Source organism: Callorhinchus milii, unplaced genomic scaffold (assembly GCF_018977255.1).
Source record: "Callorhinchus milii isolate IMCB2004 unplaced genomic scaffold, IMCB_Cmil_1.0 Scaffold7, whole genome shotgun sequence".
Classification (NCBI taxonomy): domain Eukaryota; kingdom Metazoa; phylum Chordata; class Chondrichthyes; order Chimaeriformes; family Callorhinchidae; genus Callorhinchus; species Callorhinchus milii.
The window spans coordinates 6,238,123-6,359,691 of NW_024704748.1; the positions used below are offsets into that span (position 1 = coordinate 6,238,123).

The 121,569-nt window shown below is 45.0% G+C and overlaps 2 protein-coding genes across 2 annotated transcripts; one reads left to right on the forward strand and one right to left on the reverse strand.

Moving 5' to 3' along the window:
- Positions 1–15,868: 15,868 nt before the first annotated feature.
- wdfy4 (WDFY family member 4) lies at positions 15,869–121,339 on the reverse strand. Its single transcript, XM_042336809.1, has 64 exons — positions 121,128–121,339; positions 119,569–119,845; positions 118,960–119,083; positions 117,292–117,401; positions 116,029–116,172; positions 114,477–114,666; positions 113,496–113,685; positions 112,790–112,950; positions 110,842–111,294; positions 109,594–109,695; positions 108,987–109,177; positions 105,782–106,395; positions 103,725–103,815; positions 102,420–102,634; positions 101,967–102,079; positions 100,502–100,727; positions 98,519–98,595; positions 97,472–97,690; positions 96,787–96,965; positions 95,785–96,016; positions 94,801–94,952; positions 93,689–93,797; positions 91,128–91,318; positions 89,719–89,871; positions 89,439–89,509; positions 87,795–87,956; positions 86,990–87,081; positions 86,751–86,844; positions 86,430–86,635; positions 85,336–85,505; positions 83,055–83,201; positions 81,565–81,735; positions 81,268–81,328; positions 81,062–81,087; positions 80,658–80,840; positions 79,594–79,720; positions 78,878–79,035; positions 78,063–78,301; positions 77,321–77,436; positions 76,399–76,590; positions 75,573–75,718; positions 66,707–66,784; positions 65,189–65,416; positions 60,984–61,089; positions 59,950–60,113; positions 55,191–55,339; positions 54,438–54,558; positions 53,878–53,963; positions 53,201–53,260; positions 38,199–38,250; positions 37,078–37,197; positions 36,819–36,933; positions 35,301–35,410; positions 29,032–29,185; positions 28,114–28,205; positions 26,605–26,817; positions 25,609–25,747; positions 24,653–24,810; positions 24,052–24,210; positions 22,842–23,021; positions 21,969–22,151; positions 19,892–19,994; positions 17,629–17,743; positions 15,869–16,215 (listed from the first exon to the last, which is right to left on the reverse strand). The coding sequence occupies exons 2-64, from the start codon at positions 119,824–119,826 to the stop codon at positions 16,149–16,151; spliced, it is 9,807 nt and encodes a 3,268-aa protein (XP_042192743.1). The 5' UTR covers positions 119,827–119,845; positions 121,128–121,339; the 3' UTR covers positions 15,869–16,148.
- On the forward strand, positions 41,949–49,995 carry LOC103185854 (leucine-rich repeat-containing protein 18). The gene is made up of 2 exons (XM_007904578.1): positions 41,949–42,261; positions 49,118–49,995. The coding sequence occupies exon 2, from the start codon at positions 49,122–49,124 to the stop codon at positions 49,890–49,892; it is 771 nt and encodes a 256-aa protein (XP_007902769.1). The 5' UTR covers positions 41,949–42,261; positions 49,118–49,121; the 3' UTR covers positions 49,893–49,995.
- Positions 121,340–121,569: the final 230 nt, after the last annotated feature.

Here is a 121,569-nt window from a genome sequence, read left to right on the forward strand (position 1 = left end):
CACCAACCCTGTTCTTACACCGTTATTTAAATCAGAGAGGCGGCATAATAAAGAGAAATATTAGGATTTATTTTACTTAACAGCAGCGCTGACAAAAGACTAAATCCCGCGGCAGAAAGACGGGTAAACACACTCAGTCATATGCATGCTAATTAATGTCTTAGTATAAATTTGTGGCGCAGTTCACTGTTCTGGCTAAAGGCCACTACCATGTATCTTTATAAAAAAAATTGCAAGACTGCTTTTTTAAAGGTAAGATTGCTTTGTAATTAGTTTTACAGCAGATGATAATTAGGTTAGTCCAATAAATGGCTGTGCCTAGGTGCTATAAATTCCTACATTAAATTATTTTCAGAGTTCCTGTCAGTCTGACATTTGCGATTTGGGAGTCAGAGACTTATTGAATTAAGACAAGTACCACTGTCATTTTGAAGGTCATTTACTTCCTCATTTAGATATATGGTGATTATTTTCCAGTCCAGTGAGCTGTGTTACTCTGCTAGTCACTTTAGTATATTGTGATATGAAGGGAAAAGTCAATGTGTGGCACATCACTGAGACACTGAGTGTCATCAGCGATTAGGTCCACAAGACTTCAAAGCAGCTTTTATTTCTAAAACACGGAGCTTTTTCAAATAAAAATGGTTAATTGTACGTGCATATGCTCAGAGCACAATTATACACTGAGAAGAAATGTGCGTCAACGAACTGGGTGGTTCTTATTCCTGTGAAACCTCTCGGCTATGGTACAAGGACTGAGACGCATGTGAAAAGTCATACTTTTGCGTTCACTCAATCATGTGGGAGGCAAGTGAACGGTTTTATGTCGTGCCTTGCTATTTTTCGTTCAAATGACTACTTCTCCCCACCTCTCTATTGCTATAATATATTAACATTACAATACAAATAATAATCCTTGCATTTGATGCAGCTCTTTCACGTCGGTAGAACGTCTCAAAGCGCTTTGCAGGATTTTACCATGAAGTGTGGTGACTGTGTATTTTGTAAGTGAACGCAGTTTGCGCACCTCAGTGTCCCACAAACGGGAATGAAACAAGAAGAACAAGTTACATTTATATAACGCCTTGCACATCGGGAGGACATCCCAAGGCGCTGGACAGTCAGTTAACAACATTTGGTCGCACACAAATCAGAAGTGAACTAACATTTTCAATGTCACATGGACTTGGCTCACTTACCGGAAGCATTGGAGAGAAAAACGAGTCCCGATATCTGACCCTGGTGTAAAGGCTGGTAGAGGAAAGAAACATGTTGGTGTTACAGATCGTGTGTAAAATGCAATGATTAATATTATCACTTATGACAGCTTTGTCCTTACAGGATGTCAAAAAGAGAGATAAATGAACAAGGCTTGCAAGCTCCACGCTTGTACAGAATTATAAGCGCTTTGATTTAGATTGAGAAGGTCCAAGCCTAATTATAATAATGAACCCAGCATTCAATATAGCGCCTTATCATATCATCAAGTTTAGTGATTGTGTTATTTGTAGGTGAATGCGGCAGCTAAGTTGTGCACAGCAATCTTTCAGCCCATGGAGTGAGTGATCAGTATTTGCTGGGGGATTGATGGCCAAGACACTGAGAAAAACACCCTTCTCTTTCTGAATAATGCCTATAAAGTCCATCAGAACAGGCAGAAGGGACCTAGGTTTAACATCTCAACCGAGGAGGTGGGGGGGGGCAAACTATTTTACTTGTAAACCTTCCAGAGTTCAGAAAGAGAGCCTTACCACGTTATTGAGGGCCTCAAAGCAATTCACAGAATATATTGTAGGTGCTCCGAGATGCCGACCAATTGCGCACAGCAGTGTTCCACAAACAGTTGTGGATTGAGTGACTAAATTTTTTTTATAACATTGTTTTCCCCAGTAGTGATCCGCCAATCGACTAACAACCAGGTTCCTAGTTACTGTTAGGTAAACAGAGGCATGTGGAGTGTGGAACGTGCCTAAGTCTAGGCTGTAATTGGAAGTTAAGGGGCGATGTTCTTCCGCACCTCAACTTTGTTTCCTCATCACGAAGGACTGTCAACTAAGTTTCCTGGGGTTATTGAAACTGGATGTTTTTTTCCGATATAAAACCTCTAATAATTGTTAGCAGAACACGCAGAGGCTGCGTTGTCGTATGTTAAGCAGCTCAGTGTCTGAGGCTGAGCGTGACTCATTTGTGGTTTAGATGCATTACTCTTTCCATCACTTTGCTGGCACGGACACATGCATTTTACATACCGGTTACAAAGAAACAAAACCAGAAGTCGCTGGGAACGCTCAGCAGGTGAGTCAACATTTCGGGTCCATGCCCCTTCCTCAGAACCCAGCCTGTTACAAAGCCTTTCAGAGCCTGTTTCGAAGAGCCTGACAACTTTTCTGTGAGCCCAGTCAAACCAATGGTTTACAAACCAAGCCACACAGACCCATTCACCCCATTCTCAACTTAGCCACCTCTGGTCCCTGGTCCCAGGCTCCTTTTCCTCACTCAGTTCCACCAGAGATGTATCAGGCAAAATATTTGTCCTACAATACATTTTACAGTAAAATCCTGCGGAATGCTTTGAGGCATTTCGAAGTGATAAGGCACGTATCCAGCGCCTTGGGACGTCCTCCCGATGTGAAAGGTGTTATACAAATGTAATCTTGTTGTTGTTGTATCAAATGTAAGGATTTTTGTTCTATCCACACCCACTACTACATCTCCAACATCTCTATAGTCTCTCACTTCTCTCTCACCCCATCCCGGTATGGCTTCTGTTTAAATGTGCGATGTAAATCCCAGGCTTCATTTGCATCTTGCTACATGGAAAAATCAGCAACAAGACCTAAACACTCTATGACAGGAAGCTTATCAATGCCTGTACTTATAATCATGTTTGCATTTGATATAGCGCCTGATAACATGGTCGAGACACCTCCCAGCGCCGTGCATTTGCAGGTGTCAGCAAACCACTTAATTGTAGTTCAACGCTCTTCACCACTCAGAGAACAGGGAACTTAACCACAGAATAATTTTCTCTCCTCACCGCGTAAATCTCACAACTGGTGTCAACGTCAACAGACTTGTCAAGATTTTTCCTCAATACATTTCACCACCCGGCTCTGTCTGTCAGCTTAGCTCCAATGATTGCTGAGTCCAGCTCCCCTAAACACTATTACAATAATCCGTTACAGCATGAGAGACAACCGAGGCTCGGTAAGGTTCTACAAGCACCTAACAGCAATAGCACTCTCCCCTGATGCAAAAGATTATGGGTTCAAGCCCCACGTTAGGACTTTGAGCTCACAATCCAGGCATACACTCCAATGGGCTGCATTGCTGGAGGTGCCGTCCTTCAGGTGAGAAGTTCAACTGAGGTCCCATCTGCCTGTTCGGGTGGATGTTAAAGATACTACTCTGGCACTAATCGAAAATAGAAGGGAGTTTTTTCCGGTGTCCTGGACAACAATCCCCGGATAAAATTGGTCATTCACTTCATGGCTGTTCGTGGGATATCGCATTGGCCTAAAAAATGCAATCGCTTTACAGTAAATCCTGTGCAGCGTTTTAAGTCGTGAAAGATGCTTTATCAAATACAAATGATTATTAGTGCAATATGATACGAAAGCTTCCAAATCAGACTAAAGTTCAACCTTGTAGATAGTGTACACACTTGGTAGAGTCCATTATGTTGTACAAGCAGAAATGGAGAGAAATCTGGTCTTTTCATCTAAATTATTCTGGGATGAGAGGTTTTCTGATTATGGGCTTGACAATAACTGTAGAACAAATTACATCTTGTAAATTGGAATCTTTTTAAGAGTATTATTTTTAATGCAGCAGTCTCCTGGACTGATGATACTGAATGTTCTGACACGTACCTTGTTTCAAAGCAATATGTAGAAATCGCAATTGCATTCTTAGCTCTCAAAACTCAATCCAACACTATAACCAAAACCTCTCCAAGTTAATTTGGCTCTGCATCCTGTTTTATACTTCCTGATTCCCCTTTCATTGGTCATTTCTTCTTAGAGGGTGTCCAACAGAAATTTCAGCCCATCAAACTTCATCGGGCTTCTTTGAATCATTTCTTCCTCTCAGAAAAACTGACAGCAAAGTTTTACTCTGAAATGGATGAAAGTGAGAATGAACAATTGAAACAAAAAAGCCAAGCTTGAGAGTGACAGTTTAGCTCAGCCTCCTGCTTGTGGGTCAGGACATTGTGGGTTCAAGCCTCCTGTCAGGACCATTCCAGGCTGGGGAGCACTGCACTGTTGGAAGTCCTTTGGACGAGACAAACTGAGGTCCCGTCTGCCTGTTCAGGTGGACATTAAAGATCCCACAAAGAACTGTTTGAAAGGAGAAGGGAGTTTCTCCCATCTCCTGGCCAGCGATCCCCCAAATAAAATTGGTCACTCGCTCCATGGTTGTTTGTGGGACACTGCTGTGCGCGAATTGACTGCCCCATTCGCCTAGTCACGACATTTCACGGTAATATTCTCTGAAGCTATTTGAGGCATCTCGATCACATGATAAAGAGCTGTATCAAATACACGATTATTATTCATTGAATGCACACCCTTTTTCCTCTATAAAAGTACTGGCTTTTGCATTTCTTTTTCCCCCCTGGAACATTTCAAGCTGTGTTATAGACCATTCCTAACATCCCCCACACCTTGTTATAATCTGCCTGGGCATTTCAGGATTTCTCGATATAATGAGGTGGACTCTGGCCACCTACACAAAGAAGAACACGCAATGCCACACTAATACCACACAAGACGCTTCTCTCTTCCCAACAAAAAGCGTGAAAGAAAAGGCGAACGAATCTCCGTTACATCTTTGTGAAAGCAAATACTAATTTAGTAACTGGAGCTATAAACGCAGAAGCTGAGACACGTGTATTAATGGCTGAGAGCAGGCACGGCTAAGTGGTCAATTAAAAACGTAACCGCTGAGCCCTTAAAAATGAATTAAAGTCATTAGCTTCTTTTCAAAGGTCTCATTTATGGACCTGTGAGTTTTAAATAGGTTTCCTGCGGTGCTATTTCACCATCAAAGCAACGCACATACATACATACATACCCAAAGAAGAAAATATATTAAAAGATGTTGCAAAGATATGCTCTACCTTATTCAGTGGTAACTCGAAGAACTTAAGAGTTCTTACAGTTCTTGCAGTTTTCAAATAAATAAATGTGCCAAAGCGCTTTACAAAATATGATTGATTGAAGTATATTTAACTGGGAGCAAACACTACGAGACACCGAGCAAGAAGGGAGCTATTTAAATGCAAGTTGTTGTTTGCTGTTAACACAACATCTCACAGCATCCAGGATGTGGCAAATTGTTGAATACTGTCTTCATTTGGACGTTTTATTTTTGCAAGTTTCTTAAAAGAACGTGCGGAAAATGGGTTTCAAACTGAGGGCTGTTGTTTAAGAATTTGACCAAATTCTGAACAGGCTAAAATGCTACTTTAATCGAGTAAATCTGGACCCAGGTAGAATTTCTCCAGACTTGTTATGAAGGCAATCGTGGCAGCTAGATGAAACATCAGGGAGATGAGCGGCCAATTCCTTTGAATTTGGGAGTATATTTGAGATGATGAGGGGAATATAATGCGAGGGATAGACTCCACATTTCTTTCAAGTAGTGACGCTTTATATCTACCCTAATCACCCGAGACGGAAGGCAGTCAAACTTTAACCAGACAATTAAAATATTAGTGATCATCTGGAAATAAATAACAACACTGAAACATCATATAGAATTTACATTTATATAGCGATTTACCATACCCAAATGTCTCAAAGAGCTTAATTTAACTGGTCAAGTGTTGGTGACTGTTTTTTGCAGACAAACGTGACTGGAGAGGCAGACTCTGGGAGTAAGGAAACCTCCCTCTCAGCTTCTGGTAACGCTACAAGTCAAAGCACAAACGAGTAGGGTGGTCGTAGCTGGACAAGCAGCGGGAAGCTTGCCAGACAGTGCAATCATTGTCAAGCTATGTTGTTTTAACCATTTATACCCCAGCAGGACCCCAAGCCTTGGCTCTCGTCAACCTGTGCCTAATACTCTCTGGAATTACCTGAGCAAGTGGATCCCTCCAGGGAGAGAGTGCGCAGTCCATTCCAGACATAGGGAAATGTTCATGCGTAGGTGATGCACATACGTGGAACTCTCAGTCTGGTTCTGGATACTCTTAAGCATGGTGATGGATTTCCACATATATCTGATGCCTGGCTGACCAAAAAGAAAATGTAGTTGGTGTTTAGGCACAGCAAAGTTGTGCAAACAGCAGTGAGGTATCAGTTAACATGCTGTGAGAGGGAGAGAGTGTATTCAGGATTTTTCAAATGTACTACTGTTAAAATGAAGGCAGAACAGACACAGGAATTCATCTTTTTTGGTTCTTAAGTGTTTCAGCAATCTGAAGATAAATGGATAAAAGTCCATATTTAAAGCCAACGTACAGGGCAGTTTAAAGTACAGGGGTCTAGGAGAAAGGGTAGATAAACGGGACTGAAATGGTTAATTTTAAAAGTGACAGCACAGATGCAACGTACTGAACGGCCTTCTGTGCTCCAACTGTGTCTGGTTCTTGCTACAGATTCTCTACGGTGGAAAGTATTTTTTATATAAAAAGAACCTTCGCAGTCCACGCTGTAATTTGTTGTTTGTTGTTGTCACTTCCTGGTGCCCAGTGCCACTCACTCTGGCCCGAAGTGGGATTGGGTAACATACAACAAGAACAACTTGCATTTAAATCGTGCCATTCACCCGGGGTAGTGTCCCGGAGCGCTTGAAACATATGGATTTTACGACAAACATCTGCCTTTTAAATGGCCGCTACAGCTTTGGAAGTGCTAGAGGTCAGAATCTCGATATTCACAGGTGAAAGAACAAATCTGCGGAAACACTACTTCAGTGAGCGAGCAGTAAGCGTATGAAACAGGCTCCCTGCGGAGACGGTGGAAGCAGAAAGTGTTGATTCTTTCAAGAACAAATTAGAGAGATTTCTGTTAGGAAATAATATCTCGAGGTACAGTACATAGTTTGGGACCTGACATGGGCTGCCAGCGTGGTGGAAGGCAAACTGGATGGACTTTCTTTCGTCCAGCAAATTCTTTTGTTCGGAAAGAATCTGCGTTAAATATCATACGGAATGAGCATAACCTCAAACGTGGGATGTCGCAGTTATCGCAGAACAGAAACAGGCAATAGAAAAACAGCTGAGAAAGGTAACTTTGTTCCCACCTCTCACTTCCCCTATTATATTTGGAGCATTAAGAGAAGTCGTACGGGCAGCAAAAAAAAAGCATTAAATATTCAACATCACTGAAGGAACATCTGGCTAAGAGAGGCTCCCTCCCTACAGGGGAAACAGATGCCATGGCAACACAAGAAACTCAGATTCGGGTTAAAGTTCAGCCAGCACGGACACCGAAATAAGAACCACTGAATGTTCCTTTACTTCCTGTATAAAGCAAGAGATTAAACAAAGCTGACTTACTTTTCTTTTAAAATATGCGAATTATCTTGCAATAGATGGTAGGGTGCGATTGTCTGCCTCTGTGTCCATATTTATCAGGTGTTGTGTCAATGTTTAGCTTAAGTATAACCAGGTGCAGTTAATCCTGCTCTGGGCACAATACATTTTTAAAGATACTTGAATGACGGCAAACATAGGCTGCTGTGGCTCTCCCCCCCCCCCCCCACCTCCCTCACTCTGTCCCATTCGCTTCACAATATTACGAAAGGCAATTTGGGGACAATGCAACAAATACAAGTTCACTGTCATTGTATTCGCAACACAAAGACTGTGCCGTGCTGGTACTGAAACAGGCAGCACTGGTCAGCCAGGAGTCTAAGACACACGGAAACCCATCCCTGTACTTAATAGTATCCAAATCAGATTGAGAGTTTCACATATATATTTCACCTTCGCATAGAAATTTCCCCTTGTCTAGCCATCACTGAGTGTGCATTGGGGCGATAATTGTTGGGAGTCTAACTGGCTAAAAACACATGACTTGTTAATTGAGAGCACTCTCTGGCAAGCTTTCAACTGCTTAACCATCTAGGACCATCCTACATTTTGGCTTGCAGTGTTAATGGGAGCTAAGTGGGAAGACTGTGTGCTTCCAGTGGCTGGTCTGCTCCTACAAGTCTTGCTGATGAACCAGGTCTATCTTTAGCAATGCCCTGGAGCAAAGGGAGTGAGGAGGAGAGTGGGATTAGATCAGGTATCTCTGGTGGAGAAAACATTATGCGTTGATAACAGTCAAAATAAGAATATCTGTAACATCAAGGAGGTTCAACTAGTTCCCCAGTTGATAAATTAGAATCATCAATTAATGGGCCTCTGACTTTCACTCCCTTTGAGTAGTCACAAGAGCAAAAAGAGAGTTAAGGAGAAATCTTTTCAATCAGCGCTGTTGGGATGTGGAATGCTCTGCCAGATAAATGGTAGAGGCAGAGAACATTGTGAGTTTCAAGAGGGACGTCAACAGGAATATGAAAGATAGAGACTTGAATGCTCTGGAGATAAAGCAGGGCAGTGAGATTGAATGCATAGCTTGCTTGCTCTGTGAGCCGGTGCAGACTGGATGGGCCGAATGACCTCCTTCTGTGCTGTAAATTTCTATGGTTCTATGAAACTATCACCAATTGAGCAAAAGTAAAGCAAACAGTTTTGTCCCCATAGTACCTACCCTATGTTATCCCACCCTACACTGAAACCAGCCTGCTGACTTCAGTGGCCCTGGGGCTGAGGCATTCCATTCGTCCCATAGACTAAGTGAGGACCCGCGATCCTCAGAGCTGCTCTTCTGACCTGGAGATCAGGTGATGAGGAGCAGACAAAGCGAAAAGCAAATGTAAAAAAAAGTCACAATAATAATCCTTACTTTTGGTAGAGCGCCTTCCACGTTAGGTGGATAATAGTAATAATATTTCTAAAAGCAGTTTGCAGGATATACTGTAAAGCCTAATAACTGTTGTTTTGGGTGCGAACACATTTAGTATTCGCTAGTGTATGCTTTGACGACTTGCTACGCTTGTCCCGGGGACTGGATTTGCAGTAAGAATGAAATTGGCGGGAAATTGGCCCATACGACTTCTCTTAATGAAAAGACAGTTGCTCCCGATGTCCTGACCCACAATGCCCCAAATAAAATTGTTAATTCATTTCATGGCTGTTTGTGGGGCACTCCTGTGCGCAACTGGCTGCACGTTTCATTCACAAAGTACACAGTCAAACCCCCCCTTGACAGTATACCCTGTGAAGCACTTTGAGATGTCTTGACGACGTGAAATGCACTATATCGAATGCAAGGATTATTATTTATTATTTTAACTGATTCGTTCCCCCTTTCATTTCAGAGTTCCTCCTGGAAGGTATACAACGTACCAAATAGTTTCCTCCCCACCCGACGAACCTACAAATGTAAATATTGGGAGCTTTTCTGGTGCATCTTACACTGGCTGGTCCGAGGCGGAAAATAAAACGAAAGAAGAAAATAAAATCAAACACAGCTTTCTTGTAAACTTTAAGGAACTGTAAATAATTGTCACCAGCGAATGGTATTAATTAGGAAAACTGCTGTAAAAAACACTGCATTTTTCAAGAGCTTCCAACGGGATTATATTGTGACCAGATTCTGGAAACTTTTTTCCTTCTCTTTGCTGACTTATGGTTGAGGAACGAGGTTTGCGGTACCAGGCCTGAAATTAGAAGCTGTCTAACCGCATGGTAACAATGTTAATAATAATCCTTACATTTGATATGTGGAGTCCTGTAGCATATTGGTTAGAGCACTTGCCACTCAAGTGAGAAAACCCAGGTTCATTTTCTGGGCAGGGTAAAACCTTAGGCAAGTTTCCTTACTCCCCGCGCCTCTGTTTATCTAGCAGTAAGTAGGAGCTCAGTTGCTAGTTGATTGGTGGATCACTTTACGGGGGTAATAATTGGTCACTCAATCCACGTTTGTGGGACACTGCTGTGCGCAATTGGCTTCAGTGTTTCGTCCCCAAAATACAATCAATCCACTTCAGTTTATTCTATGGAGCACTTTGAAACGACACGATTAGGTGCAAAGTCAAACGCAAGGATTATTATTATTATTATCAGTGACTGTACAATTGTAGGTGAAAGTGGCAGCTAATTTGCACGCAACAATGCCCCACAAACAGCCACAAAGTGAATGTCCAATTATCTTTTATTTCGGGGTATTGTTGGCCAGACACCAGAGAAACAGCTTTTTCTTCTCAAATAGTGCTACGGGATCACCTGAACAGGCAGTCGGGGCCTCGGTTTAGCACCTCATTCGAAGGGTGGCACCGCTAAGAATGCAGCACTCCCCCAGCACTGCAATGGAGTGGAGTGTCAGCCTAAACTGTGAGTTCAAAGCCTGACGTGGGGCTTGAACCCACGACCTTCTAACTCTGAGGTGAGAGTGATACAAACTCAGCCAGGTTGCCACCTGTAGCTCTGATAGAAGCAAGCCCTGGGCATGAAGTGCTGATGCTTTAAAGCTGCTAAATGGAAACTAAGAACCCAGCCAAGTTTTGTCTCTGCCACGTGAGTTGAAGCGGGGAACAACCAAGCGCAGGCCTGTACTTGGCCAGGATCCCATGAGAGGCTGACTACTCATCTTGAAACATTAAAAGTAGCTTGTTTAACATTGCTCAGTTTTCAACAGGATTATTAAATACAGCTCTAATAAGATGATGGGGGAAGGGGAGTGGTGGTGTGAGAGGAGGAGGGTGGGGGGAGCCAGTAGAAAAAAGGTTGCTTTGTAAACGAGAGAGCTTTTGAATAATAAGAGGTGAATTAACGCAGAGTAACTTTGTGTTGAGCAGAAAAAAAGACAATCATCTCGGAGCTGTGCCTACCCCTTCTAACACACCCAAAGAGAACTAAAATAAGCTCAGACAAGCCTGAACTACTGCCAGAGGCACTGTAGACATGTGTTTTTTTTAATCCTTCCTGCTTATATCTCCAAATCCCTAATGCTTTTGCTGAGTGTTACTTTTATAAAGTGGCTCTGTACCACAAGGTAGACCACATTCTCCCCTCCCCCAAGATTGTGGTTCTGGAGCAAAGGATTAAAATGGGTTGTTTTCTCAAGCCACAGGAAAACAGTGACAATTTGCATTTGTACTGAGTAACGGGGAAACCAGATCAAAAGATCTGCAATTGTCTAATAAAACAAGCTGAATGGCCTCCTCTTGTTTCTACATCCCTTTAACTCGATTGGGAGTTCATATAATGAAGTGAGCCGGAGTTAGTTTCGCTGGAAGAGACAAGCCTGCAAAGCCCTGTGTCAGACTGTAATCCACCACGTCTGTACGAGACAATTTAAACCAATGAAAGAAATCAACTTATCAGATAGTGGCGGACTGATTCTTCCATCTGCTAGAGATCTGTCACAAGGCGGCAGAATTTTGAAGACATGGAATGGTCTGGTCCAGAAAGCGATACACAATGGACAGAAAGCTGCAGAACCGATAGACATAGACTTGGGGAGAGGAGATATTAAGGGTGAATAGGTGGGACGTTGGGATAAACAATTCCTCAAGTTTGAATAAACGGACTGGAACCGATTGGCTTGATGGGCTGAATGGCCTCCTCTTGTTCCTACGTTCCTCTTCCCCTTCTGCTGATGAATGACTTGAAAGGCAACATCTGACAGGATGCTCACTGTTAAGATATGGGGGTTCCTCGAGTCTATATGGTCCTTTTAATGCCAGGAAAATCTTACCATGAAAGCTCACGTTTGTCATAAGCACTTTAAAGAGCTTGTTTTAGATTCCTTTGCTATGCACAACAGATCAGATGTCCCGTTTTGCTGTCAATAATACCATCCCGTTTATCACAGAGGCTGAAATATTCACATTCGTCCTTTGCACCTTCAGTGGAGCTTCAGTACGACCATAAGTTAAAGATTAAAACATGCTGCACCCTAGTGGCTTCCAGTCATAAACCTGGCCCTTCTTCAATTCTTGTTCTATTCAGACAGGAGTCAAAGAATAAATATTGGGTTTCTTTTGCTGTCCATATGAGTTGCTCAATAATCTTTAGTTTGGTGCCTCTGTAAATTTCTCGAGCGCTTTATTTTTGATACAAGCCATCGTACTTGCCAACTTTCCCAGAATCACAACTCAACTTGTGTTTATGTAGCCCCCTTCATACAGGCCAGCGTTTCATAGCCACGAACGATGGTGTGGTTTAATGCCGAGCAGGTGAGAAAGGGGAGGGGACCGTAGGCATGGTCGCAGAGGAAAGTCTTAAGGTGCGATCTGAAATGGGCAAAGAGGGAGCATCGGCAGAGGGACTGAAGCAAGGAGTTGCATAGGTTAGTGGCTGAAGGCAGTCGCCAATAATAATGATAATAATAGTAATCCATGACATTGATATAGCGCCTCATCACATAGTCGAGACGTCTCAAAGCGCTTCACAGGAAATACTGTAAAGTGGATTGACTGTTTTGTGAGCAAAACGACAGGAACGTATTGTGCACAGCGACGTCCCACAAACAGCCATGCAGTGAGTAATATTGTTTTATTCGGGAGACTTTTGGCCAGAACACTGGCAGTAACTCCCTTCTCGAAATGTACCATGGGTTCACTAACAATCCAACAACAACAACTTGCATTTATATAGCGCCCTTCACGCAGGGTACAGTCCCGGACCGCTTCACCCGAACAGACAGACTGGACCTTGGTTCAACGTCTCATCCGAAGGATGGCACCTCTAACAATGCGACAGATGGCCAGCACTCCATTGGAGAGTCAGCTTTAGACGGTGTGATTCCAAGTTGCAACGTGGGGCTTGAACCCACAACCGTCTGACTCAGATGCGAGAGTGCTACCACAATGGTGGAGTTGGAGGGGTCGAGGGACAAGCAGAAGTTATGAGCGGGCTAAGGGAAAGGTGAGGGCAGAGAAGTGCGGTGTGAGCAGCTTGGCGAGGTGGAGAGGTACAAGGGTAGAACAAAGATCTTCTGGGCACCAATCTAAAAAACTTTTAAATGGGTTTACCTGTCAACGTGGTTCAATTGAGAGTTTAGATCACCTTCACTTGGTCCGAGGCTCCTGCTGGTGTGAAGTTTCATGTTGTGGCTCAGGTTCCTCGGTAGATGGGTCACAATCTCACTTGAGACTAATCTTAATAATAATAATACTGGCATTTGACATAGTGCCTTTTCACTTCGTTGAGACATCTCAAAGCGCTTCACGAAGATACTGTAAAGTGGATTGACTGTGTATTTTGTCAGCAAAATGCGGCAGTCAATTGAGCACAGCAGGGTCCCGCAAACAATTTGGATTGAGTTCCTACATTTTTTAATGAAGGGATTATTATCCTGGAAAGCGATCTGCCTATTGACTTAACACCCGGGTTCCTTCCTACTGCTGGTTAAACAGTGTGTGGAGCAAGGAAACTTGCCTCAGGTTTCATCCTGCCCGGGAATCAAACCTGGGTCTTTTCGCTTGCGAGGCGAGTGCTCTAACCAATAAGCTACAGGACCCCACATCTTCATGTGTGACTGGTACTTTGTGCTCACATGTCTGCAATCTCATCACAAGGCCTCCAGAATTGGGAAACTGCCTAGCTCACGAACACTGAATCGTATTGTATCACCCCTGTCCCATATTTCTAGAACAGAACACTGGAGAGATAATTTTTTTTAAAATGTGAGTAGTTTTACATTTCAAGAACATTAGTTGGATAAACTCCTATTTCCAGAACAGTGGGGACTTTCAGCTGGAAACATATGCAAACAGTTTTCTGTCTGTTCTCAAACATGTAGGAGCGATACACACTTGGCCTTGTTTCACCATGTTAAAACAAAGCTTGATGGGATAATGTAAAAACCCTAATTGAAAGCATGTTGGTATTGAAAGCCATGTTGGTATTGAAAACCACGAGTCCCAACATCTGCAGCAAAAGTTCAAAGCTTGGCAAAATGACCTTCCCAATTACCAAAACCTATATTGGATTGCGAGCATTTACAATATCCTAGTGAAGAGGAAAAAAGGTTTGGCTGTAATTTCGCGATTCCATTTGAAGTATCCGAGAAAGAATTCTGTATTCAGTGGTTGTGAGCAGTTCAAACATCAGCTGCAGACTCCTTTCTATTTCAATCAAAATCTGAGGGAAGGATAAACTTGGAGAAACAGTCCAAGTTGTCACTGGTTCGTACAGAGAACAAAAGCTGCTTCGGAAATGACACAAACATATAAAATAGCCTGTCTTATTTAATAGGGAGTTTAGCAGGAATTTCTTCCCGCAGAGGGTGCCGAGAATGTGGAACTCACTGACAGCAGCTGCGGTTAACAGCAAATAGCATTAACATATTTAAGAGTAAACAAAGCACAAATGAGGAAGAAAGGAATAGAAGTGGGGAATAGGAGGAACTGGGGCTTGTGAGGAGTATGAACACTTACCATGTACTAGTTGGGGCGAATGGCCTGTTTCCATGCCCCATCTATTATTCTATGCAAAAATGCAAACTTGACACAATTTGTGTGATGGAGACATTATTCCCCAAATGCCTCTTCTTGTAAAGCAAAGGCATTTTGGTGCTCTCTGGTCTACACTCAGTGGAGTGAGTATCTGAATGAGCCAACCTGCATTGTTGACTTTCAGACCCATTGCTCACTGTGAGTTTAAACAATTCACAGAAGATTCCAAACTAATTCTAAGGCATGACTTACCTGTCCTCACTAGTTGCTTGCGCCAGTGAAATTCACCACAAATTACCGTTTCTTCCCGACCTCAGGCTCTGCTTATTTATTTTTCTGCAATGATTTCATAGACAGTCTGTAAAGCCAAGCTACTCTAACTCATTCTTAACCGAGACTCCAAACATTTGGTCAGCCGGCTTTCACGTAAGTACATAACCTACACGTGGAAATTTCTCTGTGTCTGGAATGCAATGTGCACCTTCTCCCTGGAAGGACACACCTTGCTAACCTAATTCCAGAGAGCATCAGATGCAGGTTGGCAAACTACATAGCTTGTCATTGAGACCACAGAGAAAAAGCAGCATTTCTCTTTGTAGCACCAAAAGCATTTAAGCACCTCTTAACATGATTTAATCTTTACTGAAGTGTCAATAAGACACAAGTGCATGACCCAACTCGTTTCTCAGATGCAATCAACTGTGTGTGTTTTACAAGTAGTTTAGACTCGCAAAGAAGTTCTGTTCATGTGTTGTATAACTCTGAAAATAGATGCTGGCAGCAGAGCAAACAGCTATATTACTGATTGCATTGTGTCCTGATAGCTTCGAAGCTGTAGAACCTTGATTGTCGGGTGATAAACAAGCAACTTCAAAAAACAATGCAAGAACACAGACATTTTCCCAGCTCAACAATCTGCAGTGATTGGCAAACTGATAATAATAATCATTGCATTTGATATAGTGCCTTATCCAGCCGTCAAGACATCTCAAAGCTCTTCGTAGGATCTACTGTAAATTGGATTGACTGTATTTTATGGGCGAAACTTGGCAGCCTGTTATGCATAGCAATGTCCCACAAACAGCCATGGAGTGGGTGACCAATTTTATTTTGGGGGATTGTTGGCCAGGACACCGAGCGAAACCCCCTTCTCTTTTTGAGCACTTCCATGGGATCTTTAACACCCACCTGAATAGGCAGACGGGACCTCGGTTTCATTTGAAAATTGAAATCTGATGTCCATTTTCGGAAATGGCATAGTAACAATAAATAGTGTTTATAAGGCACCTTTCACTTTGGTTTCTCCATAAAAGAAAAACAAGCTTCTCAAAGCGCTTCACGTAAATACAGTCGGTTAAGAAACAAAGTGAATGTCATCATGGTAGTCAAAGCACCGAGGCTAGCGTTTGAAAGTTAAAATGTTTTAATTCTCTCTTTTCCATTGAACAGTTATAAAAATGACGCCCCTTGAAAAGCAGTTCACAAATCAGTTGCCCGAAGGTGGAGACAGATTGCCAGACGTCTAGGAGATAGTGGTGCAGTAGAGGGGCTGTGTGACATGTAAATATAATAGTAACTGCAGATCCTCTGAGCAGGTGTATCGTCAATCAATATATCCTTCACTGGAGGCCCTTTGCGTCATAATGGACTCCATCACCATCAATCTCTCACTACCAGTTATTATCTTACCCTTCAAAAGACCAACTGTAGATTCTTCCCAATGAATCACCGGCAAATAGTTTTGAGTGATTTCTGCAAAGAAGAGAATCCAGAGACTTTTAGCCACTATTGGAAGTAACTTGAACCGAAGGGCGGATGTGGAGCAGACAATAATAATCCTTGCATTAGATACAGCGCCTCATCACGTCTTCGAGATGTCTCAAAGCGCTTCACAGAAGATACTGTAAAGTGAATTGACTGTATATTTTGTGGGCGAAACGCGGCAGCCAATTATTACCCTCGGAAAAGCGATCCAGTAATCGCCTTACAACCGTGTTCCTACTTACTCCTTGGTAAACAGGGGCATGTGGAATAACGAAACTTGCCTAACATTTTGCCCTGCCTGGGAATCGCACCCAGATCATCTCGCTTGTGAGGCGAGCGCTCTAATCAATACGCTACAGGACTTGTGATCTTCAAATACAGATCTTGTGATCTTTGAAATACTTTTCCAGGTCCCATTTGACAAGGCCATATCAACTCTGGCTGAATATCCAATTATAAAGGAAAGATGGTCCGACAATCCAAACCAGCTTTAAATGAACACAAGTGGCACTATTCTAAAAGTGCAGGCTTCAGAAGATCAGGAGAGAGAGGTTCGTATATAGAAAGATCTTTGGTCCATTTGATCATATCCTTCCAGAATACCACAAGAAGAAGCTCAAATTGCATTTATATACTGCCTTTCATGTCGGGAGGACATCCCAAGGCATTGAACAGTCTAGGGTTTGCTCCCAAGATGGGGGTTGGAATCAAGAGGGGTAGAGGGCAAGGGGATGGAGGGAGCAGGATGCTTTAACCGAAGGTACGGTTAAAGAGGAAGGTCTCGAGACGGGCCTTGAAGGAGGTGAGGATGGGGATGAGGTGGAGGGGCATCGGGATGGAGTTCAATCAGTGGGGACAGAAAGGCTGAAGGCCTGACTGCTGATAGTGAGGCAGGCAGGGGCGAACATGGAGCAGGCCTGTGCCCTCCGAGCGAAGGGAGGGGCAGGTTGGGAATGTTTTAGTCGGTTCCGGAGGTAGGCAGGAGCAAGACGGTGGAGCAATATCAACCCTACCTACTGTCCCCCCATTACAGCATCAAGCTGTTTCGTAAATGAGCTCGAGTGTCTTGGCCTCGATCACCTTCTCAATCTGCAAATTATCCTCTTTTGAGTGAAGAAATACTTCCTGGAATCTGTCCTGAAATTGCCCTTTGCGACCTTGAACCTGTCTGTGCCGACTGGCTCGGCTGCCTGCCTTGGCAGATCGCTCTGCTCTTCCCTTCGACCTTGTACGGCCTGGAACAAGAGCTCGCCATTAAACGTCAGCAAACGGGATGCAGGATCAGCAAGCACCAAGCCTTGTCCTTTGAGTGGTAAATGTTACTTGGAATCGGTGGCTTGGTAGCACTGCGCCCTCTACTGGGCTCAATTAGCGCACGTAAGGGAAGCGTGTGCCCATTACCTGGATACAGCCACTGCAGTGATGGCAGACTTTGTCTTGTTCGCTCTGCCAGAAAGGGCAGCGTTTCTGTCGAGGCGTCGACACAAGACGAGCCTTTTTTCCCATTTGCCTCCCGCTGTGAAAAAATGATTAAAAGCCGCAGTTATTGCTTTGGTGGAGGGTATTGAAAGTGCAATTTGCCCTTACTTACGCCGTCGAAACAGCTGCCTTCCGAGCGGTAAACAGGTTCTGCTCAGAGGAAACAGCCAGGGCTAATCCCGGCCCGTACAGTAAATGGTAGGGGAAGTCCCATTTTAATTAAATTTTAATGGTGATGTTCAACAGAGCTGTGCTCTAATCAGGATTTCAGATTTGGGCATTATTAAATGCCTTCTAACTTGCAGGGTTAGGTCAGCGTACTGACTACTGACTCAATCCCCGGCTCTGGGTGAAATGTATCTATCACCTCCTTGCTATCCGATCTCTCTGCTGAGCAAACGTGAGCTTTCAGTTCAACCAAGAGCACTGTGCACACAGCTCTGCTGTACCCTGCTGCGAGACATGCGGCGATAATGTACGCATTAATTAGCAAAAATACTTCTTAATCCAGAAAGGGTGCATTGTGTAGGTTGACGCTGAATGGTACTTTCAGAGAATCGTGAAAGCGCGGAACCAACACACTCAGCCCTTGCAAACTCCGCATGGGGTTTGCTCCACCTGATCTAATCGCATTCTACTCCTTGCTCACCATTCCCTTCACTCCAAGGGATTGCTGCTGTCAGACTTGGCTCGCCAGCAGGCCTTGGAGGGGCACTGAGAGCAGAGATTCTTACCACTCGTCTCGTTAACCCTGCAAACCCAAATCCTATCGGGTAGGATGGTCCTAGCTGGACAAGCATCGGGAAGTTTGCCAGACAGCGCGCTCAATGGCAAGCTGTGCGGGTTTCGCTCATTAAACTCCAGCAGATACGCAGATGGAAACTCAGATGGTCCCCAAGCATCAGTTTTCGCCAACCTGCGCCTAATATAGTACTCTCCAGAATTAGGTAAGCAGGATGTGTCCCTCCGGGAAGACAGTGCACGTTTTGTTCCAGAAACAAGAAAATTTCCAAGCGTAGGTGTACTCTCAATCTGGTTTGGATACTCTTAAGCATGGTGATGGGTTTCCGCATGTGACAGTCACCTGGCTGACCAAAAAACTCTTCAATATTTCCCTTTTTCTCACATCTTACAAAGCGTGTCATAGAGTGAAGCACGGAAATCGGCTGTCTATCTAATTCCCCTTTCAGTGCATAATAATAATAATAATAATCCTTGCATTTGATATAGCGCTTTTCACGTCGGGAGGACGTCCCAAAGCGCTTCACAGAATATACTGTAAAGTGAGTTGACTGTATATTTGTGGGCGAACGCGGCAGCCAATTTCGCACAGCAATGTCCCACAAACAGTCATAGATTGAAACTGACCAATTTAATTATTTTTTTTGGTTTTGGAGGGATTATTATTAGGCGTGTGGAGTAAGGAAACTTGCCCAAGGTTTCGCCCTGTGCCTGGGATTGAACTCAGGTCTCTCACTTGCAAAGCGAGTGCTCTAACCACTGAGCTACAGGACTCCACAAAAGTACATAATGTACTCTGTCTCAGCGGGCAGACCGTGTCAAGAGAATTTCACCGTCTGTGTAAAGATTTTTTTATCCGTCATCTTTTATCCTTCACTCCATCTTTTCGGATTTGGGCCATCGGGTGAGTGACGCAGTGAGGAGAATGTAATTCTTTGGGTGCATCTCTTTGTGTTCTTGTTCTTGGAAAACGTAACTCTTTATGTTTGAAACTCAAGAGCATACAAGACTTGAAAAGATCAGACTTGTCTGGTCTCCTTTCTGACCTACCTTTGCTCACTACCTCTCCCCTTTCCCCGCCCAACCTCCCACACTCTTCCCCCCCTCAACCACATCATCATCACGTGATGGTTTGGGTACCATTTTTATTTGGGGGACTGTTGGCCAATTCCCTCTCTTTTCGAGTAGTGCCATGGGATCTTTAATGTCCACCTGAAGAGGCAGACAGGAACTGCGTCTAATGTCTCATCCAAAGGACCCTTGACAATGCAGCACTCCCCCAGCACTGCACTGGAGTGTCAGCCTGGACTCTATCTGATTAAGGTTCCGTCGTAGGCTGGAACCCACATCTTTCTGACTCAAGAGGCCACAGTGCCACCAACTGAGCTAGGCTGACAACATTCCTCCATGCAAAGCAACTAAATAGGCACCACATAAACGTTACCATTGATGTCTGAGGCTGATGCCAGGCGCTGTTTCGAGGCAGGGTCTCCGTTGCTGTGGTTCGCTTGCATCTCTGGGGTCTTTCCGTACTCTGTCCTCCACAGCTGTGAGGGGAACACAGACAAGAAAGAAACTTTTTCAACAATAGTGACAGCAGGTTGTGCTCAAGTTTAGGCTTCTCATACAGGAGATTCCTCGAAGAAACTCACAAAGAGTGAGTGGGAGCCCGAGCAGGGAGGGAGGTGGGATGGGGTGGGCGGGGATAATCATAGGCACAATTAAAGAGACAGGTTTTTAAATGGTTTTTCCAAGATGGAGAGAGAAGGGGACGAGGTAGCGAGTGGAGAGAGCCAGGGAGTTCCAGGAGATTAATTATTTATGTATGGACAGCCGGGTGTCTGACATGGGTTTCATCACCATGCTTGAGACTATCCAAAAGAAACTGATAATTCCATGCATCCCATCTACACGTGGAAATTCTAGAGATAGATTGTTGGAATGAAATATCCTCTCCCTGGAGGGACGCAATCCTGTTTTCCTAATCCCGGAAATTGGTGTATGAGGGGCGCAGCTTGGCAAGAACCAAGGCTTGGGGGCCCCAGAGTGTGCCTTGTTCCAGGAGATTAGGGGTACATTGTTGAAAGCTCAGCAGATTGAAAAGAGGTGGGGGAGAGAGCAGAAGAATAAAGTTAAAGATGACAGAAGTAATGGGTGAGGCGGTGAGGGGCGGTGTACAGGGGTGATATCTGCATTCAGGTAAAATAAGAGGGGGTTAAAAAAATCACTTTGCAATACCGGTCTCCGCAATTTAACCCTTTAGTGCAAAATCCAGGTTAATCTTTTTCTAAAGTCTCCACGCCACGTTCGAGAAGAGCAATCACGAGAAAGTCTAATAATTGCGTCTGTACATCTGAGGTTCTGCAGTTCCCTGAGTAAGTTAAAATAATTTCAAATATTGTTCATTAAGGGATTATAAGAAACAAATCCATTATTTTGTTTGGCATCACCAGCCTAATATGTCTCTCAGATTGTTTCAATTTCAAATTTACAACAGAGAAAAACATCGGTAATAAAGTTAATGTATAAATTGCTGGGAGCTGTTCGAGGAGCCGGCAGTCTTTTCTATGTAAATGCTTTGGCTGTCGACAAGAGAAGCGTGTGTGAGGAGCGAGCATCGGGAGAGGCGGCCAAAAATAATAAGCTGATACGATTCTACTTCACACGGTTACTCCACTTTACAGTACATCCCGAGAAGCGCTTTGAGACGTCTCGATGGCGTGGTAAGATGCTACATCAAATGCAAGGATTATCATTTTTTACTCATATTGTATAACTGGATCTGACAACCTTCCTCTTCGACCGTATCTTACGGCCACCTCCCCCCCCCCCAAACCCCCTGGTTTAGAGTCAAGCTCCGCCACTGTTAAGCGCTCTGAGATGCTACCGTGCATGGAAGGCGCTATATAAATGCAAGTTGTTGTTGTTGTTTGTCATAAACGTCCCAGTTGTGAACACACCAGTGTACTGTGTATTGAGTACACCAGAACACCACTGAGTGTGAACACACCCCAGTACCAGCATTCCACCGAGTGTGAATGCACTAGCGGAGCTCCGAGTGTGAAAAATCCAGTGTACGGCTGAGTGATCACCAACAACAACAACAAATTGCATTTATATGGCGCCTTTCACATTGGGGGGGGGGCGGGAAACGTCCCAAGGTGCTGGACAATGAGAGGTTTGTACCTGAGCTGCAGCTTGACATTAGAGAGGAACAAACTGGTGTACCACCAAGTGTGAACAAGCCCGTGAGCCATTGAGTCCCAGCAAAGGTTTAGTGGCGAGTCGAGGGTGAAAAAAAACAAACTATCCCAATGAGGGAGCAGTTCTGTCGCTGTAGTATTAATATCCATTGATGTATGCAGTGGCGGGCAACGGAGAGTACGGAAACGTGGGTGAAACTGGAAGTGATGTGGTCAGCTCGGAGATAGGAGTCTCTAAGCTGCCGGCAGTGTGAGGGTTATAAATTATATGGATTATTACGCGAATGGTTTTCCCTGGTTAATATTGCTGACACCTACACGCAGCACGCCGTCGACACAGCCCGTTACGATAACGTTGCGAGGGTCCCACTCGTTCAGTTCGGTGAAACAGAGGCACCGGATTTCCGCCACAGGCTCCTGGCCCGGGCAGATGCTGGCCAACGGCTGCCCGTTGATGCTCCAGAGGTGGAGGGAGGTTCCCGTGCACGAGGCAATGTCACCCTGAAACACGGGGAGAATTCGAAGAGCAGTGAAGATACAGTGAGAGNAAAAAAACAGGCGCTGTACATTTTTTTTCGCCCGCAAAATATCCAGTCAATTCTCTTTACAGTATATTCTGCGAAGCGCTTTGAGACGTCTCAAATATACGATTAGGCGATCAAATGCCAGGGTTACTATTACTTGCTGTACTCATCAATGTACTCATCACTGTACTCACCACAGTACAAGACACCTTGCTAACTGCGCTCCCCACTGTGCTCAGTCCAGTAAAACTCACATAGCTCTGATCTGCTTCAATCGCCTAAGTCATACACCTGCCCAAAGTCCCGTTCAATAGTTTATTAGTCCAGGCAAGTTTGACGTAACTCATACTTTGCATGAGTCATATTAAATGTATGGTCCCAACTGATACGACTCATGTGAGGTTTACTGTAATGAGGTTTGCTGTGAGGCACTGTGCTTACGAGACGCCCCACTGTTCTCATTGCACTACACTACAAGTCACTGTGTTCAGCCCTGTATTCACTACCCTCACAGCAGTAGCAGGCACTGTGCTCACTGGAACCACTTAAGAGTACCCGAACCGGGCTGAGAGCTACACAGGTGTATTGTCACCTACACGTGGAAATGTCCCCGTATCTTAGAGGAACCCAGTGACACACGGCCCCGACCTCCAGCAGACAAACTTACGGTGGAATTGTTGATGGCGACGGCACAAAGAGGCCCTTCGTGCCCCGGAAGCTGGGTGTTGTATCTCAGCGTGTTCAGGTCCCACACGATGCAGGTCCTGTCCCGTGATCCGCTGACCGCCACGTGGTAGGCGGGCGATGCTGCCAGGCAAGTGACAGCCTCTGTGTGCCCATAAAGCACCTGATGAGGGAAGTTGGGAGGAAGACAGGGGAGGAGATGGAGATGAAGGGAAGGGAAGGACGGGCAAAAATACACCTGTCAGCAAGAGACATTATCCCGGTTACGCGCAGAACAGTCCTCCTGTGCCGAAAAGTATCTGTTTCTATGTTTTTCATCAATTACCGTCTTGCTCCGAACTATGAAGATAAAAGGAATGTCTTTCATAAAACTGTTCGCTCGCTTAATGGCTGTTTTCGGGACATTGCTGTGCCCAAATCTGTCCGCCTGCAAAATTCATTGTCACACCACTTGACAGTAAATTCTGTGAAGGCAACCCTCCCTTTGTCTTCACGCCCCCACGTCTCCCCCCATGTGAAAGGCAAGGATTATTGTTTATTTTATGTCCAGCTGAGCACTACGCAAACTTCTGAAATTGAATAATTGTGAACAGTAACATCACTAACCAAGACATTCTCCTCCCCCCTCACCTCTTCCACCCCCCAGCTATGCACTGGAGGGTCAGCCTCGACCGGCAAATGTTTATGGACGAGAGGTGAGAGCACAACCGACTGAACCAGACTGACACTCGAAGGCTTTGGGAGGTTAATCCTACAAGGTGTTCACAAAGTCCTGTTACCCTGTCTGTGTGATTTTTTTTCCCTNAAAAATAATGATTTTTATTTTCTGTTGCCGAGCGTAACAATGTTTGACACCAGTAACTTCCGCCCCCCACTCGCTCCATCCAGGTTCCAGAAGATGTAACATCAAACATGGCAATGGATCATTAAGTGCCATGAAAACGGTTTCGCTCACACACACTGATCCTCTGGACGTCTAAATACAGTTAAACACTTGTATACTGAATACAATTAAGTACTTCTAAATTCAGTTACCATCGTTCTTCCATATGTTTCAGGTGTTGTTCAGTGCACGGTGTAAACAAAACACACACAGAGTAACAGGACTTTGGGAACACCCCGTTTGTGAAATGAGATTTCAAACCGGACAAAGGGAACAGAAGTCACGCAAATACAGAAGAGCGTTACATGACCTCCATCAGCCTCAGGCGTTTCACTTTATCCTTGACCGAGGGAATTTCCCACACGCACACCACGGTGTTCGTGCCTCCGGTGAGAATGGTTGTGGGATCTGGGCATGTGGCACACAGACACTGTCCCCAGGCTGCCAGACTCCCAAAGGTGGCGATAACCTGCAGAGCACACACACACCCCAACAAATTACATGTGTACAGCGCCTTTCACATCAGGAGGAGGTCCTAAGGTGCTGGACAGTCAAGGATTTGGACCCGAGTTGAGGGTTGGGATCAGGAGAGTTTAGAGGGTAGGGAGATAGATGGTAGGAGGGTCTTGAGATGGGCGTCGAAGGAGGGAAGGGACGAGACGGAGGGGTTCCGGGATGGAGTTCCAGAGGGTGGGGGCAAAAAGGCTAAAGGCCCGACCTCCGATGGTGGAGCGGGCAGGGCAGGGTGTGTGGAGCAGACCAGTAATTGCCGAGCAGAGGGAGCGGGCAGGTTTCAGGAGGTCACAGAGGTAAGGCTGAGGAAGACCGTGGAGGGCTTTAAAGATGAATTGACTGCATTGTGGACTCGTTGGTCCTAAGTGTGCCCTACTTGGTTTGCACACACTGTGTACCTTGTCAGATCCGTAGTTGCCCAGACAACAGGTGAAATCATTGTGGCCCCAGGAAAAGGTCTTGGTCCAGTCATGCGGCAGCAATAATTTATTCTCCTCCACAGCGAGCATGCTTTTCTCACTGCACACGATCTGCCCGACAGCACCCTTAGTCACCTCTGTACAAAGAGAACCAGCGTTAAAAGGGAACTGCAGAGCACTCTCATAATAATAATAATCCTTACCTCCGATGGGACGTAAAAGGTGCTTCAAGACATCAGGAGGAGGTCTCGAAGCGCTTCAAAGAATATCACTGGAAAGTTGTGACTATATTTTGTCCCCAACCCAAATGTGTCAGCCAATTTGCGCACTTCAAAATCCCACAGACAAGCATAAAGTGAATGATCAATTTTATCTGGGGACTTGTTGACTCGGAAACCGAGAGCAACGGCCTTCTCTTCTCAGGCCATGGGATCTAGGAAGTCCACATGAACAAGCAGTCGGGACCTCGGTATAACGTCTCGTCCAAAGGGCAGCATTTCTGACAATGCAGTGCTCCCCCAGCGCTGCAGTGGAATGTCAGTCTAGACTATATAAGTTCCAAATCCCAATGTGGCTTGAACCTACAAGCTCTGACTTGAGAGTAGAGAGGACGACTGACTGAGTCAGGTTGACACACTGGGCAGTGAAGCACTGCATAGATACCGATTTAGTCAATACACTGAACCTCAAGATACAGTCAGCGTGTCTGATAAGTAAATTGGTCAATCAGTAAATTTTTCTTGTAAAATGAATGCTGGCGAATTAACCCATCTAATTCTGAACGTGAACTTTACAACAGAATTGTACTTTAAGCTTATCCTCCAAACTGGGAGGCCAAAGACCTAGTATTTCATAGGTTTTCAATCGAAAGATGAGAAGCATTATCCCACGGCAATGAGAATCAGGGACACAGAGGAACCTGTAGATTTCTATACCTTTCACTGGAAGAGGCGAGACCTTCAGGTTTTCCAGCTGGTGGAAAAAGGGCTGGGAAGAGGCAAGAGAGGAAACTGACTCCTTGCCCGATGAATGCTTTCCCTGGACAGTGCGTGCAGGGTGAGCCTTACTGAAAAGCTGAAAGGAAAGAACAGAGAGATGGTTGGGAGTCAACATTGATTGAATTCGTGTCCGCTGTGAGCAAATTACAATCATACCAGGTAAAACTAGATGTAAAAAGGTAAAATGTTACTAAATAAAATAACAATAGTCCTTAGATTTGACAAGGCGCCTTTCACTTCGGGAGCACGTCTCAAAGAGCTTCACAGGATCGACTGTAAAGTGTTGTGACTGTGTGTTCTGTAGGCACGTGCGGCCCACAGCAGTGCGAAAACACAAACAGCCACAAAGTGAATGACCAGGTTTTTGTGTTTAAAAGTCCTCCGCTGACACAGTACATGGAGGCAGATTCCAAGTGTCAATCATTTTTATATGTTGCATTCATTTTTCTAAATCACCAAGGATGTGGCTGATACAGAATCAACCAGTGACCTCCCCCAAGTGTCTGGTGTCTGACACATGGGGAAACCCATCACCAAGCTTGAGTATCCAAACCAAGCTGAGAATTCCTTGCATCCCACCAACATATTGGGAATTCCTGTCTCTGTAATGGAATGCCCAAGTGTGCAATGGAGTGCGTGCTCTCTTCCTGGACAGACGCACTCTGTTTACCCAATTCTGGAGCGTATTAGGCGCAGTTTGGCAAAAGGCAAGGCTTGGGGACCTCAGAGAGGGTGTTGGGGTAACTGCTGGAGTTTAACCAGCTAAAACAACAAGGCTTCCCATTGAGAACGCTGCCGAGCAAGCTTCCCATTGGTTGTGCAGCTTGGACCGCACTACCTATTAGGGCATTGGCTTACAGGGTTAACAGGAATTCCTGCACCCAGTGTATGTCCTGATCTGTGAAGTTCAAAGGGATGTATTCTGGCCAGTACCTGTTTTGGAATCTGCCCAAAGTTACTGACAAAGCCAATGACTGTGCTCTTTTTCAAAGGATCATTGATATTGCTGATGTCAGCCTGGTCACCGTAAAAGTAAGGGTGGAACACGTTGGCTGCGTCCACTGCAGCAGAGCCCTGTTGCTTGTAACCGAAGATCAGGTCAATCCAGTAATGAAGTCGTGCGCTGACATAGTCACTCTCTAGTGCCTGGAAGGAGATAACAGAACAAGGTGTACAACAACATACTTTTGTACAGTTACTTAATCTACACGGCTAGCGCTTTATTAACCATGAAATTAAGGAAAAATGTATTCTTTATTGTAGTTTAACTGAAGATCGCAGATCAGTTTGGATGAAAAAGGCCTCAGCCCATTTGATTTTCTCTCTACAGAATACCCATCCTACCGTCATCCATCAAACTGCTTTTTTTAAATGAGTCCAGTGTCCTGGCCTCAACTAACTTTCCTGGCAACTTGTTCCAATCGTTAATTACTCTTTGGATAAGGAAAAACTTCTGTCCTTCCTGTAAGTGCCTTCTGTAACTCTAAACCTGTGTCCTCTTGTTCTACTGTCTTGTTGCATCCCAGAATATTGATCTGGGTTTACGTTTTCAATCCTATTTAAGGATAGGCTCTATAAAGGCTGTTACAGACCAATCTTGTGAGCTTGTGGTAATATCTAATGATTGCGTGATATGCAAGTGAACACAGCCACAAATTTGTGCACAACAGTAACCCCACAAACAGCCACGAAGTGTACCACAGAACAGATGTAAAATTGCCCAGAAAATACCCAAACCACACAGTGTGGCGTGAGCACTCATTGTGAGTGGTGCCTTGGAGTGATTTATAATTACAATTAGAAGACAAATTAGGACACTTGATTAGCACGCAAATATGACATTTATATGGGCCAGACTGGTAGTTAGTGAATAATGAGGTATTAAATTGATCCATTTAGACGAACAATTAACAGATTAGCATTTGCAAAGGTGAGACTGGAGGTTATTAATCACGGCTTAAATGTGCATTGTGCGTGTGGACAACAAAGCTGCGATTTCACCCTCTTGCCGGCTGCATCGTCAGGAAAACCGATGGGCAGGCATTTTGTTTTAACCATTCGTGTAATGTGGGTGAAATAAAAATTCCTTCGTACTACACTGAGTGTTGAATAATAACAACAGCTACAACAAATCACATTTGTTTAGCACCTTTCACATCAGGAAGACATGCCAAGGTAGTAGACAGTCAAAGATTTGGACCCAAACCGGAAGGGTCGGAGAGCAGGAAGGGTGGGTGGTCCGAGGGTCACCGAAGGTGCGGTTGAAGAGGAGGGTCTCGAGACGGGCCTTGAATGAGGCAAGAGAGGCGGCGAGGTTAAAGGACTGTGGGATGGAGTTCCAAAGGGTGGGGGCAGAAAGGCTGAAAGCTAGACCATCGATGATGGGGCGCTAAAGTCGGAGCAAGTCCTGATGTGACCCTCCACACAGGTCAACCCACTAACCTCGCGATTCAGACGGACGAACTCTCGAGCATCTCCTTTAGCCCACGGAGGAAGCAGCACATCTCCCAGAGTGGTGCCGTCTTGCATGGAGCCTGCAAATAATGTAACATAGTTAAATGGGAAGGGTATGGCAGATTGTTCAACAGTGCCAGTGTACTCTGGCTAAATCTACTTTAATAATCACAACCCTTCCTTTCGGTAAAACACCTTAACACGTTGAAACATCTCAAAAGTGCTTCACAGTAATTACTGTTAAAAGTGCCTGTGATCACCTCCCCCTTCCCCTCCCTCCCTCGCTTAAGTGTCTGACCCATATTTGAAAAGCCCTCTGAGATATTACCACATGTGAAGGGCGCTATGTAAATGCAAACTGTTGCTGTATTTGCAGGCAAACTTAGCGGCTGTTTTGCTCACGTCAACATCTCACAAGCAGCAGTTAAGTGAATGACCAATTTTGCCTGGGAGATTGCTGGCCAGGACACGGGAATAATTGTGCTAACACGAGGGACGGTAAAGGCCTTCACTCTCCGTCAAAGTGCTGTGTGCAAATTGGCTACCGCCTTTGCCGACAAACACATAGTCAAACACGCACGCTTTACAGTAAATCCTGCGATTTACTCCTTACTCTGAGACGTCCTCCTGACGTGGAAGGCGGGAACATCAGTCGTAAGGAATATTAGTATTAAAGTATGATTAAGTTCTAACCTTCTGCAGCGTTACGATTAGATTAATTTGCAGCCATACCCTTCATTTGTGGCCGTGCCTTTAATTTGATGCCCTTCAGTAACCTAGCAGCTCTACACAGGTTATGACCTGCGTGTGGGACACCAGCACTACACAGGACGTTAATTCTCATTAGTTCGGCATAAGAACCCGTCGGGAGCCTGGGCTGGAGTCATTGCTGTCCGTACCACCTACCAAACTCCACGTTGTTCAGATTGAGGAGGAACTCGGGCAGGTAGTAGAACTCCGGGGTCAGTTCCCGCACGTCGCTCATGTTGTCTCTTGAAGCCGATTCCCATTCTTTCTTGACGCTGAAGAACATGCGGTCGGCCACGTCGAAGGTCCCTCCCTGAAAAGGACTCACTGTCACGTCACTGCTCTCTGCGCAGCTCTCTTCGCTGCGTGCACTTAACGTCGCTGTTTGATCGAAACTTAACTGCAAGACCCTCTGTCGTCGACGGAGATGACTTCAGTCTGACAGTCCACTCACTCACTCACTCACTCACTCACTCACTCACTCACTCACTCACTCACTCACTCACTCACTCACTCACTCACTCACTCACTCACTCACTCACTCACTCACTCACTCACTCACTCACTCACTCACTCACTCACTCACTCACTCACTCACTTCACTCACTCACTCACTCACTCACTCACTCACTCACTCACTCCCTCACTCACTCACTCACTCACTCACTCACTCACTCACTCACTCACTCACTCACTCTCCATCACTCACTCACTCACTCACTCACTCACTCACTCACTCACTCACTCACTCACTCACTCACTCACTCACTCACTACTCACTCACTCACTCACTCACTCACTCACTCACTCACTCACTCACTCACTCACTCACTCACTCACTCACTCACTCACTCACTCACTCACTCACTCACTCACTCACTCACTCACTCACTCACTCACTCACTCACTCACTCACTCACTCACTCACTCACTCACTCACTCACTCACTCACACTCACTCACTCACTCACTCACTCACTCACTCACTCACTCACTCACTCACTCACTCACTCACTCACTCACTCACTCACTCACTCACTCACTCACTCACTCACTCACTCACTCACTCACTCTCACACTCACTCACTCACTCACTCACTCACTCACTCACTCACTCACTCACTCACTCACTCACTCACTCACTCACTCACTCACTCACTCACTCACTCACTCACTCACTCACTCACTCACTCACCACTCACTCACTCACTCACCACTCACTCACTCACTCACTCACTCACTCACTCACTCACTCACTCACTCACTCACTCTCACTCACTCACTCACTCACTCACTCACTCACTCACTCACTCACTCACTCACTCACTCACTCACTCACTCACCACTCACTCACTCACCCTCACTCACTCACTCACTCACTCACTCACTCACTCACTCACTCACTCACTCACTCACTCACTCACTCACTCACTCACTCACTCACTCACTCACTCACTCACTCACTCAAATCCAAACCACCATCACGTGTTGTATCAGCCTGGCTCATTCTTGCATTCTTGCCTCTGAGTCAGAAGGTTGTGGGTTCAAGCCCCGTGTCAGGACTTTGAGCTCACAGTCTTGGCTGATGCCGCAATGCAGTGCTGGGGGAGTGGCTTATTGTCCGTGGTGCCATCCTTTGGATGAGATGTTCAACTGAGGTCCCATCTGCCTGTCTAAGTGCAGGTTAAAAATCCTGCAGAACTGCTCGACAAGAGAAGGGGAGTGTCCTGGCCGAGAGTGACCCCGAATTAAAAAAAAGACTGCCACTGACTTCACGGCTGTTTGGGGGACATTGCTGCGTGCAAATTAACTGCTATGTTTGTCTACGAAATACACAGCCGGTGGCACATCAGTGAATCCTGTGAAGCGCACTGAGTCATCCTCCTGTGTGAAAGGTGAATCATCAAATGCCCGGATTTTTTTTGAGGGGTGGGGGTGGTCAGCCGGGTGTCTGACACATGCGGAAAGCCAACACCTGCTTAAGAGTATCTAAGAATGCCATGCATCCCACCTACACGTGGAAATCCCTGAGATAGATTGTTGGAATGGAATGCGCACTCTCTCTCTCTCCCTGGAGGGACGCACTCGGCTCACCTAATTCTGGAAAGTATTAGGCGCAGGTTGGTGAGAGCCAAGGCTTGGGGATCCCAGAGTGTGCGTTGGGGTACCTGCTGGACTCTAACCCGCTAAAACTGCACGGCTTGTCATCAACAACACTGTGCGACAAGCTTTCCCCGCTGGTTATCCAGCTAAAAATCACCCTGCCTGTGATGCTGGAATTATTATTATTATTAATTATTGTTTTTCACATCTGATCAATTTCTCACGTTGTGATTCCAGCCTCCTGCTCGTCCCTCGCACCCCACCATCGGTGGCCGCGCTTTCAGCCACTACGCCCCAAAAGTCTGGAACACTCTCCCTCAATCCCTCCGCCTTGCCCCCATCCCACTCCTGCCCCTATCTTCCGGTCCGCTACCGTCAAGAGTTCTGGGATGCTACCCTGCATGAAGGGCGCTATATAAACACAAGTTGTTATTGTTGGGAGATCGCTTTCATCATCGGGGCCGGTCGGATGAAGGGAATTATTATTCAGGGGACAGATGGTGACGGCCATCGTTGAGGAAGCGTTTAAAGATGTGGGTCGCTTTCCACACTCAGTGAATGAATAGTCACACCTGGTCTGCACAACCGGGAACCTGCCACACGCAATAAAGTGGTTACACCACGTGACAGCGAACAGGTCAGATGTTCCCGCAACTGATTACAGCCTCTGTGCTACGTCATTAATCTTCCCCCACGCTCACAGTGAGACGTGAATATCAAATTTCATTCTAATCTATTCCTAATACTCTACAACTCTCGCAGCCTTTTTTTTTTTTGCTCATTTTTTAATCGTCTGACTCTAACTCCCCCATTCCGTCTTTATTATATTTTCCCCTCTTCGTGAACTCCTTCGGGCCATTTTTATTAAATTTTACCCGTTTACCTTCTCAGCTACGCCAAGGCCATTTTTATTACATTTTATCGCTTAGCCTGCAGTTACCTCCAGGCATCTTTTATTTTTTTTTAAACAAAACCTTCATTTTTACAGCTCTCCTTGCCCGCTCTCGTGGAAGCTCACGGGTTCCGTGTACCTCGGAGCATTAGCCTGGCGCAGTGGTAGAGCTCTCCCCTCCAAGTCAGAAGGTTGTGGGTTCGAGCCCCACGTCGGGACTTGGAATCACACGGTCTAAGGTGACGCTCCAAGGCAGCGCTGGGGGTGGGGGGGTGGGGTGGGGGGGGGAAGCGCTTTTAATGTCGGAAATGCCGTTCCTTCCGATGAGACATTAAACCGAAGTCCAGTCTGCCCTGTTCAAGTGGAGAGTCAGCCGAGACTGTGAGATCAGAGTCCTGACGTGGGGCTTGAAACCACAACCCTTGGCTAACAAACTGAATAAGTGGCATGCAAATTGAGTAGGAATCATAGAATAGAATCATAGAAACTTAAAGCACCAGCTTTCAGGACAAGCTGTTCTTTTCATCCCACAAGCCCTTCCCTATCCCTCTGCGCCTTCAAGCCTCTATTTTTCATATACCTATCTACCTCCCTGTTGAAACCCACAATGGACTCTGCCTCCACCACCTTACTCGGATAGAGATACCAGTGTATGCATGTGAGAGTATTGCACTGCTAAAAGCAACAATCGTCAACAGATCAACAGCAGGAAAGTTTGTGAGGAAAATAAATTAGGAATAAAGCGTATTGCACCACAGTCTGGGCCCTCACTGTCCAACACCACTTCCCAGTGACTGCAAACACTCAATGATTGATACTTTTCATTAATGCAACTTTTGTTTTTGGTACTGACAGCAGTCTCTTGAGAAAGACAATAATATCTGATAAAAGCATTAGCTCTATTGAATAAAAGAAAGGAATATACATGCAGAATGTTGTTAGTGTGGAAAATTGGGTTATAGATATTACTCGAATAAAAAATCAGATTTTCACTGACTGTAATGCTTCATGTAACAGCTAATCTCTTTACAACTTGATTTGGTTCACTTCCATCAAATATGCATCACGGTTCTCTAATAAAATAGACAACATTTTATTAGTTTGCATTGTATTGTTCCATAGCACGCAATGCCATATTTCCAAATCATTATTTTCTTTCTTTCACTGTCTCTCCCCCTCATCCCCTCTCCTCGGCTTGCACTCTGCCAAAACAATTCTGAACTTTCCATAAAATATTAAAAGTTATTTATTCTCTATCTCTCTCTGACTCCGTATCAAAGTTATAAAAGTGCCAAGTGCCGTGTGTAATGCTGCAGTTTGTTTCAGCCACTCTTTATTCATTTTAAGACTAATATAAAAATTGTTTTCAATATGAGCGAGCGCCATTTCCAGCACTCCATGACTCTCTCTCTCTCCCTCCCTTGCTGTCTCCCATCGTCTCCTCATGCCAACAGACTGACCGTGCCTTGCTGTTCCCCTGCTGTTAATCTCGGTGCGCATGTCGCCCACGATTTAACATTCCCCCACGCTCTCAAAAATATCCCCAACTTAGCGCTCTAGGACACTATCCTGCCTGAAAGGGCGCTACATAAATGCCAGGCGATTACGCAGCTGCTGGCTGTGTGACTGCCGCTCTAGGTCAGTCCGAGGAGTGAAGCCATCCTCATGGTTAAAGGAACCCATTGAAAACCAACTGCATAATCGATTGCCGTTTGCAACGCAATGAAGCTATTGTGTCTGTCTGTCTCGATAACTACAACAACTTGTATGTTTATATAGCACGCTTCACGTGGGAGAGTGAATGGCCAACTTCATCTGGGGATTGTTGATCAGGACGCTGGGAGAAGCTCAGTTCTCTTTTTGCATAAGCACCGTGGGCTCTTTAACACCCACCTGAACAGGCATTCAGTACGGTAGTAATTCACTGTATACAGTCGATCCACGAACCTAGGGTGGTGCGTGACGCACTTCTCTACGATGTGCCCTGGTAAATATAATCAAACAGAGCGCAGAAAATGGGCAACAATTTTCCGAAGCTGCCAACTGTGTAACTGCTTTGCAACTCAATCCGTTTATCCCATATTTAATTGGTATATTTAATAGCCGGGTGCTCCTCATTCATTAAATCACAACGCAAGGTTCACACTCGCTAAGCGTTTTAATTGTAATATGATACTGAGACGTTCGAAACATTGTAAACACAGACCAATGCAGAATAAGAATCAGCTCCTTGAGAGCAACATGAACATGTGCAGCATCAGGCTTCACGGTTTCCTTACGTTTGCTTTTACACCACACTTTACTGTATTCTGCATGAAGGGCACTAAATAAAATGCTTTTAAAAATCCTTCCATTTGATATAGCGCTTTATCACGTCGTTGAGATGTCTCAAAAGCGCTTCACAGAATACGTTGTAAAGTGGACTGACTGTGCATTTTGTTGGTGAAACGCAGCAGCCAATTGTGCACAGCAGTGTTCCACAAACATGGATTGAGCGACCAATTGTTTTTTTAAAGGATTATTACCCCCGGAACGCGATTTACCAGTAAACTAACAACCGGGCTCCTACTTATTGCTAGGTAAGCAGAGGCGTGTGCAGTAAGGAAACTTGCCTAACGTTTCGCCGCGCCTGGGATCAAAACCAGGTCCTCTCGCTTCTGAGGCGAGTGCTCTAACCACACGGCTACGGACTCCCCTGCAACTTAAATGCAAGTTGTTGTTGTTGAACCTCCTGCCTCCTAATCCCCCCTTCTCTATTCCCTTCTCTCTCGTTCTGGGGTCTGTAAATGAACATTCGAGGTAGACATTGTTGGACACTGACACAGGAAAGACTCCCCTGTACTAACTGCATCACTGAAAGCCTTGAAATAACAGGAGATCCACAAGGAGCTCCTCATAATAATGGTGAGATTTAATACAGCGTCTTATCACATCAGAACATCTCGAAGAGCTTCACAATGAGTTACTTTGCCAGTGGGAACTGTATTCTACATCCAGAGTTACAGTATATCTGTATGTGGGTGAGCTTTCTAGAACTCCATCCTAGAGTAACACCACCTAACCCCTAGCGACTCCATTCAAATATCTCAAAGCTATAAACTGTAGTGGCTGTGTATTTCATAGGCAAACACAGCAGTTGATTTGCACACATCAATGTCCCACAGACAGCTATGAAGTGAATGGGCAATTTTTATTTGGGGGTTATTATGGAAACTGGGAGAAACTTCCTTCCCTTTTTGAATAGTGCTGCAGGAATTTAACGGCTGCCTGAACAGGCAGACGGGTCATCGGTTTAACATTTCATCTGAAGAACGGCACCTCAGGATCCATTTAAAGTAATGTCCTCTCACCGTCCGAAGTGCACAGTTAGAGATGGACTTTATGGGGGAAAAAATGACCCTGGGCACAAGGTCTGCGAGCGAGGCGAGCGGTACCTGCAGTGAGCAGAAGGTCTGAGTGAATGGCTCCATTCGGACCAAGTAAGAAGCGACGATTATCGCGGAAGAGTAATGAGTGCAGTAATGGCATCGCGCCGACAGTTCTTCTGGAAGAAAAAAATAACAAGAGCTTTTGTCAGGACACACGGGGTAATGAACGAACAGCTGCTGCCTTTCGATGTACAAGTGTTTGGTCCACAAAATATAGTCAATACAGTTTACAATATATCCTGTGAAGCGCGATTGAGACGTCTCAACGACATGAAAAGCCCTTTATCAAATGCAAGAATTAATATTATTATTAAGTATATAAAGGAATGAGGAGCATGTCCAGAAATTCTGATCAGTCTTAGCCCACAAGAACGGGTGAAGAGAAAGGTCTTCAGGCGGGACATGAAAAAGAGGAGAGGGGGGCAAGATGGAGAGATTGAGGGAGAATGTTCCAGAGTTTCGGGGCATAGTGGCCGAAAGTGCAACCTCCGACGGTGGGGCGGAGGGCGCGAGGGAGGAGCAGGAGCCCGGTGCCAGTCGAGCGGGTGGTGTATTGGGGAGTGAGGAGGTCGGAGAGGTAGGGAGGTGCCAGGGTGTGAAGGGATTTAAATACAAGTGCGAGGATCTTGAAGTCGATCCGTTCGGTGATAGGGTGCCAGTGGAGCCTGGGCCAGAACTGGTGAGATGTCACTACGCTTCACAATAAACTGCTGCAAAGTGCTTTGAGACATTTCGACGGCATGATAAGGCGCTGAATCCAATGTAAGGCTTATTATTTTATTATTCTCAGTGAAAGTGAGGTGGAAAGTGATGGCCTGATTTGGATCTAGTGCTCTGTAAACTGACCGCCCTGCCCTTGTGCGCACCAGTACAGCGAGATGATTGTTCAAGGCAATTTTGAGAGCTGTTCCTATTAAATCACAAAGCGAATGAGGAAAACTTCTGCGCGAGATTAAAAATATAATGGTTTCTCACAAGCCGCTTGCAGCGTAAACCCTTCGCTTGATCCCTAAATGGTGAATTACAAACAAAATAAAAATCGCAAATGCATTTCGCAATCTGCCTGAGAATTACCACCCAATGTTTCCTCCTAATTTGATTCAGCTACAACTTTGAGAGCCTGAGGAGACCAGGCAAGAGGAAGCTCTAACCAACCACATTTATATCAGCCAGTTGTAAGGGAATTATTCTCACTGTACAAATGATATCTTTTTAATCTCTTTGTCCTGGGCGTAGATATATTCTCCTTTGACTCAGTTCAGGAACACTTTCAAATTTGCCTTGAATAGTTACCTTGCTGTGGCTGGTACACACACAGGTTTGATGGAGAGAGTAGAGAGCAGTGGTTCCACATGGCACTTTGAGCTCGCAGTCTCGGTTAGTGAACCACTTGTATTCAGTGCTGGACTGAACGTTTACTTTGCTCATTGGCTCACTAGGCTGGTTTCGGGCATGGATAAAGCCTGTGTCCTTTACCCACGCCAGCGTCTTATAGTCTCCGGTATTTGAGCTGCAGAGACTCACCATCATGATCCACCTCGTGGTAGCGCTTGATAAACTTTGCCTTTCTTTCCTCGGTTTGGGCGCCCATCGGCTTCGAAAGGTCTCGAAATGTCCTTGGGTTTGACAGATCCAAGACCTGGAACATAAACAAATAACAATCATCCTTGTATATGATCGAGCGCCTTACCAGGTCATCGGCCTGGAAGCGTAGGCTCTGCAAGCCACTCACTTGGGAGTAAATCTAGACGCGGGTGGGAGTTTTTCCCCACTGATCCCTTACCTCCGAGATGTAATCTGCGATAATCCAGGGAAAGATGGGGTACTGCATAAGATCATTGTACGTCCGGCCAGCCAAAGTGTTGAGATGCATGAGGTACTGGAAATTGTTGATCTCCCGTTTCTGTTGCACACAAATTTAAAGAGCAATTTTAAGGTTGCGCTGTACACAAATTAGTTGCTGCTTTCACTCACAGTCAGGTCACTTCACAGTAAAATCCTGTGCTGTGCTTTGAGACGTCTCGGTAACGTAATAAGGTGCTATATCAAACGCAAGGATTATAATAATAATAATTATTGTTGTGAGACACTGGTAGCAAAGATCAGTCTCTATGGGTTGGATCCTTTGCTGCTGACAATATAACAAACGGTGAATTTCACATGTAAGGACACAACAGCAATGTGACGGTGAGGCTAAACACACTAAAATAATAATAATAGCTCTTGCATTTGATATAGCACCTTATTCTCAAAGCACTTCACAGGAGTTATTGTGAAATGGAGTGACTGGCAAACACAGCATCACAATTGCGCACAGCAATATCCCATAAACAGCCATGAAATGAATGACCAATTTTATTGAAACACCTTAAAATACTAATAATAATGACAATCCTTGATTTTGATATCATGCATGGATTTTATGTAAATTGTGCACAGGATTTTACTGTAAACGGTGTTAATTTGTAGGCGAATGTGACAGACAATTTTTTTTATCTGGGGGATTGTTAGCGCCTTGGGACGTCCTCCCGACGTGAAAGGCGCTCTATAAATGGAATCTTGTTGTTGTTGTTAGACAGGACACTGGGAGAAACTCCCTTCTCTTTTCCAATAGTGCCATAAGGTTTTTAACATCACCCAAACAGGTTAGACGGGAGCTTGGTTTAATATTTCATCTGGAGGACAGCACCTTTCCAATGCAGTGCTCTCCCAGTACAGCACTGTAGTGTCAGCTCTGAATTGTGTGAGTCTCAAAGAGGGGTTTGAACTCACAACCTTTTGACTCAAAGGCGAGAGTGCTTCCAACTGAGAGGAGGGTAGGTGGGTATTCTGGGATCAAGTGAGTCGGAGGGCCTTTTTTATCTGAAAATCTCTTGTGGTAACTGTGAAATATTGACCTCTTACCTGCCATTTCTGGGTAATTCCTTTGTTTCCCACCATGGGATTCAGAGATCCACTGTAAAGGGAAAGAAAATAAAATGGTAATATTTTCAATCAACATAGCAAAAGAGCCAAAATGCTGAATTTGTCAAATTGTTGAGTTCTCCAGTCTTAACTTTGAAGTCCGTTTTCTGTGGTTTGTTGAAATAACTCACAACGTTTTACAAAGACTTCAAAGTCTTTAAGAACTTGCCAAATCCTGGATGCTCTAAAATGCTTCCATCTGGGTCGAGAATTATTCAATTAAGGCAATCTTTCAGTGTCCAAGATCTGGCAAATTGTTGAATTTAGTCTTAGTTTTGAAACCGACTTTCTATAGGTTTTACAGAACTTTACAAAAACAAGCTTTAAGAATGAAGGCTGTATTTAAGAATTGGCCAAATTCTGTGCACTCTGAAATGCCACTTTAGAATAATAATATAATAATCCTTGCATTTGACATAGCGCCTTATCATGTTGTCAAGAGGTCTCAAAGCACTTCACAGAATGTACTGTAAAGTGAATTGACCATATTTTGTGAGCAAAACGTGGCAGCCAATTGCTCACAGCAACAGTTGTGGATTGAGTGACCAAATTATTATTATAATTTTTTTCAGGGAATTATTATCCCCGGATAGTGATCTGCCAATCGACTAACATACCAGATTCCTACTTACTGCTGGGTAAACAGAGTCGTGTGGAGTAAAGAAACTTGCCTAAGGTTTCGCTCTGTCAGGCTAGAATTTTATCCCGTATGAGGGGATTAATGTACTCTGATTGCTAAAACACAATCTTTTTCACTGTCTTTATAAACAAGAGTTCTGATATATTACTCAAACGGAGTGGTTCCAGTTAAACACAAAAGACAGCCATTCTCTTCTCTACTGTCTCCTCCTCTCCTCGTAACTCATGCAGGTCAAGATCGTTAAACGGTATTAGCATCAGATGCAAAATATGGGATAGATCAGGTGTAATGTATCAATGCACTGCCGTGTGATCTGTGATGGACCATGACTCAATATGGCATTTGAATCCTACACCGCTGAATGAACGCTCCAGAACTCTGCAGTGGGGTGTTAAATAATAATAACCCTCACATTTGATATGGTGTCTTATCACATTGTCGAGAGGCATCAAAGAACTTCACAAGATTTGTGTGTGTGCGTGTGTGTTCATGATCGCTCAACACGCAGTGAGTTCCCCATTCATTTCACTGAAGACATGATAACACTGCCTATCCAAGTCTACTCAATTTTTATTCTTGACAAATAACCTCCCCTCGCACGCGCACACCGACCTCCATATCCAGCTGGAAAACTTAAAAGAAAACAAAACTCAAACAAACATTTAATAATTTGATTTTATATAATATATATATATGGCGTTATTCTCAATTTAAACCACCCAAACCGGCAGGTTATTAAAAAAACAAGATTACGAGCTTAGGTGGTAAGGGTACCCAGGGGGAATGGAGAACCGTGTGCAGAGTCTGGCTCATGGTATCAAACCCTACGGAAGGCAAAGGCTCCATTAAAATTGTTACTCCGAGCTGCTTATTAACGTAGAGAAACTGACAGAACGCGCATTAGGTAGGGCAGCACATATTGGAGGTTGTGGGCAGTTAAAGCAGAGCCTCTCAAAACACACAGTAGTTCATTTTGGCTCCTAGAATCTCAATTCCATAAGCATCTCCTTTTGAGTGACAAAGCCGCCTTTGAATAATTAAAGTCCACAGGAAAGGGAACCTAGATTCACACTGTTTTTAATCTAACCTATTAAAGGGCTCAGGCATTACAACAGTGTGATAATTCTCATGTTTCTCCACGCTGAGCTTATTTCTGTTTGGTGGGGAGAGTTATTGCTACGGAGACATTCTGCAATACATCCTGCAAGTCTAAAGGTCTGAAGATGAAATGCATATTGCAGAATGCTTGATGGTTTAAAGGGTCAGATGGTCTGAATGGGTTGTATAATCTGGAATTAGCTGGAAGCATTGTTTTACTACGTGCATGGATAAAAGGCAAATAGAAATGGCCAATAAATTCACTCCCTTTAGAAAAGAGCATCAGCCCGGCTTTCAGTTGGTAGCATTCTTGCTTTTGAGTCAGAAGGTTGTGGGTTCAAGTTCCACATTGAGACTTTAACCTCACGTAGTCGCTGATGACACTCCAATACAGGGAGCACTACATTGTCAGAGGCACCGTGCTTCATTAAACTGTTCAGTCCAGTCTGTTTGTTCAGGTGGACATTTAAGGTTCCATGGCACTACAGGAAAAGAGGAGGACTTTTCTCCCTGTGTCCTGGCCAACTGCACTCAGGTATAATTGGTCCTTTCACTTCACGGCTGTTTGTGGGATATTGCTGAGTGCAAACCGGCTGCCTCATTTGCCTACAAAAAATATTGCATTTTACAGTAAATCCTGTGAAGCGATTTGAGGCATCCTCTTGACGTGAAAGGAGCGATCAAGTGGAAGGATTTATAAAGCCACTTTCAACAACAAATATTTCATCAGGATTCCTGGTGTGAGATTGACCTCTGATTAAGGCTGATTTGTACACAGTAGATGATGCTGTGTAATGCATACGGAGTGGTATTTGGACCGCTCCAGCAATGTTCCTGAGCGCTCCCTACCCTGGGCAGGAATTACTGGAGCATTGCACTCTTTCAGACGTTGCCAAGGTTTAGTGCGTGGAAACCAAATCACTGGCTAAATAACTTCCTCGGCTGCAAGTTAAAGCATGTTCCCTGCTCATTGGCACACATCATGGCTTCGGGTAAAGAGTGGGGCTCATTCCATTTAGTTTGACTGAACGACGTTATTTCGGTCAAGGCTTGCTGCATTAGTCACACCATAACAACCAGCTGAGGGCTGACAAACAACAGTTCCTGAGATCAAAGGTTAATGCGTGGACAAGCAGTCAGGCGATAAAAGGGCCGTTTCTACCACCCACTCCCAACTGACCAACTCGATCAGATCATCACAAGCACTTATTTAGGGGCATCAGGATAATCTCCCCCTCCCCCACCACCTTCGAGAGAAAAAATGGGTTCACGATCCGATGTCGTGCTATTTGCCTTGTGCCCCAGCAATAAGACGGTTTTCAAAGTGTTACTGTACATCAATCCACGACTGCTTGTGGGACACTGCTGTGCGCAATTGGCTTCCGCGTTTCGCCCACAAAATGCACAACCAATTCACTTTACAATATAATCTGTCAAACGCTTTGAGATGTCGATGACGTGATAAGGCGCTATATCAAATGCAAGGATTATTATAACATTACATGATTTTACTGTCCACAGTCGCAACCAGTGCCCGACATGTTAAACCGAGGTCCCCGTCTGACTGTCAGGCGGATGTTGCAGATCCTCTGATACTGTTCGAAAAGGGAAAGGACTTTCTCTCTCCCAGTGTCCTGGCTGACAAATCCCCCAGATAAAATTGGTCAATCGCTCCATGGTGTTTGTGGGACATTGCTGTGCGCAAACCACTTGATGCGTTCACCTACAAAATTACAGTCACTGCACTGTATAGTGTACCCCTTCAAGTGCCTTGCGACTTCTTGTCGATGTGAAAGGCGCTGTATCAAATGCAAGGACTATTGAAAAGCAGTTCAAAGTCTTCTTGGGGACTGAATGCTGTTTGTCGACCATGGCTAAACAATATGCTAATTATCACTAGGGCCCGAAGGCCTCCGCTGCTTAGCAACCCTGATCGAACAAGAAGTGGACAGAAAGCTGAGCTGCCTGCAACGTGTGTGTGTGTGTGTGTGTGTGAGTCTTGTGTAAACGTTTCCGACTTCTCCCACTTCAGAGATGTACCTCGCTCATTACGTCTGTGGACGTGGGACTTTATAAGTAATAGATGCGTGCTCCCTAGTTTCCGTTTACAAGTGCTAGAGATTTGATCCATTATTTGAAGTGCCAGACATTTAAGGAGCATGCAGGACTGGAAAAGACCAGGATTTGGGAGGTTGTGCCTGTGTTGACTGAGCAGCCGAAGAGTTCTGAACCCTATTCCACACACCGCCGCGAAACTGACCGCTGGTAAGGATACAATATTCATCCAGTACTTTTACTTGCAAAAAAAAACCTGTATTCCTGTTCAGTTCTAAATCACCTGAACTAGATCAAGTTTTAAATCTCATCTTACTCCCCTCTACGTTTCTTCTCTTTCACTCCCTCGGTTATACCTTGCTCCGAACGCAGACTAAACTAGGATCGATCAATTGATCACTTCAATAACGACGACTAGCATTTACATAACGCCCTTCACACAGGATAACGTCTCAGACGTTGGAGCCAGAAGGTTGTGGGTTTAAGCCCCACGTTAGGACTTTGAGTTCACAGTCTCGGCTCACACTTCAGTACAGTGCTGTCCGTGGGCCGCATTGTTGGGAGTGCCGACTTTCGGGTGTCATGTTAAACCAAGGTCCTGCTTGTACAGGTAAACGTTAAAGATCTCCTGGAGCTATTGGAAAAGAGAAGGGAGTTTCTCCAGGTGTCTTGGGCAACAATCCCCAAATAAAATTTATAGCTGTACGTGGGACATTGCCGTGTGCAAGCTGGTTACCGCATTCACCTATAAATATAGTCACTACACTTCGTAGCAAATCCTGTGAAGGGCTTTGAGATGTTCGATGACATAATAAGGGGCATTGCATCAAATGCAACAATTCTTACCACTACTGTTAACAAGTAAATTGCACCAACCTTCCATAATAGTAATATTACACACTGTTGTGCCAAGAGATAACAGGACATCCGCCCAAAAAAACATGTTACTTTGGCTGACTATTGAATGAGGTACATCCAAGTGCAGAAGGTCCCAGTATCTGCTGCACATCACATATCGTCTTTTCCTTTCCACCCCTATATGATATCTGCGTGCACTATGAGACATCTCCCGAGTGAAAGGCGCCAAATCAAACGCAAATCATTATTATTATTAATGAGCTCACATTGTAAATTCTATTTGATAAGGCAGCATCAAAAAGAATGAAAATAAGTGGAGCTCATTTGTGTGTTGAGAGTTTACCCTGTGGACTAGCTAGGGAAAGGCAGAGTGGAAAGAGCTAATGACACTTTAAATGGATCCCTGAACTGTATTTAGAACGAAAGCTTTGATTGGCACTGAACGTGAATAGTTTTAAACATTCTCACAGGCCATATTTCCTGGAACGCATCAGAACCAAAAGATCCACCGATCTCCAGTTCTAGTTCCACTCACAATTCATCCAACGAAAGATTTGTTTGCATTTCATGTCGCTTTGCAACTCTGCTTTGTCGAATGGAGACTTTTGTGTTCCCTTTAAAGCTCTGAATCTTATTTGAGACACACTTGGATTGAGGGGTTTGGACAAATATGTCAGCCTGGCCAAGTTGGCAGCACGCTGGCTGAGTCGTGGGTTCAAGCCCCAAGTTGGGACTTTGAGATCACAGTCCAGGCTGACACCCAATGCAGTATTTGGGAAGTGCTACACTATTGGAGATACTGCCCTTCGGATTAGATGTTAAACCAAAGTCCTGTTTGTTTGCCCGTTCATATGGACATCAAAGATCCCATTGCACTAATCAAAAAGAAGAGAGTTTCTCCTGGTGTCCTTGCATTTTTTAATGCGCCTTTCATGTCAGGAGGACGTCTCAAAGCGCTTCGCAATATTATATTGTAAAGTTTAGTGATTGTGTGGTTTGTTTGGTAGGGGAAGGTAAACTCGGCAGCCAATTTGCAGACAGCAACATCTCACAAACAGCCATTATAAATCAGGGACAAATTCTAAAACCACTTAAAAAAAGTTACATTGCCAGAGCCTATATGGTTCAGCCACATCTAAAGTCTGTCACTGAATTCAAACAATTTAAAGACATGTAGAGATATTGAGTTAAATAGTAACCTGGCCCCGGGCCCTGGTGTGAAATATCACCTGGTGTGTTGCTGTCACAATGAAGTCGCTGGCCTATGTTGCTGACATCCTCAGTAATTAATATCAGCCACTTGCCCTCGCAGTTTCAAGTAAGCAAGCAGCTCCCATCTCCCAGGCACTCAGCTCAGCACTTCCAGGTAAGTCAGGGTCACCTTCAGAGGCAACTACACATTTCTGGCTACATCTCATTGAGTGTCACACCTTGGAGGGAGGTATGGGCTTGGTGATTCAATCGTGGAGAACAAATCCCCAAATAAAACATTTGAGATTCAATGCTGTGGCAAGTCAAAACCTGCCTGTTTGTATCACAGCTGCACTGTTCCTCCTTGGCCACAGGTCGGCACTATTCACAAGAAGCCCGTTTGCAAAGAGTTTCTCAAAGCGATGTGAACCCGCACTGACCGACAGGTTGATAGCGCAAGTTAGTTTCGATGCTTGAGACAGCACGACGTGAGGGTTTAGCATTGCAAAGGGCAATATCAAGGCAAGCACCAGGAAGTATTTCTTTATGAGGGTGTGTGCCAGCAAGAGTCCAGGGATGCTGGACACACTTAAGAGTGGCTTGCTGCTGCGTGGGGTAGTGGAGGCAGTAGGGTGGGCATTCTGGAAGGATGAGATCAAATGTGCCAAAGGGCCTTCTTCATCTGAACCTTTCTTAATAATAATAATAATCCTTGCATTTGGTAGAGGCGCCTTTTACGTCGGGAGGACGTCCCAAACCGCTTCAAGAACTTACTGCCAAGTGGAGTGATTGTGTATTTGTGAGCAAGCGCGGCAGCCAATTTGCACACAGCAATGTCCCACAAACAGCCATGAAGTGAACGGCCAATTCTATTTAAGGGATTGTTGGCCAAGACACCGGGAGAAACTCTCTTCTCTTTTCGAATAGTTACCACGGGATCTTTAATGTCCCCCTGAACAGGCAGATGAGACCTCGGTTTATCAGTGATAGTCTCAGCCTGCAAGTCCATTACCACATGCCTGGTTTTACAGGGTTGTCTATTGAGAACAGCGTCAGTAGGAAGAAGGGAGAATTCACCCCTGTCACAATGGGATATATTTGACCAACTAAATAGTGAAATGATCCCTCCCCTACCTCTCTCTCTCTCTCTCACACACACACAATTTTCAAAAATATCTGGCTAGGAAGGGGCAACGGAACAAAACCATCAAATCCCCAACAGGTACAGATGTAAATTTTAAATAGTAGAATTCGTCAGAAGGAACAAAACAATTTTATATATATATTTACTTGTGCTCCTTAAGATAAAATAAACCCATACTTTGGATTCCCCCCCCCCCTTCTACCCCTTCAACCGGTACTTGCACCACTTTGCAGCCTCAGGAGAGCATGAACGGCACAGTGGAGGAATTATCCTGTAATATTCCATCAGCTTTACAGTTTGCAGCCGGACTCTGTGAATTTCATACAATAATGCGATTGTATCCTGGGGTAACTGAGTTGTGCAATATCACCCACCCACGGATCAGCACAAACAACCACACAAAAGATGAGCAACATATAATGCCAGGAGTAATAGTGCCTTTTTGCTGCACACACATGCCTAAGTGTCCTTTTATTAAAAAAAAACTTCAATTCAACCTGGTTTTAACCAGCACGGGCGCCTGATTTGAAAAATTGTGATGTTAATATGACAAGCCCACCGCTATTGTAGCAATAAGCACGCAGTGTAGAGCGAGCATATAGGGAGATGTGTGTCTGGTTAATGTGATGGCCCGCAGGCTTCCAGTACACTGCATTAATCTGGCAGCAGCAACAAGGAAAAGCAAAGGCAATTAAAAGCTATCAGGACAGATCTTAGTCCGGGAGCTGGGAGTGGGGGTCGAGAAGTTGGACAAAGTCAGAGCAAGAGCTTGGCTAATAGATCGATAGGTGGGCAAAACAATATAGAAAATGTGTATATGTTTTGTGGGGGGAAATCGAAGACAAATCTGCAAAGTTAGTTTTGAAAAATCCCACCTATGTTACGATTATATATATAATAATTATCCTCGCATTTGATATAGCGCCTTATCATTGTCGTTGAGACGTGTCAAAGAGCTTCACAGAACATATTGTAAAGTGAATTGGCTGTATATTTTGTGAGAGAGAAAGATATTTTGAGTAAAGGAAGAAAATGGGGAACAGGGAGGGAGAGGAATGAAGACTTCAACAGCGATAGCTAGAGAGAAGAGACAGGGGTTTTGTAAAAAAAATTAAAGAGGCAACAGGAGAGCAAGGTAGATGAGCCAAAAAGGTAATGATATGGCTGTGATGGATGGGAAGGAAGATTGCACCAAGAATAAGTGTGAAATAAAAAAAATCCTCGCGTTCGATATCACGCCCATGTCACATTGGGAAGTCTTCTCGAAGCGCTTCACAGTAAACGATTTTACTGTGAAGTGTAGTGACTGTACATTTTGTAGGTGAACCCGGCAGCCAATTTGCACATGGGCAAGTGCCCACAAACAGCCACGAAATGAGTGGCAATTTTAATTTGGCGCATTGTTGAGCAGGACACTGGAAGCGACTCCCTTCTCTTTTCGAATAGTGCGTTGGCATCTTTAACATCCACCTGAAGAGGTGGCCATTGGTTCATACGAAGAAAGGCACCTCCGACAATGCAGCCCTTCCCCAGCTCTGTATTAGAGAATCAGCCTAAATTATGCGAGTTCAAAGCCTTGTGGGACTTGAACGCCTAATCTTTTTACTCAGAGGCAAGTGTCCTAGCTGCTGAGCCAACTGACACCCGAAAGTACTTATTTTTACAAGCAGGCAAGCTGTGGGGTTAAACTCCAGCAGCTACCCTATGTGGGTCTTGGCTCTCGCCAGCTTGCATCCGATATTCTCCGGAATTAAAGTAAGCAGGGTCCGTCCCTCCAGGGAGAGAGTGCACGTTCCATTCCACACGCAGGGAAATTTTCATGCGTAAGTGGAATGCGTATGTGGAACTTGCATTCTTAAGCATGGTGACGGATTTCTGCACGTGTCAGTCCAGAAAAAAAATAGGATTCAAAATCCCTTCTGCTGACACTAACCTCTACAATAAAAACACATCTCTTTAACTACGGCAGAAGTTGGTACACGCCAGCTAAGTAAGCTCAGCTGCCAACACGCTTAATTGCCTTTGGTCAGAAGGCTGGAGATTCAAGCCCTCTATCAGCACTTGAACTTGAAGACTAGGCCGACCCTCTACCATGAGTCACTAGTCCAGCGTGAAAAGCGCTATATAAATTCAAGTTGTGGTGGTTGAAGATCCCATGACCCTATTTGAAAAGAGAAGAGAGTTTCCCTCAATGTCTTTGCTAACCAACTCCCTGACGATTGATTGTTTGCGGGGTCTTGTGATGGGAAAAATGGCTGCTCAGCAGAGCCTACAAAAACAGTCACTACACTCGACAGCAATTGCAATGCGCAGCGCTTTGAAGCGTTTTTAATTGGCCTGATGAGGCGCTGTTAAAAAAAACTAGGTTTTCAGAGAGTGAGAAAGTGAGAGAGAGCACAAAGAAGTCCTAACATTAATAGACTTTTCAACCATACAACTCCATCTCTAGTCCAAAACAAATTACAAACATCACAAAAGACTGCAAGCGGGTTTTTTGATAGATTTTTATGGATGGATTAAGTGGACTCTATTATAGCTGCTTTTTTGATCGTTTTCTCTCTCTCTCTCCGAGCCAGATAATTGAAATTAGCTGGGATGCATTAGTTATTATCTCACATTCCCCTGCACATGGTTGAATATGATTAATGAGTAGCCAAAGCCCCTGAAGGCCTTGTAATGAAGCCTTTTTAATGGAAAGGTGTGTACGAGCAAAACCCATATTGCTTCCTAAACAATCATTCATCACAGTCGTGATCTGGCTTTAGCACAATTAAGTGCTGTAGCATATAAGCAGCTACAGAGAAGCCAGCCAGAACGTCTTCCAGCCTCCCACTGGCTCTCAGCTACTCCTGGTCATTTATTTTTGCTAAATCACATTAAAAGTTGTTAGCCACGAGACACAAGCAACGAGGATACAAGCAGATTTTGCTTCCCTCTTGCCCCCTCCTCTCCCCTGCTCAAAACCATGTGAATATCTCTCCAGCACTGGAGGAAACAGCACTTTCCTCTGGCTTCTTCCTTCCTCGCTTTTTCTTCCATCCTTCCTTCATTCCTTCGATGGGGAAGGAGGGGACAAGGCTGAGGGATTGAAGGAGAGAGGACGTGACAGAGACAGAGTGGGAGGCCAAAATGGTTGGGAGATAGGGATTAAGGTAGGAGATAGATAGGGGGTGAGGTGGGAGGCATCACTACCACAACAACTTGTAATTATATAGCCACCCTTCACGTGAGGTTGCATCTCGGAGTGCTTGAAAAATAGGGAGTAAGGTGGGAGGTAGGGGCAAAGGTGGGAGGTAGGGGCTAAGGTGGGAGGTAGGGGCTAAGGTGGGAGGTAGGGGCTAAGGTGGGAGGTAGGGGCTAAGGTGGGAGGTAGGGGGTAGGGTGGGAGGTAGGGGTTAGGGTGGGAGGTAGGGGGTAGGGTGGGAGGTAGGGGGTAGGGTGGGAGGTAGGGGGTAGGGTGGGAGGTAGCAGCATATTTCAAAGACATGGGCTTTTAGATAGGTTCGGAAAGCAGAGAAGGAGGAAGAGAGGTGTAGGATTTCACTCGAGGGAGCGAGGCCAGGGTAGCTGGAAGCTCGCCTGGCGATGGTGGTGCATTGAGGCATGAAGCAGCCTAGAGTTAGAAGAGCAGAGAGAGTGGGCAGAGGAGGAGGCTGAGGCAATACAGTGGAGGGTTTGAAGGCGAGGATAGGGATACTAAAGTTGATCTGCTGGGGGGCAGCGGAGCCTTGCGAGGCCAACGATGATGGGCTCATGAAGCCCTGTGCGTGAGAATCATTTTAACTCAAGGCTGTTTTTCTTTTCTTCCCCCCCCCCTACTAATCCCTCAACCCCACCCACCGAAACCGACCCCACTCCCTTATTCTAAATTAGGAAAATGGCCAAGGGAAAGAGTAAAGGCCCCAAGGGGAAAAAGGTGACCCTGAAGATGGCCAAAAACTCAATGAAGATCACATTCGACGGCAAGCGACGCTTGGTCCTGAGCAACATGGGCATCGTAACGTTTCCTCGGTGTATCCTGAAACTGACCGACATCGAAGAGATCGACCTGAGCAGGAACCAGATCAAGAAGATCCCCGAGTACATCGAGAAATTCGAAAAGCTTCGCTGGCTGGACCTTCACACCAACAAGATCGATAAAATTCCCGAATCCATCGGCCAGCTGGAAAACCTCTTCTATCTCAACCTCTGCAACAACAAGCTAACCGCGGACAGCTTACCCATCGAGCTGGGCCATCTCAAGAACCTGCGCATCCTCAACCTCGGGCTGAATTCGGTGGACATCCTGCCAACGTCCATCGGGACCCTGAAGGAGCTGTACGAGCTGGGGCTCTTCGACAACAATATCTCAATGGTGCCTGACAAAATCCTCACCCTGCCCAAGCTGAAGAAGCTCAACGGCCTGCGGAACCCGTACAGCACGCCCAAGGAAGAGGACAAGCCCATCGACACCATAAACCGGCTCGACTACCTGTACCTCGCTCACAAGGAGAACCTCTGCCGCAACTGCCTCCGCAAGGCTCAGCACGAGAGAGAGAAGTGGACCAAGGTGAAGAACATGACCGATCTCAAGGAGGATCCTGATTTTTCAGGCCTCATAACACCCAATTCTGTGGCCAAAGAAGAACAGGAGTCTTGGAGAACATGAATTCTTTTTCAGAGGGTTGGGCAGTGCCCTCTGTTGAGGAATTCTGGAGCTGGGCTTGGAAACTGGCCAGGTTTACGTGAAATAAAGCTGCAATGTCAACTTGCTCCAATCTGTCCCGATGAGCTTGTCTTTTAGGGTACGGCTCAGAGTGAGCGATTGCTGGCTACTTTTCCTCTTCCTCACTCGCTCACAGGCCTTTATAATTTCCCATCCCATGCACATCCATACCCAGCCTCTAACCACAGGAACAAGACTATACATACAACCCACTGACCCAATTCTGTTCATTGGATCAGGGCAAAACATTTAACTCGTTAGCTTACTTATTTCCTTCTTCGTTCTCTATATGCCTTAACTCGCTAATATCAATCAATCCCAAATATCTGCCAACTTGCTTAGGTTGAGCTTGAGCCTATTGTCTGTCTCATGCACACACACATCTATTCATCTGTCTCATGCATGTGTCAGTCCGTCCATCTATCTGTCAATCTGTCCCTACAGGGAGAGAGTTTGCATTCCATTCCAGACACGGGGAAATTTCCATGTGGCTTACATATCTGGAACTGTCAGCTTGTCTTGGATACTCTAAGCATAATGATATATTTTTCTGTATGTCAAATAATGGCTGACTAAAAAGAAGCCAGCAAATACAGTAAAACTTGCATAAGTCTTATCTTCATAAATCGTATAATCACCTCAGTCGTACATGCACCTGAGTCCCATTCAGTTTCCTACCAGAAAACACTTTGATTTATTTTGTAAGGGCCGCATTTTATAAAGCAAATCATCTCCTAACTTGTTATGCAGCTATCACACTGAATCACGGGAAATTAAGTCCTGAATGCATTGAATCACGCATCCGCAATGTAGATTATTGATTCGATCGGAATTTATATGACATAACGCAAGTTTGCCTCTAATTCGTACTTTGCGCAAGTCATATTAAATAGTGTGGTCCCAACTGATATGACTTGCACGACTATTACTGTATCGTCATGCAGGTAGATATTATTCATGTGTTAGCATTGATAGTAAGTGTTGGCAAGCTTTTCGGCTGTAGCTTTTGGGGGTGGGGGGGTTGTGCAGCACATCTTATCCTCATCTGACGTCAACACATTTGAGTAGAGGTGGTGGAGCAACATTAGATGAGGATTGAACAGTGAATTGATTGATTTTCCGTCATCTAATCAGAAGACACTGAGGTTAGTTACTTTTAGCGATCACCTAACTCAGGATGCTGAGCTTTCACATTGATTGTGGAACAAAGGGCTTCTCTGATTTTGCTCCCAAGTTATGTCAATTAATGCCTCAATATTTTAAATATTTCTGACAGTATCTCAGAGCGGTTGAGATAATTACAAATATTCTCCAAACAGCTAAACCATCAAGAAATAATACTACTATAATAATCCTTGTATTTGATGCATGTATCAAAGTGCTTCGCAGTACAATGTAATAACTGTTTCTTTTTGTAGGTGACTGTGGCAGCCAATTTGCACACAACAATGTCCCACAAACAGCCATGAAGTGAATCAACAATTTTTTATTTGAGGGATTAATAGCCAGGACACCGGGAGAAACTCCTTTCTTTTTTCTTTAACAATCTTTAATCATTAACAATCACCTAACCAGGCAGACAGGGCCTCGGTTTAACGTCTCATCAAAGGACAACATCTCCAACAAGTGTAGCGCTCCCCTAGCACTGCATTGGAGTGCCATCCTGGACTGCGAGTTCAAAGTCACAACGTGGAACTCAAACCCATAACCTTTTGACTCTGAGGTAGGAGTACTACCAATTGAGCAGGCTGACACATATGAAATGACTGGAGAAAAGGAAATCTCTTTGAACCCAGGAAAATGACTAAAATCAGTCGTAATTTGGGAGACGGTAATTTTTAAGACAAAATAATCCTGCAAGCAACGCTGGGTGAATTACGGACGGAGGACATTGAAGTTTCTTGGCATTGGTGTCATAATTAGTGATTTTCAGAATAATCCATTGAAGATATGCAACATATGGCTTATTTCAGAATGACTGCCCACATCACGGTTCATGATAAACCAACGGTGCTGGATTTAACCCTTATTTAACAAGACTGACTCATTCTACCACCAGCAAGGGGTATGTTTGTCACTACCTTTCTACTAAATGCCACCAGATAAGTAAATCCGATTGCATCTTGTGGCATTGGGTTACGTAGGGCTGTAATGAGAATCAATTAAAAATGAAACTTGAATGTGAACACGTCCCTTTCTGAGTGTTTGTTTCCACCCTTCACTGCATGGTGTTCCTGCTTGCATTTGATTCTAATGCAAATCGCTGCCTTTTAAACCCCCTGGGTTTCAAAGGCAGCAATTCCTTCGAATCCACTCCTGTGTCATGCCGACTCGCTGCCTCTCCCTCCGATGCAATCTAAATTGATGCGAGGTTCCAACAAGTCAGCAAGTTGTGTGTAACTCACTTCCAGAAAGACTCCTCCCCCTCTAGAACCTCAAACTACAAACTAACCAATATATCAATAGTACATTGGTAAAGGGAAAGTACATTGATAATGGTAAGGGTACATTGCTCAAGGCGAAGTACATTGTTAAAGGTACATTGTTAAAGGGTCAAAGATAAAAGTTACAATGCAAAATTGCACGTATTATGTGTTGTATTTGTTGCCCAGCATTTCCGTTCGGTAAAGTGCCTTATCTTAAAACAACTCCAACCAGCTCACAATAAGAGTCACTGCCAAGAGTCGTGATCAAGGCCGGCAGCTAATCTGCACCAGCAATGAGACGAATGGCCCACATTTTTATCTGCTTTTTTTCACTGAGGTTGAATAAGTGTGGAACATGGCACAGAGGAGAACCTCTTCTTAAACAATCATCCTCTGGGATCTTTAACACGCTTCTGACTACAGGAACAGGAAGACAGGAGCTTGGTTTTAATGCCTCCAGAACGCTGATGGGCAAAATTGAGATGTGCTCCTTGATAATATTATCACAAAGAGGAGTTACTCTGTATTCCCTCTTTAATTTAATTCTTACACTTTAAGAACAGGAGTATGTCATTCGGTCCATCAAACCAGCTCGGCCAAAAAGCTTTAGGCAACACTTTAATATAATTTTCCTGCCTTTTTCACTGTAGCCCTTACAATCCACATTTACCAAGAGTCTAACCATCTCTCGCTCTCTTGTCTCATGCCTTCACTGACTCGCTTTGTGAGACAAATCTGCTTTCGAACTGTGCTCATTAACATTTGTGCGAAGATATTCTACTCTACAGACAATGGTCAAATCGGATCAAACTGTAACTAACTCACCTAACAGTCTTTGTGGATTCCTTTAACCCCTTTTTCAACGATGGCATCGCGTGGCTAAACCTGAAGGGAAGAAACGTTTGAAAAAACACCAACTAAGCTTTGTTTAAATCCAAAAGATTGGCTGTGGTGATACCAGGAAGGAACGGTTGCACCCACAAGGAAAGACTGGAGGAACTGGGTCTGCTTTCCATGAGCAGGTTGAGAGCCAACCCGAGGCGAGGGGGATTTTAGAACATTATGACGGGTATTTGATAATACTCATAGGAATCAGAAACTGGAGGGTGCAGATTTAAGGTCATTGCTAATGGAGCAAAAGGAGGAAATTAAGAGAGATGGCTTTGTTGTTAGGGCTCTAAGGACATGGAATGACCTACCTACGACCATGGTTAAGACAGAATCCAGTTTTAGTTTTCAAGTGGGAATTAAATAGCTGAATAGGGGAAATAGGAAAGGGTTTGGTGAAATTGCAGGAGAACGGGATTGAGCAGAGAGCTCTTTCTGAGAGACAGCACAGGTATGGTGAGTGAGTGGGCTCCTGTGCTTGCAATATTGATGGTTCTAACTAGAAGTTGCTCAGAGGAGAATATTCCCCTGCCCAGTGGGTGTTCTGCTTGACCTGCGGGGGGTGGCGTGGGGGTTGACCTGCGGGGGTGGTGTGGGTGGAGGCTGGTACTTACTTTTTAAAGGCCTTTTTTCGATCTTTCTTATGGAATACGAGAAGCTTTGAAAAACCATTCTTCAAAATGATTTCAAGCGCAATGTCCTGGAAGATAAGAATGGACAGGTAAACTGTGCAGCAAGATCGAGCAGCAAAGAGCTGTAAAGTGAGCCTGTGTATTTTGTGAGCGAAATGCGGCTGCCAACTGCACACAGCAGTGTCTCACAAACAGTTTTTGAGGGATTATTTTTGGAGGGAATATTAGCTCCGAAAAGCGATCGACCAATCGACTGATTCCTACTTACTGCTAGGTAAATAGAGGCTTGTGGAGTACGTAAACTTGCCTAAGTTTTCCCCCTGCCCGGGAATCGAACCTGCGCACTCTCACTTGCAAGTCGAACGAGCTAACCACTAGTTACAGGATTCTGATTAGCTGACAAAGCTCGCGCGGACTGGAAGATTGAATCTGGATGCCTGGCTGTACTTCACAGAAGTTAGTGGCTTTACCAAGTGAGTAACTAAGTGGCTAAATGTCCTTAGACATCCTCTCCTTATGTCCAGCGGTGTCACTCCACGTACCTGAAGAAGGAAACGCAGATTGCGGATTTCCATAACGTCTCCGTACGGATACCTGGAACACTTTGGAATCGCCCCATTCATTTCCTTCTTGCACATGTCATAAATGTAGGAATCGTCAACGCTGAAAGTGCAAAAAAAAGGAAAACAACAACAGGATATTGATTTCCTAAAAACAAGCATTTGATTTCAAGAGAGTGCATTGGGGGTCAGTTCATTAGTGATACAGTTGCTACTTATAATAAATCGAGGTCCCATCTGCCTTTTCATGTTGAAGATCTTAAAAAACCGAAGGGAGTTTCCAATTGTGCTGTTTGTGGGATGTTGCGATACAGTCCGTACACTTTACAGTGAATCCCCGTGAGGAGCTTTGAGACGTCCTCCTGACGTGAAAGGCGCAATGTCAAATGTAGGGGTTATTCCATATGTTATTGTTCGTTACCATTTAGTGATGCTTTGAATATTTCATCGGTGAGTTCACGTCACGCTGGAACCCTCATAAATTGGCATACACGAGCCTCTAGGCCAGTGGTGGCTAACCGTTTTGGTCGGACAACCAAATGAATTTTCTTGACTGAGTATTATGGCAACGCCGCTCGACGGCTACATTGATTTGGAACGGACTCGCCTGGGCTGGTTCAGCAGGCCACATCCGGCCCGCGGGCCACGGGTTGGGCACCACTGCTCTCAGCCCTCACACAGCTGTTTTGGTTATTTAGTCCTAAACATTTCTGGCTTGAAAGCTCCTGGAAGTACCTCGATGGATGATGATTGACGCAGTACAAGTCGCCCGATGTTGAAAGTGTGAAATTCTCGCCGACGTAGAAATGATCTCGACCAAAGAGCAGGACACCTTCCACCAGAGACTGGCTTTCCACAACGATCAGGGAACATTTCATGTTGACCTACCAAAGAGGATAGGTGAAGAGTAAAGTCATGTTCCATCACACCAGCGATTAAGGGCTCCAGTAAGGCGCTTGTTTTCTCAAACTCGGGGATTGAAAATAAGGTGTTTGTTATTCGCAATACCTGGTTTCAATGACAACTTGCATTTGCACGGACGTTAAAGATCCAAATTCAGCACCTTGGGACGTCTTCCCGATGTGAAAGGCGCTATATAAATGCAATTTGTTGTTGTTGTATTAGGCGCAGGTGATAGGGTAAACATCAAACCAAACTATAAACTGCATAAACACTTGGAAGTGCAATTTTTATATTTAAAAAAATCATGAACTTAAGGAGCCAAGTTCTTTATTCCGGACTTAGCTTTGATAACTGCAAACTGACTTAGCACAACTGGCTTCGACTAGCGAATATATTCCTTTCTTAAAAAGCTATCGTTCTTTAACTTTCAGCTAGCTGTTTAGCCTAGGCCCGGGCAGAAGATACAAGAATGACTACTTGCATTTATACAGCGCCCTTCAGGCAGGGTAGCGTGTCGGGTGGGGGGAGCTTAAAGGTACCTACGTAGAGAAGTGTCACGAGGGCTGTGTAGCTGAACATGTTAAACGCTTGGCACAAAGTCAATTCCCTCCAGAGGGATGAGACAAACAAGACCAGGAGGTTAGTGCTGTGCAACAGGGTCTGAGCGATGTAACCCATGGAACCCCCAGATGGCTTCACTGCAGCCAATTAAATTCTGCCGCAAAACAATAGCCCCTTGTGACCCACCCTGGACTCTTGCTACCTCAGCCCTGAGTGAAACCAGCCTCACCTCGGCAATCTACCTGGAATAAACTGACCAATGCAGGGTGGGGGGGGTGCAAGGTACAGGGCTCGACATGACAGAGGGATCTGATAACTCAAGCAGCACAGCAGGAGCTGTCAGCCTGGGTCTAACCTCTGAGGCAGAAGGCTGTGACTCTTGCCCGCAACAGGACTTTGAACTCCCAGACCGGCACTTTAACACAGCGTTGAATTGTCCCAATGTCATCATTCGGATCAGACACTCCACCGAGGTCCTGCCTGCTTAAGGCAGACAGGACCTCAGTTGGTGCCACCAGTTTTAAAGCGAAGGCAGTGCTCTGGCTAACAATCCTCCAGATAAAATGACTCATTCGCTTCATGGCTGCTTGTGGGACGTTGCTGTACACAAATTAGCCCCTGTGTTTGGCGGCAATATGCACAAAGTCGCTCTACTTTACAGTGAATCACTTTCAGACATACTCTTGGCGTGAAAGGTGCTATATCAAACATAAGGATTATTAATATTTATACTATTTATGCATGTGTCAAACACCCGGCCGACCCCCCAAAAAAACAATCGTACTGGATTCATAAAAGCGGCCCTTTCTATGCTTATGCCAAAATGCTAACGCGTGCCTTGGTTATTTAAGGTGTGACTATGGTTTGAACGAGAGAAATCTATTTAAACACGAGCGGGGCACAATTAACCAGCATGAATGATATTATCCACTTCACTTGCAAGCACCTAGCGGCACCTGCTCCTTTTCAGATCAACCGTAGCAGATGCAGAAAATTCCCCCTTGACTTACAAACAGCAACCATATGTGTTGGGTAGCTTGCTGGTAGCGGAGGACAATTAATATGAATCAAACAGGAACGGCCTCCAGGAACATAGCGCTTACAAAGCACACAGCTAGTGGCGGGCAGATCAGTGAAGCATAACTAATGTTTGATTGTTCTGCTTAATACGAGTTTCGAGGTTCCTCTGTTCAGACCTCTCTGTACTCCTCAGCCGATCGTGTGACCATTAGGAACCAAGACCAATGCACACCTCATGCCCTCCACACCCCGCCCCCATATATATACACACACACACACGATCAGACAGGAGGATATGGTGGGTATATTGAGAAGCAGGAATCTTGGCTGAGTTCTATCCTCATGATAATCTGGAGGGACTGATAGAAATTGCAACTCCGCTAACAATAATCCTTGCATTTGATATCCTTGCGTTTGCCTTATCACGTCATTGAGACATTTCAAAACACTTCACAGAATGGAATTGTCACAGAATTCAGAACTGTAAAGTGAATTCACTGTATATGTTTGGGGTGAAGCTAACTAATAATAGGTATCAACTTGACCCACTGCATTATTGTTGCCATTTGCTCCTCCAACGAAACCCTCAATTCCCATCCCAATTCCCTCTGAAACTCACTTGAACAACTTGCTTTGGAAACTATGAAAATTATTCAGTTTGTGAATCCCTTGGTTGACAAGTTACAGCAAGATTCAGATGAGCAATAGTAGAAAAAGCCTCTTTTGTTTGATCCCATCCTCTCCAGAATACAAAATACACAATCGCTGCACATTACAGTAAATCCTGTGAAGCACTTTGAAGGGTCCTCATGGTGTGAAGGGTGCTGCATCAAATGCAAGAATTGTTATTATCAATACACATTCCTCCTGTCTTCCTCTTGAATGTGACCGACTGAAAAATTGGGCACGAGGAAGAGGCAATCTAATAAGCCTTTTGAAACATTAGTGGGTGAACACAGAACACATTTTCGTTCTTTAGTATGAATCGGACAGAATGAAACTATTCAATTGGTGTCAAGATTCATAACAATACTGCTACTACTAATAATAATCCTTTAATTTGGTATAGCATCTTTCAAGTCAGGAGGATAATAATAATAATCCTTGCATTCGATGTAGCGCTTTTCACGTCTTCTGGATGTCTCAAAGAGCTTCACAGAATATATTGTAAAGTGAATTGACTGTATATTTGTGGGCAAAACACGGCAGCCAATTGCGCACAGCAGTGTCCCACAAACAGTTGTGGATTGAAGTGACCAATTTTATTAGTTTTTTTTCTTGAGGTATTGTTATTAGGTCTGTGGAGTAAAGAAACTTGCCCAAGGTTTGGTTTCACCCTGCTGGGAATCGAACCCAGGTCTCTCACTTGCAAGGCGAGTGCTCTAACCACTAAGCTACAGGACTCCTTAAAGTCCTTACAGGATGCCCCAGAGTGCTTCACAGGAAACCCTGTAAAGTGCATTGACTGTTTGTGATTGCTTTGTAGGTGAACTCAGCAGCCAAATTGTGCATAACAATGAAACTAATAACCCTTTTTTTTTATTTGGGGGATTGCTGGCCGGGACCCTGGTAAGAAACTCCCTTCTCTTTTTGAATAGTGCGGTTGGATCTTTAACATCTACCTGAGCAGACAGTTTATCCAAATGATGAGACTCCAACAATGCAACCTTCCTCCCACACACACACACCGACTACATTAGAGAGTCGGCTTAGAGTATACAAATTCCAAGTCCCCACATGGGGCTTGAACGCACAACCTTCTGAAACAACAACAACAACAACAAGATTCCATTTATAGAGCGCCTTTCACGTCGGGAGGACGTCCCAAGGCGCTGTACAGTTGGGTCAGGACCCGAGCAGGGGGGAAATGGTCAGGGTGAGGGGAGGAAAGGGAGGGAGCGAGGAGGTGGAAACAGAAGCGAGAGTACTACCAAGACTGGCACACGGTGAGGGTACAACATTTGAAGCCTTTGTAACGATGCTGTAAAACATGCACGGTTGAAATCTCCATCAACAGTCCTCCTTTGGAGATTGTTTTTCCCGCTGTACTCTTCCTCGGAGCAACGAGCGTCATAAATTAGAGTTTGCATAAAGACTTCATCTGCCACGTTGACAATATTATCATAACAATGATTAATGAATGAAAGGTAATCCAGTAAAGAAAGGGAACAGTTTAAAATTTCATTATTGGTTATTATATGAACTGACATAATTTACTTAACAGTGCCAGGGGTATTACCACATGGGCATTATAAGATGCAGCGTAATTATGTTTCAGGTAAGTCAGTTGCACTGGCATAAAACACACACACAGCTTTTTCTTGGCATCTCAGGAGTCAAGACCCCACGGTTTGCGGAAAGGAAAGACTTTGAACACAGCATGTTCAGCTTTGCAACTTGGGTGGCTGAGGTTTGGAGGCTGCAAATAACCGGGCAACCTGAGGGTTTTAGTGTCAGAACAGATCGGAGGAAAATGGGTTCATTATATTTTATGGTCAGCCGAGTGTCTGACACATGTGGGAACCCATTTCCCTGAAGCGATGCACCCTGCTTTGTCTAATTTTGGAGAGTATTTGGTGCAGGCAGCTCGAGGGACAACACTTGGAGACCTCAGATTGGGCTGGATCTTAACCAGCCACCGTCTCAACCCAACAATAAAACTTTGAATCAAGCCAGTTATTCCCGACACAGAGCAATGTCCCAAGTTCTATAATCCTTTCATTTGCTATAACGCCTTATCATGCTCAGAGGACATCTCAAAACACTTCACCAAATTTCACCGTGAAGTGTAATGACTGTGTATTGTGAAAGCAATTGCAGTTGCCAATTTGCGCACAGCAATGTCTCAGAAAAAGTGGGAAAACCACACTGGCAAAACTCCCTTTTCTTTGCGAAAAGGGCCACGGGGCGCTATATAAATATAAATGCAAGTTGTTGTTGTCTGAGTATCGAAGATGTGATAATCAGCACATCACCTATTACATTTTTAACCCCTAAAGGTGTTCCTTACCTTCTCTCTCTCGTCTAAAAGCTGGAGAATAATTTGCCTCTCTTTACACTGCTCGAAGAATTCCTCAGACTGAAGACTGTCGATCAGGGCTGGGAAAAAGGTTAGCTCGTTGCAATCTATTCCTCTTTCATCGATATTTTCTTCTATTAGATTCATGCTGTATCCTGGCAAAGTTCAATGTAAAAGATTTATTTGAGGTTTTATTCCACAGAAAGTATAGACACCTCCGACAATTCAGCTCACCCCCACAACTGTGTGAGTTCAGTGCCTGACGTCAGATTTGAACCTACAAACTTCTGACTCAGAGGCAAGAGTGCTACCAACTGAGGCAGGCTGACTCCCTAACCTTTCATTCTTACAACGCCTTATTACGACCAGACCTCTCAAATTGCTTTGTAAATCAATACATCCTCAGGTATAGTGACTTGGGCCATCATATCCCCTAGGTCACCATCACTCAGTGAAATTAACTTCATCCCTAGCAAGCTGATGGCAAAAGCAGATGGTGGGGAGTCCTTTAAAGAGAAAGTACTTTCCTGATGTCTGGCTGTCTCTTTAAAATGTGAGTATTTGAACCTGGAATTGTCAGATCACAAGATCTCATTCTGATCACAAGATTGAAGAAAGCCTTTCGGCTCACCTTATCTCATCCCTCCAGAACACCCACCCTAGCGTCCTCCCATCACAAACTGTTTTTCAAATGAAACTCGTGTCCTGATCTCAACAACTCGTTGTGACGGTTGTTAAATTACCCCCTAGGTAAAAGAAAAACTTCCTGATGTCTGTCCTGAAATTTCTACTTGTAACTCTAAATCTATGTCACGTTCTACAATCTTGCTGCATGGTAAAGTATTGTTCTGGATTTACTTTTTTTAATCCGTTTAAGATTTTATGCATTGCTATAAGGTCCCCTCTAAGTCACCTTCTCACAAGACTGAAGAGTCCCTGCTTGTCCAATTGCTGCTCGAAGCTCATTCCTCTAACACGAGGGGGTCACCCTTATAAATTGAAGGGTTGATCTCTGCAATTCTTACCTGCGCTTGCCTGCTTCTCCCGATTCTCAGCTAAATGTTCTTCAGCCTCGTGGGGCCTCCTGTAGAAATCATCGTTCCCAGAACCCACTGCGTGCTTCTTCATGACCTGCAAAACATGAGCACTTGATGCAATGACCTCCTGACAATTTACCACAGTTGACTTAAGAAATGGGGCAGCCAATTTGTGCACAGCAGTGTCCCACAAACAGCCACGGAGTGAGTGACCGTAGTGCAGTTCAGCATTGTATTAAAATATTTGAACTACTGTATAATGGTGTAGTTAAATTTCTGAACGTAGCCAACATGTGACAAGAGCCTGGGTGAAACCATGTCAGCATACAGCGTTGATCCACCAACAGCCATGAAATGAATGAATGCCCTTCACCACAGAGTTTGGGCTTGAATGATAGGCTCCAGTCCCAGAGCTACACCACTGATAGCTACACAGGAATCTGCAGAACCCAAAACACAGACTCTGATCAATGTGGCCAAAGCGAATGTGCAGTCAAACCTGATCAAGCAACCATCTCTGTTCAGCAACCTCCCCTTTAACAAACACCCTGGAAAAACCTGGAGCAAAACAGTTCACACACCAATGAACTCTTACTCAGAGGCCACCCTTAAATAATAACATACGAATTTGCTAGGTGAAGGAAGACCAAGGTCCGACTAGTTTGCCTTCCACCATCCTGACAGTCGCTTGACATGTCGTGCCCCAAACGATACTATATTATGAAGGCCACTTTCTCTGAATTCCCTGAGTGGTTGCTCAGGGAAAACACAGGTTTTAACTGTGTTGGGAAAAGGGACAACGAGCAATCTGCTAAACATGGCAAAGGCTGCCGGTTAGTGTGGCTCGCAGCAATGCATTCACCATGGCACCGAGCGTATCGGAGCGATCGCCTCCAAAAGGCTTCGTTAAGAATCGAGGTGAAACCTTGAGCGCTGGCTTTAAGCTGGTTCCTGAAAGACAAGCAGATGAGCCTGGTCTCCGAGCTGCCTTTGACAAAGTCACTTTGGTGACCTTTTGCGTGCTGATTGCTTCCCTTACTGAACGCAGTGTTCAGTAAGTGGTGGCGTTCAAGCACGTCACGATACAAACACAGTCATTATATCTCTGACAGGAGAGATGCAATCATAAATCACAATTTCGCCTCGTCCCAGTGATCGGACCGCACTGAGTAATTGAAGTGCAACTTTCGCTGCTTTTAATTTCCTCTCAACAAATCGTTCCTCCATTCGGCTCTCGCCATCTGCAGGCTCTTCTCATTTTTCCGAAGGCTTTGGCTATGCTGATTGAAATATCCTGCTCACGTAAAATTGGTCATTCGCTTCACAACTGTTTTTTGGGATGTTGCTGTGTGCAAATTGGCTGCTGGGTTTGCCTACAAAACATACGGTCACTGCACTTTACAGTAGATCATGTGAAGGGCTTTGAGATGTCTCAATGACGTGTTAAGGCACTATATCAAACGCAAGGATTATTATACAGCTTGATGCTGTGATGGATGAATCGTAAGGTGGGATCAAATGGGCTGAGGGCTTTCTTCATCTGATCTAATAATAATCCTTGCATTTGCATTCCGTCGTCTGTGAGTCTGTCCCTGCCACTATTTAGCAATCTGGGATGCATGAGTGGTGCTATATAAATGAAAGGTGTTATTAAAGTTGTTGTCTTCCCGACATGAACGGGGCTATACCAAACGTAAGGATTATTAATATTATTTAGAGTAAAAGTTGAGGATTCCAGCAGAAAGCGAGCCCTTGCTGGGCTCTGTCCGGATCGGGAGGCGCAGACTTAATGGTCACTTGCTAGGGGGTGGAAGCGACCTTTGCCCTTCAAATTCTGACCCCCTCTGCTGCTGACCACTAAGTAATCTCAGCTGCATAGCAATAAGCAGGTCAGAGCCCTCCTGCTCACTCACTCCCCACGTCCAGCAGGTGCCAAAAAAAAAAAACTCTGCAAACTCCCTGGAGACGGGAATCCTTTTTGCCGCCCATTAATTTTGGCTGCGACAATATTGAGTGGGACTGGCAAGCCTCCCACCTCTATCAACCAGGTCAATGCCTTGTGTTACCCTCCCTTGGGCAGGTAATTAAACTGCGTCATCCTCAACCAGTTACAACATGCACAGTCTCATTTCTCTGCCCATTCCCTGCAGATCAGCCAAGAACAGTACGCCCTCGTTGATTTTGCAACAGTCATTGGCTAACTGTTTGTGGGTCGTTGCTCTGCGCAAATCGGCTACTGCGATTGCTTGCAAAACACACAGTCACTGCACTTTACAGCAATTCCCTGCAAAGCACTTCGAGACGTTGCGATAAGTCGTCGTAACAAATGTAAGGGTTGTTTTACCCTAACGGCACCTCCGACCACTGTCTGTACAAAGAGAGAGTTGCAACAAGACAACAGCCGGGCAATCGATGGAAGCGTGGAATGATATCAACGGAATAATCTGAGCTGAAAGCAGCAAAGCCATGGCTCATCACACATTTTGCTCTGCTGACACCCAAAATTCCACCTTGCCTTAGCCTGTAAAACCGTTTAAATAAAATCATTAAGAATAATTCTTGCACTTGATGCAGCGCCTTTCCCGAGAGCCTCTGAATGCTTCACGGGATTTACTGTAACGTGCAGTGACCATGTTTAGCTTGCGAACTCGGCAGGCAATTTGGGCGCAGAAGTGCTCCACAAAAGTGCCACAACTCATAGAATTAAATAGAATATACGGCACAGAAACAGGCCATTCGGTCCAATTGGTCTATGCCGGCAGTTATGCTCCGTATGAGCCTCTTCCTGCCCTCTCTCACCTAAGCCTATCAGCATAACCTTCTATTCCTTTTATCCCCCATGACTTATCTGCTTCCCCTTAAATGCATCTTTGCTATTTGCTGCAACTACTCCTTGTGGTAGCAAGTTCCACATTCCCACCACTCTCTGGGTAAAGAAGTCTCTTTTGACTTCCCTAATTGATTTATTGGTGACTATTTTATATTTATGGCTCCTGGGTTTGGTCTCCCCCAGAAGTAGAAACATCTTCTCTATGTCTTCTCACTTGGAAAGAGAAGGGAATTTCTTCCGGGTATCCTGGCCAACAATCCCCCAGTAAAACTGGTCATTCGCTTCATTGCTGTTTGTGGGGCGTTGCTGTGTGCAAATCGGTTGCCGCGTTTGCCTACAAAATACACAGCCACTTTCAAGTAAAATCCAGTGAAGAGCTTTGAGACATTTTGATGATGTGATCAGGGGCCAGACATCAAATGCCAGGATTACTATTATCACCACTGTCCACTCACAAGCTTCATCTAAAGTTTCCTCTGCCTCTTCAAATAGGGAATCCCACCAGAGGGGCAATAGAATGAACGATCGCTACAGCTAGCTCGCACCACCTGGCAAATCCAAAGAGAATATCGTCGTGCACTAATCCATCATTCACCACATCAATACTACTTAAAAGAGAGCTCCTTGCTCCTTTCACCTTTGCCTCACAACAAGTCAAAAGGCACTTGCCTTCGGGGACGAATGTGCTCTGATCCAAACAGAACATGGTCAATAAATACTACTCCTGTTGTTCATGTCAAGCCTCTGAGCCTCCAGACATCCTGTGTTCTTAGGCTTAAGCAAGGGGCATTCTGTAACAGCAATTCTTATGAGGGAGGGGGTGGGGGAAGAAAGTAAGTCATGCAGAGGGCATTTTACTGCAAGTTACATTGCAGCCTAAAGATTTATTTTATAGTAATAACAAACCTTGCATTTCATGTCGGGAGTGATGTCTCAAAGCCCTTTAAAGGATTTACAGTAAATAATGCTACCAATATTAACCCCTCTAATTTGATACAGTGCCTTTCACATCGGGGAGGACTCTCAAAGCACTTCACATTACTTGCAATAAAGAGTAATACCAATAATAACCCCTCTATTTGACACTGTGCCTTTTACATCGGGAGGACGTCTCAAGGTGCCTCACTTTTTTTTTTAAAAAAGTGTAGTGACTGTGCAGACTTCATTGATAAAGATCGCCTCAAATGGCAGCCTCAAAAAGGGGAGCCCCACATGTTCACGTTTGCTCCACAGCTAACATTGCGGTCACATACATTAATTATTCTCCCCCGGATAATTTATGTGCCGCACTGGTCGCTCGGACAATGATGCATAGGGTTTGGGTCCGATGATTAAGTGCATGATCTGAAAGGTATAATCTTACTGCGCTCTCTGTCTCTCGATTTCGACACGCATCATAAGCATAATTGATGTAAAATGTGTTTGGTCTCATCTTCTTCCTCATTCGACTGGGGCCTTCAGCCATGTCCAGGATCCACGCTGCGTCCTGCTGTGACCCTGATAAAGGACCCCATAATCCTCGCTCCCGAAGCAGCTGTTGTTCTGTCTTCTCCCAGTCTTTCCAAGCCTGGTTCTGAATGCATTGCTGCATCTGGGGAACAAGAGCAAAATGCCTCAACAGATGGCAAATGTGCAGCCATACAGCTGGTATCTCAATTGTTCTTTTTTTAAAAAAAAAACACATTTCTTTGGGAAAAGAAAAGAAAATTCCTGGGATTTTCTGCATTGGATTGCACAGATTCCAGGTTTAGACCTGTACAGACCGGCTGCTGTGTCCAGCTCGACTGGTGCACTTTGCAAAACTTAATAAAACGTTTTGTGGGCTCATCTCAAAGGTTTGTCTGTCATAGGAACAGGCCATTCAACCCTTGAGCCTGTTCCACCATTCTACTAGATAATAGCTGATCTGTACCTCAACTCTATTTACCCATCTTTGTCCATATACTTTGTTTCTTTGACCTACCAAATATCTATTGACCTCAACCTTTGAATCGATCCAGCATTCACAACCGTTTGGGGTGGGGGGACTGAGAGTTCCAGATTCTCACTGCCTTTGTGTGATAAAGTGCTTCCTGATTTCACTCCTAAATGGGCCCAGCTCTAATTTTAAGATTCTGCCCCGCCCCCCTGTTCTGGATTCCCCCAACAGAGGAATAGTTTCTGTATCTGATCCAACCTGGCTCAGCGTCAGCCTGGCTCAGTGGGTACCACTCTCACCTCCGAGTTGAAGGCTGCAAGTTTGAGTCCCACATTGGAGCCTTGAACTCACATAAGTTCACAGAGGCTGTTGCTCCGATACAGTGCTGCAGGAGAGCTGTGTTGTTGGAGGTGCCATCTTTCGGGCGATACGTTAAACCGAGGTCCTGTCTACCTGTTTAGATGAACCTATGGGATCCCATGGAATTATTTGCAAAGAGAAGGGAGTTTCTCCTGTAAATCCTGGCCGACAATCCCCCCAGATAAAATTGGTGATTCACTTCAATTTAACGGACTGACGAACGGCATAGTTTATTGAGGTTTAAGATGGTACAGGGCACCCACTTCTGACATTCCAATATTGTGCTGGGAGAAGTGACGTCTTTTGGATGAGACGTAAAATCCGCAGGACGTCACTTCCTTCAAATGAATCGCCCACGAAATACAGTCAATCCACTTGACAGTATATCCTGTGAAGCACTCTGAGATGGCTCAACAATGTGATAACGCAAATGCAAGGATTGTTATATTTAGTATCATAATAAAATCAAGGTCACATTTTTCACATTGCAGCTTATCACATTGTCGAAATGTTTCAGAGAGATTTACTGTGAAGTGCAATGGCTAGTACAGTAATGTATTTGTGGAGTGGCGTATTTGCATCAGTTAAAGTTAAGATCGGTACCTGTAGATATTCCTTGTGGAGGCTGGCAAACATGTCTTGTCCAATTGTCCTTTGCACATTCAGGCTCACAGTTACCTCCTGTGCACACAAAAAAATAATGAAATTAAGTACATCAGCAACAAATAAAATACACTCAGCAAAAGAAAAAAATCCTGAAGTGTTTCACATCCCAAAGGTGTGTCCACTTCAAAGCTTTCAGCCTGGTTCAGTTGGTAGCTCTCTCCGCGTTAGAAGGTTGTTAATTCAAGCCCCAGACAGGATTTGGAACTCATAGTCTAGGCTGACTCTCCAGTGCAGTGTTGGGGGTCCTTTGTTGCTGTGTTACTGTCCTTTGGATGAGATTTTAAACCAAGGTCCCGTCTGCCTATTCAGATGAATGTTAAACAATCCTGTGGTGCTACTTGAAAAGAGAAGGGAGTTTCTCCCAGTGTCCTGGCCAACAATCCCCTTGATAAAATCAGTCATTCACTTTACGGCTGTTTGTGGGACCTTGCTGCCACCTCCACCCACAAAATTTACAAAGAATGTACAGCACAGAAATAGGTCATTTGGACCAACCAGTCGTTGCTGGTGTTTATACTCCACACAAATCTAAAATAAAATTACAAGAACGAGGAATGAATCACAGAGAATATAAAGTAGCTCTACTGGATAACCTTGCCTGGGTGGACTTTCGGGTATCAGCCAAACCCACTGAACTGATTGTGCCACACAGACAACTGCAATACTCAGTCAAGCTCTGCTCTCACTGAAATGCTAAGGCATTAAAATAAAGTTAGATCCTGGGTGGAATTTCATACAAAAGGGAGAAGGGAATAGATAGAGGTGTGTGGGATTGAGGATTAGGAGGTGTGGAGGTTCATAAACCTCGACACAGACTGCATAGGCAAATCGCAATTGCATACCCCTTTATCTATTCTCTTCCCCTTCTTGCACAAAATTCCATGCTGTAATGTGATTATAATAATAACAACAATAATAATAATCCTTGCATTTGATATAGTGCCTTTCGTGTCAGGAGATCGTCTCAAAGTGCTTCACAGGATTTACAAAAAAGTGTAGTCACTGTTTATTTGTAGGCAAACACGACTGACAATTTGCCCACAGCAATGTCCCACTAAACAGCCATGAATGAAGTGACCAATCTTATTCAGGGAGATTGTTGGCCTCATTTTGAACAGTGTCACAGGGATCTTTAAAATCCACCTTGACAGGCAGGCGGGAACTCAGTTTAGTATCTCATCCGAAGGGCTGGGCCTCCAACAACTTAGTGCTCCCCTTAGCCCTGTATCAGCCTGGACTGTGTAATTCTACGAAAGTCTACCCATACAGCTAATAATCAGAGTGATGTACATCTGGCACTGCGGATGTACCCCCAAGAGGTGAGAATGACTAGGAAGCCCATTTGCCCCATAATAATAATAAGAATAATAGCAATAAAAATAACAATAATATTCCTTGCATTTGATGTAGTGCCTTATCACATTGACAAGACGTCTCAAAGCGCTTCACAGAATATACCATAAAGTGAACCGACTGTGTATTTTTTGGGCGAAACGCAGCAGCCAGATTGAGCACAGGAGCGTCCCACACGAAGTGAGTGACTGATTTTATTTGGGGGATTTGTTGGCCAGGACATCAGGAGAGAGAAACTCCCCTCCCTTTTGGAATAGTGCCACGGGATCTCGAACGTGGCACCCGAACAAGCAGACGGGACTTGTGTTTAATGTCTGACACGGTTTCAGGCCCAGTTTGCTCAATCGCAGGTAAGATCAGTCATTACGGTAGCTTCTGCCTCTTCTCCCCTCCTCATGAGGCAGACATGTCACATCCAGTTTCTAATAAGCCGTGGTTCCATTTTGACAGGTAGCTCTTTAATGCCACTTGCGTCTGAGCCACACAACGGACCACAACTACAATTATTCTCAGACAATAGCGCTTGCGTTATACACTGTAAACCCTGCTCGCTACAGTCTCCTGTTTGGCTCCCGGCCAAGTCCATGATATCCCACTGCTGAGTTATATTCATTAGCCGCACACAGCAGGAAGTTGGAGCTTGCCACCGTGCCGGTGATTACATCCTGTTTGCTTACAGGATCATTAAGCTTTTAGCCACAGCGCTGCACTGAGAAAACATTATTGTTATTTAACTGAGACGCTCATAGAATTCGCCAATCAGACAGGCACAAGCTGGCCCCCCGGTCGGGCCGACAGCGAGGCTTTTGTTAACGCGGCCAAGCTAATCGTGTCATTCAAGGTCGTTGCTGGTTACTGAGCCTATCAATCAGTTCTCGCCCGCGATCTACCATGGTGGCTCATTCACGGCTGCTAAACTGGCTGGTGTCGCAATGCCACCCATGAGTCCTGGCAAATTCGAACCAGGGTTTCAGAATAAAAATTTCTTTTTAACACCTTTTTGGATGGTAGTGGTGAAAGACTGGCTCCTGGTTCCTGAACGTGTAACAGGAGTGTGTGGGGTGATGGTGTTGGGTGGGAAAAGGGGTGGGGGTGGGCATCAGTTCAGATCCTCGTAATAAGGCGCTATATCAAATGCAAGGATTACTATTAGTATTATCAGCAGAAACGTTATGGGGAGGTTTGAGGAGATTTTAGCATTGCAGGGGGTTGTCAGAACAAGGAATGCTTTGTCACAAATGACAACTGAGGTTAGGACTAAGCTATGAAAGAATATAAGGGAGAGAGAGAGGGAGGGAGGGAAGGAAGGAGAGGAAAAGAGGCAGAAGGTACTGTATGACCGTACCTCCAACAATGCAGCACTTCCCCAACACTGCATTCGGGAATATCAGCCGAGACTGTGAGCTCAAAGTCCCATCGTAGCGCTTGAACCGACAATATTCTAACTCAGACTTGTGCTGACTGAGCTCGGCTGACACACACGTGAGTTACTCTGAGATGTTTTGTTGTTGTGGAGTGGGGGAGATTAGAGTGTGAAGCTCCATTGGGGGAGCTGGCAAACCATTAGCTCGGTGGGTGGGTGAATGGCTGAGATTTATTCTGCTAGAAATCTATAATCTGTGCTGCGATGGCTACCATTCTATGAGAGATGCTCGTGCCTATTTTAAAGCTCTGTCAATGCAAAGTCAACTTTCATTCTGGCCATTCCTTAAGCAAGAATTTCCTGCAGTTTCCTTGGATATTTACAAAAACCTAGAAGAGGTGAATGGCCACGCCACAAACTTCTCCCAATATAGCTTCGGCATTGAGAATCAGGATTCGTATCTGCCACTCCCTATGTTTTTCTGATTTAATGCTAGTGCCTCAATCCACGCTGCCAGATGTTCTACTGCATCACAAGGCATACAGCTGGAATTCCTCATAAGGCTGTGATATTAGATTCGGTAAAAACAAATGTTTTGACTTGTTTTACAGCTCACTTCATAAATCAATCAATCAATAATCCCTGATACAGCACCAGTAACAGCAGAATGTCTCTCATACATGTGTCAGCCTCGCCTGACTCCGAGGCTGAAACATGTGGGCTCAAGCCCCACGTTGGGACTTTGAGTTCACAGATACTCCTCAATGCAAGGATGGGAGTGTGCTGCATTGTTGGAGGTGCCATCCTTTCAAATGAGGTCCCTTCTGCCTGTTCAGGTGAATGTTAGCGATCCCATGGCATTATTCAAATGGAGTTTCTCCTGGTGTCCCCCGATATAATTGGTCATTCACTTCACGGCTATTTGTGGTACATGCGCAAACTGGCTATTTCGTTAGCTTACAAATAAACAGTCACTCCACTTTGCAGTAAATTCATATGAAGCACTTTAAGCTGCGCTTCAATGGCATGATCAGGTGCTATGAAATGCAGAGATTATATTTTATTATTCCTATTAACTTGTGTTATAACTTTATATGGTTGCATTCTTTCCTATTTACTCAAAGAGAGTTGTTACGGTTTGGAATGGGGTAAGAGCGGGAGAGTGGAACTAATTGGATAGCTCTTTCAAAGAGCCAGCACAGGCACGGTGGGCTGAATGGCCTCCTTCTGCGCTGTAAAATTCTATGAAAACCATTGCCAATTCAAATCATACTATGCTGGAAGGAATTTCACAGAGAGACGTTCCACCTAATGGAAGACTCTTCTCTATTCTTCAAAATTGTCCCACCTTTCACAAATAAAATTTCAGATTTCCACCAGCTGCAGGATTTTGCCCATCTCTCACATCTGAACCCAGCAGACAAGCTGATCCGGAGAACAGCACCTCCCACAATCCAGGGCCAGCCTGGACGACGAGCTTGTGCCTTGATGTGAGGCTTGAACACACAACCTTCTGACCCAGAGGCCATAGGGCTGATAACCGATCAAAAGCAACGTGCAGTGTAAAAGTTGTAAGGATACTCTTCACACTGCAGGGATGGGTGAGAGAGGGCAAAAAAGCTCAATTTGGAGATGGAACAATCTGTTATCTTTTGCGACGAGAGAGAACTATAAACAACAACGATTCACGTTTACGAAAACGGCTGTCACGTCGGGAGGAAATTGTGGAGCGTATTGGTTAGAGCGTGAGAGGACCTGGGTTTGATTCTACGACTGTTTGTGGGACACTGCTGTGTGCAATTGGCTGCTGCGTTTCACCCACAAAATATACAGTCATTCACTTTACAGTATATTGTGTGAAGGGCTTTGAGACATCTCAACAACATAAGGTGCTATATCAAATGCAAGGATTATTATTATTATTACTATTATTATTATTACTATGTCCCAAAGCCCTGCACAGGATATGCTGTAATCCATTATGTAGATCTAGTTTATCTGGGACCATTATGATTTATCGGCAATTTAGCCAACAATGGAAACATCAATATATTTGTACAGCAAGTGATTTCTGCTATGGAAAATGGTGTGAAATTCAAAGCAAAGGGAAACAAAACTGGGTTGCTCGTGCTATAAAGGTGCAGAAGTTAATATTCAATTCGAAAACCTCCCGAAGTGCAATTAACATCATGCTAATTTACATTTTAATTACTTCCCATGAAAACAATACATTCATTGACAGAAGAACATAATGTCAACTTCACGGTGCTGTGTTGGTAGACACTTAATGAACTTAATTAGATAATCAGAGACGTTAATTATCTTCCTAATATGTGGATAAACATATTATGCAAATGATTATGTTCATTTTGCAGGCGAAAACATTCACCCGAAGATTCGAGCTCGCCTTCTGCTCTCAACCCATGCGCCCGGCAATGTCAGCCAAACAAAGCAAGTGGAAAATCCACCAGATACTGTATTTTGTGCTGTTCAAAACTGCATCAGTTCATTCATAGTCTGGGCTGACTCTCCAATACAACGCTGGGGCAGTGCTACATTGTCGGAGGTGCCGTTCTTTAGATGAGATATTAAATCGAGGCCAACAACCCTGCCCACCCATCCTCCACCAGATAAACACAGGTCATTCACTTCACGGCTGTTTGCGGGACATTTCTGCGCACAAACTGGCTGAAAATACAATCACTATACTTTTACATTCACTTCTGTGAGGAGCTCTGAAACTTCCTCCTGATGTGAAAGGTGCTGCAGCAAACACAATGATTACCGCTTTACATTCATTGCTAATTTAAAGTGAGAGTGAGGACGCCTCAAGTCAGCCCTGGCAGTTAAAAATCCACCTGTGAGCCACTCTGAGCAGGGAGAGAGGCCGACTAACACAGGTTCACTGCTTGACAAGAGCATCTTTATAAGAGGGACTGCTCCATCTAGCAGCCCAGCCCCAAACTGACACAGCAGCCCAGACCCGAGCAACAGGCAGGCATGAAACTCCGAGCCGTATACATATACATCTGGCTGAAAGACAGCATAGCTGCAGGACTAGATCCTGAGCAAACACAGGGAAGCACATCCACGTCTCACATCAATTCATTCCAATGAGCGTCTCCTCAGCAGCCCAGCGCCATTAGCACAGCAACCCGCAGAATAAAACCTGCGGCGTCCCTTCAGCTGACAAGGTACATTAACCGAACTGAAGCCTGTAGCCACCTTCAGGGGCAGAGATTCAAAACTAGACAAAATACACGCTCGGTACCCTCCAATGAAACACTCTTGATATCCTCCCAACGTGAAAGGCGATGTGTCAAATGCAAGGGCTATTATTATTATTATAACTTCCGATTCGAGTTATGCGTAACGCCTTGGTGAAGTGATATAATGCGAGGGGAAGCATGGGAGAAGGTGGAGCAATACATAACATAGAATAATAATATATAATTCTATTAGGAATCCCATTGAGGCGTCAGCAGCAACAACAGCAGCAGCAACGTGCACAGGGCCTTTCATGTAGGAAGGATGTCCCAAGGCGCTGAACAGTTAAGGGTTTGCATGAGAGCTGGGGGTTGGAATCAAAGGAGCGACTGACCAGAATTTCAGACCATTGCTTTCCAGGCAACCAACCACTCACAGGTTACTGTATTAGCTGATACAGTGAACTACCTGCAGCATGTTGTTTATAGTGATAACACTTTGCTGTGTGCAAATTGGCTGCCGCATTTGCCTACATTTTGTCTATACTTGTAATAGTACTAATACTATTGTATAGTAATAATACTATGCTGGTATTATTACTACACAGTCACTACAGTTTACAGTCAAAACTCCGTGAAGCGCTTTGAAATGTTTCAATGTGAAAAGGCACTATATCAGATGCAAGAATTATTGTTAAGGATAAGGTGCATATATTCTAACATAAATTAGATATTTTTGGGGTCACCCGGGTGTCTGTTACATGCACAAACCCATCACCAGAATATCCAAACCAGACAAGAGTTCCAGGTCAGCCACCTACACATGGAAATTCCCATGTCAGGAATGAGATGGGCTGTCTCTCCCTGGAGGAATGCACCCTGCTTACCTAATTCCGGAGGTTATTAGGCGCAGGTCGGCATGAGTGAAGACTTCAGTGTGTATGGGTGGGGGGCCGGGTGAAGGGGGAAGGTAACTGCTGGAATTTAACCACCTGAAACTGCATAGCTTACTATTGAGAGCAGGGGGTCTGGCAAGCTTTCCCACTGCTTGTCCAGCTTTGGTTGCATGGTTAACAGGATCCAAATGGAAAAGATTCTTCTATCCCTTATATATTCTAAAAGCATAAAACGTCCAGTTTGAAAAGCACAAACTTTTTCCTGAGTTCCATAAATTATAAAGTGGCGGCTTTGGAGACTGATGTCTTGAAAGCTCTCGTGTACTCAAACAATGCCGGGAAGTGGGGATGAGTAGCCTTAGAGTGCGGCAATTTATCAAAGACTTGATAGGCTGTCGGCAGGCTACATGTTGAGGGATATCACAAAATGAATAACGCTTTCATCAGGTCCCGATTCACTTAATTACAGTCTTTTTTGCCGAGAAAACTACAGCAGAAGTTGCAGAAACACCAATTTCATGCATTCGTGCACGGGTTGCGTCTCAAAGCTGCATTTTCCAGATGGCGACATTTTTACTGGAGGAACTAATGATGTGGATATATTTAGGAGAAAACCAATAAAGGAGTCTTTAACCTTCAACAACAAAAGCTTGTTCTACAAAATGTTCCAAGGGATAAATTAACAAATATCAATTACACTGCTCGCTGAGGTGTGATCAGCTGTAATAATCAAAATTATTTTTTAAAAAAATAATTAAACAGACCCTAGGGCAAATTGTCAACACACTGCACTATGACATCACGAAGACATCCGTACCTGTGAGCAAACTTGGCTCCTCGTCCCATACGTTTCCCCAGCAAACGTGTGGAATATATTTGACTTCTCTCAAAGAGAATCACGACTTGTGTTTATACAGTGCCCTTCACATCCTTTATAAAGTGCTGGCAAGGGTAGGATCTTGCAAGCACTTTATAAAGGATGCCCAAGCAAAGGAGAAACAGGACAGAGGAGACCAAAGTAACTCTAATATGATAGAGGATTTTTGCACATTTTTATGAAGTGTACTGTTTACCCTGTAACCCAAAGTCCTAACAGGTCCTAGTTGGACAAACAGCGGGAAAGCTTGCCAGACAGCGCTCTCAATAACAAGCTATGGGGATTTAGCTGGTTAAAGTCCAGGAGTACCCTGACACACATTCTGGGGTCCCCAAGTCTTGGCTCTCGGCAACCTGTGTTTAATACTCTCCGGAATTAAGTGAATCAGGGTTTCTCAGAAAGCACGCTGTCTATTCCAGACACAGAGAAAGTGGATCTTATAGTCTGGTTTGGATACTCTTTAAGCACAGCAATGTGTTTCTACAGGTGTCTGTACAAAAATAACAAGATATACTTCATGAAAGGTCTATGCGCTCACCCGTTGCAAACTCAACACTCAGCATCAAAATTAACCGTATTGCTAAGCCAGTGAACCAGAGGGACAGAGATCCCTATATATAAATATAATGATATCATTGTGTGTGTGTATATATATGACATTGTGTGTATATATATATATAATAAAAAAGATTCACTTAATGAAAGAAACTAAATATGGAGAGTAAAAAAGGGAACAAAGTAATATCATGATTCAAATAAGTAAAGGTTTCATTTCCTTTTTTTAATTATAAAGCTAAAAAACCCACTAATCTTCTTCCCTCCACTGAATCAATCAAGTGGTTTAAAGCAACTATTTCTATTTGTTCCCCCAAACAATCACCTTGGAGACCTGGCACGTGGCTTGAACACACAACCCTCTGTCTCAGAGCGACAGTGAGACAGTCTGACACCTACTGTGCAAAATCAAGCACTATAAGTTCGGAGAAAGAAGACTCCAGTGTGAGCATTTGGGCTGTGAAGACTAAAAAAAAAAGGTGTAAAGCTGGTCAGCTTTTACACTGCACCGTGAAAAGGACTGGAAACAGGATTGGGGGGTGTTACACTTTACCTCGGTAGTGAGCGTGTCGGTCTCTTTCATTAGTCTTTTGCCGACGGATCTCACAGCTGTGGACAGGCTGCCGGTCAGCCAGTCTGACTTACTCTGCAGTGACTGAGAGGTCACAGGTTTACTGGGCATGTTCTTCTTCTCTGAAGCTGTCAAAACAAGAGGGTATCATCTTAACCGTGGCCATTTGGTCTACAAACAAGCTCGGACAGTTAGAAGTGAAAACAGAAAACATTTTGGGGGGGGGGGTCATTGCAAAGCGCTTCTCAGGATTTACTGTAAAGTGTAGCGACTGCGTATTTTGTAGGTGAATGCAGCAGCCAATTTCGCACAGCAATGTCCCTGAAACAGCTATGAAGTGAATGAATAATTTTATCTTAGGGATTGTTGGCCAAGACAACGGGAGAACCTCCCTTGTTTTTTCAAATAGCGCCAAGGGATCTTTAACATCCACCTGAACAGGCAGACGAGGTCTCAATTTACCGTCTCATCCTAAATTACAACACTCCCCCAGCATTATGCAAGTGACCCCAGCTGAGCTATTCTTGAATCACTGATGACAACAACAACAAATTAGATTTTTATAATCTTTCACGTCGGGGGGACATCCCAAGTTGCTGGACAGTCAGTGTTTTGGACGCGAGCTGGGGGTTGGGATCAGAAAGGTTGGAGAGCAGGGAGGGTAGAGGTAGGTTGTTGACTGAAGGCTACAGTTCGCTTTACAAAACAGTGACTAGGGCTTGGCACGTTTTAAAAAAAACATAAAATAAAGAGGAATAACTGTATGATTTTATACCTCTAGGTTTTTGTGGAGTAGTGTTATACTCACTGATATATTGCTGCCAAGACTTTGTTGCCAATTCTTCCCACAGAGGAGAAATCTCGGAAATGGTGACAATGTTCTCTTTAGATCCCTGTTTTACTGACAGGTCAATCTTGTAGCTGTCTTCCAGTAAGTGTCTTCGCTGAGATAGCAGGCGATTCCATACAGAATCCACAGTGGTCACAATTTCTTTTTGAACTTTACGTTAATCAAAATAAAAGAGAGAAGTAGATCATTATTTGGGGAGGACAAGTTTGGAGGGCTATGGGGAGAGAGTGGGGGAGCGGGATTGATTTCCGTAGCTCTTTTCAAAGTGCCGGCACAGACACCATGGGCCGAATGGCCTTCTTCTGTGCTGTATAATTCTCTGAATCTATGAAAAGTGCATTTTCGAAAAATCAACCAGAAAATGTTTTGTTCGTTCAACATTTGCAACTACCCTTTCAGTTCTGATGAAGGGTCATGGGCCCGAGATGTTGACTCACTTTCCTTTCTCCATAGATGCTGCCTGACCTGCTGAGTGTTCCCAGCAACTTCTGTTTTTGTTCCCTTTCATTTGATCAGCCCAGAGCCTGACACTTGAGGAACCCCACAATAATAATAATCGGAATAATAATCCTTGCATTTGATATAGCGCCATTCACGTCATCGAGACGTCTCAAAGCGCTTCACAGGATTTACTGTATAGTGACTGTACTTTTTTTGTGGGTGAAAAGCGGCAGCCAGTTTGAGCGCAGCAAAAACCGGGAGAAGCTCCCGTCTCTTTTCGAATAGTGCCACAAAATGTATTACCGGCCTTTAGAAAACCAGGTTTTAGTATTATTGTTAATAAATAGCACCAGTAATGCAATCCTTACGCCAAAATTCACCTCCCACCACCTTTCCACTTTTACTAGTTTGGCAAATTTCTTCAGCAGGTGCTTATTACCGTCTTGGTTGGAGATTGCTTCGAAGAATCCATCGTAATCTTCACCGGTTGATGAGGCCTGTAAACTCCAGGGGGCTCTTTTGCAGCTACTGTCCAATCCAAAGCCGTCGGGGTACCTGAATGCCACCAGCAAAAAACAATACAACTCTCATTTAGACAGCGCCTTTGTCGCTGATAGGATATCTCAAAGCACTTCGCATAGCTGACTGAGCTTGGGAGGAGGGAAGGAGAGGAAAGGTGACCAAAAGTGTAATCAAGGAAGAATAACAACAAATTGTCTTTATATAGCATTTGGGAGGACGTCCCAAGACGCTGGATAATGAGGGGTTTTCATCTGCGGATGGAATCAAAGAGGGGGTGGAGGAGGGAAGTTGACCAAAGGCATGGTCAAAAAGGAAAGTTTTGAGACACGCCTTGAAGGAGGCAAAGGAGGGAGCGAGGTGGAGGGGTTCCGGGATGGAGTTCCAGAGGGTGGGGGCCAAAAGGCTGAAGGCTCGACTGTTCAGAGTGGAGCAGGCAGATCGGGCTGATACCGAAACACTGAGATAAGCGAAGTGGACAAACAGACAAAAACAGGAGACATGAGTTGAGGCTGGTGCCCAAAGCGACATGGAAAAGAAAGCCTTCAAAGAGCTCAATTTCAAACGTTTTCCACATTTCTGCGCCTCAGCCTTTAAGAATTTTTCCGTAATTCTTAAAGGCTGAGACAAGGTGGAATTTAGGGGCCTCCCGATGTTCGTACCTCCCAGACTTGATGTGAGAAAGGCAATGGATGAGGCAGACGTTGAAAGCCATGTTGGAGTTGAACGTGGCAAATATGACGTCCCATTGCTTGTGTAGGAAGTTGAGAGTGCTGAGCAGGGCCAGTAGGTCAGAAGGTGACTGCCTGGGTTTTGACAGGCAGTGTAGGATGCCTCTGTTTAAGCTGCTGTAAAGGCTGTTCATGACTTGATCCTTCTGCGGATGTGTCTGGTCCATCACCTGAAGGCAGTGAACAGAAGGCAAGAATTTAATGCAATAACTTAGCACTGCTTCTGTAACAGCAGTCCTTTCATTTGTTACAGCATTGATGGTTTCACGTCAGGAGGAGGTCTCAAAGCGCTTCATACTAAACATGTATAATTTATCCTCTACACTACAACACTGAGGCTTGCAGTCAATTCCTTGCGCTCAATTCCTTTACCGAGCAGTAAGTAGGAACCCAGTTGTGAGTTGATTGGAGGATCGCTCTCTCGGGGTAATAATCGATTCAAAAAAATAGCAGAACAGGCACAAATGAGACCTAGATTTAACATCTCATTGCAAGGATAACAGCTATCTCGATGGAGCCCCTCACCTCCTACCCCCCCCACCACCAGCAAAGCATTGGAGTGTCAGCTTAGACTGCGGGTTCAAAGTGCTAAAGTGGGGCTTCAACCCACAACTTTCTGATTTGTAGGCGGAAGATGATAGATATCTCTTAAGACAGACCGTTATTTAATGCTGTAACTCCATTAACTATAGCCACTGCACCATTGAGCTAAATACGCAACCTTAGAATGCAACAAGATTACTCACCATAATAATGCGGTCAGTCAGAAAGCCCAAGACTTTGCCGGTGTCCACTATTAACATCTTAGTGTAGAGTTTATCGACAAGCTTCTGGCTGAAATAGGAAAGATTTCCAAACATTGTGGTCAGCCTTCCCTCGCTGGCGTTCTGCGAGACCCCAGGACCTGCTCGGAGAGAGAACATTCAACACCATCAGCGAAGGACCTTGAGAGGTGACTTGATACAGAAAGCCGATCAGAAACATTCTAACGCTGCAACCAAGAACTCCATGATACAGATTACAGGAACATGGAGATAACAATAATACAATTTATATTCATACTGCGTCTTTCACATCGAAAGGATGTCTCAAATTATAATAAGGCTTGGATTTGTTACAGTTCCTTATCGTAGAAAAATGTCGCAATTTAGTTCAGAGCTTTTCTATGAAGTCCGGTGACTGTGCATTTTGTAGACAAACGTGGCAGCCAATTTGCACTCAGTGAAGTCCCCAGAAACAGCCATGAAGGGAATGCTCATTTGTTTTTAAAATCGGGGAAATCAGTTCATTAGTCTATTAATCAATATAAGAATATATTAAGAAGTCTCTTAATGAATACAACTATATGACAATATATAGTTTGGTTTAATATCTTCACTCAAGGGCAGCACAAGTCATTCTCCAGCCTGCGCTGGAGTGTCAGCCTAGATTGTGAGCGCAATAAGTTCTCGGCATGACTGACCGACATCTGTCAGGACTTTGAGAATGTTTTCATCCTCGTCGATGGCGTGAAAGATGTCCATGATGAACAGCAGAATCTGAGTCTGGAATCTCTTCCTCTGATCGCCCGTAGCACTCTGTGGTGAAGCCTGCAGTAAAGGAAAGTCACACCCGGGAAGTGAAAGTTGTAAATTATTTTGAAAGTCAATGCAGAATTCGAAAGAATTCTTAAATATTTTGCACATTTTTTTTTTGGGGGGGGTGGGGAGGGGTGGTCAGCCGAGTTTCCAACGCACGTGGAAATCCATCCCTGTATCTAAACCAGACTGAGCTCCACACATGTATGCCACCTATCCATTGGAAATGTCCGTGCCTGGAATGGAATGTGCACTCTCTTCCTGGAGTGACGCACCATGCACCATGCTTAGCTAACTCGGCATCTGACAAACAGCTATGAGATAAGTGACCAATTTTATCTGAGGGATTGTGAGCCAGGACAACAGTAGAAACTCCCTTTCCTTTTCGAGTCGTGCCATGGGTTCTTTCACATCCACCTGAACAGGCAGATGGGATCTTAGTTCAGCATCTGATCCCGCACCTCTGACAGTGCAACAATAGTCCGACACCTAATAAATTTAAATTAGGAGGACCCTTGAAGGAGGCAAGGGAGGGGGCGAGGCAGAGGGGCTCCGGTATGCAGTTGCGGGGGGGAGGGGGGGGGAACAGAAAGGCTGAAGGCCCGACTGCCGATAGTGGAGCACGCTTTAAATGGATATAAAAAAAAGTGGGGTAAAGGCAGGAGAATGGGATTACATGCAAAGCTCTCTGAGAAAAGCAACATTTACAACAAAAACAGAAGTTGCTGGGAACACTCAGCAGGAGGTCAGGCAGCATCGATGGAGAAAGGAAAGTGAGTCAACGTTTCGGGCTCACGACCCTTCGTCAGAACTGGGCCATGTTCTGCCGCATGCAACATTTACAACGTGCCGAATGACATCCTTCTGTTCTGCCATTTTCACTGGTTCTATGAAGTAACCCGAGATCTTCAATCACTGGAGTCGATGGGTGCGAGAAGCGGACACTAACCTCCACCAGAAGATCAACAGGATGCAGATGTTTGCTGGCAGGGACCGTCACGAGGCTGTCCAGAAGAAGGACACGTATAAAGTCCGAGACCTGCTTCCTGGCTGGATGGGTCCTCATCTCTCCAGCATCGCACGTCTCAACTGACACAGCCCCACTGTCCTGAAGGCAGACCGCTGACCTAGCCTGGTACACACACACACACACACACACACACGAGTTATAATAATAAAAACAATAATAAACATAATCCTTTGATATGGCGTTTTATCACGTCGTTGACACGTCTCAAAAGTGCTCTCACAGAAATACTGCAGTGTCCCACAAACAGTCGTGGTTTGAGTGACCGGATTTTTTTTTCACAGAGCCATGTGGAGTAAAGAAACTTGCCTAAGATTTTGCCTCACCTGGGAATTAAATCCGGGTCCTCTCGCTTGCGAGGCGAGTGCACTAACCACTACGTTACAGGACTCCACAAGTTAAACCCTGCGAACCATAAAACCAGCACGCAACCACTCTGGGAGTTGAAATTAATCCCTGCATTTGATACACCGCCTTTCACCTTGGGAGCAAGGACATCTCAAAGCACTTCACAGTATTTTGTACGCAAGACAGGTCACCGGGTGAAACTCCCTTCTCTTCTGCAATGGTGCCATGAGAACTTGAACGTCCACCTGAACAGAGGGAGTTAGACGGTGTGATTTAACCATCCTGGCGTGGGGCTTGAACTCACAACCTTTTGACTCAGGGCGAGAGTTCAATCAACTGTGCCAGGCTGACACCTAAACTGACAGTAGCTTTACATGTGCCTTCAATCGGCTGAAGGTCACACGTAACAGCACCGAGAAATGCCGTGACTTAGACCCCGGCGTTCAGCGGTGAAGCACCAAGCATTGTCGGAGATACGTACCTTGTGGTGTAGTGAGCTGGCGGTGGGGAAACAAGTCGCTGCCAGGGACTGCACAAACTCTGCTGATGTCCACAGAGGCTCTTTGGGATCGTTGTAGTAAACAAAGCAGAAGAAATGCATGACATCGCCTGGGTAGCTCAGCTCCCAGGAACTATCAGCACCTGCGATGGGCTAACAACACCAATCCACTTCATCATCTGTCTTCAATTACAGCAACAGCAACTTGCATTTAAACAGCGCCCTTCACGCAGGCTAGCGTCTCGGAGAGCTGTAAGGTGGTGGGGTTGGATGCCAACCACAGGTAGAAGGGGAAGTGACAGTAGGCACAGTTGAAGAGGTCATTCTTAAAGATAGATAAAGAGGGAGGTGAGGGAGTTCCAGACTTTAGGGGAAATTTGCCTGTGTCTGGAATGTAGTGCGTTGGAGGAATAATTCTTTCAAAATACTCTAATTCCAGAGTATTAGGCAAGAACCAAGGCCTGGGGAGCCCCAAGGTGTGTGATGGGGTACTGCTGGAATATAACCAGCCATAACAGTCCCAGCTTAACATTCAGAACTCTGTGTGGGAAGCTTCCTGCTCTCTGTCCAGCTAAGACCACCACAAATGATTTGGGCTTTGGCTTGCTGCGTTAACGGGAGCCAAGTGGAGAGGATCCCTGTTCTCTGTGACTGCTCTGCCCCATTCAACACCTGCCAACGAGCCAAGCTGGCTGGTCCGTGAGCAGCACTGGCCTGGAGCAGCACACATCCGCCTGGCTCAGGAACCGCCACCCACCCCCCCGAGGGTTGATATTCTGATACCCAGCATGTCACATTGCAGCCAGCTCAACTCTACATATCTCCCCAGGAGGGAGGGAGACGATTTGATCTTTATCCCCGAACAAAAAAATTCTGTTTTCTTTGCTAGGAATGAGAATGAGCTTTATACCGTGAATGAGTGCGCTGTGCAACCCTACAAACTACATGGGGGCAAAAAAACAGAAGCTAATACAGCAATCTTTGAGCTATTTATCGGCCGTCAATTTAACGCAGTGGTTAACACTTGCTTCACGCTCTGGGTCACAGTGTTAAACAGTGATTACACTCGATCACACAAGTGCTGAGATGTTACTTAAAAGCATTTTGGTACTCAGCTTTCTGATCTCGTTACCCGTGTAACTACTGAGGTGAGCCGCAGGGAAAGTAGACAAATCCTGTACTGAACGTATACTTAATAATTATTGTATTCCACTCTCCTGTTTGTTCCCCTGTTGCGAAAACCTTACACTTTAAGCAGTGGTACACTGGGTGGGAACTTAACACACTGGGAAACAACGGCTCATGTAATAAAAGCCGGGAGACAGGCTGGAGGGAACCAGCTGCTTACGAGATATGCGTATAGGTCACCCGCCCCTTGAAATGAGTTATGGGGAAATGTAGGAGAATGCCTCGTGGCCTTGCTGGTCACTGATACAGATTCCAACCACGACCCTGTGCTTGAGCTCACTCACCTCGCTTAAGATGGTCCTCACCATCGCCAGCAGGACCAAGGCTGCTTCTATGCACAGGCCTGCCTGAGCCTGGCTGGTCACAGGGCCCTCGTGTTTGCCCAACCTGGCGCTCTCCATCAGTTCGGTCAACATCGCTTTTAGGCTGGACTGGGAAGAACATTCAAAGCATGTTAAAGCACCCATCCATTCCCAGCTACCGCCCACCTGGTCACAGGTGAGTAGATTTTTATTAGGTAAGGGTATCAAAGGATATGGAGCAAAGCAAAGTAAATGGAGTTGAGGTACAGATTAGCCATGATTTAATAGAATGGTGGAACAGGCTCGTGGGGCCTAATGGCCTAGTCCTGTTCCTATGTTCCTGTTTCACCCAGCCATTCCCAGCTAGCTCCTATCTGTTCACAAATTACACCCATCCATTCCCAGACAGTACCCATCTGCTCCTAGATGTCAGCCAAGCTCAGTTGGGAGCGCTCTCACCTCTGAGTCAGAAGGTCAGGGACTTTGAACTCACATGGTCGAAGCTGACACTCCAATACAGTATTGGAGGAGAGCTGCATTGTCGGATGAGGCATTAAACCGAGATCCTGTCTGTTTGCCCAATGGCACTACACAAGAAGGAAAAGGACTTCCTCCCGGTGTCCTGGTCAGTAATCCCCCAAATACAATTGTTCGTTCACTTATTGGGCTATTTGTGGAACACTGCTGTGTACAAATTGGCTGCCACATTTGTCTACACGTTACAGGGTATCCTGTGAAGTTCTTTGAGACGTCCTCCCCATGTGAAAGGCGCTATATTGTACATTAGTTATTATTATTGAATAGCACCCTTCCATCCCCTGAGAAATCCCATCAATTCACAGACAGCACTGAGCAGTAAGCAAAGCCCAACATAACTGGGTAGTATTGAACATTAAAGAATCTCTCATCACTCTGGCTGGTTCCCGTACGTCACTCACTAACAGAGAGTGGCCAGAAGTATGTTCTGTACAACGCAGGCAGTATCAGACCAGACCAAAATGTACATCAGCTAACACTGTCAACTCTTTGCTAGCATGTGTGCAGCCCCACTTTATCTCCCTTGTGCTTGATGTAACGTTGGCGAGTGCAGTGCGCTGTGATGAGATGGGAACGTTGTTTGGATTACAATTACATCCTGTTCCAATGGTTTCATCTCAGTTTCTTCATATTCTACATACTAACTGAGCAATTATGCATCAACCGCTGTAACCTTGTTGCACCCTGCTGTGAATGAAATGCTATTGTTCTGCTATTTGTACATCCTACTGAGCAATTAGTCCCCTCAGCAGTACTTCCAGCTGTCAGCAGGGCTGCTTTTTCACCTGGTTGACATCTCTTTACATTGATGTCCTCCAGCGACCAGGTTCTGCTGACGGTACCTCTTCCACCTAGAGTTAGTCTGCCTCGTCTTAAAAAAATGTGAGATCTCGCAACAGAGCTGGGCAAAACTCTTAAACTCAGCCTGATACGGGCGGCTGCTTTTCCCCCCCAGTTCTTGAAAAAAAAAACGCCTTCTAAACAAAGACCGAATTTCTCAAAACGTACTTCTTCCACTGCGCATTCAGTCATCTTTCCCCCTTCCCCACCCCCCCCCCCAACCTCGGCTCCCACTTTCCAGCTCGGTGCCTGTCCAGCACTGTAAAGTGCTTTGAGGCATCCTCCCGACGTGAAATGTGCCGTATAAATGCAAATTGTACCGTCTTGAATTTAACAAATAGAATCCACAATTCAAAGTGTGCTTCCATTTTGAGACGAAGGGGGCTGCAGGCAGAGGCCGCTCAAAGCTGCCGCTCCCTCCTACATCCTCTTCATCTCCTGGATCTATGTTCCCCCCACCTCCCCTCCTCCCCCCCCCACCCCCACCATGTAAAAGTCTGGCTCAGTGGTAACACTCTCACCTCTGAGTCAGAAGGTTATGGGTTCAAATCCCACGTCGGGACTTGAACTCACAGTCTTAAGCTGACTCTACAAAGCAGAACTCCGGGTGGGTGGGTGGATTTGTCGGAGGTGCCGTCCTTTGGTTAAGACGTTAAACAGAGGACGCTAAAGATTCCATGGCCCTATTCGACAAGAGAAGGGAGTTTCTCCCGGTGTCCTGGCCAACAATCCCCCAGATAAAATTGGTCACTCACTTGTGGGACTTTGCTGTGTGCAACTGCCTGCCACCTTCACCCATAAAATGAACAGTCAAACCACTGTACAGTATATTCCGTGAAGTGCTTTGTGATAAGGCGCTGTATCAAATGCAAGGATTATTATTTACCTTAGAGTCCACTGGCACTTCGTCAAGGGACTTGCGTAAGAAGAGAGCTGCGAGCAGCGCATAGAGACAGGGTATATCGATGTGATGGCTCAGAAACATCTGCACCATTTCCAATCCAGGGATCAAACCCGAGCTCTGGCTGGGAGCCTGTGGCCTCGATTTTAAATTATCTGTTATCACACAGCAAAGGACGAAACGTTTATTTTCAGCATCACGTCACATTATTTCCTGAATTCTGAGTCAAACCTTAAAAAAAACTCATAAGTAACACTGAATAATGTGTATTAAATAGTATCAAATATTAAATAATAATAAGTATTAAACACAAACGGTAATATTAAATTATATTAATATTAAATACATGTTCGGCACCATTAAATAATAGTAGTTAATCTTCAATAATTAATCAAAACCAATCTTATGATCTTGTGTAATCTTGGGATATTGTGTCCTGACTGACAATCCCCCAACAATTGGTCATTTGCTTCACGGCTGCTTGTGGGACCATGCTGTACGCAAATTACCTGCCGCGTTCTCCCATAAAATGCACAGTCACTACACTTCAGCCACAAATCCAATGAAGCACTTTGAGACGTCCTCTAATAATACAATTATTTATTGTTGTTGTTGTTATACATAAATCAGCGTGGAGCAAACAGGGTAAATGTGAAAGGCATAATATAAATGCAATTTGTTGTGGTTCTCTCTCCCTCCATGCCTTAGGTTGGAAAAAAAGTTGCGGGTGTTATATAATAGTTCCTTATAATAATTCCTTGCTTTTGATATAGCGCCTTATCACATAGTTGAGCCGCCTCAAAGCACTTCACTGTCATATTTTGTGGGCGAAACGCGGCAGCTAATTGCACATAGCAGTGTCTCACGAACAATCATGGATTGAGTGACAAATTATTATTATTATTTTAGAAGGGATTATTAGCCCTGGAAAAGCGATTCCCCCAATCAACTAACAACCGTGTTCCTATTTGCTACGAGGTAAACAGAGGCGTTTGGAGTAAGAAAATTTGCCTAAGGTTTTGCCCTGCCCGGGAATTGAACCTGGGTCCTCTCGCAGGACTATATGCAGTAATACTCACCCATTAAAACGTTGCATTCGGCTGCACTGTTTTCCAGCCAAGCATTGGCTGCCATGCTGTCTCTGAACTTGGCTAACAGTGCTGGATTGCAGAGAAAGTGGAGCAGTAGTTTGGAGCCCAGGATGACAGTGGCAGGGTGAAGGTTGACTTGTAGAAACAGCAGGAACCAGTCTGATCCCAGAGACAAAAACAGATTTTCCTGATCTCTGACAGAACAGGAAATAAAAAAAAAACACAGAACAACAGAGGTTTAGCTTTTTATTAATACATTTTTTTAAAAACCCAAATCCGCCGTTTAACATGACTGTCGGAATAACTTACTTTGAACTGAGAGGATCTGATGGTACGATATCAAACAGCACCTTGAGCAACTTGTTCCTTAACCATATCGCTCTTCCTGACACCTGATTTATAACTTGATATCATGGAGATAGAAAGGAGAAATACATCAAGTTGAGTGTTTGCAGTTAGGTGCAATGTGCATGGATTTGCAGTATAATTGCTTTAAGTGAACAAGATAGTGGAGTGTGTGTGTGTGTGTGAGGGGGGAGAAGTCTCACCGTCTATTGAGGTATCAGAAATCCTTTCCAGTGAAATTAATTTTTCATTCATGGAAGCTGGAGGCAAGGTGTAAGCAAGGAATAATCCAATCCTTCAACAGAGAATATTAAATATTTCAGCAGTGATTAACCTTCAAACATGTCTCTAATTACACCATAATGTTTCATTACAATTTAAGTCAGTTGTTTTATCTGGCAGCCAGGAAATTGAGTTGTCCTTTCCTTTGGTATCTGCCTTTGTGGGAATCGTGCCGGCAATTTATAAGGATGATAATAATCTCTGCACCTGACAAAGCACGTTTCACGCCAGGAGGACGTTTCAAAGTGTTTCACAGGATTGCGGGAAAGCGTGGTGACTGCATTTTGCAGGCGAACCCGGCATCCAATTTGCGCAAAGTAATGTCCCGCAAATAGCCATGAAATGCGTGCCCAATTTCATTTGTCTTTTCGAATAGTGCCATTGGATCTTTAATGTCCACCTGAAGAAACAGCCGGGCGGGCCTTGAGTTAACATCTCATCCAAAGGATGGCACCTCCGACAATGCTTTGGAGGATCAGACTAGACTGCATGAGTTCAAAGTCCTGATGTGGGGCTTGAACCCACAGCCTCCTGACTCAGAGGCGAGAGTGCTACCAAGTAGCTGAGCTCACACCTGGATGGCTGATATCATTCCACATTATACATATAAAGCCACACGATTGGGTACAAAGGGACGCCCCATTTAAGTCTTGCACGGAATTTCACATCCCCCATATTCTGCCTGCCCTTTGCTGCTTGTGAATAAATAAGAAAGGAGTGGTCTACCTGAGAATATCTGTCGTGTTCAAGTAACCCTTCAGCAAATTGGTTAGGATGGTGCATATGACGTCAACCTTTGACCTGGTTATCAGTGGGTCGTTCAGGAGGAAGATGAGTTTCGGTGCCAACTTCAGCCTGTGCATGACCTTGGCATTGGCACCACTGTTCCTGGGAGAGCCATGCAACAGCAACAACATTTAGATAACGCCTTTATAAGGACAATATAAAGACAATATCTTGGGGCACTTCATAGTGGTGGGGGTCAGAGGCCGAGCAAGGGAGAAGGGGGAGGTGATCATAGGCGCATAGTGAAAGTCGTAGGTTTTAAGGTGGATTTAAGATTACGGCCAGTTGGAGAGGGGGTTGATGTGGAGGAGAGAGGCAGGGAGTGAGTAGTATTGTGAGGCTCGGCCACCGATGGTGGAGCATGGGTGGGGTAACGTGCAACAGGTCTGAGTTAGCTGAGCAGAGGGGGCGAGCAGAGGAGTGGGGAACGAGCAGATCAGAGAGGTATGTAGGTGCTAGGGCGCGGAAGGATTTATATACATCATTCGGATACCAGCGGTTCTGACAGACTCTCGTGGTGTCAGATCACAAAGGCTTCGAGCACGTAGCCCGGGGAAACCTTAAACTGATTTGATCTGGACTCCTCGCTCAGCTGAGTTACTCCCAATTGGTCGGTGAGTGTCTCAATGATTTATAAAGTGCTTTGAAATGACAAACAAGCAGCAATAATTTCACACGCAGGGCTTAATAGATTTGAAAACAAACAACAAACAACTTAACGTCATTTGCATACATTATATAGAGGTATGTAATAAATCAGTCAGTCACTCACGTTATCCTTCTTCCCTGAATAATAAATAGTTGTAAAGTCTAATGATAATAATTTTGGGAGGAGGGATTTTTTTTTACCACCGGAAAGCGAATTACCAATCAACTAACAACCGGCTTTCTACTTACTGCTGGGGTAAACAGAGGCGGGGGGAGGAAGGAAACTTGCCTAAGGTTTCACCCTGCCCGCGAATCGAACCCAGGTCTTCTTGCTTGCGAGGCGAGCAAACTGACCACCACACTACAGGACTCCACATCCACTGTATCACCTAATGCTCCTCACTTTTTCGTGAGTTGTTGCATCTTGTTCATTTCCTCTCTTGAAGTCTTTTGACTCGTTTTTCTATCTGGGCGCACCAGGAATCTTCCCCCCACCCACACCCCACTTTTCTCCAAAAGTTATTTTCCATGTAAAAGAGCACAGTTGTTCTTTTCTTTTTTTAAAATGAGTCCAGTGTGCTGACCTCAACCACTCTTCCCAGCAGCCTGTTCTAGGCATTAATTACCCATTGCATCATAAATATATTACATAATAATCCTTGCATTTGATATAGAGCCTGATAATGTTATCGAGATGTCTCAAATATCCTTAAAGCGTAGTGACTGTGTATTTTGTGACTTCCTTCCAAACTGAAATTGCGCTTTGCAACCCTAAACCTGCGTTCTCCTGTTCTGCTGTCTTGCTGTCTACTTCAGCACTGACAGGTATCCATCCTGCGACCTTATATAGCCTATTGCTGAGCAGGGCAATGTCTTTAGCCAGAGAGTCATGAGGTGAGCTCAGGATTCAGCGAGTTCTGGGAAAGGTGTCAGTACCTGCACTGCAGAAGGTCCACAAAGTGTCTGAACAGAAGTAAATCCAGTCTTTCTGGAGCATTCAGCCAAATCTAGAGAGAGAAAGAGACACATACCTCTTCACCCGCATCTTCAGTTATCTTTTCCCACTCCCCTCCCTCCCCTTTTAGCTTTCACCTCCGGCTCAACTGCCCAACCGGCGGTGTCAAGCGCTTTGAGGTGTCCTCCCGACGTGAAATGCATTGTGTAAGTGTAAACTGTATTGAACCAACGTCTTGGAATAAGTTGCAAATTTCTGTACCTCGAAATCACATAGGAGATCTCTGAAGGCGTCGCAGTTCTGGATTTTGGATGTCTCGTGGCCTAACTCTATGGTTCCGACCACAGTCAAGATGAGCTGAAAGATCCGGGCGTTTAGAAAATGGGCCTTCCTCCTCAGCAGGTGAGCGAGAAGCTGGACGGACGTGAAGAAATGGGTTTGAGTTATTTTACCCCCAAGACAGGACGTTAACCCTAATCAGACCATTCAGGTGAGTGGTCAGGTGGGTGTCTGACACATGTGGAAATCCAACACCTGCTTTCTACGTGGGTTCAAGCCCCAGGTTGGGACTTGGAATCATGTAGTCTAAATTGACACTCCAATGTAGTGCTGAGGGTATGTTACACTGTCAGATAAGACGTTAAACTGAGGCCCGTCTGCTTATTTGTGGGATATTGCTGTGCATAACTGGCTTCTGCGTTTCACTCACAAAAATATACAGTCAATTCACTTTACAGTATATCCTGTGAAGCGCTTTGAGACATCTTAACGATGTAAAAGGACTATGTCGAATGCCAAGCCATGAAGTAAATGACTGATTTTATCTGGTGGATTGTTGGGCGGGACAACAACAAAAACAACTTGCATTTGTATCACGCAATTCAAGCAGGCAGCATCTCGGAGTGCTTAACAATGGTGGAGCTTGACCCTGAGCTGGGGAGAGAGGTGACTATAGGCACTGTCACGGAGAAAGGTCTTTGATTTAACATCTCCAACAATGCAGCGCTCCTCCCAATAATGCATCGCAGACTGGACTGTGAGCTCAAAGCCCTTACGTGGAACTTGAACCCACAACCTTATGAATCAGAGGCGAGAGTGGTACCAACCTGGCCTTTTGTTATGAAAATTGTTAAAATCAGTCTTGCCTTTGGCAGATTTTTTATTTTATAATCTCTGTCCGCTTTAAGAAAGCCATCTTTCAGCTTAGGACAGAATTGGAGGGTAAAGCAACGGGGTTAGAAATTCTACTTAGCATTTTCCCAGTGTTGGTCTTCAATGGGATTCCGCCCCATGTTATAGTCAGGGGCTGCCCAGGGAGTTAGGTATAAGGCTGGTCGAAATTTCCCCCCCCCCAATTACCTGCCGAAGTGCTAAGGGCATGAGAGCACTATTGGATTTTAGGAATATTTAACGTGTGTTAAATTTAAAATAAATTCACTCTCCCCAAACTATAATAATCGTTGCATTTGATATACTGCCTTATCACGTCTTTGAAACGTATCAAAGCGCTTCACAGAATATACTGTAAAGTGAACTGACTGTATATTTTGTGGGCGAAACGCGGCAGCCAATTGCGCACAACAGTGTCCCACTCTTTGCAGAGTTAAGATTCATCCTCCGTCCCCCAGAATGTACATATATTCCGAACCGTGTTAAAGGGGTAGTTTTACCCTGTATCCTTTAATGCGCTGCATCTCTTGTTGGCACAGTATGCTGGTACTCAGGGCTGAAACCAGGACCTTAACAGCTGCGTACATTTCATGGTCATCAGATGCCATAGCAACAAGGCTCAGGATCACAGCAGGACCTCCGACAAACTGCAAACAGTTGGCAGCCGGGTTCGACTCAAACCTCCTTACTCCTGCAAGAGAAATCGCAGCCTCTTTTTTGCTGTGTGTATCTGACACACGGAGAAACTCATCGCCGCGCTTAAGAGTCTCAGCACGAGACAAAGAAACAGTTACATATATATATATAGAGAGAGAGAGGGAGTGCCCCATAAACTGCAATATTGGTTCATAGTCTGCTTGTTCAGGTGGACGTTAAAGATCCTGTGACACTGTACAAAAAGAGAAGGGAGTTCTGCTCTCGGTGCCTTGGTCAAATTGACTTCATGGCTGTTTACACTTTAGAGTAAGGCCCCGGAAAAAGCTTCGAGATGTTTTGGCGACGTGATAAGGCAGATAATCAAATGCAAGGGTTTTTTTATTATTAATCTATCAATGTGCTTGAAAATTGCTGTCAATGGGGCAGCAGCTAATTTGCACAAGGCAATGTCCCCACAGAGAAAAAGTGAATGACCAACTTGATTTGGGGGGGGGGGGGGCATTGTCAGCCAGGATAACACAGGGAGAAACTTTCTTTTCTTTTCAAATCGTCTTTAAACGTGCCTTCGGTCAACTCCCTCCTACCCTACCTCGCCCCATTTCCCATCTTGAGACGCTCTCCCTTTGTGAAAGGTATATTAGTATAAATTGTTGTTCAATTTCGTCAGATTGTGGCTGTATTTACTGTATGACTGTAGCTCAGTGGTTTGCAAGCGAGAGACCTGGGTTCCGATTCCCAGCAGGGAGGAAACCTTGGGCAAGTTTCCTTACTCCGCACGCCTAATAATAAACCCTCAAGAAAAAAAAAAGCAACAACAATTTGGTCACTCAATCTACAGCTGTTTGTGGGACGCCGCTGTGTGCAATCAGCTGCCGTATTTCCCCCACAAATATACAGTCAATTCACGTAACAGCATATTCTGTGAAGCACTTTGAGACGTCTAGAAGACGTGATAAGACGCTATATCAAAATGCAAGGATTGCTGGATGGGCACCTGAGCTGGGGGTGGGAACCAAGGTGGGTGGGGAGCGGAAACGATGACTGTAAGGGCGGTCGAAGAGCTGCGTTGAAAGAAGAGAGGGAGGGATCGTGTCGGAGGGATTCCGGGATGGTGTTTCGGAAGGCGGGGTGGGGGGGGGGGGGCGAAAATGACTGAAAGCTCGCCCGCTGACTGGAAGGCAGATAAGGCCGGGTGGACGGGAAGCAGATGCGAAAGCCACGGAATTCGGGCAAAACTGTCACAACGCGCGTGAGAGAGAGAGAGAGAGAAAAAGGAAAATAAGACTTGCTCAAAATACTTCCCCAGAAAGGCCTAAAAGGGTCTTGATGACTTGTTTATAACAGAATGTTGTCACAGTAGGGGGCGAATAACAATAACACAGAAATTAGTCAGGGCAATTTGTCCAAGACCTCAGCCTTAGCAGGTCTACTCATTAACTCGAGTGTCGAGGGATAGCTCACATCTCCAGGCAGCCGTACAGGGCAGACAGGACTTGGGGTTGTCGTTGCATTCAAAAGATAAAGGGAACAATTTCCGAGGACAAATGGAGGCAATCAAATAAATAACGACGATATAGTGCAAGCTATTCCCTTATCAATCTCCACCAGCTCTCGGCAAACCGTCAGCCAAGCTCCCGCTCCGAACCGCTCCGTAATCTTGTGTATTGGTTTTTGATGTTTATGGCAAGGAGCGCCGAGCCAGAGCAACAATTTAGTTCTGACATTTCCCCGGCACAACCTCCATAGCCAACAGATATTTACCATCGCAGGAGGCATTTAAAAACTAAATCAGGATATGTTCAGACCATTTACATAACACACCCTCCCCCCCACCTTCCCCTCCCTCCCTTCTCTCGCTCCCCCTCCGCACAACCCTTGTCTACCAAGGGCGTAACAAGCCACGTCCACGAACGATAACCGTGCACTGTTTTAGAATGATAATTCTTGCATTTGATTTAGTGCCTGTCATGCCGGGAGGCTAACTCAAAGAGCTTTCGCAGGACTCGCTGTAACATGTAGTGACTGTGTATTTTGTAGGTGAATGCAGCAGGCAGTTAATAATAATCCTTGGATTTGATTATAGCGCCTTATCACGTCGTTGAGGCATCTCAAAGGGCTTCACACAATATATTGTGAAGTGGTGTTGACTGTATGCTTTGTAGGCAAAACACAGCAGCCAATTGCGCACAGCAATGTCCCACCAACAGTCGTGAATTGAGTGACCACATTTTTTATTTTATTTTTTGGAGGGATTATTAGTCCCGGAAAGCGATCTGCCAATCGACTAACAACCGGCTTGTTAGTCGATTGCGCTATGTCAAACACAAGGATTATTATTGTTTTCTTACTGTTACCCTTCTACGCCGGCATCAAAACAAGGATTCTGCAATTCAAAGTTGCTTACCAAAGCCGGCAAAGGTAGCCCCGATTGTTCGGGATGGCCCGGCGAGGTGGCTCGCAGTGTTTTTGGCCAGAATAATGGGCATCGCGTTGTCTCGAGAAGAAATTCCCAACTGCAGTGAAAATTGGAGAGAAAGGGGAAAAAAAAACTTAACGCAAGTCAATAGGGAGAAATTATTTCCACTGGTCAGTGAGTCAGTGACCAGAGGGCATCGATTTAAGACAGCAGGCAAATGAGGCAATGCGGGGAGATTAGAAGGATCTTTTTTCACCCGCAGAGTAGTTAGCGTATGGAATTCGCTATCAGGAGTGGTGATCGAAGCAGAATCCATATTAGCTTGGGAAAGGGATTTCTAAATAGGAGTATATTACAGGAGAAGATTCCAGAAGAGAGAAGGTTCAAAAATAAAGGAACTAACGTCCTGTGGGAGAAAACACTTTTGCTCCCAAATCAGAAGCGCAGGGGCAAGGGGTTACGGGAAACAGATTTCAGGAATTGTCTTGGCTGATGCTCCAGTACAGCGCTGGAGGAACGATGCATTGCCGGAGCTGCTGTGTTTCGGTTGAGATGTTAAACCGAGTTCCTGTCTGTGACTGTTCAGGTGGATGTTAAAGATAATAATTCGAAAAGACAAGGGAGTTTCTCCCGGTGGCCAACAACTGATCATTCACACCACGGCTGTTTGCAGCACATTGCGCAAATTGCCTGCAGTATTCACAGTAAAGGTTATGTGCTTTGAGACGTCCTCCTGATGTGAAACGCATCAAACGCAAGGATTATTCTATCATATTAATACAGTTTTCTCCAGTTATAGCACTTCATCACATCAAAACCTGCTTTGCGGGTAAATACAATTGGAGGCAAGCGCTTTGTAAGCAAACGGGGCAAACATTTGCTTACAGCAAGATCCCACAACCACCAGTAAGGTGAATGACCAATTTATGTGGAGGACCGCTGGCCTGGACACCGTGGAGAAACTCCCTTCTCTTTTCAATTAGTGCCATGGGATCTTTGATTGGACAGACAGACGGGACCTAGGCTTTAAAGTCTCAACTCAAAAATCACACCTCCAACCTCGAACTGTCCTGAAGTGCCAAATCGCACTGTGAACGCACCTCACTGGATATCAACCGGCTATCGACTTCATTGTAATTGTCCCTGATGTCCATTACGGTCATTACCACTGATGACACTGCGTTGATTCCGAAGGAAACTTTTTCTTCTGCCACAACAGTCACAGGCACCGGTTCTCCAGTCGCGCCGTCATCTGGAACGTGAGAGAGAAAGGAACGAGCGCAGAATGAGAAGGTTGGAGTTGCCGGTATCGACTTGAATTTCAGTTCGGTTGTGTGTGGATTTTATTATTGATCGAACGGGTGTCCGACGGGTGTGGAAACCCATCACTGCGATTAAGAGTGTCTGAACCAGAACAAAAGTCCGCATGCAGGTATGGACTCGCTCCCCTGAAGGACACACCCTTTTTATACAATCCCAGATTACCTAATAGTGCATGTTTGCAGGAGCCAAGGCTTGAGGGACCCCCTCCCCAAGAGTGTTTGATGATGGTACCGCTGGAGTTTACCGACAACAACAAATTGCGCTTTTCACGTCGGAAGGACGTCCCAAGGCACTGAACAATTAAGCGTCTGCACCTGAGCTGGGGATTGAAATCAAAAGGGCTGGAGGGTAGGAGGGTGGGAGGCTGCCCAAAAGGACCATCAAAGAGGAAAGGTCTTGAGATAGGCCTTGAAGGAGGCGAGGGATGAGGGGTTCCAGGATAGAGTTCCAGAGAGCGGGGGCAGAGAAGCTGAAGGCCCCACTGCCAATGGTGTGACGGGCATGACATGAAGCAGGCCAGTGCCTGCCCAAGTGGAAGAAGCGGGCAGGTTGGTCTGGTGTTATTAGGGTCGCAGAGGTAGGGAGGAGCAAGGTTTTGGAGGGCTTTATAAGTGAGGACGAGGATTTTAAACTCGATCCCTCACTTTTAAAGCTTGATATTAAGGACCCAGGTGAGCTTCCCACTGCTAGTTCAGAAAAGGCCGCCCAAATTGTGAGGGCCTCGGTTTGTAGGTTGCACAGGAGTGAGATCAAGGACATACCAGGCATTAATACAGACTGAAAGTTTCCTAAATAATCTGGTCCTAAGCGATGAACCATTTCAACATTTTCCGGGGAGATAACTTCTTCGAGCAAGTGAGTGGGACCCAGACGCCAAACCAGAGAGGACCTTTGCTTCCAAATCTGAGGGGTGCCAACAACCCCATGGATATCGATGACTGTGGATGGATCCATTGACAGGCTGCATCCCGGAAAAGTCTGAATGTACTGCATCTGGCAATGGCAAAGCAGAATGACTTTGAATAACTCTTGATCTCACACGCAAACATACTGCATTTCCACCTCTCCAATGCCACAACCGTATTACCTAAGGCATGCTCACATCAGTATTATTTGGGTAGAAATTTTAACTGGGTCTAGATTTAACCTGGCCATAATAATCCCATGGCATTTATTGAAAAGAGAAAGGAGTTTCTCCCGGTGTCCGAGGCCAACAATCCCACAGATAATAATAATAATCCTTGTATTTGATATTGCACTTTTCACGTCAGGAGGACGTCCCAAAGCGCTTCACAGAACACACTGTAAAGTGAATTGACTGTATATTTGTGGGCGAACGCGGCAGCCAATTGCGCACAGCAATGTCCCACAAACAATCGTAGATTGAAAATGACCAATTTACTATTGTTTTTGGTTTTTGGAGGGATTATTATTAGATAAAATCAGTCAATCACTTCATAGCTCTTCGTGGGATATTGATCTATGTAAATTAGCAGCCGTATTTGCCATCAAAAAGCTGTCACTTATTATATATTTTTTTGGTCAGCCAGGTGTCTTGACACATGCGGAAACCCATCACCGTGCTTAAGAGTATCCAAACCAAACCGAGGATTCCATGCATCCCACCTACGGATGGAAATCCCAGAGGTAGATTGTTGGAATAAAATGCACACTCTTGAATTATTTTATCTGACGTTTAGCCTTTAGGTATCTCTGTCTGAAACAATATAACATCAAAAGGACGTTGAGAAAACAAGCTGTACCTTGGCTGTCCCTAGGGCTTTTCCATTCAAGTATGCAATCACATTGCTGTTCTTTCGTGGGTCTTTGCCCACAGCCACGGCTAAGTGATGCCACTGTCCAACAAGGAGGTACTTGGAACACTTGAATTCAACAGTGGTCAGTGCGGAAGACACCTGCAGCCTCTCTGGGTCATTCCAATCTAAAAGGGTGTACAAGAGGGAGAGGGAAAGAGAAAAGGTTGGTGACACCCTCGCCTCTGAGTCAAAAGGTTCGAGAGGGATCAAGCTCCGCGTCAGGACTTTGATGCCGCCCTTCGGATGAGACGTTTAAACCGAGATCCAGTCTGCCACTTCAGGTGGATGTTAAAGTTCCCCATGGCACTATCCGAAAAGGGTAGTTTCTCCCTGACCGGATAAAATTGGTAATTCACGTCATGACAGCTTGCAGGACATTGCTGTTTGCAAATCTGCTGCCGCACTCACCCACAAAATCTACAGTCACTACACTTTACAGTGTATGCTGTGAGGCGCTTTGAAATATCCACCTGACGCTAGAGGCGCCGTATCAAACATAAGGATTAATACTATTAATAACATGCAAAACTAATTATTATCATTAATTATTAGTAATCATTTACTATTAGGATTTCTTATTTAGTAATTGTTATTAATTATTATTAATACTTATTGATAATTATTATTGTACCCAAGGGTTCAAAGACCTCCTCCTGTGTGGAAATAACCAGGGAATTGTCTGTGGCTGAAATGCTGATAGACAGGCAAATGAAGTCCTTTTCCATTTTGGACATATGGCGGATGATCGTCAAGCAGCGAATGGGGTGAGCGTCGAAAGCAGAACTGAACTTGTTGACGAGAAACCATATGGAGTAAGTGAAGCCGCCAGGTGGTGGAAAGGGCCGACAGCCTGCAGACAAAACACAAACGGCAGCTGAGTGGACGAAAATCCAACGGGGGCACTGTGCTGTTGGTCAGGACACCGGGAAAACTCCCTTCTGTTTCCGAATAGTGCCGTGTAGTTCATCAAGCCTCAAGCTGGGACTTATAATTCAGGCCAGCGCTCCAGTGCAGCGCCATGGTGCGCTGCTTGTCAGAGGATCTGTCTTTGAGATGAACCGAGGCCCCATTTGCCTATTCGTGCGGATGTTAAGGACTCCACGGCACTATTCAAAAACAGAAGAGAGTCTCTCCTGGTGGCTTGGTCAACGATCCCCAGATAAAATCGGTTGTTCACTTCATGACTGTTTGCGGGACATTGCTGTGTTCTTTTGGCTGCTGTATTTGTCTCCGTAATTACAGTCACTGCATTTTACAGGATATCCTGTGAAGCGCTTTGTGACGACTTGCTAACGTGAAAGGCGCTGTACCCAATCCAAGGATTAGGGTAAGGTTCTGTCTGCCTATTCTTCAAGTGTTAACACTATTTGAAAAGAGAAAGGAGTTTCTCTCGGTGTCCTTCAGATTAATATCACTTGACATTAGCCTCGAGCCTGCATTTGGACCTAATTGACTAAATCGGTAGAAAGGTTAACTTACAAGAACAGTCAAAACAATTGACAGCAATTACTGTGAAATAGTTAGAGATATTTTTCCTCAATTTGGTGCTAGGAAAATGCAAGCTCTTCCTAATTTGTGTTTGTCCAGCTCAGATCACCCTACCCGTAAGTGTTGTGACTTGCGGGATTAACAGGAGTTGAATGGGAAGAACCCCTGGCCCCGGGCATTAACATCTCACCTGCCCCGATCCCGCCAACTATCGGAGATTCCACGTTTATTCCGATGACTGTGGCCACGGTGGGTAAGAAGCAGCACCTGGTGGAATACAATCAAAGTCTGAGTTTAAACCATTCACATTCTTGAACGTGCAATTTAACATTTTCTTTTCTCAGAGTAGAGTAATTTCCGTTCACTTTCTCGTCACTCACTACAGCAATCCCATGACCACAAGCGGCAATGAGCCTATTTACTGAGAGCGCTAAACTAACACTCAACAAAAACAGCAGCAGAACTCGAGATCTTATGATGCATTGTGCAAGAGCTGCCGAATTTTACAGCACAGAAGTAGACCATTCAGCCCAACGTGCATTGTGTCTGTGTTATGCACTAGTACCAGCTGAAAATCTGCTAACCAACTTCCCGAGCGTTTACAGCAATGAGCTGTAAAAAAATCTGACGTTTAAAAATCCCGTGTTCGGAAAGAGAAGGGAGTTTCTCCCTGCGTCCTGGCCAACAGTCCCCCAGACGAATTGCCCATTCGCTTCAAAGCTGTTTGTGGGACCTGGCGGGTGCAAAAGTCCCGTTTGCCTGAAGTAATGATTCCCGACCCGACTGCGATGACTTCCGATGGCTTTAAAGAGGATCCAGCCCTGAACAAACACAAGTTTTTCTTTTTACCCTTTGGATCTGATGGATAGCGGCACGCTGTCGAACCAGCCCCGGCGAGACTGCTGCTCGGGCTGCGCCACTGCAGCTGGAGAAGGCGCGAGGGACAGGCGGGTGTGATGGGGGGGGGGTGCGGGGTGTGGGGCAGAGAACTACCATCATCTCTTATCTCCCTTCGCCTGTGGAGGCACCATCTGGTCACCCGCCAGTCATCAGAAGCTCATAATTGTAATTACAACCCCTGGCTCCGTTAGCCCTTGAATGCGAGCCAGGATCGGAACGACCAGTCATGAGCCTGCATCTCATTTCACAACTGGCTGCTTGATGCAAGGACTTGGGGGGGGCGAGTCCTCCACAGCGCAGGACTGTGCGTGATTTTGTAATAATAATAATCATCTTAATCATCCTTGCGTTTGCTGTAGCGCCTTATTCGAAGGACGCTGCAGGTTTGGATCATGTCGTCGAGAAGTCTCATGGAATATTACTGTAAAAGCAAATTGACCTGTGTATTTTGGGGCTCAAACGTGGCACAGCAGTTTCCCCACAAACAGCCGTGGATTGAGTGGCCAAACTATTCGAATTGATTTTGGGGGAAGGAATTATTCCACCTGGAAAACGATCCGCCAATTGACTAACAACCGGGTTCCTACTTACTGCGAGTTAAACAGAGGCGTGTGGAGTAAGGAAACTTGGCCAAGGTTTGGCCCCTCCTGGGAATCGGACCCCGGTCCTCTCGTTTACGAGACGAGCACGCTAAACACTACACTATGGGACTCCACAACGCGTGTTGCCTAGCGCACGTCTCCACTTGAGCCCTGAGCCTCGAACCCAGAACCTTCTGACTCAGAAGCGAGAGTAGAAATAACAATGAACTACATCGCAAAACATTCCCCAGATCAAACTGAATTACACCGCCCTCCCTCCCTCCATTCAATACCATCACAATACAATTTTCTCTAACCCACGTGTCATGGTAGTTTGCAGGTGAACCATTCATAAAGGCAAGATGGAAATGTCAGCATCGAATATAAACAAAATGCATCAACTGACAGCAAAACTCCCCCTAAACAACTAAACACCCTCATTAACTATGTGGGTGTTTAGTTGTTTAGTTACTAGTTAACTATATTCTGTGAAGCACTTTGAGGTTCTATCCCACATGAAACACATTGTACAAATGCAAGTAGCTGTTGTTTCTCCTCAGTCTTTTTCCTAATATTAAACCTCTCTCCCCGTATCCCTTGTTGTTATTGGCCTGGTTTCCACCTGCCCACGTTCGCCCCCGCATCAACTGCTCTGTTGGTCGGGACACTGGGGTTGACAACCGAATCCATACCCGTAGCCTTCAATGGACATGTCGAACTCTGAGAAGGATGGAGCCATGGAGAGGTCACACGGCTGGAAATTGCGAGACGACATCATGGAGACCAGGCTGACAATGCGGTGCTGTGGGACTGCTACACGTTTCGGTGCTCGCAGTAAACTGTAACATGACATGGGCCTGTTCTTTATGACCAGCGAGTTCCTCCGGCTCCCAGACCTCCCCTGCTTCAACCCAGTGTCTGGAAAGGAAAGGACAAAATAGATGTGTGCGAGATGGGAGCGGTGCTGGGGAGCGGGCTAGAAGAATCATTGTATTTGATGAAGCACCTTGCACTTTTTCTACCTCCACTTTCAGTCATCTTTAGCCCTCCCTCCCCACCAGCTGCCCACACCCCCCACAAACAACCCCTGTACAGCTCCCCATCTCTCCCAGTGCTTCTTGCCATGCAGATGGTGGGAAACTCTTTGATAAGCCCTCTTGTTGTGAAAGGCGCTGTACATTTGGATGGTGTGTCAAGATTGCGTTATAGTGTTCACTTGTCAACGCTTCTGGAGTTGTCAGGATTGAGGCTGAGGACGCTGAGCACTGCTATGCCTGGGCACCGTGCGTAAGAAGCCGACTGAATACAACTGGAACAGCATATCTCACTCTACTGAAGGTCCGCATGTGTCAGACACCTGGTTGATCAAAAACTACTCCTGTGTACCATACTATAACAAGGGTCACACTACATCAGAGAACAATATGCATTTATATAACACTCTTCACATTATTAGACCCATCGTTATTTGTTCAGGATCACTGGATGTTCACTCCCACTTGTCACTAACATTCAGAAGTTGAATTCTTTACTCAGGATGAAACCAGCAAAAACATTTTGATTCAAATGGTGCAATAACTCGCCAAAAAGAAACATGCAGCAAGTTCAAATTCAGACCAGCAAAAAAGAAAAACCTTTCAACCATCTCAATTTTGTTTTCTAAAATAAATAAATCAGTATTTATTTTTAGCAAACCAAACAACTTTGACGGGTACTAATTTGCATGTGTTTGCTTTCAGCTTGTTCCTGTTTCGGACAGTGTTAAGAAGCTTTCACCCCACTCCACTACCCCAATGGCCTTCCCTCAGCTGCCTAAATCATTGCCGTTCTTTAACACAAGCAAGAGCAATGATTAAGCGGAAGAGAAATAACAGCAAAGATAAGACGCTGTGAAGTAAATTACAGAAAAGGTCCTGTTCCCAGCAAGATGCAAAGTAGGCACTTTTCAACAGGGAATGCCGATCCGGCAACAAAATAAACCTCCAATGTTACAGCAGGTGAGAAATTCAGTTGTGTCGCAAGCAGCTAAACACACTGGAATGGATTCTATTGATGCCACGTAAATCATGAGCTCAGAAACCCCGAAGGTACACAAATTGGGCCCAGGTATACCGGTGACCTCGGGTGCAGAGCATTAATAATAAGGTATTCACTTACCATTTGAACCAGTTTTATGACTGGAAGCGAGAGATTGGGCGGTTAGAGACGAACCCTGCATTTGGGTTTTCCCATGGGCACAATTCAGTGGATCTCCAAGGCGCAGGAACAGCCTGTCAAGAAGACAAGCGATCTCAATGTAAAATAAAAGCATTGCACTGGCCCACAGTCTTCAATGACAATAATCCTTACATTTGATACAACGCCTAGCTCTCAATGGGAAGCTATGGCAGGTTTTAGCTGATTAGACTCCAGCAATTATCCCGGTGGACACTCTGGGGTCCTTAAGCCTTGGTTTTGCCAATCAGCGCCTAATACTTGCGGGTGGAGAGTGGAAATTTGCCCAAAGTTTCGCCTGGGAATCGAACTCAAGTCGTCTCTCTTGTGAGTCGATCGCGCTAGCCACTACGTCATAGGACTTTACAAACGGTCACATATTTACCGCCAACAAACCTGAGTGTTAATGGTTGAATGGCCTGGGATGTGAGCTTCTCAAATATCCGTATGAGAGGTAAGTGCACCGAATGGTTGCTGTCACTCAGCGCTTCCTCACAGCGATTCACCAGGATATCCAGCAGCCCAGACCCACACATGGCCTGACGGTTTTGGTCTGATCGTATCAGCGATTGGATGTAATCGGCCACAGCATACTGGAACTCCAAGACCAGCTGCAGAGGGAAAGGGGGAAAAGGGGAACACAGGGGGGGCAAAGGGGAACAAAGCAAATATATTATTTAATCCCTCTCTGACAAAGGCTGCGCCCTTCACATAGGATAACATGTCAAGAGACGTTTTGTGCTTTACAGTCAGATGCTCAGTTCTTTTCAGTAAAGGGATTGGACAGTGAGGTGGTGGGGGGAGTGGAGAGGAAGTGACCATAAGTGTGGTTGAAGAGGTAGGTTTTAAGGCAGGAAAGGAAGGGAGCTTCAGAGGTTAGAGGCACAGTTACTATCTCAGTAACACTGTGTACTAAACTGCAGCTCAGCTAACAGATAATTTTATCTGTGATTGTTGGCTAGGACACCGGGAGAAAGTGCGAGTTAAAGTTGCTTCTCTGAGCCATTGCTGTGAAAATTATGCAAATTGCCGTGAAGGAGTTGGGATGGAATTAGACATGGCTGTTTGTAGTACACTGCTGTGTGCAATTGGCTGCTGATTTCGCCCACAAAATACAGTCAATCCAATTTACAGTATATCCTGTGAAGTGCTTTGAGACATTGTGCTGACGCGATAAGGAGCTATTATTATTATTGTTGTTCTATGGCGTAGTAATATTTAATTCCCAGGCGGGTGTACCTTTCCTTACTCCATGTGCTTCTGTTTATCAAGTTGTAGGTAGGAACCTGGTTGTATGCCGATTGGCAGATCGCTTTTTGGGGGTAATAATCTCTCCGAAAAAAAAAATTGGTCACTCAATCCATGACTGTTTGTGAGACACTGCTGTGTGCAATTGGCTGCCGAGTTTCACTCACACAATACAGTCAATTCACTTTACAATATATTCCGTGAAGCGCTTTGAGACGTCTCAACGACGTGATAAGGCGCTGTATCAAATACAAGGATTATTGTTATTAATACCAAGGCTTGGGGAACTCAGAGCGTGCTTTGGGGTAACTACTGGAGTTTAATAGGCTTTGATTATATAGCTTGCTGATTCGCGTTTGGAAGGCAATGAAGTCTGCTGTTTCAGACAAGTGTTCAGGCTTAAGTTGCAATGATAAACACCACATTATAACATCTCCAACGTATGACAGGTACCTGAGGGCATCCTCCACAGTATAGATATGGCAGCATGTCCACCATGACGCAAATAGCACCTGGGTGAATTATAACAGGTCCGGCAGCAAACCTTCATTAAAGAAAGACACAGGGTTGTGAATGGGTTTTATTACATCTGCAAGGGTTAAGTTATTATATTGGAGATAAGATCATTAGCTTTCCTTTAATTTATGGGTGAATAACCTGGTGTATGGAATATCTTGCATCACAAATTCAATCTAGTTTCACATCTACCACTGCAATTCCTTCAGGTGTTGGTCACGTGGCGTCTCAAAGTGGATATACGGCACCGTAATTGTGGGAAAGTAATGAGAAAGAGGATTCAAAAGCTTTGAAAACACAGAGCAGTTCCCTCGCTGTGAAATTCAGGATGTAATAATAATAAATAATAATAATAATCCTCACAGGAGACACCTCACCTTTAACAGCAAAACATCCCAGAAGGGCTTCACAAATGATTGCTGTCAAGTGTAGTAACCAGGTATTTTGTAGGCGACTGCGGCAAATAATTAACCACGGAGAGAATGCCCAATTACATCTGGGGGATTGTTGGTCAGGACACTGGGAAAAACTTATTTTCTTTTCAAACAGTGCAATGGGATGTTTTACTTATTGATACAAACGTACATACATGCTTGCTTACATACACACACACGCACACACACACGCATACACATATACACATACATAACAATATACACACAGGTATGCCAACAATCCCCCAAATAAAATTGGTTGTTCACTCTGTTGCTGTTTGTGGGACATTGCTGTGTGCAAAGTGGCTGCCCCATTCAACCACAAAACACACAGTCACTGCATTTTACTGTGAAATGCTTTGGCACATCCTTCCAACGTGAAAGGCGCCATAACCAAAGTAAGGAATATTATTATTCTCATGACGAATTATATACTTATTAAAAAAAGGACAAAATACGCAAGATTACACAAATGCAAGCGCGCATGTGCAAATTGAAATTGAAGAGGTCCGTGTATAAATACTGTGTATTGTTTGACACATCATCAACATGACAGTGAAGGATACGCATGCCAATGCCCACCCTAGATTTATAGGTGTTCTTTTATATAAGATTAAAAGACACACAAGGCCCCAGTCCTGTGTTAAGCTAAGCCTCTATTGCTTAGGAAACTGCAATTGGAAAACAACTCATTATAAATATTAGCCTCAAGAACCCAACTGGATAAAAATAAAGGTAAATTGCCCAACATGGAATCGTTGCAAGCGTTTATCTTATCTTCAAGTCTTTTCCACAAGGGTATCCAGACACCATAAAACAATTTTACAAGATGGTGTGATAAGCGCTGAGTGGCACAGTGTGTATTATCAACAAGTCTCTTAATACTAAGACCGATGAACATTTTGGCTCAAATAATTCAAAACATAATAGACATCCCATAATGTAGTGTCGTCCCGTGGCTCGCCACCCTCTCTACCTCCCACCCACCACCTGCAGCCACCATTCCCCCCGTCTTCACACAGGGTAAAGAGAAATATTTGTGGGTCAAACAGGAATTCACAAGCTGTGTAAAACTGCACAGTGACCAGGCTGCACCTGGAGTACTGTGTGCAGTGTGGTGCTGTGCAGTACAGCATACACCATGACACTTCAATGGATTGACTATGAAGTCGGTGACTTGTGTGTTTGTGGGCAAACATAGCAGCTGATTTGCACACAGCAATGTCCCACAAACAAATCCGAAGCAAATGCAAAATCTGATTTGGGGGAACTGTTGGCAGAGACTCCCTGCTCTTTTCGTGCAGCTCCAAGGGATCTTTGACGTCCGCCTGAAAAGATATCAAGACGGGAGCTCGGTTCAACGGCTCATCCGACGGACAGTGTCTCCGACAAGGCCGTGCTACCCGAGACTGTGAGTGGAGGTTCAATGGCAGGCGTGAGAGTTAGTGCGATGACAAGGAGTCACGGTTTAACGTCTCATCCGACAGGTGGCGCCTCGTTTGCTAGCCTAGAGAGCACAGAGAGCAGTCACAGGGCGCTGTAGGAGTCGTGGGTACCTACCGGTCTTCAGCATCGGCAACAACTGTTTGTGCTGCCGTCTCCTCTTCGCCGCCAGGCAAATCATCGGTCCACTCTGGTCGGCCAGACTCCCTCTCCTGGCCACAGTGTTCTGCGGGGTTCGGGTGAGAAGATTTCCTGGAGCTTCGGTGAGAACTGGTGTAGCTCAGGGTGCCTTTGGCCATTCTGTCCAGGAGGTCGTACATTTTAACGCAGCTCCTCAACGTTGGCGGCATTTCACTTGACGAGCTACAGGCTGCCCTCAGCAGCTCCCCCAGCTTCCTGCCCTCGCTCGCCTCCGCGGTGCTCCCCCACCCTCCCCGGGCATTGCCAAAGCAACCAAGAACCCGCAGGTCATCTGTCATTTTGCCGAACTGACCCTGGGTTGCGAAGAAGTAGCCGTTGACCGGGTCAGAGTGCATGGCAGCAGCCAGGGTGCAGAGGGTTAAGTGCACAAGGCCCCATATGTTGTCCTGCTCCACTGTGGCCCAATTGCCTAATGGAGGGTCATGCAAAGCTCCTTCCATGTCAGCCAACACAGTCTGCAATGCGTTGAATCCTCCAGCTGTTCTGAACGCGGTCCGACCCTTAGGAATTTCCAGAACGTTTAAGAGGGACTGCGGAGCAAGGGGAGCATACAGCTGTTAAAACATGCAGCTGACCACTCGACAGTACATTAGTGATAGTAAGGTCAAGCAAGGCACTGCAACAACAATCTATCATCATCAGAATAATAATAATAATCAACCTTGTATTTGGTATATGACGCCCGCCTTTCAGGTCAGGAGGACGTTCCAAAGCGATTCACGAGATTTACAGTGAAGTGCGGTGACTGTACTAATGGGCCAATTCGATAGCCAATTTGCACACAGCAATGTCCCCCAAACAGCCATCAAGTGAATTAATGATTTTATTTGGGGGATTGTTGTCCAGGACACCGGGGAGAACCTCCCTTCTCTTTTCAAATAGTGGCGTAGGCAGATGGGAACTTCGGTTTAATGTCTCATCCAAAGAACGGAACCTCTGACAATGCAACACCCCCCTCCCCACCCGCAGCATTGATATGGAACGTTATCTTTGACTCTGATTCCAAGTCCTGAAGTGGGGCTTGAACCCACAACCTGACATTCATGTAATGTCTTTCATGTCGGGAGGACGTCTCAGAGCTCTTCACAGAATTGATGGGATTCTAAGCTGGTGTTGGTGTGTGTGAGCGTGAGTGTGTGTGGGTGGGTTTGGGGCTCTGAGGAGTTGCTTCATTAAATGAAGTACAAAACCACAAAATGTGCCCCCTTGCCCCCCCCCCCACTCATTGCTGAAATCATTTTGCTTTCGATACATTACGCAGCCCCACACGGATTGAATAACACAACCTGGGTGTTCATTAAAACGAAAAATAACTTCTAAAACGATTAGCCAGTGTAGGGAAGACCAGGGGGGAGGGGGAAGGTGGAAGACATTAAACAACAGAAGCCATCAGCATAGCGCAATTAAGCAGCGTCCCTCTCAGGAGGGACACACACAGTGCGGGCAGCAGGGGGACTAGCCGAGTAGAACAGAGAGTAGAAGCAAACTCAGCAACAACTCCTCAGTCTCCACACACAAACACAAACACACACCCGCCCCACCCCTCAGCTCAGAATCTCATCAGCTACGTGAAGTGTTCTGGGACGTCCTCCCGACATGAAGGACACTTTACGAATGTCAGGTTGTGGTTTGACGTGGTTCAGACCAGCCTCCCAGGAGGATGAATGACACGTGGCCAAGAAATAATTTTGCAAGAAGAAACAAAGAAATGAGTCCTAAGACTCTTCCGAGCAAATGCCTCTCTTGGTAAAGACTCAACTGTAATGTAACTGAATAGAAGTAAAGCAAATGCCTTTGACACATTTCAGTGAAGGCCATAGATAACCTTATTGGCACCACCTTTAATACAGTTACACTTTAATCCTCTGTGACTTAATATTCCTCTGGCCTCAATCTATAAAACTAATGTCTCATGTATGGTGCAAACTGAGTTACATATAAGTGGATTTACTTCACATTCTATAATTTGATACAGCACATAATTTTCAATGTGTCAACCTCAAAAAGTGCAGGTATAATAACATTTATTCCGGGTTACCAGCTAAATATATATTAGCAAATCAATCTGAATTTGTGCGTAACACAATAAGAGTCCTGAGGGAAGGGCAAATAATAAATTCAGCTGCTATTATATTGTAACCATTTCACAATTTGTCAAAATTAGACACACTCACTAGATTTATGTTAATAAATCGGCTTTAACAATTGTGCGGAATCGTAATCTTCTCCTGATTTACTTGTGCGGAATGTTAAAAAGTCTAAACTTTTCCCAAAACAATAAACAAAAAGTTTACGACGCACTCATTGATACATAATCCTTCCAGTGCATTCATGTCAAGAGGATATCTCAATGCGCTTTGTGACTGTGTATGTTGTAGCCCAAGCGGCAGTTAATTTGCCCACAGCAACATCCCACAAACAGCTATGAAGTGAATGACCGNTTTTTTTTAAATATGGAGGTGGGGGAGGGAGATGTTGACCACCAACAACAACAACAAAATTGCATTCGTAGAGCGCCTTTCACGTCGGGAGGACGTCCCAAGATGCTGGACCAAGGCATTGGGAGAAATTCCCTTCTCTTTTCGACTATTTGTCGTGGGATCTTTGACGTCCAGCTGAACAGGCAGATTATTAATTATTATTATTACTCAGATATGTTAGTTCCTCAGATGCAAACAAGAGAGAGAGAGAGAGAGAGAGAAAGACTGGCTTCCATTAATTCCCACCACGAGACTAATCCAACATAATAATAAGTGAAGATTAAACGTCACATATTTAAAATAATAGATATTAATCATGATGTACAACATTAACAATCCTCACATCTGCTATAGCGCTTTCTTGTCCCTCAAAGATCATCACAGGATTTACTGTAAATTGGAGTGACTGTGTATTGATAGGGTAACGCGGCAGTCAAATTGCGTACAGAAAGGATAATAATAATAATAACAATCCTTGCATTTGATACAGCGCTTTATCACATCGTTGAGATGCCTCAAAGTGCTTCACAGAATATACTGTTAAAGTGAATTGATTGTATATTTTGTGGGTGAAAAGGATGGCACAAAGAGCTTCACTGGAAGTAAGGTGTAGTGACTATGTGTTTTGCAGGCGAGTGTACCCGAAGAAGGTCCAGTTTGAGGTCCACCTCCCCCTGGGTGGCCGAGCATAGGACCCCCAAGACGATGCTCATGTACTCCTCCGCATTGACGATGGCCAACTGCTCTAGTATCACCAGCGATGCACCGCGGTAGAAATGGTCATCCAGGAACACCTTGACGTAGGGAATCATCCCATATTCCCTGACAATCACTGCCAAAAAAGACAGGAAGAGCTTATAATAATAATAATAGTAATCGAGTAAACCTCATACAAGTCATACCAGCTGGGACCTTACATTTAATATGACTAATGCAAAGTATGAGTTATGTGAAACTTGCATAAATTATTAGAAATTCACCGGGATTAGGGCAGATGTACGATTTAGGCGATTATACGATTTATACAGATCGGACTTATGCGAGTTTTTACTGTGATAATAATAACAATAATCCTTGCCATTTAGATAAAGTGCCTTATCACGTTGTTCAGTCTCAAAGTGCCTCACAACATTTTATTCTGAAGTGCAGTGACTGGGTATTTTGTAGACGATCGCAGCTCTGACTTGAACCAGCCGGGCTGACCCCTGGCTTGAGAAAACTTCCTTTGACGCTTGCCGTTAACCTTACCTACGTTTTTCAATGAGTCCTGAAGCATGGTGGCCACAATTGTCAGCATCAGGCAGGACATGGCTCGCTGGCACTCCAGCTCAGTGGAAGGGACGCTGTTCCCTTCAGGGTTATCAGGGAACACAAACGTTAGAGGCAATAGAGACAGATCTCCGGTGTTTAAGAATAGCACGTTAACATCAGAAAGGAACACAAGTTGAGAGATATAATGCAGCCCTTGTTAAGAGCGTCCAGCCAAAGGACAGCACAACCGACAATAATAATAATAATCCTTGCATTTGATATAGCACCTTATCACGTCATCAAAACGTGAATTCACTGTGTATTTTGTGAACGAAATGTGGCAGCCAAGTGCGCACAGCAGTGTCCCACAAACAGTCATGGATTGAGTGACCAAATTATTATTATTGATTTTTTGGGGGGAGGGATTATTACCCCCGGAAAGTGACCAATTTTATTTGGGAGGATTGTTGGCCAGAGCACTGGGAGAAACTCCCTTGTCTTTTTGAATAGTCCCATGGGTTCTATACCATTCACGTGAACAGGCAGATGGGACATCTCTGCGATCCCCAAGCCTCGCACGCGTCAGACACCCAAAATGTTAGCGCGAGCGCGACCAAAAAAAACTTCCTAACTGCACTGCGGTGTCAAGCTCTCAGGAAAATGCACCCAACTGATGATCAGTGAGAAGATCGCAGCTGGTGATTACAGTGGTTTATGTAAAGGTTTACATCGATTGTACAGGGTGTCAAAATCCTCTTAACCCCTGTTACAAAACAGCGATACGAGACTATGCAGGAGCTGAAACAGGCTGCCAGGGATGCATTTCGCCTCCTCACTCCATCATGCGCTAGAACATGGCGACAAGATCATTATCTGCCATGAAAATGATGGCGTTCGCTCACACCGATCCTCCCTACGTCTAAATACAGTTACACACTTCTGAATACAATTACCATCATTCTTCCACACGTTTCAGTTGTTGGTCAGTTCATTGTGCGTGTGTAAAAAAATAAGTCAACAACCTTCTAACGTGGAGGCGAGAGCATTACCGAGGCCGGCTGACACCTGGCTCAAGTGAACTTACACTACCACTTCCCTTTAACCTTCTGACAGGACTTTGTGGACACCCTGTAAAGCACGGACACGAGCCCTTCATTCCAACAAGTCAGTGCCGGAGTTCATGCTCCAGTGGCGAGTGGGGATAGTTTGGGGGTTGGCTGGTAACATGGGAAGCAAACGAGTTACCTGCTTTCCTCAAGATCTTGGCAAACCTCTGGAGCTGCGTGAGCAGAGTTTCCAGGAGCCGGGTTTCCCTGAAGACCACGGCGAACAGTTGGTCATGCCTGGCGATGTCTAGCACGCATTCCAGAGCCAGCAGAGCGCAGGCCGGGCTCAGCCGCTCGCGGATGATCACCTGAACCCTCGAGAAGACGTCGTGCGGGACGTAGGTCAGCTCGGTGATCACCATCCGGAGCAGCTCAAAGTACTGGATCTGGACCGGGTGCGACTTCAGGTATATCACCTCAGCAAAGTGAAAGAGGGTCTGCTGAGTCCACTCCAGCAGAAAGAAATTGGCCCGGTTCCAGCTCCAAATTTTCCTCATGCTGCTCAGGATCGTTGAGGAGAGGCAGGAGGAGTGAGCTTTCATGAATACCGACTGTAGGACCTTGAACGCACGAAGGTTCTTCACTGTTGAATCTTGGAACAAGGAGAAGAACAGTGATACCCTTGGAGAAAATAATAATACAGTACATGATGTTCCTTGCATTTGGTATAGCGCCTTGTCATGTCGCCTAGTATTTTAACGTGAAGTGAAGGGCCTGTGTGTTTGTAGGCAATCGTGGCAATGTCACACAAACAGCCGCAAAGGACATCTTGAGGATTGTAATAATAATAATCCTTGCATTTGACATAGCGCCTTGTCACGTCGTAAAGATGTCTCAAAGCGATTCGCAGTGTGAGTTAGTTAAGGGTTCATGGAGTGGTGTCACAGGTGTTCGGTGCCAGATAATCTGCTGAATCTGTTAGACTGAGATATCAATCTGTTTGTCTCTCTTAAGGTGTAAAAATGTTGGTTACGTGCTTTTGTTTTTTGGGCTTTTTTTGCTAGATTTTGTGAGTTAATGGTTTTTGTGGTCCTGTCGGAGTCTTTTAGTCTGAATCATCAATTCAAGTTAACAGTTGAGGTAACAAGTTTTATGTTTTCGACCTGTCAAAATACGAGCGATTTATTGAAGGAGGTCATTCTTAGTCAATTAGGAGTTGAGTTAGTCAAAGTACGGAGAACTGATTGGGTAAAAATATCACATGGGCACATTTGAGGTATAAAAGAGAAGGAGCTGAGTTATACAGGAGTTGTAGAGTTTTGGAGTTTTAACAAGCTATATTATGATATTAAAATTAGTGATTTTAATATCACTAATTATAAAAACTCTGAATTTCAGGAACTTAGAAGCGATGTGAATTTGGGGTAAGGTTACTCTATTTGTTTACCCCAGTGGTCCAAGTGTTGAAGCTCAGTGGTTCGATATCTTATAAAGTATAAGATATTATTCCTTGTTAAAGTGACATTAATAGAGTATTATCAAAGTATTATATAAGAATTGTGTTTGTTATTTCTGCGTCAAATGCTCCGAATGCGAGAATATATATATATAATTATATGGGTTTGAATAAATAAGAAATATTTTATTAAAAGCCAAGTGTTGGGTGTATTTTGTGAGACTGCTCTGATCGGGCACATCCTCTAATCGAAATTTGAGAAGGATCGCTCCTTTCAGAGTGCACCTGGAAGGAGCGTGTAATTCTCACCCAGAGATAAGATACCATGACAACGGGATATATTGTTAAGTGGTTTGACTGTGCATACTGTCGTGAAACGCGGCAGCCAATTGCCGACAGCAGTGTCCCACAAACAGTCGTGGACTGAGTGACCAAATGTTTAGGGGAAGGATTATTCCACCCGTATCTTGTACGGGCAGCCAATTTGCACACAGCAATGTCCCATACACAGCCACAAAGTGAACGACTAATTTTACATGGGCCAGGACACCGGAGGAAACTCCCTTCGCTTTTTGTGTAGTGCCACGGGAACTTTTAACATCCACCTGGAAAGGCACAGACAGGCAGGGTCTTGTTTAATGTCTCATCCAAAGGACGGGCTCAATTTGCACTTGAACCTGACCTAATGTACCTGATTTGATCGGTTGCTCAAACTTGAAGTCCGGGAACTGGGAGCCGGCAAGTGCGGGAGTAACCTTCAACTCCTTCTGCCCACAGATGGCGAGGGAGCTTATAAAATCCACCAACTCTTCCACTGCCTTTCCCTCCTCCTTCGTCACCTCCTTGTTGCACCTGATATTAAAGAAAAGAAACATTCAAATAGAAGTTAACTTTAATGTCCCAAGTGTACATGTATTTTGCTTCCTGCCACTACCCTCCCTGAGAATCAACACAACAGGGAAGGAATTTTGCTTGTGTCACACTTGGTAACTTGTAAAATACAGCCATAAATGTAAAGTACCATTTGCACAAATTTATAAAAAATGTATTTATAAGTGGTGCCACTGCCCGTCAATGATTGCGCAAGTTGAATAAAAGATCTGCGAAGGGGTTGGGTCATCGACAACGACGACAACAACAACAAATTTACATTTATTTAGAATTTTTCACGTCGGGAGGATGTCCAAAGAAAACCACTTTGGTCATTCAATCCAGATCTAGTTGTGGGACACTGCTGTACCCAATTGGTTGCCATGTTTTGCTCACAAAATACACAGTAAATTCACTTTACGTTGCATTCTGTGAAGCGCTTTGAGACGTTTCAACGACGTGATAAGCCTCTATGTCAAATGGAAGGATTATTATTATTATTACATCCACCGAGGACTTGCACTTGCCCGAGGAGCAGTTTTGTCAGCAGTTGGTAGCCATCGGCACACTCGAAATCGACCAGCAGGTTCGGAGACACGGGATAGGAATCCTTCACGAAGCAAAGCACGCTCATGGCTGCCTCCACTGCTTCGCACACCGACCCCCTGTCGACCATTTCAGACAGGCCCCGATTGCTCGCTCGCACGCATCCCACCTCTGCAACACATAAAGCGACCGTTGGCTCGCTATAACAAATTCCTCGCCCGGAGGGTTGGGAGAATGGGGGAAAGCACTGTACAGCCAGAATCTGCTGCCAGCCTGGCTCAGTCGGTGATGCCTCGTTTGTTTCTTTGAGTCACAAGGTTGTGGTTCAAGGCCCCACTTCAGCACTTTGAGTTCACGATCTAGACTGATGCTCCAATATAGCCTCCTTCAAGTTCCGTCTGAAGACAATTCCTCTTTGACCGTGCCTTCAGCCACCCTCCCGACCGTCTCTGCCCTCCTCCCCTTCTGCCCCCAGCTCCCAGCTCGGGTCCAAAACCTCTGATTGTCCAAAACATATCCCAGTCGACAAGACGAGTGTCAGAAATAGAGAGAGCAATAATAATCTATGATTAATAGCAATTATTATTAACCATAATTAACAATAATAATAATCCTCGAATTTGTTATAGCACCTTTCATGTCAGGACGACGTCTCAAAATGCTTCTGAAGTGTAGTGACCTTGTGTTTTGTAAGTGAACACATTTCCTCAGTGCAACCGGGAGGAACTCCCTTCTTTTGCTCAAAAAGTGCAATGGGTTCTTTAACGTCCTTGGTTTAACGTATCATTCGTGAGACTGTACCTGTGACAGTTCAGCTCTTCTCCCCCCCCCCGGCACAGGCCTTGAACTCACAACCTTCTGACCCAGATACGAGAGTGCCACCAACTGAGCCAGGCTGATATTTAACGTACATCTTCAAGTTGCGGATTCACTGAGATAACGTCAGGCCACTCACTACCTACCGTGTAAGTACTTGACGGTATTTTTCGTCGGTGTTCTTGAAATGGCTTTCAGAGTGTAACCGGCAAAGTGTCTCCAGGACGGGCAGCTCTGGTCCCACAGGGTGGACACGGTCATAATAAACCTCTCGACCTCGTTACTTTGAACCATCATCTCCACAGCTAATGCCTGACTGCACAGGTTTAGCAGTGTCTGAAAGAGAACACAAGTTCAGCCCCGAGCTCCTCATAGAGCCATAGAGATTCACACCACAGAAGGCAGCCATTCGTTCCACTGTGTCTGTGCTGGCTCTTTTTAAGAGCGACCCTTTCAGTCCTGTTATGTTCTTCTCACTACTCAACCGTAGAAATTACTACTTTATTCTCGGCTCTCAAAACACAATCCAACCCCCATGACCAAAACCCCTCCTAGTTAATTCCCCCTGCATCCTGCTTTACACTTCCTGATCCCGCTTTCATTGGTACCCAATTAATTGGTCAATTCTTCTTAAAGGATATCCGACAAGTCCCACTTACTTGCCCTTTCCCCATACCCTCACAGTCAACTTCTTTTTAGGTATTTATCAAGCTCCATGTTTGAAGCCCAGGTCCAGAACATCTCCAATTCCAAAATATGATTTAATATTTCTTGATAATATTGTGGACTGAGTAGCTGCAGGGTTTTTGGGGGGGCAAGAAATTGGCCTATTTTAAGGCTTAAGAAAAACAAGAGTCACAAAACGCTCCATTTACTCGACAAGGCAAGCAAGGAGGAACATACGCTTTTAAGCAAATGCTTAAATAGCACCCGATCATGTGGAAACATCTCAGTTCTTTGTAAGTAGTTACTATCATAATAATAATAATGATGATAAAACATTTGAGATAGCAACTTAATAGGATTAATATAGCAACCAGTAATAGGATTTACTGCCAAGTGTATTGTTTGGTAGGTGAACATGCAGCCAATTTTCACCCACAAAATACACAGTCAATCCACTTTACAATATATTCTGTGAAGCGCTTTGAAACGTCTCAATGACCTGCTAAGGTGTTAATCAAATGCAAGTATTATTATTATTATCTACAAAGATTTACAAAGAAGGTACAGCATGGAAACAGGCCACTCGGCCCAACCAGCCCATGCCACTGTTTATGCTCCACACGAGCCTTCCTCCATTCCTTACTCCAATTTGTGTGCAGCAATGATTTACAAACAGGCATAAAGTGAGTGACCCAATTTTTCTTTATTTGGGGGATTGTTTGCTAGGACACAAGGAAAAACTCCCTTCTTTTCGATAGTGCCACGGGGCCTTTAATGTCCATCTGAACGGACAGAAGGGACTTTGGTTTAACGTCTCATCAGCACCTCCGATAATGTAGCAGCGCGCTCCCAGTGCTGTATTGGGGCGTCAGTAAAGGCTGTGAGCTCAAACTGGGGCTTGAACCACAACCTTGTGCATCAGAGACGAGAGCGCCACCCCCTGAGCCAGGCTGACACCAGACTCTAGCTGTGCAGTGCTTTCCCACATTCTCACAACCCTCTGGGCAAGAAATTTGTTTTAACTTAACTTACGTGGGTAAATGTTTCTTGAAATACGATGGTCTCTCTGTGTGACTCTTTTTCAGGCTCTCTTACGGACGGGAAAGTGAAGAAAAGGTGCACACATTTAAGAAGAATTAAAGGCAGCCCCAGCACAATCATGCTTCGCAGGGTTTCCTGAAAGCAGAAGAGACAGAGATACAGATTATTGACGCAAAAATGTTCTGCACTGTAACCGCATTGTAATGAAAACAGCGCTCTAATGGTTTTTATTTTTTTGGTCAGCCGAGTGTCTGACACATGCGAAAACCCATCACCATTGCTTAAGAGGATCCAAACCAAACTGAGAGTTCCATGCATCCCAGCTACACATGGAAATTCCAGCGATAGATTGCTGGAATGGAATGTGCACTCTCTCTCCCTGGAGGGACGTATCCTGCTTACCTAATTCCGGGAAAGTATTAGGCGCAGGTTGGCAAGAGCCAAGGCTTGAGGAACCCAGAGTGTATGTTGGGGTAACCAGCTAAAACTGCATAGCTTGCCATTGATATTGCTGACTAGCAAACTTTCCCGCTGCTTGTTCAGCTAGGATCACCCTACCCGCGAGGGCTTTGGCTTGCAGGTTTAAAAGGAGCAAGGAGTTGCATTGTATAAAGTGCTTGCAGTGAGCGATACGGGTTCAGATGAGGTGTAGGCCTGTTCGTCTACACACCACAATGGACAAAACCTCAACATCATCAATGTTCATCCAAACAGCATGGAGGCCAGACTGATTAGTAGCCATGGTTTCGGAAGTGACAGGTAGCGCATCTGTGATCGACTGGAACTCAATGCAGAGGGAACTGCGGCAACAGATATAAAGGTGGATACAAATGGTCTGCACTCCCACGAATGAACCTGATAAAGTTAACACAGATTAAAGAACTGAAACCGAGCTCTGTCTAGGGACCAGCAACTGCTGTGGTTCGAAGGGTTCACTTCTCCATTCTCTCCTGTTTACCACAGTCATAAATGATATGGAACAACGCACATGCCGCTGCTGACACCAAACGACACACCCACCGACTGAGACGTCTGTTGAGAACACAAGACTTGAAATGTGAACCTTATCTTATATGAAAGGCACTATATGAATGCAAGTTGCTGTAGTTGCTGTTAGTCCTTGTGGTGTGATGGGGTTAGGTTGGAATTGACTGAACATGTTAAGAGAAGGAGTGGGACACACAGGAAGAGGTGCTGGTATCTTCTCAAGAGAGTCACTTGCCGACAGCACACAGCTGGTCTTGGCTCACTCACCGAGTCAGCTGTCGACAAGAGATGAAGGGTTTGAAGTAACTGCCAGCCCTCACTGCTCCCCACATTGCCAGGCTGTTTGAGGAACTCTTCGGCCACAAATCTCGCTTCCTCTGCAATGAGAAATCTCCGTTAGTTTTCATTCCCTTCAATGATGCTTTCATGTAGTCAACCATTCATCGGCTGAAGCGATGAGACGTTAAACCGAGGCCCTCACTGCCTGTTCAGTTGGACATTAAAGATCCCACAACAACAAACAGCACAAATTACATTTGTATAACGCCTTTCATGTCGGGAGGACGTCCCAAGGTGCTGGACGGGCAGGGATTTGGACCCGAGCTAGGGTCTGGGATCAGAAGGGGTGGAGGGCAGGGAGGGTGGGATTAGGAGAGTGACCGAAGGCACGGTTGAAGAGCCGGGTCTTGATACTCACCTTGAAGGAGGCAAGAGAGGGAGCAAGGAGAAGGAACTATGGGATGGAGTTCCAAAGGATGGGGGCGTAGAGGCTCAAGGCCCGACCGCCGAAGGTGGGGCGGACTGGGTGGGCAATGTGGACAAAGCCCGCTGAACAAAGGAAGCGGACAGGTCAATATGGACAACATGCACCAATCCTCCAGATCAGATCGATCATGTCACTTTGTTTTGCTACGCGCAAATTGTCGACAAAACAAATAGTCACTCCGCTGGATAGCAAATAACGACGTAGTGTTTTGAAACATTTGGGTGCCATTAAATAATTGTAATGAAGGACTATCACGATTCTAAAAAGAAAATCCTATGATTTTCGACCATTGCAAAGATTTGGGTTTAACTGCTACAAGTTTCACTTGTCGCCTAACATGTGGTCGTTTATTAACAAGGAAACTGAGTGCCGGCTTCTTCCCGGAAAGGGAAATAGGGCATTCGGGAACGCCGCATGCAGGTAATAGCGCTCCAGGATGCCACCCTACATGAAGGGCGCTATATAAACGCAAGTTCTTGCTGTTGTTCTAATAATAATAATCCTTGCATTTGGTATAGTGCCTTATAACAGCGATGGAACATCTAAAAAGGGCTTCACAGAATTTACTGTGAAATGGAGTGACTGTGTATTTGTAGGCAAACACGGCAGCACAATTGCGCACAGCAATGTCCCACAAACAATGTCTGTCCAAACATGGCAGGGACTGAGAGAAGCTTGAAAGGAGAAGCGAAAGTCGTGACAATTAAACCAACGCACACACCATTTCCCCACAGATGTTTCTTTAACCTTATGCGAGCCCTGCTTCCTGGTTCATACATATAAAGCTGTGATAAGTTTCCTCTTGTGCTCCTTCACATATGCACTGTCACAGGTTAGCACAGCATTATTACACAGGGCACTTAAAAATCAGGTATATTCCTTCATCTTGGATTAACAAACCACGTGGAAAATTTACGATAAGGGTTAACCTGGTATAAAAGGCATGGTATGCAGAGCAAATTAATGACTGTGGTAATTTTTACATTTGGTGTAGTGCCTTATCATGTCATCGAGATATCTCAAGAGGCTTCACAGGGCTTTGCTGTGTCATGATTGTGTGGATTTGTAGGTTCAGCCACCAATGGTGGGGCAGATGTACAGTTAAACCAGAGATAGCAGAGGGGAGCAGTGGGGTAGAACAGCAAATAAAACTACAAATAAAAGAACACCTTGTGGCTTGTTTGCAAGTTTCTCCTTCATTATCTGCACCATCATTTTGGAGACTTCAGTAGCAAAAGGTAGAATGCTTGGAAAGACCACCGTCAATCGAGACCGAGAGCGACCAGCAAAAGCCTGCAACCACCAATTAAGGAAAATAATAAATATTAATAATTCTATTAATAATCCTTACATGTGATACAACAACTTGCACTTATGTAGCGCCCTCCACGCAGGGCAGAGTCTTAAGAGCGCTTAACAATGGCAGAGCCTGTCCCACAGACCTCCATTGAGTGAGTGACCAGTTTTATTTGGGGGATTGTTGGGTCAGGACACCAGGAGAGAGCAACTCCCTTCTCTTTTCCAATATCCATGGGATCTCTAACATCCACTTGAATAGGCAGATGGGCCCTTGGTTTTATGTCTCATCCGAAGGATGGCAACACCCCACCCAGCACTGCAATGGAGCGTCAGCTTAGACTATGTGATCCCAAGTCCCGAAGTGAGGCTTAAACCCCCACAACCTTCTAACTCAGAGGCGAGAATGCTACCATAGAGCGGGACTGATTTACCAATCAAGGGTACAGGACAGGACAGGGGGCAGAGCAAAATGAACTTGCCTGGAGGAAAAAAGGTAGGAGATCGATCAAGCGCCTCTGCTTCTCCCCTTGGCTGAGAGAAGGGAGCGATCGGAGGTAGACCAAAGATCGTCGCTCCAGTCCTTCGAGTGCGGAGACCTCCTCAGTGGCTTCTTTCCCCTCGTGTTCCTCTGACGGAGTGAGGGCACTCCCAGCCTCCTGCCTCATGCCGGTCACAGAGTCTTGCAATCCGATCTGGTGCCCTGCTTGCTGACCTGAAGTCTCTGTGTCCCTTTCCATCCCTGTGCCTCGTTTTCCTCTGAACAGAAAATATGCCCCACACACACACACCACAAAGAAACAAACATTTTCAGTGGGAACAAAAGACTCGTGATTTTCAGCTCACAAAGTTGAAATCACAATAACAATAATAATCATCCTCATAATGATCCTTGTGTTGGATAAGAGCACCTTATCATGTCATTGAAAGGTCTCAAAACGCTTCACAGAACATATTGTTAAATGAATTAACTGTGTATTTAATTTGCTGCAGTGAAACACATAGTGGTGTCCCACAAAATGTTGTGGATTGAGTTAACTAAATTTATTTATTTAGAAGGGATTATTCGCCGAGGAAAGCGATCCGGCAATCAAGTAACCACGGGGTTCCTATTTACTGCTCAGTAAACAGAGTCTTGTGGAGTAAGGAAACTTCTCTGAGGTTTTACCCTGCCCGGGTATCAAACCCCGGTCCTCTTGCTTGCAAAGCAAGTGCGCTAACCTGTACACTACAGAACTCCACGATAACAATAATAATCCTTGATTTTGATATAGTGGTTTTCATGTCGATATGATGTCAGCAAACGCTTCATAGGATTTTACTGTAAAGTGTAGTTTTGACTGTGCACTTGCAGGTGAACACAGCAGCCAGCTTTGCGCACAGAAATGTTCCCCAGATAGTCATGAAGCTGGGTTTGTGATTTAAAATTTGCAACTCGAGCTTCCTGTGTTTAATTCACCACCAGTACAGCAGCAATGTCCACAAGCCTCCAGCCAAATCTGTGCTGTTGTGGAGTCCTGTAGCTCAGTGGTTAGAGCACTCGCTTTGCAAGTGAGAGACCTGAGTTCAATTCCAGGCAGGGCGAAACCTTGGGCAAGTTTCCTTACTCCACACAGAGCCTAATAATAATCCCTCCAAAACCAAAAACAATAATAAATTGGTCATTTTCAATCCACGACTGTTTGTGGGACATTGCTGTGCGCAATTAGCTGCCGCGTTCGCCCACAAATATACAGTCAATTCACTTTACAGTATATTCTGTGAAGCGCTTTAGGACGTCCTCCCGACGTGAAAAGCGCTATATCAAATGCAAGGATTATTATTATTATTATTATTATTTAAGAGTCTTAAGAGCCAAAAGTGAATCCAACACAGGCAGAGCTTTGAAAGAGGCAGAGGCTTTGTGTGAAAACGGCTGTGACATATGAGAGGTGCTGGATCCAGTGCAAATATTATTAATAACCGTAACAACGCAAGAGCAAGTGAGTTGCTTATCAAGCTAGAGAGAAATCAACCTTTAAACTGGAATGTGAGAGCTCACCAGTAGTTGCCAGGATTACTGTACATTCAGACGGTTTCCACACTGGACTCGCAGTTGACGGGGCACGCTTTACACCAGAGCGCAGAACCTCATATCTTCTCTCTGCCCGGCCAACGATTAATCTTTTATACTGAATCACACTCCGTACGGTTCACTTCCTACTTCGAAAGGAGAAGTGGCTGTAGCCCTGGCTACCTTTACCCTCCAACCACTGGACGTTAACAAAAGTGGCTGCAATTATCAGTGGGATTTTAAAAAAAGTAAATCCAGATGAGGGCCTTAAGATGCAACAAGATAGTAAAAGAGGAAATGGGTTTTGAATTGTGAAGGGCAATTTTAGGACAGACAGCAGGAAATGTTTCTTTACTCAGACGATAATCAACAACTGAACCAGATTACCAGTAAGGGTGGTTGAAGCCAGGACACTGAACTTATATAAAAA

Excerpts from the sequence above, each read along its gene's own strand:
- wdfy4 (XM_042336809.1), bottom strand. The coding sequence starts at position 119,826 with ATGGAAAGGGACACAGAGACTTCAGGTCAGCAAGCAGGGCACCAGATC. Across the intron at positions 119,084-119,568 it reads TCCTACCTTTTTTCCTCCAG|GCTTTTGCTGGTCGCTCTCG; the intron begins GCAAGTTCATTT and ends TGGTGGTTGCAG. Across the intron at positions 81,736-83,054 it reads TGAGGACCATCTTAAGCGAG|CCCATCGCAGGTGCTGATAG; the intron begins GTGAGTGAGCTC and ends TGGTGTTGTTAG.
- LOC103185854 (XM_007904578.1), top strand. The coding sequence starts at position 49,122 with ATGGCCAAGGGAAAGAGTAAAGGCCCCAAGGGGAAAAAGGTGACCCTG.